The 133,866-nt window shown below is 43.6% G+C and overlaps 2 protein-coding genes and 1 long non-coding RNA gene across 8 annotated transcripts; 2 read left to right on the top strand and 1 right to left on the bottom strand.

Moving 5' to 3' along the window:
• Window positions 1–24,704: 24,704 nt before the first annotated feature.
• Window positions 24,705–60,360, bottom strand: LOC129840606 (uncharacterized). 3 transcript variants are annotated; one of them, XR_008757223.1, is made up of 3 exons: window positions 60,273–60,360; window positions 47,426–47,538; window positions 24,705–24,791 (listed from the first exon to the last, which is right to left on the bottom strand). It is a non-coding gene; the product is annotated as an uncharacterized LOC129840606 (long non-coding RNA). The 3 variants fall into 3 exon arrangements; XR_008757222.1 differs by lacking the exon at window positions 24,705–24,791 and adding an exon at window positions 41,265–42,694; XR_008757221.1 differs by lacking the exon at window positions 24,705–24,791 and adding an exon at window positions 47,179–47,301.
• On the top strand, window positions 33,041–37,384 carry lig4 (ligase IV, DNA, ATP-dependent). Of its 4 annotated transcripts, none has more exons than XM_055908595.1 (3): window positions 33,041–33,164; window positions 33,509–33,620; window positions 34,050–37,384. In XM_055908595.1, exon 3 carries the CDS (start codon window positions 34,058–34,060, stop codon window positions 36,800–36,802), a length of 2,745 nt encoding a protein of 914 aa, XP_055764570.1. In that variant the 5' UTR covers window positions 33,041–33,164; window positions 33,509–33,620; window positions 34,050–34,057; the 3' UTR covers window positions 36,803–37,384. The 4 variants fall into 4 exon arrangements, with proteins under 4 accessions (XP_055764570.1, XP_055764569.1, XP_055764572.1 ...); XM_055908594.1 differs by having other exon boundaries at window positions 34,038–37,384; XM_055908596.1 differs by lacking the exon at window positions 33,041–33,164 and adding an exon at window positions 33,191–33,362 and having other exon boundaries at window positions 34,038–37,384.
• nalf1a (NALCN channel auxiliary factor 1a) lies at window positions 60,347–133,190 on the top strand. Its single transcript, XM_055908599.1, has 3 exons — window positions 60,347–61,051; window positions 127,410–127,581; window positions 129,786–133,190. Exons 1-3 carry the CDS (start codon window positions 60,347–60,349, stop codon window positions 130,112–130,114), a joined length of 1,206 nt encoding a protein of 401 aa, XP_055764574.1. The 3' UTR covers window positions 130,115–133,190.
• Window positions 133,191–133,866: the final 676 nt, after the last annotated feature.

Genomic DNA, 133,866 nt, shown 5'->3' with positions numbered 1-133,866 from the left:
TCTCTCTCTCTCATACAACACACAGGGTTGTAAAAAACCCCGACCCCAAGACACTCACATTCTCATTTACACATTTTCTTCTACGTGGGTAATTCAGTTCACATGTTTGTGCCAGTCTATATTTTGAGCCCAGGAGAGGCTTTGAGGACGATCGCTATTGAGCACTGCACGCGACTACAGTCCCTATCCCAATTACCTCCGGTTTGTTTTTCAGGCAAGGGAGAAGCTACAGAACCAAAGAATGCAAAATATACATAATGAAAACAAAGCATGAATAAAGGGGCTGCATCCCAAATGGAACCTTATGCCCTCCATAGTGCACTACTTCTACCATAGGGCTCCAAGGTATTGCTTTCGGATTCATGGATGCCAGAGCTAACATAAAAAGACTTTATCAGCCATACTGTTGAATTTATTAGATAGACTTTAAAAAATATATATAATATCAAAGAATTTATACTGTACATCATGGGAGGCTGCTGAGGGGAGGACGACTCATAATAATGGCTGGAACGGCGAATGGAATGGCGTCAAACTTGGAACCATGTGTTTGATGTATTTGATACCATTCCACTGATGCCGCTCTAGCCATTACGACGAGCCCGTCCTCCCCAATTAAGTTGCCTCCTACCTCCCGTGCTGTGCATTCTGCAATGTTGGCGTTCTCTGATGGTACTAAGTGGAAAATGAATACAGTCAGTATCACCAACTAACACGTTTTTATTGTCTCAAATGGCAGCCTATGTCCGATGTAGTGTACTACTTTTGATCATGGCCAATAGGGCTCTGGTGAAAAGTAGTGGATTATGTAGGAAATAGGGTGGCATTTGGGACTCAGTGGACCAACTCATGTAATGGGTTGAAAGGAAAAGAACCCTCCCTCCCGTCAGGATATTCCAGGCTTTTGAGTATTCCTGCCTTTTTCTGCTGCTTGAAAACATTTCTCCTTTTAGAAGGAGACCATAGAAAGCTAATATTCAGCAAATAACTTCCTTCCTGTTTAGTGCCGGACGCAGGGCTTAATAGGGCAACCAGAGAGGGTCAAGAGGGTTCTTTCTCTCACACACACACACACACCACAACACTCTCACATCAATAGGCCAACTGCTCCAGTTGTCAACCATGGTGCACATAGTACTCAACTGTATTGTCCCTGAGGAAGCTCTATCCGTCCTCGGGTACACTTGATGGAACAAACAACACGCCACTACGAAAAAACGCGTAACAGAGACAATGTTCTCTCTCCATTCCGAATATACCTGCCCATTTGCATCCCCATACCTCCCATCAGGATATTCCCGGGCTTCCGAGTACCGTTGCCTTTTCCTGCTGCCTGCAAGCATTTCCCCTTTTAGAAGGAGACCATAGGAAGCTCATGTTCAGCAAATGACTTACTTCCTGGTTACAGTATCGGACATCAGACAGAGGGATTAGTAAGGCAGCCAGAGAGGGTCTCTCTCTCTCTCACACACACACACACACACACACACACACACACACACACACACACACACACACACACACACACACACACACACACACACACACACACACACACACACACACACACACACACACATATGCAATACTTGATGACTGGAGCTCAGCAGTCAGGCAGAAATGCAGTCTTATGTGTTCTGTACCCCCCACTGAGCTACTGTTCTGTTCCAGTCTCACAGGACCTGTTTATGGGCATATTTGTTCAAAACTACAACAGGTAAGAAAGAATGGATAAGAAAAGAAAGGGGGCCTTGAGTCTTCTTTGAGAGTGTGTTGTCCTTTGATAAATACAAGGGTATGACCGCTGGTGGAGTGTGTTGGGGAAATTGTTTAATCGGATCACTTTATCACAATCTGGAGGATATGGGAAAACATGATTGTTTACTGCCGCTGCACACACACACACACACACACACACACACACACACACACACACACACACACACACACACACACACATAATTATAACCAAACCCTTTCTCGGTCTCATTCTCTTTTGCCCTTACACCTACGCACCCAGCTGAGAGGAACATAGAAACACAAATAGAACCCCACTTGAAACAACCCCAGCTACCTCGTTTTTCTTTTGACCGTGAATGTGGTCAAAGAGCGCTGACCTCTACAAAAGGACCACACCACGACCGCAGAGTGACAGTGACATTTGGCCCCTCAAATTATGGTTCCTGTGGGTCCCTTCAAAAGGTCCTTCATGTTCACCCCATCTCCCAACATCTGGTCACGTTAACTCCACTGCTAAATCAGAGTTTTCAGAACGGTTCCAGACCATTAACCGTAAGAAAACACATCCACCATCTGCCATCCGCCTTTTCAAGCTTTCAACTTACTCTTGAAAGTTGCAATAGTAGAATGTACAAGGTGCATTTTCTAAATTGGGAAGTGCATGAGCAGTTTTCCTCTTGTCATGGCAGACCTTAGAGATTATTTATAAATGTCCAGATCAACTACCCACTGGGCACGGATGCCAGTTCAATGCCTAGTTTTGGTTTCATTTGGTTGAATTGTTAACTAATGTGAATTTCATGTGAAATCAACAAATTTAGTTTCAAAGTTGGGTGAAAAAAAGACTAAATTCCCATACTCCCATACTTCCCATACTCCCGATTGGCGCAGCGGTCTAAGGTACTGCATCTCAGTCCTAGAGGAGTCACTACAGACCCTGGTTCAATCCCGGGCTGTATCACAACCGGCTATCATTGGGAGTCCCATAGGGCGGCGCACAATTGGCCCAGTGTCGTCCGGGTTTGGCCGAGGTAGGCCGTCATTATAAAATTTGGAATTTGTACTTAACTGACTTTTCTATTTAAATAAAGGTGAAATAAAAAATGTATAAAAAAACGTTGATGACTTTTTAAAAATCCAATCAGTTTTCCACGTTGATTCGACGTCATCACAGATAATTTATTTGTTGAAATGACGTGGAAACAACGTTTATTCAGCCAGTTTTTGCCCAGTGGGTAGCCCATATCTACCCCCAAGCCATAAGACTGCTAAATAGTTAACCAAATATGTACCTGGACTATCTGCCTGGACCCTTTTTGCACAAACTCTTTTGACTCATCACATACACTGCTGCTACTGTTTATCTCTCATGTTGCCTCGTCAATTTACACCTAACTATATGTATATACAGTGCATTCGGAAAGTATTCAGACCCCTTTGACTTTTTACACATTTTGTTACGTTATTTCTAACCTTATTCTAAAATGGATTAAATGATTATGTTTTCATCAATCTACACACAAAACCCCATAATGACAAAGCAAAAACAGTTTGTAAAAAAAATGAAATATCACATTTACATAAGTATTCAGACCCTTTACTCAGTACTTTGTTGAAGCACCTTTGGCAGCGATTACAGCCTCGAGTCTTCTTGGGTATGACACTACAAACTTGGCACACCTGTATTTGGAGAGTTTCTCCCATTCTTCTCTGCAGATTCTCTCAAGCTCTGTCAGGTTGGATGGGGAGCGTCGCTGCACAGCTATTTTCAGATCTCTCCAGAGATGTTCGATTGGGTTCAAGTCCGGGCTATGGCTGGGCCACTCAAGGACATTCAGAGACTTGTCCTGAAGCCACTCCTGCATTCTCTTGGCTGTGTGCTTAGGGTTGTTGCGCTCTGGAGGAGGTTTTCATTAAGGATCTCTCTGTACTTTGCTCCATTCATCTTTCCCTCGATCCTGACTGGTCTCCCAGTCCCTGCCGCTGAAAAACATCCCCACACCATGGTTCATCGTAGGGATGGTGCCAGGATTCCTCCAGACGTGATGCTTGGCATTCAGGTCAAAGAGTTCAATCTTGGTTTCATCAGACCAGAGAATCTTGTTTCTCATGGTCTGAGAGTCCTTTAGGCAGTGGTGGAAAAAGTGCCTAACTGTCATACTTGATTAAAAGTAAAGATACCTTAACAGAAAAAGACTCAAATTAAAGTGAAAGTCACCCAGTAAAATACTACTTGAGTAAAAGTATTTGGTTTAAAATATACTTAAGTATCAAAAGTAAATGAAATTTCAAAAATATACTTAAGTATCAAAGTAAAAGTAAAAATCATTTCAAATTTCTTATATTAAGCAAACCAGACGACACCATATTCTTGTTTATTTATTTAAGTCAGGGGCACACTCCAACACTCAGGCATAATTTACAAATTAAGCATTTGTGTTTAGTGAGTCCGCCAAATCAGAGGCAGTAGGGATGACCGGGCATGTTCTCTTGATAAGTGCGTAATTGGACTATTTTTCTGTCCTGTTAAGCATTCAAAATGTAACGAGTACTATTCGGTGTCAGGGAAAATGTATGGTAAAGTAAAGTACAGATACCAAAAAAAAATGACTTAAGTACTTTACACAACTGCCTTTAAGCGGGCTATCAAGTGCTTTTTACTAAGGAGTGGCTTCCATCTGGCCACTCTAGCATAAAGGCCTGATTGGTGGAGTGCTGCAGAGATGGTTGTCCTTCTGGAAGGTTCTCCCATCTCCACAGAGGAACTCTGGAGCTCTGTCAGCGTGACCATTAGGTTCTTGGTCACCTCCCTCACAAAAGGCCCTTCTCCCCCGATTGTGTAGTTTGGCCAGACGGCCAGCTTTAGGAAGAGTCTTGGTGGTTCCAAACTTCTTTCATTGAAGAATGGCCACTGTGTTCTTGGGGACCTTCAATGCCTCAACACAATCCTGTCTCAGAGCTCTAAGGACAATACCTTCGACCTCATCATGGTTTGGTTTTTTGCTCTGACATGCACTGTTAACTGTGGGACCTTATACAGTGACTTGCGAAAGTATTCACCCCATTTGGCATTTTTCCTATTTTGTTGCCTTACTTCCTGGAATTAAAATAGATTATTCAGGGGTTTGTATCATTTGCTTTGTCTACCACTTTGAAAATGCAAAATATTTTTTGTTGGGAAACAAACAAGAAATTAGACAAAAAAACTGAACTTGAGCGTGCATAACTATTCACCCCCCAAAGTCAATACTTTGTAGAGCCACCAGACATTTAAATGTTTCACCTTAAACCACTCGAGTGTTGCTTTAGCAGTATGCTTAGGGTCATTGTCCTGCTGGAAGGTGAACCTCCGTCCCAGTCTCAAATCTCTGGAAGACTGAAACAGGTTTCCTTCAAAAATTTCCCTGTATTTAGCGCCATCTGAGTTTAAATGTATTTGGCTAAGGTGTATGTAAACTCCCAAATTCTGTGTTCAACCAAACAGGTGATGGGGATAGTTGCTTTTCTCACGTTCCTTAACCTCCACACTTGTAGCTCTACAACTTATGACACAACATATCAGAGTCAAGAATCTTTGGATAATTTCCTTTTGCTTGGCAATGTATCGTTTATTAAAGTAGTTGAGACAAATTATTTTCAATATTATTGTCAGACATGGAGGCCTCAGGGCTGCCAGTGTCAGCCCTGATAATACAAAAGTATATGTGTGTGTTTGTGGACATAGTTTTTGCATTTTGCAGGTGTGTTTCAGACAGGACCAGAGGAAGCAAGACAAATGTGTGAAGGACTGGTTGCTGGGAATCCTCTCGTTTGAGTATAGAAGGAGTGTCCGTGTTTGAAGAGGACTGACATGTGAGTAGGAAAACAAACACACAGCACAGCAGGCTGCTGAGGGGAGAACGGCTCATAATAATGTCTGGAATGGAGCAAATGGAATGGCATCAAACACATGGAAACCATGTGTTTGATGTATTTGATACCATTCCATTTATTTCGCTCGAGCTATTACCACAAGCCCGTCCTCCCCAATTAAGGTGCCACCAACCTCCTGTGACACACACACACACACTGTCATAGCCAGCCAGTGACTTCCCCTAGGAAAGTCGTGTATGCAAATCCCTAGCCTGACAACCCGATGTGTGACCTACTGTCTTATTTGCATAGATGCAAATACAAATCAAAGGTCAAAGTAATCACTGTCTACTAGTCAAAGAGGAAAACTATTTACTTTGAAAAACTTTATTTAAACAGCGCAAACAACAATCATTAAAAAAGGAGGATGATGTGAGGAATAGAATATGAAAGACTATACTATTTTGTTTGAGCGTAAGTGTTTCACAGTTGTTTGTGTTTCCCCCCCCACCAGTTGTAGTTGTTTTACTGCCAGCTGTATCAGCCATATCAGCCTGTGTGCAACTCTGTTCCATGAGTCACTGTTCATTCTCCGTTTTCTCCTAGGCTTCACAGATGGGAAAGTATAGGAAGCCCTTGACAACACACTCAGGCTGCATCCCAAAGGGCACTCTATTACTTATAAAGTGCACTACTTTTGACCAGGGCCCTCATAGCGCTTTTATCAAAAGTAGTGCACTATATAGGGAATAGGGTGCCATTTCCGACGCAGAAGACCCTGGTCAAAAGTAATGCATCGGTAATAGGGTGCCAATTCAGATGCAACCTCACTGTTTACAGCTGTCAACATTTACATGCAAAAGAGTGGGGAGAATATGGCATAGCATGTCTCATGAAAAACAAGTGCCTTTGATGAGTTAGCAAGGCAGGTAGGTCTAGGCAAAGGCTATTTAGTCGTGCATATCTTCACAGTGAAGCATGCATTTGATATTCCATCGCTTGATTGATGATGATGACTGGCAGAATTGTTCTGTTTTATATGGTGTGAGTCCCAAATGTTACCTTATTCACTACATATTTCACTACTTGGTGCACCGTATGGGCAATAGGTCAAAAGTAGTGGAGTATTTAGAGTGAGTTTGTTGGTCGGTGGAGCAAACAGGCACGCACACACGCAGGCATGCAGGAGAGCGAAGCTATGAACAGCAGACTATAACGCGACTGTGGGCTTTGTCCCAAGCGGACCATAGGGCGGATAGACCGACATTTCAAAGTCGGCCATAAACTTAAGTCTGGTACTATCGAATGGAAGCACGCTATGCTAGTGAGCCAGCCTTCGACTGACAGACAGCAGCCTGAATCAGGTCAATACATGCAGCAGAACGATGGTGGTGGAACGCGGCTGGAGCCCAGGGAGAACCCTGGGACTTTGCCGGGGGGCGATAGTGAGTGGTCGGCGGCGCAGCCGCTGGGAGACGACGGTGAGCAGTCGGCAGCGGCGCAGCAGCTGGGGGACGAGGGTGAGTAGTAGGCGGTGGCAGCGCAGCAGCAGGGGGACGAGGGTGAGCAGTCGGCGGCGGCGCAGCCAGTCAGAGCAGTGGTGGAACACGGTTGGAACTGAGGGAGCAAAGCTGCATCGAGGGGAATTTGAAGGGCAGTGAGAGGCGAGGTGAAAAACATGACATTTTGACAGAATATGAAGGCTTCATTCTGGGTAAAAACCCTTCAGTAAAACGCATTGACAATACCCGGTCCAGTCTATCCTGAGTACGGGAATAACTCCAAATAATGTCAGAGGGCAATGCCAATGAAGGACTGTGTTCCAAGGCTAATTACAGGCGTGTCTGAGTGGTATAGCCAATGTGAAGCGCGTGGTTTGGCACCATCCACGTAAAAAATCTATTGGGCTGATGTTCAAAGTTTTCTGAAGTATCTTCTGCAATTCCGACCGAAAAGTCTGCGGACTGAAGCCGGTGGAATTAGAAAGGTGTTACTCTGCTTGGAAAAGATGGATCGGGATTCGTGGCAGACCCAGGCAACGCACAGGGCAAAATTTCGCAAACGATGTAGAGACGAGGTGCTCAGCACTGAGGAGTTAAGCCGCTTCATCGAGCTATCAGGCTATTCCTTCGGTTCTCAATAGACTGGAAGTCTGAGCCACCTGCTCTGACAGGCATATAGGTTTGCGGCTCTCATAACCAGCCGGTTGGCAATATTTAATGGCACTAGGCGATCCCCAGTCACCATGTTCAGTGAGAGGGATTTTATGGAAGTAACCCACGAAACTGGGGGCTACCAGCTGTGCGTTGCAAGCCACAAAACACACTGCTTGAGGGGGAGGGCATGAAGGGAATTGTAAGGGCTGTCTCTCTCCTCATCCTCGGACGAGGAGAGAAGAGAAGGATCTTCAGACCAAAATGCAGCATTCGGGAAATAAGCCATCTTTTTATTATAAACGACGGCAACACGAAACAAAACACTTTCAAATATACAAAACAAGAAAACGACGTTGACGAAACCTGAACATAAACTTACATAACTAAACGTAAACTCACGGACAGGAAACAGACGACATCAAAATAAACGAACAGCCAAACAGTCCCGTATGGTACATACATTCGACGACACAGGAGACAATCACCCACAAACAAACAGTGAGAACACCCTACCTAAATATGACTCTTAATTAGAGGAGAACGCAAAACACCTGCCTCTAATTAAGAGCCATACCAGGCAACCAAAACCAACATAGAAACAGATAACATAGACTGCCCACCCAAAACACATGCCCTGACCATAAACACATACAAAAACAACATAAAACAGGTCAGGACCGTTACAGAACCCCCCCCTCAAGGTGCGAACGCCGGGCGCACCAGCACAAAGTCCAGGGGAGGGTCTGGGTGGGCAGTTGACCACGGTGGTGGCTCCGGCTCTGGACGCTGTCCCCACACCACCATAGTCACTCCCCGTTTCTGTCTTCCCCTCCCAATGACCACCCTAAAACTAACATCCCCTAAATAAACGGCCAGCACCGGGAGAAGGGGCAGCACCGGGACAAGGGGCAGCACCGGGACAAGGGGCAGCACCGGGACAAGGGGCAGCACCGGGACAAGGGGCAGCACCGGGACAAGGGGCAGCACCGGGACAAGGGGCAGCACCAGGACAAGGGGCAGCACCGGGATAAAGACCAGCACCGGGATAAGGGGCAGCACCGGGACAAGGGGCAGCACCGGGACAAGGGGCAGCACCGGGATAAGGGGCAGCACCGGGACAAGGGGCAGCACCGGGACAAGGGGCAGCACCGGGACAAGGGGCAGGTCCCGGTTGAGATACTCTGGCAGATCCCGGCTGAGGGACTCTGGCAGATCCCGGCTGAGGGACTCTGGCAGGTTCCGGCTGAGGGACTCTGGCAGGTCCCGGCTGAGGGACTCTGGCAGGTCCCGGCTGAGGGACTCTGGCAGGTCCCGGCTGGACGGCTCTGGCAGGTCCCGGCTGGACGGCTCTGGCAGGTCCCGGCTGGACGGCTCTGGCAGGTCCCGGCTGGACGGCTCTGGCAGGCCCCGGCTGGACGGCTCTGGCAGGCCCCGGCTGGACGGCTCTGGCAGGCCCCGGCTGGACGGCTCTGGCAGGCCCCGGCTGGACGGCTCTGGCAGGCCCCGGCTGGACGGCTCTGGCAGGTCCCGGCTGGACGGCTCTGGCAGGTCCCGGCTGGACGGCTCTGGCAGGTCCCGGCTGGACGGCTCTGGCAGGTCCCGGCTGGACGGCTCTGGCAGGTCATAGCAGGACGGCTCTGGCAGGTCATAGCAGGACGGCTCTGGCAGGTCATGGCAGGACGGCTCTGGCTGGTCATGGCAGGACGGCTCTGGCTGGTCATGGCAGGACGGCTCTGGCTGGTCATGGCAGGACGGCTCTGGCTGGTCATGGCAGGACGGCTCTGGCTGGTCATGGCAGGACGGCTCTGGCTGGTCATGGCAGGACGGCTCTGGCTGGTCATGGCAGGACGGCTCTGTAGGGAGGAGAAGGAGAGACAGCCTGGTGCGTGGTCTAGGCACTGGCTGCGCTGGAGAGGAGGAAACAGCAGGAGAGAGAACCCGGAGAGACAGCCTGGTACGGGGGGCTGCCACCGGAGGACTGGTACATGGAGGTGGCACCGGGTCTACCGGACCGTGAAGGAGGACACGTGCTCTTGAGCACCGAGCCTCCCCAACCCTACCAGGTTGAATGGTCCCCGTAGCCCTGCCAGTGCGGCGAGGTGGAATAGCCCGCACTGGGCTATGCAGGCGAACCGGGGACACCACCTGTAAGGCTGGTGCCATGTACGCCGGCCCGAGGAGACGTACTGGAGGCCAGATACGTTGGGCCGGCTTCATGACATCCGGCTCGATGCCCAACCTAGCCCTCCCAGTGCGGCAAGGTGGAATAGCCCGCACTGGGCTAAGCACGCGTACTGGGGACACCGTGCGCTTTACCGCATAACACGGTGTCTTACCAGTACGACGCCTTCTACCTCCACGGTAAGCACGGGGAGTTGGCTCGGGTATCCTACCCGGCTTTGCCACACTCCTCGTGTGCCCCCCCCCCCCCCAAGAAATTTTTTGGTCTGACTCACGGGCTCCCAACCGCGTCGACGCGCTGCCTCCTCATACCAGCGCCTCTCAGCCTTCGCTGCTTCCAACTCCTCCTTGGGACGGCGATATTCCCCTGCTGAGCCCAAGGTCCTCTACCATCCAGGATCTCCTCCCAAGTCCAGGAGTCCTTGTTGCTCTGTTGAGCATTCCCTTGCCGCTTGGTCTTAGCGTGGTGGGTGATTCTGTAAGGGCTGTCTCTCTCCTCATCCTCGGACGAGGAGAGGAGAGAAGGATCATCAGACCAAAATGCAGCATTCGGGAAATAAGCCATCTTTTTATTATAAACGACGGCAACACGAAACAAAACACTTTCAAATATACAAAACAAGAAAACGACGTTGACGAAACCTGAACATAAACTTACATAACTAAACGTAAACTCACGGACAGGAAACAGACGACATCAAAATAAACGAACAGCCAAACAGTCCCGTATGGTACATACATTCGACGACACAGGAGACAATCACCCACAAACAAACAGTGAGAACACCCTACCTAAATATGACTCTTAATTAGAGGAGAACGCAAAACACCTGCCTCTAATTAAGAGCCATACCAGGCAACCAAAACCAACATAGAAACAGATAACATAGACTGCCCACCCAAAACACATGCCCTGACCATAAACACATACAAAAACAACATAAAACAGGTCAGGACCGTTACAGGAATGTTGTTTTTCAGCAGAGCTCTGTCATTAAATTACATTGGATTCTCCACCCAGGTGCCAAAGGTTGAAAACGGACATGGAGCCCCAGCACCCCCCTGAAGGCATTAAGAGCCATTCCCAAATACGCACCTGGTTACCCATTCAATCACCAGGTGCACGGCTGAAAGAGAGAAGTGTGCGCTTTGTCATTTTTTTGACCATTCTTCTGGTCCCAAATTTGGACTGGCACCCTCTCTGGTGATGTGCTATAGTTACCGAACAGGACTTAGCCCACCCAGAAGTCCCTCACCTCCGCCCCCTGTACTTTTTTCCCCACCACACTCCAACACGATTTTCCTATATTACATTTTTATCCCAAAACAGTTTTGATTACATGGAAATGCACGTCTAGGCGTGCCCTTGTGCTCAACCCCCCCCCACCCCCCCACCCATCCAGATTGGATTTTTAGTTTCCAGTTATTAACGGTTAAAGACGTGCTTGGGGTTGGGGGATTTATCCCCTCCTGGCAGGGCAACACCTTAGCTCGGTGAGGGCGGGGCTTATGACGATATTGCAGCCTGCCCCGTAGTAACCCCACTCAGTTCCAGGTTGGCTAGACATGTACCGGCGCGATATGAGAACGCTGCTTTTCAACATGTTGAGAACCATGATATCTCAGAAACGGCACCAGATAGAGACTTCTCGCCTTTTATCCCCTCTTAGGGGGAGTGATGGGCTGCCATCCCCCCCTCTCTCTCTCTCGCTCTCTCTCTCCTATCTCCCTCTTTCTCTCCAGCGGGAGGCCCTCAGACGTATGTGGGAAGAGGTTTTAATGATGTGCCCATGTGATGTTCATTCGGTTCAGCTCCCCGTGCCCAACTGGCCCCAATAGCATTCCGCAGAGAAAACGGTTTAGCGTCCCAAATGACACCCTATTTCCTATATAGTGCATTACTTTTGACTAGAGTCCTATAGGCCAGGGTAAAAAATTGTGCACTACATAAGGCCATTTGGGACACAAATTAAATGTAATAAAATAATCCGAGTGAATAGGTGGCTATTACAGCTATTCCGCCCATCCTCTCTCTCCCCCCTCCCCCATTCTGAACCCAATCACCAATGAGGTCTATTATTACCATATACCTATGTGACTGCAGGTTAACGCCATTAACCATATAGAATAAAATAATAATTTACTTTCTCATTACTAACCCATAATAATGGAAAGATGGTCCCATAGGAAGTACCAGTGCTGACTGTAATCCAACCGTTTTAGGTTTGATTTCCCTAGAGACAAAAGTCCTCCACCTTAAATTATAATAGCACGTGGCCCACGAGACACCTACGATTTATGTTTTTGGACATAAAATATTTCCTTAGAAGCACAGCTTGTGGTGCAACGTGACATAAAGTGCTTATTCATGAACCTGTAGGGATCCCCAATGTAATGTAACGTAATGTCAATTTTGATTTTTTTATTGTATGCGGTCAATTTTCACAAAACAACACAAAACTAAAAACAGATCATCAAAAAGGAAGTTGTTTCTAAACTCTAAGCACATTTTTAATTGACTAAGTACAACACACAAAATCATAGTCACTTTTTCACCAAACTTAATCAACGTTTAATCTAGAAATACATGTTTCACAATGCAATACATGTTCATATGAAGTAATTGCCATCCACAATGCAATGCTCACGTTACTTTTGATATTCTCTTCTCATTTGTCAATTCGTCGGGGCATGGACTCTAAAGCTGTTGAAAGCGTTCCACACGGATGCTGGCCCATGTTGACTCCAATGCTTCCCACAGTTGTGTTAACTCTTTGTGTGAAAAACCCCAGCAGCGTTGCAGTTCTTGACACTCTCAAACCGGTGCGCCTGGCACCTACTACCACACACAGCTCAAAGGCACTTAAATCTTTTGTTTTGCCCATTCACCTTCTGAATGGCACACATACACAATCCATGTCTCACTTGTCTCAAGGCTTAAAAATCCTTCTTTAACTTCTCTAGGATAGGGGGCAGCATTTTCACGTTTGGATAAAAAGCATACCCAAATTCAACTGCGAGCTACTCATCCCCAGAAGATAAGATATGCATATTATTAGTAGATTTGGATAGAAAACACTCTGAAGTGTCTAAAACTGTTTGAATCATGTCTGTGAGTATAACAGAACTTATTTAGCAGACGAAACCCCGAGGACAAACCATCCAGATTTTTTTATTTTAGTTCACTCTCTTTTCAATGAGATTTCATTGGGAATCCAGATTTCTAATTGACCTTCTTGCAGTTCCTACCGCTTCCACTGGATGTCAACAGTCTTTAGACATTGGTTGAGGTTTTTTCCTTTGTGTAATGAAGAAGTACGGCCATCTTGAACTGGGGTCACTGGAAGTGCCATGTTAGATAGAGATGCTTGCCCAGAAAGCTAGCTACAGTTTGTTTTAATCCTGTATTGAACACAGATCATCCCGTCTTCAATTTTATTGATTATTTACATTAAAAAATACCTAAAGTTGTATTACAAAAGTAGTTTGAAATGTTTTGGCAAAGTTTACAGGTAACTTTTGAGATATTTTGTAGTCACATTTCGCAAGTTGGAACCGGTGTTTTTCTGGATCAAACGCGCCAAATAAATGGACATTTTGGATATATATCGACGGAATTAATCGAACAAAAGGACCATTTGTGATGTTTATGGGACATATTGGAGTGCCAACAACAGAAGCTCGTCAAAGGTAAGGCATGAATTATATTTTTATTTCTGCGTTTTGTGTTGCTCCTGCAGGGTTGAAATATGCTTCTCTCTCTTTGTTTACTCTGTTGCTATCCTCAGATAATTGCATTGTTTGCTTTCGCCGAAAAACCTATTTGAATTCTGACATGTTGGCTGGATTCACAACCAGTGTAGCTTTAATTTGGTATCTTTCATGTGTGATTTAATGAAAGGTTTTTATAGTAATTTATTTGAATTTGGCGCTCTGCATTTTCTCTGGCTTTTGGCCAAGTGGGACATTAGCGTCCCACATATCCCAGAGAAGTTAAACCTGTCTCCTCCCCTTCATCTACACTGATTGGTGGATTTAACAATGACATCAATAAGGAATTATAGCTTTCACCTGGATTCACCTGGTCAGTCTAGGTCATGGAAAGAGCAGGTGTTCATAATGTTTTGTACACTCATCTCAACTGTACGTGTGATGTGTGCTGTCTGGGGGGGGTTGAGAACGGAGCAGAAGACACATTTCCATTGTCCTCTGTAACGTAATGGACAATAAAGTTGTATTGTAATTAGTAGAATATAGCAAAACGTTTTACAACGGAAACACTATTTTGTATGTTTTACTGGACAAGCGCAGGTAGTCCCTCCCTGTTGCAGTTGTCACGACTTCCACCGAAGTTGGTGCCTCTCCTTGTTCGGGCGGCGTTCGGCGGTCAACGTCACCGGCTTTCTGGCCTCCACCGATCTACATTTCTTTTTCCATTTGTTTTGTCTGTATTGTACACCTGGTTCCCATTACGTTTGAATTATTTCCCTATTTAACCCTCTGGAGCCATCATGTTTTTGTGCGTGTTTATTGTTGTCAGTCGTCTCGTTTATGTGATTCTGGATTTTCGTTCTCCTTGTTGGAAGATTACTTTTGAGTAAAGTTACTATTATTACTCATCTCTGTGTCCTGCGCCTGACTCCGCCTTACCCACATCACCTGTGGACTCTAGACTCTGACAGCAGTCCAAAGGGCTATAGTCTATAGTACAGAGAAACAATGACAAGGATCGAAAGTAGGCTTTTTACCGTCTATGTTCTAGCTACAAGCCCTTTCTCAAAGCAAGTCTATGCTGGTCACCCAGCTGGTCAATTCTAAATGTAAAAAGTACTGTACGAAACGGAAATGACAACTGAAAATCAGAGGCTACTCTAAAGTCTATGTAAACTCACTATAACTATTTAGTCTGCTCACATATGACTCCAACCCCACAGTGTCATTAACATGGAGCATGTTGTTTTTCTGAATGAATAAGTTTACAATGTCTTATAATGTCTTATACTCAGAAGTATCACTTTCGTTTCCTTATACCTAAAAGTTATTGTACTGGTATTTATGATGATAATAAAAAATAACTATGTGCAGTCAGCAAGTTTCCACATTGCATATGATCTTTCAACAAACTCTCTCTTATTGTTGTATACAGTAGCTGCTATAGTATACCATAGCTGTAAGCTGCTGTAGCTGGTGCGGTCATTTAAATGAGCTCCTTTCTATTCCCTTCAGATAGTTCAGCTAGGTTCTAGGATAGATGTGATTTGATATCGAAGATTTCGAGAGAGAAAGAAAGAGAGAGAGTGGTTTGTTCTCATGACTGCAAGCGTGCACTGCAGACATACCATGTAATGCCATCCTGTTCAATATATAAGGCCAGTAAGTTCATATCAACATTCAAAATGCCTTTTATCAAAAGAATGCCTCTGGACAGACAGTGTGTGGATAGAAGGGATATTTGTGTGTGTGTGTGTTCAGTGCCTCAGGAGGTACTCACTCCATACCACTTACCATTGCCCTGAAAATTGGGCGGCAGGTAACCTTGTGGTTTCAGAGCGTTGGGCCAGTAACCAAAAGGTCGCTGGTTTGAATCCCCAAGCGAACTAGTTGAACCATCTGTCGATGTGACCTTGAGCATGACTTCACCACATGGATTCACCACTTTGTTCAAAGAGACCTAGTGTTCCCTTTTTGTCCTCATCAAACTTTGATTGCACATTGACCGAATACCCTTACACTAACACTCTCTTATATGGTTAATATCGGCTTGTTATTTGTACTTTCATCAGTGATTGATAAGTGGTAACTATTATCCAATGACATTCCCCAGGTCAACATGGTTTATTATGTGTAATAACTTCAAAGGTGATCAGTTACAGTGTGTCATTAATGTTTCGGACCCTGTACTCCTAAAGGAAGTTTACCTGGAGAGAGGAATGTTTCCTAATGCCATAGTCTATCATACAGGAAATATTCTCCACACACACACACACACTTCTTGGCAAATGGCCAGACTTTGACACTTGCGTGTCTGTATCTATGTATCTGTGTGTATGTGGGTGTGTGTGTGCGCGCACTTACTCAATGATATTGTGCTGTCTCCGTTTTATGATGTTTACACACCGATCGGGCTCAGTGTGTCCCGGAGCATCGCTCTTTTATGAGCCATAACCGGGTTTTTATGGTCATGCCAACGATAACAGCATAATCAGCTCACGCTGCTGAACATGGTGAAAACACACTCCTCAGGGCATGTTTACTGAGGAGTATCAACATTATGCTATGGGAAACACAGGAATGCCAGATCAGCTTTAGTAATGAGTGGTCCCGTCATAAAGCTACGGCAAACAATGGCATGATGGATCACAGATCAGCCTTATGTAATCCATACATAACATGAGGATATATGACATGACATGAGGACATATGACACATCAGTGTAGCGCTGTATGGTGGAGATCAAATAATGTGAAGTAACTTACTCTCCCTGGCTGTGTACCAAATTACACCCTATTCTCTACAGATGTAGGATGTTAATTTGAGCTAGTTTGTGATAGCTAGAAAATAATCCTGCAGCAACAGGAAATTTGAATTATAATTGATGGAAATTTGTGTAGGGGTTCACAACTTTTTTGTTAGGGCAAATCAAGTCTGATATTTTAAAGTGGAAATTTCAACATTTAAAAGCCTTTTTAAACCCTGAACCCACTGCAAATTTGCATTTCCTGCCGTGCAGGAAAATTCTCAGCAACAAAAGTGTGATCAAATTAAGATCCTACGTCTGTATATAGTGCACTACTTATGACCAGAGCCCTATTGATTCTGGTCAAAAGTAGTGCACTTCATAGGGAATAGCGTGCCATTCCCTCTCTTATTTCTTTAATCTGTGCTGATTTGAAAGGTACTTATCCAGATGTCTTCTCAGATCAGTGTAGGTTAAGAAAAGGAGAGGACATTACTCTACATGGTTGAGATGTACGGTAGAGTGTAGAGTAGTTTCCTCCATTTCTTAATCTACATCTTGTACCCCATGTCTGTTCAGCTCTCCACTTGGGGGAGAACAGTATCATCCATCCTTCTCATTATGTATCACTAATCCTCTCCTACTCTCTCTCCACAAAAATGATTTATAAGCTCCCATCTTTGTGTTTGTTGCAGACCTTCGATAGCCACTGGCACGCTGGAGAAGTTTGCTCTTCACTGATTAATCCCTGTTTCAACTGTACCGGGCAGATGGCAGACAGCGCGTATGGCATTGTATGGGCAAGCAGTTTGCTTATGTCAACGTTGTGAACAGAGTGCCCCATGGTGGCCGTGGGGTTATGGCATGGGCAGGCATAAGCTACGGGTAACAAATACAATTGCATTTTATCGATGGCAATTTGAATGCACACAGATATCTTGATGAGATCCTGTGGCCCATTGTCGTGCTATTCATCCGCCTCCATCACCTCATGTTTCGGCATGATAATGCACGGCCCCATGTCGCAAGGATCTGTACACAATTCCTGGAAGCTGAAAATGTCTTAGTTCTTCCATGGTCTGCATACTCACCAGACATGTCACCCATTGAGCACGTTTGGGATGCTCTGGATCGACGTGTACGACAGCATGTTCCAGTTCCCGCCAATATCCAGAAATTTCGCACAGCCATTGAAGAGGGGTGGGACAACATTCCACAGGCCACAATCAACAGCCTGATCAACTCTATGTGAAGGAGATGTCGCGCTGCATGAGGCAAATGGTGGTCACACCAGATGCTGACTGTTTTTCTGGTCCATGCAATTACCTTTTTTTTAAGTTACAGTATCTGTGACCAACTGATGCATATCTGTATTCCCAGTCATGTGAAATCCATAGATTAGGGCCTTATGAATTTATTTCAATTGACTGATGAACTGTAACTTTTTGTTCAGTGTATTTAGCCTACTAAATCTGCAACACCGTTAATGAAATGTAACCTAACCCCCTAGAGACAATGTCTGTGCACTTGTGGAAATCTAATTATCATAATAAACATATTCCCATCAAAATTTGTCTGTTTAGAACTAGAGAGATGTGTTTTTTTTGTATGGCTCAATCCACCACATCCGCCAATTGCGGCCTTCCACATCTGCGGTGGAAGGTGGCAGAGCTACAGCAGTGTTTATCAGACCGTGAGACATCTAAAAAAAATGGCTCTTCTCACGAAAACGTCTCATGTCCAAATGGTTTAATATGACCCCTCTAAGATGAGACTCTCACGAACCCGATGGATTTCCCGTTCTGCTCTACTACGCAAACAAACATCACGGTACCGCCGATCTGCCAACTTCTGTCTGTTGCTTCCGAACAGTTTGGCCTACACACTAGTATTAGCCCTCTGTGGAAAGGTGAGACTCTCACAAACACATACATGTTGTTTTTTATGCTCTAGGACGCCCAGAAGCCTCACAAGACTCGTCTGAAGGTAGCCCAGTACCAGTTTGAAAAATGAATGTAAGTATACACTGAGTGTACAAAACATTAAGGGCACCATGACATATACTGACCAGGTGAATCCAGGTGAAAGCTATGATCCTGTCACGAACGTCGTAAAGAGGAGACCAAGACGCAGCGTGTTTTCAATACATACTTCTTTTACGCACGAAACAACAAAACGAACGTGACCGCTATAAACGCTGAGTGCAGACATGCAACATCACAAAGACAATAACCCACAAAACCAACATGGCAAATGGTAACCTAAATAGGATCCCCAATCAGAGACAACGATAAACAGCTGCCTCTGATTGGGAACCAATCAAGGCCACCATTGACCTACATATGCCTAGACTAACTACACACACCTAGACATACATAAACCCTAGACAATACCAAAACCTCATAGATATATAAAACCCCTAGACAAGACAAAAACACACATACCACCCTCGTCACACCCTGACCTAACCGAAATAATAAAGAAAACAAAGAATACTAAGGTCAGGGCGTGACAGATCCCTTATTGATGTCACTAATTAAATCCACTTCAATCAGTGCAGCTGAAGGGTAGGAGACAAGGAAACAAGGATTTTTAAGCCTTGAGACAATTGAGACATGGAGTATGTATGTGTGCCATTCAAAGGGTAAATGGGCAAGACAAAAGATTTAAACACTGATCAGTTTCCTGTGTGTATCAAGAATGGTCCACCACCCAAAGGACATCCAGCCAACTGGACACAACTGTGGGAAGCATTGACACGCTTTCGACACCTTGTAGAGTCCATTCCCCGATGACTCAATATTAGGACATTTATTTAAATAATTTCCTGATCTTTCTTATATCGTACCAATCTGTTTTCAATGGGTTTGTATGGGCTATTAGCAGTAAGGCCAAATTCAGTGTTTCATCAAATCATCTTTTAATATATATTATTTTTACCTTAAGGGGTCCTACAATTCAACGTCTAACTTTTAGCACTACCAAAGGACTCGTGACTTGACTCATGATTAGAGTATTACGGACTCTGACAATCAGATACTGCGGAATTGGGACTCGACCGGGTCTGGACTGTTTAGTGACTTGACTACATCACTGCGTGACCAAACCATGAACTGTGGTGTTGAATGTGGACACCAAACTTGACAGTTGGCTAATGATTGCCATTCTGCAGCCCAGGCTTTCCCTAATGGATCAGACACATTGGGAAGTCAAGTGCCAGTGAGTTCAGCAGTAAAGCTGTGTAGCTGATTTACATCACACACACCACTGACTTACACGGTCTATCTGTCTCTGTCTGTCTGTCTGTCTGTCTGTCTGTCTGTCTGTCTGTCTGTCTGTCTGTCTGTCTGTCTGTCTGTCTGTCTGTCTCCACATTGCTTATGGTGGCTAAGGTTAGCTTAAGTTTGTAGTGGCTGTTTAAAGAACTGAACCCTGGATTACATTTATTCTTGGCCAATAGACTACTATCAGGTTGAAGAACCATCTAACATCAAGTTGTAAAATAGTGAACTTTCCTTTAATGACATACATAACCTTATGATATAACCAAAAGTATTCCTACTCTCTCCTGGCATCTAAATACACGTCATTGCTCTATGATTTGCATGTGAGCATAGCAGATACTAGATAGGCTACCCGCTACACATGGCTAGTGTAAAAGGAATGGAACTAGATATATGCTTGCTTCCTGGTTGAGTTATATGAATGGCTTGCTATGTTTGTTTACAGATTAACAGACTCTAAAGGTCTTTACCAACTAATTGGGTTGAGAAGCGTGCCAAGCGTTTCAGATTGGGACTGCCGCGGATGAGCAGGGTGATTCCCTGATCCACCTCTACGCAGACGACACCATTCTGTATACATCTGGCCCTTCTTTGGACACTGTGTTGACTAACCTCCAAAAGAGCTTCAATCCCATACAACACTCCTTCTGTGGCCTCCAACTGCTCTTATACGCTAGCAAAACCAAATGCATGCTTTTCAACCGTTCGCTGCCCGCACCCGCCCGCCTGACTAGCATCACTACTCTGGACGGTTCTGACCTAGAATACGTGGACAACTACAAATACCTAGGTCTCTGGCCTTACTGTAAACTCTCCTTCCAGACTCATATCAAACATCTCCAATCCAAAATCAAATCTAGAATCGGCTTTCTATTTCGCAACAAAGCCTCCTTCACTCATGCCGCCAAACATACCCTCGTAAAACTGACTCTCCTACCGATCCTTGACTTCGGCGATGTGATCTGCAAAATAGCTTACAATACTCTACTCAGCAAATTGGATGCAGTCTATCACAGTGCCATCAGTTTTGTTACCAAAGCGCCTTATACCACCTACCACTGCGACCTGTATGCTCTAGTCGGCTGGTCCTCGCTACATATTCGTCGCCACACCCAATGGCTCCAGATCATCTATAAGGCTATGCTAGGTAAAGCTCCGCCGTATCTAAGCTCACTGGTCACGATAACAACACCCACACCCAACATCATGTGCTCCAGCAGGTATATCTCACTGGTCATCTCCAAAGCCAACACCTACTTTGGACGCCTTTCCTTCCAGTTCTCTGCTGGCAGTGACTGGAACGAATTGCAAAAATCTGGAGACTTACGTTTCCCTCACTAACTTTAAACATTATGATTACTTACACACCATCATCTGCTCATCATCATCTATCACTCCAGTGTTAATCTGCTAAATTGTAATTACTTTGCTACTATGGCCTATTTGCCTTACCTCCTCATGCCCTTTGCACACACTGTATATAGACTTTCTTTTTTTTCTATTGTGTTATTGACTGTACGCTTGTTTATCCCATGTGTAACTCTGTGTTGTTTCTGTCGCACTGCTTTGCTTTATCTTGGCCAGGTCGCAGTTGTAAATGAGAACTTGTTCTCAACTAGCTTACCTGGTTAAATAAAGGTGAAATAAAAAATGGGAAAGCGGCTCACAGAAAAATTAAATACTCCTACAAAATGGGGACTGTGTGCCCATTTGCAAGCAGATCTTCAATTCCCCAAATGTTTTATTTAATTCCGAGGCTAGGAGCTTCCCCATTGAGTTAAACTGATTAAATGCTAAACTAAGGTTCCCAGGTCGGTTTGTTTTTTAATTGATTACACTGCAGTCACAGGTCACACTTGATTGGACAGGTCTATAACAGATGTAAGAACTGAATAGATTTAACATTCATTCATCTGCATTTCACGTCTAGAGTGGCTAGACCATGTTTGCTAACTAACTCACTGTGATGGATATCTCAACTGATGCATATTGGATGGGCACATTGAAATACAGTCTTCTAAAACAAGACATTTGCTGAGGGGAATATATGCCTTCAATGGCATTGCAATTGGAAAAGGAAAACTGTCAGGACTTCCGCCGAAGTCGGCCCCTCTCCTTGTTCGGGCGGCGTTCGGCGGTTGACGTCACCGGTCTTCTAGCCATCGCCTCTCCACTTTTCATTGTTCCATGTGTTTTGTCTTGTTTCCCCGCACATTTACATTCCCTAATCACACTACATATATATTCCCTATGTTTCCCCCAGGTCTTTGTGTGGAATTGTTTTGGTAAGTGTTTTGTGTGACGCGCCAGGCTAGTTTTTTCCCTGGGTACCGTGTTTAAACCATAGTATGTTCAATGGTTAAACATTTGCATCATTGTGACTGTTGTCGCGCTTTTCACTTTTGCCACTGGCTGGAGTTTTTTTTGACGCAGTTGCGTCGGTCTGTTGTTGCTTCTGCCAAATAAAGTGTGCGCCTGATCACAACTCTCTGCTCTCCTGCACCTGAATTTCATACCAGTAGCGCACAACCTGACAGAATTCCACACCTAACCATGGAGTCAGCAGGAGCAGGTACCCCGGTCCGAGGGGTCGAGGAGCGCGTCCGAGAACACTCGGACGCGGAGTCTCTCCAGGGAGTCTCTCCAGCGCAGACAGGGAGTCTCTCCAGCGCCTCGACCAGCACAACCAGGGTTACCACTACTCGTCCCTCCTGTACCCGGTCCCAGTGGGATGCATCTCTCCCTTCCCAGGGAGTATGATGAGACGGCAGCACGGTGCCAGGGGTTCCTATTACAGCTGCACCTTTACCTGGCCACCGTTCACCCGGCTCCCTTGGGAAGGGAGAGGGGGAGTGGGCGGCATTCGTGCCCTGGGCAGAGATGGCGCAGAACTCGCTCCACCACTCCTCCACCAACTTCTCCTCCTTCCAGTGCGTTTTGGGGTACCAGCCGGTTCTGTCGCCGTGGCATCAGAGTCAGACCAAGGCTCCTGCGGTGGACGCCGCGGTGGACGCCGCGCTGGCACAGGTCTGGCTCTCGACCCTCCACCTGCCCCTCCACCTGCCCTGCCGGAAGCTGGGTCCGCGGTTCGTGGGGCCATTTTAAGTCTTGAGGAGAGTGAACGAGGTTTGTTATAGTTTACAACTCCCCCCTGATTATCACATTAACCCCTCGTTCCATGTGTCTCTCCTCAGGCCGGTGGTGGCTGGTCCGCTCCAGGAGTCTGAGGTACGGGAGGTTCGGTCCATCCTGGATTCGAGGCGTCGGGCGAGGGGCCTTCAATACCTCATGGAGTGGGAGGGGTACGGTCTGGAGGAGAGGTGCTGGGTTCCGGTGGAGGACGTGTTGGACCCTGCAATGCTGCGGGAGCTCCACCGTCTCCGGCCTGATCGCCCTGCGCCTCGCCCTCCGGGTCGTCCCCGAGGCCGATGTCGGTGCGCTGCTGGAGCCGTGCGTCAAGGGGGGGGGGGGGGGGGGGGTACTGTCACGACTTCCGCCGAAGTCGGCTCCTGTCCTTGTTCGGGCGGCGTTCGGCGGTTCGACGTCATCGGTCTTCTAGCCATCGCCGCTCCACTTTTCATTGTTCCATGTGTTTTGTCTTGTTTCCCCGCACACCTGGTGTACATTCCCTAATCACACTACATATATATTCCTACACACTACATATAACTTGCCTGAGACTAGTATTGACTCCCCAAACTAATGCCCATGCTTTAGCTTAGCGGGCTAACACTGTCTTCTGGTGCACAGACAACCTGGGTTCAAAACCCAGCCGGTCACATTATGCGCACCATGCATCAAGACCACAAAATACACACCAGCTATTTTATGAGAGACTCTAAATCAAGTGACAGGACTAGATAACAATTACAAGACAAAGTCTTCTGAATTTAACCTCCATCCTCTAACAACCCAAACATCCACCTGGTCTGTTTACTCAAGGACTGTGTCCCAAATGGCATCTTATTCCATATGTACTACATTACTTTTGACCCTCATGAAAAAGTACTATGGAATTACTACTCATCACTACTACACAAGATCTACACAAAACCTACTGGTTTTACTACTTGATTGCTATTGAGATGTGTAATAAACCGGAAGTGGTTTATGTAGTAATTTAAGTAGTAATGAGTGATACATTGGGATGCTTCACTACTGGTGAACACTATGTATTTCCTATTTATTTCCATTCTCCCTTAATGACTACTGTGTAACTACTGAGCTTTTTGGTATCTACTACCTAAAACTGTCACGCCCTGATCTGTTTCACCTGTCTTGGTGATTGTCTTTACCCACCTCCAGGTGTCTCCTGTTTATTAGTGCCCGGTGTATTTATCCCTGTGTTTCCTGTCTCTCTGTGCCAGTTCGTCTTGTTTTGCCAAGTCAACCAGATGCACTGTTGTAAAGTGGCTGTTCCACTGGATGTCATAAGGTGAATGCACCAATTTGTAAGTCGCTCTGGATAAGAGCGTCTGCTAAATGACTTAAATGTTAAATGTAAATGTTAACCAGGGTTTCTCCTGGCTCGTATTTTTCCCAGTCTCTGTTTTTCCTAGCCCTCCTGGTTTTGACCCTTGCCTGTCCTGAGGCCGAACCCGCCTGCCTGACCACTCTGCCTGTTCTGACCTCGAGATTGCCTATCCCCTTGTACTGTTTGGACCTGGTTTATGAACTCTCGCCTGTCCCCGATCTGCCGTTTGCCTACCCCTTTTGGTGTAATAAATATCAGAGCTACACTATCTGCCTCCTGTGTCTACATCTGGGTCTCGCCATGTGCCCTCATAAAAACCTACACATACCTACACAGTTCCTACATGCTGTATGCCTACTCAATCCCTATTGAATTACTACTGCCGTGTGTGTGTGTAGTGTTGTGTCACTGCTGAATTGCTCCTGATCCTAGTGCACATGTTATTTCCTCAAGTTTCTAACTGTGTAATCAAACAATAAATACTAAGCTAATACAAGCTTAATAGAGATTTTGTTTTTATGAAATACATATGACATATTTACACTTATGTTAATCCCTTTTAGACCTTTGTCTTCTTCAGCTTTGATTGAACTATCTTCAGATCCTCTTTTTTTGTTTTTGCGGCAACATTTCTCCACCGCAGTATCCTTTTAGAAAATGAAGACAAGCACAGGAGGCAACAAATTATAAGCCGTTATCAACAGAGGTCACACAGGACAACCCAGAAAAACATTTGATAAACAATGTTACTCTTGCCAACAATGGCCTCCGGTATTCTTATTTCGAGGGCCTCCTTGGCCACATGTCAAAAGAGGTAAGTAGAATGAGTAAGTATACTGATACGAACATACTTTACATTTGCACACAAACACATACTTATTAATTAGCTAGCATTGTCACGCCTGCTCCCGCTCCCCCTCAAAAAGGCACCAGGCTCCCCAGCATTGCGCACTCCTGCCACCATTTTACGCACACCTGCCTTCCCCCATGTCACGCGCATCAGCGATTATTGGACTCACCTGGACTCAATCACCTCTGTCATTTCCTCCCCTATATCTGTCTGGTTCCCCGCTCTGTTCTCTGCTTCAGCATTAATGTTCACATGTCCTTGTATACCCGTGTGCTGATGGTGTTCCTGTTTTGTTTCATGTCTGTTCCCGATTAAATGTTTGCCTCCCCATACCTGCTTCTCATCTCCGGTGTCGGTCCTTGCAATGATGATGAAATCAGTCTATATAGCTACAATTCAATGGGGCTAGCAAACAGCTTGGCTAAACACAAGACCGTTTTGGCTAGCAATCTTTTAGATGTGGTAAAAAGTTATATAAAAAGACTAAACAACGACATGAATGTATTCATAAACCATGAAAGAATGTTAAACTTACAGATGGTGCCAGCACAAGGGCTATGAAAGGGAGGATTACAAAGTATGGAAGATGATTATAGTTAGCTAACAACTACTTCCAGTTTTGACTTCTTCTGTGGTCGCGAAACGCTGGTAGTCTGGCTCTAGTGTAGTGACTACTTATTTACTACCAAGTTGTCAAAATCTCTACCTGATTACTACTGGAAGCGCTACTGTTTTCCCACTGAACACGACAAAACTCTCCTTGTGTTTCTTGAGTAGTGCATAAACTACACGTTCACTACGTAGTCACTTCTGCTCAAATAGGTTTTGTGTAGTAATTCACTAGTATTTTTCATGAGTGGGGTCTATAGGGCTCTGTTCAAAAGTAGTGTGCTAGGGAATATGGTGCCATTCATGGTATTTTTTACCCCTTGTACTTTAATTTTATATATTTGTTTTTTGTACCAGAGCCTCCTTACAATCGCTGTTACTTTGTGCTGTACAATAACCCTTATTTTGACGTCAACACAAACGACTTCAATGGTAGCAGTTTCCGACTGATCTACCTATGTAGCGAACATAGAGCAGCGGAAGAATTCACTTTGATTCGTCAGGCAACTCTTTAAGGAGAGCCTGTGATATCTTGGGTAGGTTGCATAAGAGGGAGATGTCGTGTGACCTCATTGTCCATGGTTGTGGTGACTGGAACAAGTACTGGGACAAGTTCCACTGTGTGTTGTAATGTGCTCAGTTGTTCTCAGTTCCAACCACAAATCCCAGAGGCCTGAAAAGGTATAGGGGAAAAAAGTCACAGTCAAAATTTTGAAATTCCACCCCTGGTCCTTGAATGTAACAGCGTATGTACAAACCACCATTAAACCACCTTATCTCTTGACTGGTGATATATCCTTAGGGAGTAAGGGTAAAAAGGAATCCTCTCCAATACCAAGAAAACAACATACATTTTTTAGCAGACACTCTTATCCAGAACGACTTACAGGAAGGGGTAAAAATACCATGGCTGTGTCCCAAATGGCACCATATTCCCTAGCACACTCGTTTTGAACAGAGCCCTATAGACCCGACTCATGAAAAATACTAGTGAATTAGGGTTAAGTGCCTTGCTCAATATTTTTTCTTTTTTTAAAAACCTAATTGGCTCCTGGATTCAAACCAGCGACCTTTTGGTTACTGGCCAACGCTCTTAATTGCTACATGGCTATTGTGACCCACCCGCTCAATGACATGGTAGAGTAGGTCATTATTGGGCAATACCCAGCGTGATCGTAAATGTCTTCCATTTCCTGGTATCAATATAACGCTATGCTTGTGGATGGACACCAGCACTCTCATTGAACCGTCTAGTGTGGAGTAGTGTGGAGTAGTAGTCCATCTGTGCGTTCCCACAGAGTGAAGTCCGTCCATCTGGTCCACCCCCATCCACTCCCGTCCGGACTGTTATCCCTTGCCATAAGCCAACAGGTCAAAGGTCAATGCGGGAGTCAGTGGAGAGCTGGCCACCCTGTTGACCTGTTGATCTCTCTCTGTTTAGTCACGCGCCAGCCAGCCGTGTGATGTAACCACAGGGTGCTGTACAATTCAAATTACAAATAGCATCATGTCCAGTGTCGAAGCCTTGTGAATGTGAGCGGGAGAGAGAAAGTGAGCGTTGAAATTCACATTGGGTAGACAGCAGACTAGATACAGATGTAAGATCTTAATTTGAACCAGTTTGCTACAGCAGGATAATTATCCTGCAGCAACAGGAAATGTGAATTATTATGTTGATTATAACTAATGTACATTTTTGTAGCGGTTGATACATTTCTTGTAAGGGATATTTTTTTAAGTGGAAATTGCAAACTTCAGAAGCCTTTTTAAACCTCAAATACACTGCATTGCAGAACAGTTATCTTGCAACAGGGTGATCAAATTAAGATCCTACATCTGTAGATGATCTGGTGTAATGACAAGGAGATCAAAAGTGATGCTGACACGCATGCACAAACACACACACAGAAAGAGAGATTGTGTGGAGGTCAATCTAAATTTAGTAGAAGTATGCTCTGCACTGTCTGGCTCTCCCTGCCAGTAGAATAAAGCAAACACAGCAGGACTAAACACACCACTGGCATACCACACGCCCTCACAATGCAGGGGGGACTATGACCTCTTGGGAGCCTCCAACTCAATAACTTTTTGAGGGGGTTGGGGTCCAGGGTCCCTTTCCCTCCAGATAGCATATGAACACCGCATAAGCCATGTTCCTTGTTCAGACCTTGCAAGGGGGGCTCGCAAAATTGTAGCATGCCACTGACACACACACACACACACACACACACACACACACACACACACACACACACACACACACACACACACACTGTATAATGTGTGTATTACATGAACTGACCCTGTCTCCGACCTGCCCGTTGTATAATGTTACACTGCTGCAAATATAGATAGATGACCAGTATTTTCTTAGAGACAGAATAAATCAAACCTGCCATGGCACTATATTTGTTTACACAACTACTGCCAACAGCACATACCTGTAGGTGTCTCATTCTGAGAACTGGGAGCCTCCATCTGTGAGGCTTTGTATTTTTACCGTAGTCAACACAATTTTGTACCAGGCCCCCAAAAAGGCTAGAAGAAAATACGCCCAAAAGTGGGCCCCAAAATGTCATTCTTATATGCTACTGGTAAAATACTGCCATATGGTTTGATGGAATTTTTGTCTGAGGACTTTTGTGTTTGTCTGTGACTTTGTTTTGTTTAACTTGTCCGTGGCACTTGTTTTCTGCAACAGTTTCAATGAGAGATGGATCATCATCACTGTTTCTGGGATATAATTACTGCAGCAGGGCCGTATTCATGAAGCGTCTCAAAGTAGGAGTGCTGATCTAGGATTGATAAATACTGCCCCTGGTATTGGAACCATAACAGTCCCAGTAGAAGCTTAATTACAGTTAATTCAAATATGTTCCACATCCATATACTGTACCTCTATGAAGGATGAGCAGTACAAACCTGCCAGTCCCAGATGATACTACCCCCCCCCCCCCCCACCCCACCACCACATACCCCTTCAAATCCTATCCTGCATTCCCCCCTCTCACCCTGGAGCGAGCAGAAGCATGCCACGACATCGGCAGCAGCAGCTGACGTCACTTGTTTACCATCTTCTAGGTCGGCGCTCACTCTACCTCGCTCTCTGACTGTGGCACATAGAGCACTGTTACGCAACCGCTGTTATGAACCTGGCTAACTCTGCAGTCCTACTGTGTAAAGTGAGACCTATGCTATGGCTGACTGTGGATGTTGGTTTGGCTCAAGCTTTTCATGAAAGCAGACCATTGGGTTCTGTTATAATCTCCACCCGGCACAGCCAGAAGAGGACTGGCCACCCCTCATAGCCTGGTTCCTCTCTAGGTTTCTTCCTAGGTTTTGGCCTTTCTAGGGAGTTTTTCTGCATTGCTTGCTGTTTGGGGTTTTAGGCTGGGTTTCTGTACAGCACTTTGAGATATCAGCTGATGTAAGATGGGCTATATAAATACATTTGATTTGTATAGGCCTATATCCCTGTCAGGCATCTGCTCTACTGTATAAATGAGCCATGTGCCCCTACGATAAACCAGCGTGGAGTGTGTGTTTGTGTTCTCTGTCCTGCGGCTCCATCTCTTCCTGGCTGTCTCCACTACTGCAGCAGCAGCAGAACTGGATATAAACAACTCTGTCTGTGAGGTGACTCAGGATGTGCGGCTCCCTCTCTCTCCCTCTCCCCCCCCTCTCTCCCTCTCTCTCTCTTTCTAGCATGTAGAGAGAGAGGAGGCCCCCTAGTGGGCAAAGAGTATTGCAAACCGGACGACCTACTTCAGAGGTAGAAGTTGCCCCCTAAGCACAGATCTAGGATCAGATTGCCCTACCCCGAATAATTACCTTAACCATTAGGAGTATGAAACAATATCTGACTTTCTATCAGTGTCAGGGTATTACCTACGAGTGCCTCTGCATCCACTGCACACCCTATAATTATTATTATATTATAATTAAATGGAGTGAAGATCCTGCTCGTCTCTTTATAGATGTATTGGTCGCTGGTTAAACTACATTACCAGTCAAAAGTTTGGACACACCTACTCCTTAAAGGGTTTTTCTTTATTTGTACTATTTTCTACATTGTAGACAAATGATGAAGACATCAAAACTATAAAATAACACATATGGAATCATTTAGTAGCCAAAAAAGTGTTAAACAAACCAAAATATATTTTCCATTTTAGATTCTTCAAAGTAGCCACCCTTTGCCTTAATGACAGCTTTGCACACTCTTGGCATTCTTGGCATTCTCTCAACCAGCTTCACCTGGAATGCTTTTCCAACAGTCTTGAAGGAGTTCCCACATATGCTGAGCACTTGTTGGCTGCTTTTCTTTCACGCTGCGGTCCAACTCATCCCAAACCATCTCAATTGGGTTGAGGTCGGGTGATTGTGGAGGCCAGGCCATCTGATGCAGCACTCCATCACTCCTTCTTGGTCAAATAGCCCTTACACAGCCTGGAGGTGTATTTTGGGTCACTGTCCTATTGTAAAACAGATGATAGTCCCATGAAGCGCAAACCAGAAGGGATGGCGTATCACTGCAGAATGCTGTGGTAGCCATGCTCGTTAAGTGTGCCTTGAATTCTAAATAAATCACTGACAGTGTCACCAGCAAAGCACCCCCACACTATAACACCTCCTCCTCCATGCTTCACGGTGGGAACCACACATGCGGATATAATCCGTTCACCTACTCTGTGTCTCTCAAAGACACTGCTGTTGGAACCAAAAATCTCTCATTTGGACTCATGCGACCAAAGGACAGATTTCCACCGGTTTAATGTCCATTGCTTGTGTTTCTTGCCCCAAAGAAGTCTCTTCTTATTATTGGTGTCCTTTAGTAGTGGTTTCTTTGCAGCAATTCAAACATGAAGGACTGATTCACACAGTCTCCTCTGAACAGTGGAGATGTGTCTGTTACTTGAACTCCGGTGAAGCATTTATTTGAGCTGCAATTTCTGAGGCTGGTAACTCTGCAGCAGAGGTAACTCTGGGTCTTCCTTTCCTGTGGTGGTCCTCATGAGAGCCAGTTTCATCACAGCGCTTGATGGTTTTTGCGACTGCACTTGAAGAATCTTTTAAAGTTCTTGAAATTCTCCTGATTGACTACCCTTTATGTCTTAAAGTAATGATGGACTGTCATTTCTCTTTGCTTATGTGAGCTGTTCTTGCCATGATATCTTCTGTATACCACCCGTACCTTGTCACAACACAACTGTTTGGTTCAAATCCATTAAGCAGGAAACACATTTCACAAATTAACTTTTAACAAGGCACACCTGTTAATTGAAATATATTCCAGGTGACTACCTCATGAAGCTGGTTGAGAGAATGCCAAAAATGTGCAAAGCTGTCATCAAGGCAAAGGGTGGCTACTTTGAAGAATATCAAATATAAAATATATTTAGATTTGTTTAACACTTTTTTGGTTACTACATGATTCCATGTGTTATTTCGTAATTTTGATGTCTTCACTATTATTCTATAATGTAGAAAACAATACAAATAAATAAAAACCCTTGAATGAGTAGGTGTGTCCAAACTTTTGACTGGTACTGTCTATCTATACTGAACAAAAATATAAACGCAACATGTAAAGTGTTGGTCCCATTTTTCATGAGCTGAAATAAAAGATCCCAGAAATGTTTCCTACGCACAAAAAGCTCATTTCTATAACATGTTTTTTTTCTCCATCCCTGTTAGTGAGCATTTCTCCTTGGCTAAGATAATCCAGCCACCTGACAGGTGTGGCATATCAAGAAGCTGAATAAACTGCATGATCATTACACAGGTGCACCTTGTGCTGGGGACAATACAAGTCATCTGCTGACAAGGCACACCTGTTAATTGAAATGCATTTCAGGTGACTACCTCATGAAACTGGTTGAGAGAATGCCAAGAGTGTGCAAAGCTGTCATCAAGGCAAAGGGTGGCTAATTTGAAGAATCTCAAATATAAAATGTATTTTGATTTAACACTTTTTTGGCTACTACAGTACATGATTCCATATGTGTTATTTCATTATTTCATAGTTTCAAATCAAATCAAATTGTATTTGTCACATGTGCCTAATACAACAGGTAGACCTTACAGTGAAATGCTTACTTACAAGCCCTTAACCAACAATGCAGTTTTAAGAAAAATACGTGTTAAGTAAAAAATAGATAAGTAAACATTTAAATAAAAGTAACAAGTAATTAAAGAGCAGCAGTAAAATAACAATAGTGTGGCTATATACAGGGGGTACCGGTTAACAGTCAAAGTGCGGGGGCACCGGTTAGTCGAGGTAATTGAGGCAGTATGTACATGTAGGTAGAGTTAAAGTGACTATGTATAGATAAAAAAACAGAGAGTAGCAGCAGCGTAAAAGAAGGGGGGGGGGGGGGGCAACGCAAATCGTCTGGGTAGCCATTTGATTAGCTGTTCAGGAGTCATATGGCTTGGGGGTAGAAGCTGTTAAGAAGCCTTTTGGACCTAGACTTGGCGCTCCGGTACCACTTACCATGCGGTAGCAGAGAGAACAGTACTTGACTAGGGTGGCTGGACAATTTTTAGAGCCTTCCTCTGACACTGCCTGGTATAGAGGTCCTGGATGGCAGGAACTTGTCCCTAGTGATGTACTGGGCCGTACGCACTACCCTCTGTATAAAAGACCTTGAATGAGTAGATATGTCCAAACTTTTGACTGGTACTGTATATAGAATTCACTGTAAAGAGAAAGCAAGAAAAAATGTTTTGGGTGTGCACAAAATCTTCAGTCTACAATACTTTCATTGATCTGTGGTGTACAATAGTTTTTTGGGAACTAAAGCACCACAGTTCATATACATCTTTATCTTCATGTTTTGCTTGGTGCAGGAACTCTTGACCTCAAGTAAATCTGTTGGTTGACATGTGGCAAGGTTGTTTGTAGGCCTACATTGTGTGTTATGTTCAGGGCAGTCAGGGCAGTGCACAGTGAGGAATTTGTATGAATTTCCAGACTATATAGTTTAATACAGCCGTGAGGTTTGTGTGTGTGTGTTGCATACTGTGTCAGGACTTAAATGACTTAACCCATTTTTATGGACATTGGAACATGAGTTTGATCAAATTCATTGCTAATATAGAGGTTTGTTTACAATATTAATATTGCTTAATGATTATTTTTCAGCATGTAACCAAAGGTATTGTGACCTTGTGCTGTATCTGCATTAATTAATGTGTATCAAAATTAAATGTTTTACAGAAACATTGATAAAATGAATGTTATCCTATCACCTTTTTACATATATAAAAATAAAGGGCATTCTAATTAGCACTGCGCTAACATCTAATTTATGCCACTCCTTCATCCAGCTGTGGTTTGACAGATTTTTTTAAACATTTATCTGGCGCCCTCTCCTGACGTATGAAAGAATTGCTTTTCCCCAGATCCATTACTTGTTTTGTTTCCGACTGAACGTTTTACGTGGCTGACGGTTTCCGCTTTGTGAACAAGGAAGTGTTTTTTAGAAACTCATATAACAGTTTGTAAATTATAATCAAAAACTGCTTTGTTTATGTTTTGAGACCGAGAAGTAATCAGGTAATTTGATACGTTATTTGTTGAATTTGAAATCGCATCATACAACACGATAACATTAATGTATCTAACGTTAGTATCTGAGGTGACAAGGTACAAATATGTCGTTCTGCCCCTGAACAAGGCAGTTAACCCACTGTTCCTTCGGCCGTCATTGAAAATAAGAATTCGTTCTTAACTGACTTGCCTAGTTAAATAAAGGTAAATAATAAATAATCTAACAGCTGTGCCTATAGATTGCATGCTAGCTAGCATAGTTTACCGAAGTGGCCCCAACTGCACAACAACGCTAACTAGCTGTGTTTATTTAGCATTGAAGTGCCCAACTACTGTCTGGTTTGTTTCAGTTTCGTCAGGAAACGTATGATGCAGTCATAACCCGGGCATGTCACAGCATGTTGTAGAGGAGGGATCCCCAAAGAGTTGCAAGACACTGTCGAGTTGGCTGGTTGCTTTGCGGTAAGATAGCTAGCTAACTTGAGATGTTGTTTTCAATAAGTATTCAGGCTATGCGTTGTATAGTGTACATTCTCGCTAACTAGTTTCTAAACATGTGGCTGGTGTGATGGATTAGGTCATACAGATTTTTTTAAAAACACATTATTCTCAAGTCATGTTATGTTTTGTTTATCGAGTAGTCATTAGCTACGGAACTGTGAGTCATTTGGGAAATGTTGTTATACTCAATGTACTGTGCTGCTACTAATGGACAGGCTCCAGCACTGTATGTTGCAAATGAAGTAGTCACTGTAGAACACTACTTACTAAAGTACAGGATCATATTTTTCTATCAATATAACAATTACATAAACACCTGGATGAAAACTAAGAGCATCCCTTAGAATCTATGGGTCATTAATGTTTGTTCTTTTTTATTTTTTTTTAAAGCTTTTACAATGGAGGGAACCTCAAAAGGCGAATCTGCTGCCCCCCAGAGCTCTGTTGCTGCTCAAGTTCCATTTCTTCACCTGTGCACCACTCTTGAAAAAATACAGAAGACCAAACTCCGACCAGACAAATCAAAGTTTCTCCGTGACTTCATAGACTCCTGGAGGAAGTTCCATGCGGCCCTCCACAAAGACAACCCTACCACCACAGACTCTTTCTACCCGGCCATGCGTCTCATAGTCCCCTCGTTCGAAAGGGAGCGTATGGCCTATGGCATTAAAGAGAGTATGTTAGCCAAGCTCTACATAGACGTCTTGGGTCTCCCCAAGAATGGACCAGAAGCCAACAAACTGTTGAATTACCGCACCCCCACCACATCTCAGGGGGAGGCGGGAGACTTCGCTCTTATGACCTACTTTGTGTTGAAGAAACGCTGCACAAGCCAGGGAAACCTCACCATCAGAGAAGTCAACGACTTTCTGGACTCGGTGGCCATCAACAATGCCGGTAAGCAGAAGGACCTGGTGAAGAAGAGCCTGCTGCACCTTATCACCCAGAGCACGGCACTGGAGCAGAAGTGGCTTATCCGCATGATCCTGAAGGACATGAAGCTGGGGGTCAGCAAAGAGACCGTGCTCCAGGTGTTCCACTTAGATGCGGCCGAGCTCTACAACTTCACCACAGACCTAAACAAGGTGTGCCGGCAGCTCCACGACCCATCTGTGTCCCTCAGCGAAGTGTCCATTGGCCTGTTCTTTGCCTTCAAACCTATGCTGGCCGCCATGGCCAACATGCGCCAGGTGGAGAAGCAGATGGGCAACAGCACCTTCTTCATAGAGACCAAGCTGGATGGAGAGCGCATCCAGCTGCACAAGGATGGCGACGTCTACAAGTACTTCACACGGAACTCCTTCGAGTACACCCAGCAGTTTGGTGCATCGCCGCTAGAGGGCTCCCTGACGCCTTTCATCCACAATGTCTTCAAGCCCCACGTAGTCAAATGCATCCTGGATGGGGAGATGATGGCGTACAACCCCACTGCCGACACCTTCATGCAAAAAGGAAGCAAGTTTGACATCAAGAGGCTAGTGGATGACTCCGAGCTGCAGACGTGCTTTTGCGTTTTCGATGTACTTCTTGTGAACGACCACAAGTTTGGCAACGAGACGTTGAAGGTGCGCCACGACAACCTTCAGACTGTCTTCACTCCTGTTAAAGGGAGGATACACGTGGTGCCGAAAACGGAGGCCAAAACTATGCAAGAGGTGGTGAACGCCCTCAACGAAGCCATTGACAACAGGGAAGAGGGCATCATGGTGAAAGATCCCTCATCCGTCTACAAGCCCGATAAGCGAGGTGAGGGCTGGCTCAAGATAAAGCCGGAGTACGTTGATGGCTTGATGGATGAGCTCGACCTGTTGATTGTCGGAGGCTACTGGGGAAAAGGAAGGCGAGGTGGCATGATGTCTCATTTCCTCGTCGCGGTGGCCGAAGCCCCGAAGCCTGGAGAGAAACCCTCTGTCTTCCACACGCTCTGTCGCATCGGTTCCGGCTACACCATGAAGGAGCTGTATGACTTGGGGCTCAAGCTGGCCAAGCACTGGAAAGTCTACCGGAAGAACGACCCTCCTGCCTCTATTCTGTGTGGGACGGAGAGACCGGAAGTCTACATTGACCCGTGCAACTCGGTCATCATCCAGGTGAAGGCAGCAGAAATAGTCAGTAGTGACATGTACAAAACCAACTGCACGTTACGCTTCCCCAGGATCGAGAAGATCCGGGAGGACAAGGAGTGGCACCAGTGCATGACCCTAGCTGAGCTTGATCAGTTTCGCAACAAGGCGTCCGGGAAGTTGTTCTCGCGCCACCTCCTCATCAATGACAATGACGGGCCTGAAAAGAAGAAGCGCAAGTCGCCGGCAGCGGCCAAGCCCAAGAAAGCTGTCGGCGTCATCGACCACTTCAAGTCCCAGGACCTATCTGGCGTCACCAAGGAGACGGACATGTTCGAGGACGTGGAGTTCTGCGTGATGAATGGCAACGAGGCGCACCCCAAGGCGGAGCTGGAGAAAGCAGTGGCCCGATGTGGCGGTATTGTAGTCCAGAACCCGGGACCGGACACCTACTGTGTGATCGCCGCTGTGGAGAACATGCGTGTGAAGAACCTTATCTCTTCAGACCAGCACGACGTGGTGTGGGCTGCCTGGCTGCTGGAGTGCCTAGACAGGAGGCAGGTGGTGCCATGGCAACCATGTCACATGATACACATGTCGCCCTCCACCAAGGAGCACTTTGCCAAGGAATACGACTGCTACGGAGACAGCTACTTTGTGGACACGGACGAGCAGCAGCTGAGGGAAGTCTTCGGTCGGATTGGCAGAGCGGACACTTTGACGGCACAGTGCATCGCTAAGTTGGAGGAACGCTACAGCTGGGACGACCTCCCCACTAGCATGTTCAGACCTTTCAGGGTCTACATGGACAGATACGCAGACATAGGAGACCCTAAAAGCATCGTACCAGCAACTTGTCTGGACACGCGGGCTCTGGAATTCCGCTTCCACGGAGGGACAGTAGTGCAGAAGCTCGAGGAAGGGGTCTCTCATGTCATAGTGGTGGAGGAAACAAGAGTGTTGGCTTTAAGAACCCTCAGACGACTCTTTACCAAAAAGTTTAAGATTGTTAGAGAGTCATGGGTAACAGAGTCTATCAAAGCAGGGTTTTTGCGGAATGACAATGACTACCTAGTGTGATGGTTAAAAAGCCATCTAATGCAAGAACTGGACAATAAGCACGTTATGATTGACATATCTCTAGGATTGTAATATTTTGTTTTAATCCATTTTAGAGTGTAAATAAATGTTTGTTTTAAAGGGTTTTCTGAGTCAGAAGGTAACGTTATCCAGTGTTTTTCTACACATTTGAATATGGATCAAGGGAACTCAAGGATATAGTGTAGGCCTATATCTAATGGTGTATCTACTGTAATTGAGGTAAGCTATTTTAATGTCCTTTCCAATGCAGACTATTGTGTTAAGATATTTGAAGACTGTCTATCCCATCATTTCCCAAACTGTCAGCGAGACACAAAGGGGTGAACGTTTTGGTTTTTGCCTAAACACTACACAGCTTGATGATTAGTTGATTATTTGAATCAGCTGTGTAGTGCTAGGGCAAAAACCAAAACGTGTTACCCTTGGGGTCCCGAGGCCGAGTTTGGGAAACCCTGGTCTATCCACTAAATAATTTGTTTCTTTTAATGCAAATTTTATTATACTGTTTTTTCAATTGTCATGTTTTGGAACTAAAATAAATATTTTGAATAAATATGGGAATTGGTATTAGAAGATTGTCTTTATGTATTGTCCAAGTATCTAAATATTTTAACTGTTGTTGCAATGTTACCTTCAGTAGATTAACTGACTTTAATGAAAGAAAAAGTGATTTTTATAAAGCTGTTCATTTGAGATAAAAAATAAGAAACCTCCACACTGCTCTTCCTAGTATCACTGTACTTTATTAAGCTTTACCTATCGGCCTCAAGGCCTTCTTCAGAGCTGGTAATTAAATTACATCTATACTGAACAAAAATATAAACGCAACAATTTCTATCATGTTACGTAGTAACATATAATATAAGAAAATCAGTCAATTGAAATAAATTCATTAGGCCCTAATCTATGGATTTCGCATGAGGTGATGGGGTGGATGAATGGCACGACAATGGGCCTCAGGATCTTATCACCGTATCTCTGCATTCAAATTGCCATCGATAAAATGCAATTGTGTGCTTTGTCCGTAGCTTATGCCTGCTCATACCATAACCCCACCGCCACCATGGGGCGCTCTGTTCACAACTTTGACAGTTGACATCAGCAAACCGCTCTCCAAAACGATGTCATACACGTGGTCTCGCGTTGTTAGGCCGGTTGGACGTACTGCCAAAGTTTCTTAAATGACGTTGGGGCGGGTTATGGTAGAAAAATGACCATTAAATTCTCTGGCAACAGCTCTGGTGTGCATTCCTGTAGTCAGCATGCCAATAGCACGCTCCATCAACATTTGAGGCATCAGTGGCATTGTGTTGTGTGACAAAACAGCAGTTGTCTTTTATTGCCCCCAGCACAAGGTGCACCTGTGTAATGATCATGCTGTGTATTCAGCTTCTTGATATGCCACAGCTGTCAGGTGGCTGGATTCTCTTGGCCAAGGAGAAATGCTCACTAACGGATGGAAAAAAATTATGCAGAACATTTTAGAGAACTAAGCGTTTTGTGCGAATGAAACATTTCTGGGATCTTTTATTTCAGCTCATGAAACATGGGACCAACACTTTACATGTTGCGTTTATATTTTTGTTCAGTATAGATAAACAGTACCAGTCAAAAGTTTGGACACACCTACTCATTCAAGGGTTTTTATTTATTTGTACTGTTTTCTACATTATAGAATAATAGTGAAGACATCAAAACTATGAAATAACACATGGAATCATGTAGTAACCAAAAAAGTGTTAAACAAATCACAATATATTTTATATTTCATATTCTTCAAAGTAGCCACCCTTTGCCTGGATGACAGCTTTGCACATTCTTGGCATTCTCTCAACCAGCTTCATAAGGTAGTCACCTGGAATGCATTTCAATTAACAGGTGTGCCTTGTTAAAAGTTAATTTGTGAAATGTATTTCCTGCTTAATGGATTTGAACCAATCAATTGTGTTATGACAAGGTAGGGGTGGTATACAGAAGATAGCCCTATTTGGTAAAAGACCAAGTCCATATTATGGCAAGAACAGCTCAAATAAGCAAAGAGAAATGACAGTCCATCATTACTTTAAGACATAAAGGGTAGTCAATCAGGAGAATTTCAAGAACTTTGAAAGTTTCTTCAAGTGAAGTCGCAAAAACCATCAAGCGCTATGATGAAACTGGCTCTCATGAGGACCGCCACAGGAAAGAATGAATCAGAGTTACCTCTGCTGCAGAGGATAAGTTCATTAGAGTTACCAGCCTCAGAAATTGCAGCCCAAATAAATGCTTAAAGTTCAAGTAACAGACACATCTCAACATCAACTGTTCAGAGGAGACTGTGTGAATCAGGCCTTTATGGTCGAATTTCTGCAAAGAAACCACTACTAAAGAATACCAATAAGAAGAACAGACTTGCTTGGGCCAAGACAAACAAGAAATGGACATTAGACCGGTGGAAATCTGTCCTTTGATCTGATGAGGAGAATGACCCAACACACCTCCAGGCTGTGTAAGGGCTATTTGACCAAGATGGAGTGCTGCATCAGATGACCTGGCCTCCACAATCACCCGACCTCAACCCAATTGAGATGGTTTGGGATGAGTTGGATCGCAGCGTGAAGGAAAAGCAGCCAACAAGTGCTCAGCATATGTGGGAACTCCTTCAAGACTTTTGGAAAAGCATTCCAGGTGAAGCTGGTTGAGAGAATGCCAAGAGTGTGCAAAGCTGTAATCAACGCGAAGGGTGGCTACTTTGAAGAATCTAAAATGTTACATATTTTGATTTATAAAAAATAGTTTGTACATGATTCCATCTGTTATTTCATAGTTTTGATGTCTTCACTATTATTCTACAATGTAGAAAATAGAGAAAAAGTAAGAAAAACCCTGGAATGAGTAGGTGTGTCCAAAGTTTTGACTGGTACTGTACATAACATGAAACAGTACATTAGTAAAGGCAGACACATGACCTTGAATGAAGCCAAGAATGGTTGTCTGTCTTTGCTGGTAAGCTGTTTTTTTTATGTTTGTACCACCTGCAGTCCACCTCCAGTTGCCATGCCTGTTGAGTGAGAGGAGATAGAGTGCACTGCCTGGCCCTGCTTTGAGTAGAGTGAATCAGTGAGCCGTGGGGGGTTATTGATGGGTCCAGAAGAGAACGATGTGTCTGTCAGAGAGATGGGCAAGCCACAGGAGTGCTCCAAAACAGGATCCTCCTGGGGCTCTCTGCAAAGATGTTCCCTCTTGAGAAAAGGTCACAGAGGTACCGTGGGACTGAATGTCTGTTGTTGTTCCCTTCCCAACCAGTCCCTGTTGAGTGTATGGATTTGTCTCAAATGGCACTCTTCCATATAAAGTGCACTACTTTTGACCAGGACCCATAAGGCTCCGGTCAAAAGTAGTGCACTATATAGGAAATAAGGTGCCATTTGAGATGCAGGCCATGTGTTTGGGGGCTTTTTTTCTCAACCAAATAAACAGTGTGGTGGGATTAAATTGAGTCTTGCACGGAACCCAAACCGGCTGTGCGCGTTGTTGCTAGCGTGCACCATCGTGCTCGTGCATCATCGTGCATAAATGTATTTTGTCCCCCTACACCAAACGCGTTCACGACACGCAGGTTAAAATATCAAAACAAACTCTGAACCAATGACATTAATTTGGGGACAGGTCGAAAAGCATTAAACATGTATGGCAATTTAGCTAGTTAGCTTGCACTTGCTAGCTACTTTGTCCTATTTAGCTAGCTTGCTGTTGCTAGCTAATTTGTCCTGGGATATAAACATTGAGTTGTTATTTTACCTGAAATGCACAAGGTCCTCTACTCCGACAATTAATCCACAAATAAAACGGCCAACCGAATCATTTCTAGTCATCTCTCCTCCTTCCATGCTTTTTCACCTTTGAACTTATATGGTGGTCGGCATCTAAACTTTCATAGTATTACCACGACGACCGGCAAAACAGTTTGTCTTTCAATCACCCACGTGGGTATAACCAATGAGGAGATGGCACGTGGGTACCTGCTTCTATAAACCAATGAGAAGATGGGAGAGGTAGGACTTGCAGCACGATCTGCGTCAGAAATAGAAAGGAGTTCTATTTTAGCCCTTGGCATCGCAGATGCTTGTTAGCAGAGTACAATAATTGAATAACATGGATTTCAAAATGTATTTTGCGACGCACGCGACGTGTCCGGTCTGGTCAGCATGTTAGGTGTTTTTGGGGGTCTACATCAACAGCAAACTGTAAACTAGTTGGAACATTTTATTTTAATAATTGCTACATACTGTGCCTAGACTTTTTCCACATTTTGTTATGTTACAGCCTTATTCTAAAATGGATTAAATAGTTTCCCCCCCTCATCAATCTACACACAATACCCCACAATGACAAACCAAAAACAGGTTTTAGAAAATGTTGCCCCCCCCCCCCCCCCAAAAATGATGAAATATTACATTTATTCAGACCCGCTATTCAGTACTTTGTTGAAGCACCTTTGGCAGTGATTACAGCATCGAGTCTTCTTGGGTATGATGCTACAAGCTTGGCACACCTGTATTTGTGGAGATACTCCCATTCTCTGCAGATCCTCTCAAGCTCTGTCAGGTTGGATGGGGAGCGTCGCTGCACAGCTATTTTCATGTCTCCAGAGATGTTTGATTGGGTTCAAGTCCGAGCTCTGGCTAGGCCACTCAAGGACATTGAGACTTGTCCCGAAGCCACTCCTGCGTTGTCTTGGCTGTGCTTAGGGTCGTTGTCCTGTTGGAAGGTGAGCCTTTGCCCCAGTCTGAGGTCCTGAGTGCTCTGGAGCAGGTATTCATCAAGGATCTTTCTGTACTTTGCTCTGTTTATCTTTGCCTCGATCCTGACTGGTCTCCCAGTTCCTGCTGCTGAAAAAACATCCCTAAGCATGATGCTGCCACCACCATTTTCCACCGTAGGATTGGTGCCAGATTTCCTCCAGACGTGACGCTTGGCATTGGGCCAAATAGTTAAATCTTGGTATCATCTGACCAGAAAATCTTGTTTCTCATGGTCTGTGAGTCTTTAGCTGCCTTTTGGCAAACTCCAAGTGGAGGAACTCTAGAGCTCTGTCAGTGACCAACGTGTTCTTGTTCACCTCCCTGACCAAGGTCCTTCTCCCCCGATTGCTCAGTTTGGGCGGACGGCCAGCTCTAGGAAGAGTCTTGGTGGTTCCAAACTTCTTCCATTTAAGAATGATGGAGGCCACTGTGTTCTTGGGGACCTTCAATGCTGCAGAAATATTTTGGTACCATTCCCCAGATCTTTGCCTCGACACAATCCTGTCTCAGCGCTCTACGGATAATTCCTTCGACCTCATGGCTTGGTTTTTGCTCTGACATGTGTGACATGTCTGACATTTTGCTCTGACACTGTGGGTCCTTATATCTACTGGTGTGTGCCTTTCTAAATCATGTCCAACTAAATGGAATTTACCACAGGTGGACTCTAATCACGTTGTAGAAACATCTCAGGGATGATCAATGGAAACAGGATGCACCTGAGCTCATTTTTGAGTCTCACAGCAAAGGGTTTGAATACTTACAGTACCAGTTAAACGTTTGCACACACCTACTCATTCAAGGGTTTTTCTTTATTTTTACTATTTTCTACATTGTAGAATAATAGTGAAGACATCAAAACTACGAAATAACACATATGGAATCATGTAGTAACCATAAAAGTGTTAAACAAATCAACATGTTTAATATTTGAGATAGGAGTTCCCACATATGCTGAGCACTTGTTGGCTGCTTTTCCTTCACTCTGCGGTCCAACTCATCCCAAACCATCTCAATTGGGTTGAGGTCGGGTAATTGTGGAGGCCAGGTCCTCTTATGCAGCTTGGAGGTGTGTTCGGTCATTGTCCTGTTGAAAAACAAATGATAGTCCCACTAAGCGCAAACCAGATCTGGTTGCATATTGCTGCAGAATGCTGTGGTAGCCATGCTGGTTACTCCAGATACTGATGCTGATGCTCCAGATACTCAACTAGTCTAATACTCAACTAGCTTATTTAAATCAGCACAACAGTTTTCACCTGTGCTAACATAATTGCAAAAGGGTTTTCTAATGATCAATTAGCCTTTTAAAATGATAAACTTGGATTATCTAACACAACGTGCAATTGGAACACAGGAGTGATGGTTGATGATAATGGGCCTCTGTACACCTATGTAGATATTCAATAAAAAATCAGCCGTTTCCAGCTACAATAGTCATTTACAACATTAACAATGTCTACACTGTATTTCTGATCAATTTGAAGTTATTTTAATTGACCAAAATATAGCTTTTCTTTCAAACACGAGGACATTTCTTAGTGAACCCAAACTTTTGAACGGTAGTGTAAGTAGGACACGTGTAGGACACACTTTTGAACGGTAGTGTAAGAAAAAACACTTTATATCAAAGTTGTCTCGAAAAGCTTTGCATATTCATAGAATGAGGCTTGTAGCATAGAATCTCTCTCCATTGAATACAGGCGGTGGACGTCAACAACCCTCATCTAATATGCAAAAAAGGATTGCAATAAATACATATATCCACCAATCCAGAGAAAGGATAGGTGGGAGCTAGTCTTGCTGCTTTGTGGACAACGACTCCCATTGTTGGAGCGGAGAGACATGTATCTTGTCAGTATATACATCATCTTTGACTGCACTCACCGATTCCGCATGTGTTTCTTCTGGTGCTCATTAAGAAATGCAGCAGCCATTACTGAAGCCCAAACAAGAGTTGTCTTTGGGGTGTGGTTTAATGTGGGTATTTCTTGGGTGTGTCTTTGCCATTTAATAACAACAAACAAACAAGAGCAGCAGTGAGTGACAGCGAGGCTAGCTTTGCTATCAAGAGAAGTTTTGAAGTGGAGGACTTCTCCCCTCCTGAGTTCTGACTGACTCTCCATCTCAAGGTGATCTGCTAATTGAGTTCTATGTGTAGGCTAAAGCCTGCGCTGACCTTTAGCCAACTTGACAGCAGCTAGCTTGCTTAGCTTGGGGATAGCTACAGCTGTCAAATCACAGTTATGCCAAGATAGCAAGAAGTACCAGTGTCTGGAATGTGTTTCATGAGACACTCGTTCTACAAGACCTTTCTACGAAAGTAGCTTGCAACTTGAAGTTTTATCTCATCCTGTAAAGACATGTTACCATGGAAACTATATCAACTACTGCTAGTTGAATGCCTGGTCTTCAGTCAGTTCAGCTGTCAACACGATATTCTATAACTGGCTAGTTTCTTCTCGTCTCGTCATTCTTTATGTCTGCTGCTAGATCTTTCCTGGGGTACAATCCCAGAACTACACGTGTAGCTACATGTGGATATTGCACAAACGTGGCCAGCTTGATTGTAGATACAGTGGGGCAAAAAAGTATTTAGTCAGCCACCAATTGTGCAAGTTATCCCACTTAAAAAGATGAGAGAGGCCTGTAATTGTCATCATAGGTACACTTCAACTATGACAGACAAAATGAGAAAAAAAATCCAGAAAATCACATTGTAGGATTTTTAATGAATTTATTTGCAAATTATGGTGGAAAATAAGTATTTGGTCACCTACAAACAAGCAAGATTTCTGTCTCTCACAGACCTGTAACTTCTTCTTTAAGAGGCTCCTCTGTCCTCCACTCCTTACCTGTATTAATGGCACCTGTTTGAACTTGTTATCAGTATAAAAGACACCTGTCCACAACCTCAAACAGTCACACTCCAAACTCCACTATGGCCAAGACCAAAGAGCTGTCAAAGGACACCAGAAACAAAATTGTAGACCTGCACCAGGCTGAGAAGACTGATTCTGCAATAGGTAAGCAGCTTGGTTTGAAGAAATCAACTGTGGGAGCAATTATTAGGAAATGGAAGACATACAAGACCACTGATAATCTCCCTCGATCTGGGGCTCCACGCAAGATCTCACCCCGTGGGGTCAAAATGAGCAAAAATCCCAGAACCACACGGGAGGACCTAATGAATGACCTGCAGAGAGCTGGGACCAAAGTAACAAAGCCTACCATCAGTAACACACTACGCCGCCAGGGACTCAAATCCTGCAGTGCCAGACGTGTCCCCCTGCTTAAGCCAGTACATGTCCAGGCTCGTCTGAAGTTCGCTAGAGAGCATTTGGATGATCCAGAAAAAGATTGTGAGAATGTCATATGGTCAGATGAAACCAAAATATAACTTTTTGGTAAAAACTCAACTCGTCGTGTTTGGAGGACAAAGAATGCTGAGTTGCATCCAAAGAACACCATACCTACTGTCACGTTCCTGACCTATTTATGTTAGTTTGTTATGTGTGTTAGTTGGTCAGGACGTGAGGTTGGGTGGGCATTCTATGTTTTCTGTTTCTGTGTTGGTTTTGGGTTGCCTGGTATGGCTCTTAATTAGAGGCAGGTGTTTTGCGTTCCTCTAATTAAGAGTCATATTTAGGTAGGCGTTGTCACAGTGTTCGTTGTGGGTGATTGTCTTCCGTGTCTGTGTTATGTTTGCACCATACGGGACTGTATACGGTTTGTTCGGTTTATGTAGTCTGTTCCTGTCCGTGAGTTTTACGTTAGTTATGTAAGTTCATGTTCAGGTTTTCGTCTACGTCGTTTTCTTATTTTGTAATTTTGTAAGTGTTTTGTTTTTCGTGTTGCCGTCGTATTTCAAATAAAGAGATGGCTTATTTCCCTAATGCTGCATTTTGGTCTACTGATCCTTCTCTCCTCTCCTCATCCGAGGAAGAGGAGAACGACAGCCGTTACACCTACTGTGAAGCATGGGGGTGGAAACATCATGCTTTGGGGCTGTTTTTCTGCAAAGGGACCAGGACGACTGATCCGTGTAAAGGAAAGAATGAATGGGGCCATGTATCGTGAGATTTTTGAGTGAAAACCTCCTTCCATCAGCAAGGGCATTGAAGATGAAACGTGGCTGGGTCTTTCAGCATGACAATGATCCCAAACACACCGCCCGGGCAACGAAGGTGTGGCTTCGTAAGAAGCATTTCAAGGTCCTGGAGTGCCCTAGCCAGTCTCCAGATCTCAACGCCATAGAAAATCTTTGGAGGGAGTTGAAAGTCTGTGTTGCCCAGCAACAGCCCCAAAACATCACTGCTCTAGAGATCTGCGTGGAGGAATGGGCCAAAATACCAGCAACAGTGTGTGAAAATCTTGTGAAGACTTACAGAAAACATTTGACCTCTGTCATTGCCAACAAAGGGTATAAAACAAAGTGTATATAGGGTATATAACAAATAACAAACTTTTGTTATTGACCAAATACTTATTTTCCACCATAATTTGCAAATAAATTCATTAAAAATCCTACAATGTGATTTTCTGGATTTTTTTTCTTCTCATTTTGTCTGTCATAGTTGAAGTGTACCTATGATTAAAATTACAGGCCTCTCATCGTTTTAAGTGGGAGAACTTGCACAATTGGTGGCTGACTAAATACTTTTTTGCCCCACTGTAAATTGATAAAAAAAATAATAATAATAATGTTTGTGTTACAAAGACATTGTCTGATGTAAATAGGCTTTCATATTGATTTGCTTACAAAGACGGTATGCCTACACTTTACCTAGCAAATAGAAATAAGTTGTGTGTAGAGTACAACCACAGATAGAACAAAGAGCATAACAATCTTTGGTACAACTTCAGCTCTCCCAGAACTAGCATGGCATTCCATTCTATTTCTATGGTCTATTCTATGGGTTTGGCTGTCTAACCACACACTGACATGCACAGCTCTCTGGGTGAGGTTCTGTCTTCAAGTCTCCAGTGGCTGATGAAGTCCCTTCCATCTATGTAATGTATTACAGGTTATGGACAGGTGTAGTCGGGTGGCAGGAGGGGTGGAGTGCACTCCATCCTGGATATGACAGAGTTTGCCTCATGGGTCCAGCAGGCAGAGTTCAATAAATACAGGCCGGTGTGAGATGCAGGAAGAGAGCATTCTTGTCATACCACTCTGTAGCTACTGACCAAGATTCTTGCTTTGAATCGGTCAGCAGCCTACAGAGTAATATGAGAAGAGTGAAACTGCTGAACTTATGTAGATATTCTGAACAGTGTTTTGATAACTTGCAAGTGTAACAGTTCCATGTAAAATTGACCGTCTTTCACACAATGCTGCAGAAGCAATGTTCTGCTAATACAACAATGTGCAAGTATTACATTTGATCCTTCATTTTCTATTGTCATTCACAAGCGATACGGATACTGTACCTATCAGAATTATGTCTGGTAGTACATGTTAGTCGCCATCCCTTCGTATGGTGTCCTATATACGACAGTTACCTGACATATTTGAAGAATACATAGGGTCCCCCCGACCCCCTACCATTCAATAATAACAAAAGACGATGAAGTGACAGATGTCTCTTGTATAGTTTTAATGCTGAGTGGTCTTTCTCAGTTCAGACATCTGTATCAACCTGTCTTTTTTATCAGGGGACTCCATGACAAACCATCTCTCCTGTCCTCCAGCTGTAGATAAAAAAGGTCGAGTTCGTACACATAGCACTGATTCCATTATCAATGGATGTTCATTGAATTCCAGGACAGACAAGTGATAGTATTTTGATCTATGACCAGATCAAATGTAACCAACCTGAAGTGGGACTGGTGCCTGGCCATGTACTGCCCCAGCCTTCTGCTCCTGATGTGGTAAGAGGGTTCCCACAACACTGTGGAACAATAAATCCACCAGGTTTTGTAAGTAGCCTGTGAATTAAATAAAAAAAAGAATCAATCAATGAACATATCTAGTTTGGAAGTAATTATACTAATAGAGATTACTGCAATTACAGAATAGATTCAGACCAGTGCCACTGACGCCAGCTGTGTAATGCTTGCTGACAGTGTTTGGGATGAAAGAAGTGCAGGAGCTGTCTTTTTCCATTTCTGTCCATTAGACTATGTTCACCGAAATTCACAAATTCTATTATGCTATATAGATACCTCTGATTAGTCACTGTTAAGGGTTCATATATACATTTTCCATGACTTCTCCGTGCCTTTTAACCACATTTTCATGAATGTTATTACAGCCTACGAGAAAAAGAAAGTATTACTGACACTGAAAAGCTGCTCTGTCTGATCCCATGTAGGCCTACCATCTCCAGCTGTTGTGCACTTGATCAAGGCACTTTAACGCCCTACACAGTCGAACTGCACTGTTAGTCACATGTTGTCAACGTGTGGTCAACCCTCTTATCTGGAGAGGGTTGTCTTTTGATCCAGCCCTGAAACACCCAAGTCTGCTTATCAAGGTCCTGTCGAGGAGCTGCTATTTAGCCTGCAATGTGGTTAGACCAGGGCTTGAACAAAAGCCTTTACACCCAGTAGCTGTCCTGGAGGATGGTTGCCCCTCTTGATATAAAATTGTGCGACATTACAACCATACTTTTGTCTTTATAAAATGATTACCTCGTTCAATGAATCAGGGATCAAATCGATAAGGTAGGCAGCTTCAAAGCAAGGTATCTAACTAGACATGTTAATATATAAGGCTCAAATATGAATGTTTCAGGGGAGATCTATGCACAGCAGGTTATTTGTCAATTAGGCTTTAATGGAGGGAAATCCAAGCTTTCCAACGGTGCCGATTTACTTAGGCTGTCTAGTGCCGGTGGAAACGACATTAATGCTTAGTTAACTAGCGAGAACTGCTACAAGTCATGTTTTGAATTTGCTATCTTGTTAGTCTGTCTGTCATTATTTTATACCAGCTGCTGCAATGTCGTGCTCTGCCTCCTTGGGCAACGGCCCACTCTGGCACACAAGCAGCACACAGACACACACTGAGGGGTCATTTCGATCATGGCTGTTATGTAGGTTTTAAGTGATTGATAATATTTCAAAGTGTGATTTACATTAACAAATTACGAAACTAATTTCCATGACCTTACAAACCCTAATTTGACAACTTGGAGCAGCGCATCATGTGCATTCACATTGGTGCATTTTCAATCGGCACAATCTCGAACAGCCTACTGTCGCGCACAGGTTCACAGACTATCGGCAAATAAAGTTGAACAAAGCAGGATCAGGAAATGAATGCCCACTCTCCATCGCTATTCAATGCGGATCCCGCTTTGATCAATCTTTTTTGCCTCGGTGTGTGACTCTGGGCCGGCGATAGGTTACTTTGTTTAATAGAGGAGCCAGTATGCAATTCCCCCAAAATTAGAAGTGTCGGTACAGCGCTCTGGACAGCTCCGGCCCAAGTCAAGCATGTATTTATAGCATGTCAGCTAAAAAGACTGGTACTCAGGCTGGACAAGTACCATCCATAATTTATTTTTGCCCAAGAAAATACACAATAGACTTATGAGAACAGGCATGTTGTTTTATCACTAATAGCAGACTAAGCACCCGAATGCTAGCTAGCGCTTACTAACCTAGTCCTTTATCATGGCTCCCAGTTCCATAAAGGCAGAATGCTACAGGGGCCTGAGTTATCGAGACCTAGTGCTAACCAAAACAACAGGCCTGTTCTCAAAAAAGTAGCTAGCTACGTAACCTGCAAATCTGGGTTAGTTATCAATACCTTTGTCCGAGTTGAAATGAATTTGCTAGCTAGCTAACGTTAGCTAGCAGGGATCTAGCTAGCCAGTTCGAGTTGAAACATTATCTATAGCAAGCTGGCTAACGTTACATCCTATCAAAACTGATTGTCAGGTGTAGCGTTAGCAAACCTTATTTTATATTACATTACACATTAGGGAGAGGCTATGTATTTACCTGCACTGAACAAAAATATAAACGCTACATAAAGAGCTGAAATAAAAGATCCCACAAATGTTCCATATGCATCTCTCAAATTGTGTGCACAAATTTGTTTACATCCCTGTTAGTGAGCATATCTCCTTTGCCAAGATAATCCATCAACCTGACAGGTGTGGCATATGAAGAAGCTGATTGATCATCACAATAAAAGGCCACTAAAATGTGCAGTTTTGTCTCACAACACAATGCCACAGATGTCCCAAGTTGAGGGAGCTTGCAATTGGCTTGCTGACTGCAGAAATGTCCAACAGAGCTGTTGCCAGAGAATTGAATGATAATTTCTCTACCATAAGCCGTCTACAACGTCATTTTAGAGAATTTGGTAGTACGTCCACCCGGCCTCACAAACCACACAAGGCCAGGACCTCCACATTGTGCTTTTTCACCTGCTGGATTGTCTGAGAGCAGCCAGCTGGACAGCTGATTAAACTGTGGGTTTGCACAACCAAATAATTCCTGCACAAACTGTCAGAAACCGTCTCAAGGAAGCTCATCTGCATGCTCGTTGTCCTCACCAGGGTCTTGACCTGACTTCAGTTCAGCATCGTAACCGACTACAGTGGGCAAATGCTCACCTTCGATGGCAACTGGCACACTGGAGAAGTTTGCTCTTCACAGATGAATCCTGGTTTCAACTGTACCGGGTAGATGGTAGACAGCATGTATGGCGATGTGTGGGCGAGCGGTTTGCTTATGTCAACGTTGTGAACAGAGTGCCCAATGATGGCGGTGAGGTTATGGTATGGGCAAGCATAAGCTACGGACAACGAACACAATTGCATTTTATCAATGGCAATATGAATGCACAGAGCTAACGTGATGAGATCACCTCATGTTTCAGAATGATAATGCATAGCCCCATTTCGCAAGGATCTGTACACAATTCCTGGAAGCTGAAAATGTCCCAGTTCTTCCATGGCCTCCGTACTCACCAAACATGTCAATCATTGAGCATGTTTGGGATGCTCTGGACCAATGTGTGAGACAGCGTCTTCCAGTTCACGCAAATATCTCAAGGCCATCAGACTGCTGAACAGCAATCACTAACTCAGAGAGGCTGCTGCCTACATTGAGACCCAATCAGTGGCCACTTTAATAAATGGATCACTAGTCACTTTATACAATGCACTCTAAATAATGTCACTTTAATAATGTTTACATATCTTACATTACTTATATCACATGTCCAGTGGGGCAAAAAAGTATTTAGTCAGCCACCAATTGTGCAAGTTCTCCCACTTAAAAAGATGAGATAGGCCTGTAATCTTCATCATAGGTACACTTCAACCATGACAGACAAAATGAGAAATAAAAATCCAGAAAATCACATTGTAGGATTTTTAATGAATTTATTTGCAAATTATGGTGGAAAATAAGTATTTGGTCACCTACAAACAAGCAAGATTTCTGGCTCTCACAGACCTGTAACTTCTTATTTAAGAGGCTCCTCTGTCCTCCACTCATTACCTATATTAATGGCACCTGTTTGAACTTGTTATCAGTATAAAAGACACCTGTCCACAACCTCAAACAGTCAAACTCCAAACTCCACTATGGCCAAGACCAAAGAGCTGTCAAAGGACACCAGAAACAAAATGGTAGACCTGCACCAGGCTGGGAAGACTGAATCTGCAATAGGTAAGCAGCTTGGTTTGAAGATTTCAACTGTGGGAGCAATTATTAGGAAATGGAAGACATACAAGACCACTGATAATCTCCCTCGATCTGGGGCTCCACGCAAGATCTCACCCCGCGGGGTCAAAATGATCACAAGAACGGTGAGCAAAAATCCCAGAACCACACGGGGGGACCTAGTGAATGACCTGCAGAGAGCTGGGACCAAAGTAACAAAGCCTACCATCAGCAAGGGCATTGAAGATGAAACGTGGCTGGGTCTTTCAGCATAACAATGATCCCAAACACACCGCCCAGGCAACGAAGGAGTGGCTTCGTAAGAAGCATTTCAAGGTCCTGGAGTGGCCTAGCCAGTCTCCAGATCTCAACCCCATAGAAAATCTTTAGAGGGAGTTGAAAGTCCATGTTGCCCAGCAACAGCCCCAAAACATCACTGCTCTAGAGGAGATCTGCATGGAGGAATGGGCCAAAATACCAGCAACAGTGTGTGAAAACCTTGTGAAGACTTACAGAAAACGTTTGACCTCTGTCATTGCCAACAAAGGGTATATAACAAAGTATTGAGATAAACTTTTGTTATTGACCAAATACTTATTTCCCACCATAATTTGCAAATACATTAATAAAAAATCCTACAATGTTATTTTCTGGATTTTCTTTTCTCATTTTGTCTGTCATAGTTGAAGTGTACCTATGATGAAAATTACAGGCCTCTCACATCTTTTTTAGTGGGAGAACTTGCACAATTGGTGGCTGACTAAATACTTTTTTGCCCCACTGTATTTTATGCCATCTATTGCATTTTCGCCATCGCTCATTCATATACTTACATGTACATATTCTCATTCACCCCTTTAAATTTGTGTGTATTAGGTAGTTGTTGGGGAATTGTTAGATTACTTGTTAGATATTACTGTTAGATATTGTGGTTAGATATTACTGCACTGTTGGAACTATAAGCACAAGCATTTCACTACACTCGAATTAACATCTGCTAACTACGTGTATGTGGCAAATAAAATGTGGTTTCTTTTGATTTGATATCCAGCAACTTTGCACAGACATTGAAGAGGGGTGGGACAACATTCCACAGGCCACAGTCAACAGCCTGGTCAACTCTATGCGTAGGAGATGTGGCAAATGTTGGTCACACCAGATACTGACTGGTTACCTGATCCACACCTCTACCTTTTTTAAGGTATCTGTGACCAACAGATGCATATCTGTATTCCCAGTCAAGTGAAATTCATAGACTAGGGCCTCATTTATTTATTTCAATTGACCGAGTCCTTCATATTAACTTTAACTCAGTAAAAACTTTGAAATTGTTACATGTTGCGTTTTTATTTTTGTTCAGTGTATAATCTCAAAACGGTGTGTACCCTATATGTGGTATAGTTATATAAGAGTATTATAGCTAGCTAGCTACTCACTACACACCAGTCACAGCCATCATGTTTTTTTGTTGTATGTTATCCATTACTTGCCATCTGCTGAATACATTAGAACTTTGCACCTGACCTAGAATACAGTCAAATGCCGACCACATTATCTTCCAAGAGAATTCTCTTCGATTATAGTCACAGCCGTGTATAATCCCCCCCAAGCAAATCCCTCGTCGGCCCTGAAAGAACGTCACCGGACTCTATGTAAACTGGAAACCATACATCCTGAGGCTGATTTATTGTAGCTGGGGATTTTTTTATTTGAATTAATTTCCCCTTTATTTAACCAGGTAGGCCAGTTGAGAACAAGTTCTCATTTACAAACTCGACCTGGCCAAGATAAAGCAAAGCAGTTCGACACACACAACAACACAGAGTTACACATGGAATAAACAAACATACAATCAATAATACAGTAGAATAAGTCTATATACAGTGTGTGCAAATGAGGTAGGATAAGGGAGGTAGGGCAAAAAATAGGCTATGGTGCCAAAGTAATTACAATATAGCAATTAAACACTGGAATGGTAGATATACAGAAGATTAATGTGCAAGTAGAGATACAGGGGTGCAAAGGAGCAAGATAAATAAATAAGTAAATACAGTATGGGGATGAGGTAGTTGGATGGGCTATTTACAGATGGGCTATATACCACTGCAGTGATCTGTGAGCTGCTCTGACAGCTGGTGCTTAAAGCTAGTGAGGGAGATATGAGTCTCCAGCTTCAGTGATTTTCGCAGTTCGTTCCAGTCATTGGCAGCAGAGAACTGGAAGGAAAGGCGGCCAAAGGAAGAATTGGCTTTGGGGGTGACCAGTGAGATATACCTGCTGGAGCGCGTGCTACGGGTGGGTGCTGCTATGGTGACCAGTGAGCTGAGATAAGGCGGGGCCTTACCTAGCAGAAACTTGTAGATGACCTGGAGCCAGTGGGTTTGGCGGCGAGTATGAAGTAAGGGCCAGCCACGAGAGCGTACAGGTCGCAGTGGTGGGTAGCATATGGGGCTTTGGTGACAAAAAGGATGGCACTGTAATAGACTGCATCCAATTTGTTGAGTAGTGTTGGAGGCTATTTTGTAAATTACATCCCCAATGTCGAGGATCGGTAGGATGGTCAGTTTTACGAGGGTATGTTTGGCAGCATGAGTGAAGGATGCTTTGTTGCGAAATAGGAAGCCAATTCTAGATTTCATTTTGGATTGGAGATGCTTAATGTGAGTCTGGAAGGAGAGTTTACAGTCTAACCAGACACCTTGGTATTTGTAGTTGTCCACATATTCTAAGTCAGAACCGTCCAGAGTAGTGATGCTGTACGGGCGGGCAGGTGCAGGCAGCGATCGGTTGAATAGCATGCATTTAGTTTTACTTGCATTTATGAGCAGTTGGAGGCCACGGAAGGAGAGTTCTATGACAGTGAAGCTCGTCACGAGGTTAGTTAGCACATTGTCCAAAGAAGGGCCAGAGGTATACAGAATGCTGTCGTCTGCGTAGAGGTGGATCAGAGAATCACCAGCAGCAAGAGCGACATCATTGATGTATACAGAGAAGAGTTGGCCCGAGAATTGAACCCTGTGGCACCCCCAAAGAGACTGCCAGAGGTCCGGACAACAGGCCCTCCGATTTGACACACTGAACTCTATCAGAGAAGTAGTTGGTGAATTGTAACAAAGCTAACTTATGAACCATACTTCCTAAATTCTATATTGAATGCGCGACAAGAGCTGGTAGCTTTCTGGATCATTGCTACTTGAACCTCCATGATGCATAAAAGTCCTCCCCCGCCCTGCCTTCGGCAAATCTGACCATGACTCCATTTTGTTGCTCCCAGCCTATAGACAGAAACTACAACAGGAAACACCCATGCTCAGGTCAATACAATGCTGGTTTGACCAATCGGATTCCACGCTTCGAGATTGCTTCGATCATGTGGTCTGAGATGTGTTCCGGATAGCCTCAGACAATAACATTGATGTATACGCTGACTCGGTGAGCGAGTTTATTAGCAAGTGCATCGGCTATATCGTTCCCTCTGTGACCATTAAAACCTTCCCTAACCAGAAACTGTGGATTGATGGCAGCATTCGTGTGAAACTGAAAGTGCAAACCACCGCTTTTAATCATGGCAAGGTGACCGGAAACACGACCAAATACAAACAGTACAGCTATTCCCTCCACAATGCAATCAAACAAGCAAAGCGTCAGTATAAAGACAAAGTAGAGTCGCAATTCAACGGCTCAAACACGAGACGCATGTGGCAGGGTCTACAGTTAATCACTGATTACAAAAAGAAAACCAGCCCTGTCGCAAACACAGACGTCTTGCTCCCAGACAAAATAACAACTTCTTTGCTCGCTTTGAGGACAATACAGTGCCACTGACACGGCCCGCTACTGAAGCCTGTGGGCTCTCCTTCTACGTGGCTAACGTGAGTAAAAAATTTAAACATGTTAACCCTCGCAAGGCTGCCGGCCCAGACGGCATTCCTAGCCGCGTCCTCAGAGCACGCACAGACCCAGCTGGCTGGTGTGTTCACGGACATATTCAACCAATCACTATCCCGGTCTGCTGTCCCCACATGCTTCAAGATGGAAGTTAACTGAAGTAACTGAAGTAAATCTCTCCATTGCACTCACTTCTGTCATCGTGAAGTGCTTTGAGTGACTACTCAAGGACCATATCACCTCCACCCTACCTGATACCCTAGACCCAATCCAATTTGCTTACCGGCCCAATAGGTCCACTGACGATGCAATCGCCATCACACTGCACACTTCCCTGTCCCATCTGGACAAGAGGAATACCTATGTAAGAATGCTGTTCATTGACTACAGCTCAGCATTTAACACCACAGTACCCCCAAAACTCGTCATTAAGCTCAAGTTCCTGGGTCTCGACCCCACCCTGTGCAACTGGGTCCTGGACTTTGACGGGCCGCCCCCAGGTGGTGAAGGTAGGAAACAACATCTCCACCCCACTGATTCTCAACACTGAGGCCCCACAAGGGTGCGTTCTCAGCCCTCTACTGTACTCCCTGTTCACCCATGACTGCGTGGCCACGCACGCTTCCAACTCAATCATCAGTCTGCAGATGACACCACATTGGTAGGCCTGATTACCAACAACGGTGAGACAGCCTACAGTGAGGAGGTGAGGGCCCTCGGAGTGTGGTGTCAGGAAAATAACCTCTCACTCAACGTCAACAAAACAAAGGAGATGATCGTGGACTTCAGGAAACAGCAGAGGGAGCACTCCCCCCATCCACATCGACAGGACAGTAGTGGAGAAGGTGGAAAGTTATGTTCCTCGGCGTACACATCACAGACAAACTGAAATGGTCCACCAACACAGACAGACAACCTCAGAAGGCTGAAGAAATTTGGTTTGTCATCTAAAACACTCAAACTTTTACAGATGCACAATCGAGAGCATCCTCTCTGGATGTATCACCGCCTGGTACAGTAATTGCATCGGCCACAACCGCAAGGCTCTCCAGATGGTAGTGCGGTCTGCACAACGCATCACCGAGAGCTATCTGCCCTCCAGGTCAGCTACAGCACCCGATGTCACAGGAAGGCCAAAAAGATCATCAAGGACAACAACCACCCGAGCCGCTGCCTGTTCACCCCAGTATCATCCAGAAGGCGAGGTCAGTACAGGTGCATCAAAGCTGGGGCCGAGAGACTGAAAAACAGCTTTTATCTAAAGGCCATATGACATCACTAACAGAGAGTGTGCTGCCAACATACAGACTCAAATCTCTGGCCACTTAAATAAACAGACTTAATAAAGGTATGACTAGTCACTTTAAATAACACGACTATAATAATGTTTACATAGAGGGATCAATAGTCACTTTAAATAAAACCACATATTACTCATTACTCATTCTCATGTATATACTGTATTCTACACAATCTACTGAATTTGCCTGTGCCATCGCTCAACCATATATTTATATGTACATATTATTTTTCATCCCTTTACATTTGTGTGTATAAGGTAGTTGTTGTGAATTTGTTAGATTACTTGTTAGATTTTACTGCATGTTAGATTTTACTGCATAGATGCACCTGTACTGACCTCGCCTTCTGGATGATAGCGTGGTGAACAGGCAGTGGCTCGGGTGGTTGTTGTCCTTGATGATCTTTTTGGCCTTCTTGTGACATCAGGTGGTGTAGGTGTCCTGGAGGGCAGGTAGATTGACCCTGGTGATGCGTTGTGCAGACCTCACTACCCTCTGGATAGCCTTACGGTTGTGGGCGGAGCAGTTGCCGTACCAGGCGGTGATACAGCCCGACAGGATGCTCTCGATTGTGCATTTGTGAGTGCTTTTGGTGACAAATTTCTTCAGCCTCCTGAGATTGAAGAGACGCTGTTGCGCCTTCTTCACCACGCTGTCTGTATGGGTGGACCATTTCAGTTTGCCCGTGATGTGTACGCCAAGGAACTTTAAACTTTCCACCTCCTCCATTACTGTCCCGTCGATGTGGATAGGGTGGTGCTCCCTCTGCTGTTTCCTGAAGTCCACAATCATCTCCTTTGTTTTGTTGACGTTGAGTGTGAGGTTATTTTCCTGACACCACACTCCGAGGGCCCTCACCTCCTCCCTGTAGGCCGTCTCGTCGTTCTTGGTAATCAAGCCTACAACTGTATTGTCGTCTGCAAACTTGTTGATTGAGTTGGAGGCGTGCATGGCCACGCAGTCCATAGCCACGCAATCCAGTACTGAGTGATTGCTGTCCTGATAGCCAGAAGCTCTTTCGGTCATAAGTGGCAGATGGTGGCAGAAACATTGTGTACAAAATAAGTTACAAATAACTCAAAAAAACACACACAATAGCACAATTGGTTAAGAGTCTGTAAAACGGCAGCCATCTCCTCCGGCGCCAATGAACTTTAACATATCAGCTAACCATATCCTATGATATAGCAATCTGATGCTCAACTGTGCAGTCAATAACGTGGAGGACAATCATTGGTTGATGCAATGCAACGCCTGCAATGTAGTTGGGGGGAACGCCACCAAAAGCTTGATCACTAGGAAACATTTTCCCCCAGTATACCCTATACTTGATTCAGAACTGATACTTAAGAATTTAGGATGTTTTTAATGAGATAAAAAAAAGACAAGGTAGCAAAAATGATCAGACAACATAACAGTACATAATATCTCAAAAAGACACCACACAACAAACTACCAATAGCAGGTGTTTCTCATAACCAATGAAATAGTAGCCTGTCTGTCTATTCCTCAGCGTGTGTGTGTATGTGCATGCTATAATATCAATAATTGTTTCCTAGAATGCATCTATGTTTGCATAACCAATTCTGTGTAAATCCTGAAAATCTTCAATCCGTCCCTCCTGTTTACCCGTCATGTCAAGTGTGTTTGCGTGTGGTTATTGGATTTGTGTATATGCAGTATGTGCATATACATTAGTGCTTGATTGTGTTTCTATGGTGTCTTTATGTTTCTGCGTGTTCATATTACTTTCTGCTGCATGTTTGTCTTTGTAGGTGAGCATTGTGTGTGTTTGTATGTGTGAGAGAGAGATAGATATAAAGAAGGAAATTCAATAAGACAGAAAGACACATTTTCTTGCTCTTTTGCCTCTACAGCAAACTTCTGATCAGCTTCTTTGTCTACATCCTCTACACTACAGTCCACTGTTAAAAGCACAGCTCTCAGACCAGCTAGCTCTCATACAACTGGGCCCATAATCTTAAAGCATCTCATACTATGAGTGCTGATACAGCTTCAGTTTTAACTTTTGATCACATTGAATAAAATCACATGGACAAGGGCGACCTGATCCTAGATCAGCACTCCCACTCTGAGATGCTTTATAAATATGACCCCTGACCTCAGTTAAGTTTCTCGTCTGTGGTAAATTCCCTATAGATTGCAGTCATCAAGGACAAGGACACAAAGTGATGCGGAAGACTTCCAAATGCATGACGGGTTGTTTCTTTCCACTGATCTTCTCTCATGCTTTACTTTGTGTCAACTGGGTATTTAAAAAACAAAAAAAACAAAGCATCTGTGAAGGAGTAGTAAATACATTTGTGTGGAGAATAGAGAAGGAACTAAGAAGTATTCTACAGGAGAGAAGAGAGCGAGTACAGTTTACCACCTGTCTGTGCATTGGTGGACAGCGCCTGGTGCTGAAATTAGTTCAAGGAGATTTGTTTCCAGGAATCTTTACCAAAGCTCATCTAGCTATTCACCCGTTTTATGCAACCTATACCACTCTGGGGTGTCAGTTATTTAACTGTATAAATGAGAAAGAAAAACTTTTGTTTTTTAAATGGTGTATTTCAAATGTATCTTTGGTTTTATTGTAGTGTTTAGGCTATACTAGTGATCTTTGAAGGACTGCTGAAAGATAAGCCTGTGGGATAAAAGAGAAACAAACCAACACAAAAACAAACATGATGTCACTCTGAAAAAACAGGTCCACAGCCAAACAAACCACACAATACATGATCCGTTGCCTTGGATACAATCCTGCACCCACATCACCCTGACTGATTGATTGTGTTCTATCTTTGTGCTAGAACATGACAACAACCTGGGTGTTTTATGCCATGGTTAAATGTTATGTTGTTATAATGATTTTATAATGAGGTGCACCTGATGAACATGACAAAGCAAATGAAAGGAGTCTGTGTATTTTTCTTCCTTTAGATCTTGATGGAAGTATTTACATGGCCATAATTCAGTAATAATTCCAAAAATAATGCATGCATGCTTTACATACAGATCACACATCAACCCCTATGGGTCACATCAACGAAGCCTTTACACCAGGTGCAACGTTTGAATCATTCAATAAATGTTTTGCATTCAACTCCACTAGTGGGGGAACGCTTACAGAAATTAAACCATTCCCGGTTATCACTCGAACGCTATGGCCGCGTTTTGTGACTGAGGTTAAATATTTCATATTCTATTTTGTCATCCATTAGGCTACTTGTTGAGCTAATTCTCCTGTCTCTCGAGTCCTCACTATTTTCTAGACTCTGTTTCAGCTTTCAGAGTAGCTGGATGGCTACTGATGCTGCACCTTCTGAAAACAGACCCTTCAGGTGCGTCAGAATGGAACGGTCGCAACTCTAAAGAAGTGTCGCGCACGACACAGCACCTCCAAAAAGTGTTCCAAGAAGAACATAATGGCGACAACTAACCCCGGACCAAGATGACAGTGGACATCAAAAGACAACATCTCAGGCACTTTGCCGCCTAGCAGACACGTAAGCGAAAATCACTGGGCTGACATAGAACCCAGCCCTCATCCCGAGAGCCACCACCGGCGGATTCAAGGCGAACGTAAATGCAGGTTGCCGTAAAACGGGGCTACACAAAGGACCAGTGCTGAGCGCAGGCTAGAGCAGAGGAGGGGGAAGCAAGACATGTTGCTACAGGAAACTAGCATCTTCATCGGAGAGCCATGGAGAACGCGGCCCCATCAAATCACGGCTTAATCTCCTCCAACACATTAATTGAATGTGAATTACAGATAATTGCGGAGGTACAGCAGCACCACCTACGACACAACATTTAAGAGGTGAAAAACGCAAATTATACCCCAAGTCAATGCATGTTGTGGCAGAGAAACCCCCACGGTGGAGTCGGCCGGTGAAGAAGCGCGTTACCAAAATATGACCAGGGGTGCTTGGACGTGTCTGCAGCAAGAAGACGGCTTCAAAATCTGGCTAGAACCCCGCGAGAACGAAAAGCCATTCACCGACTCAGAGAGGGCCCAGAGATGGCGACTGTCCTTGGCTTCACTCTTGTTTGTAACCATTCTGCTCTCTGATCACTTATGGTTCTGCGCCGAGGCGAAATTGACAAGGACCCGTGATAAGTTTGCATTGACGGACATGGGAGTTTACCCATCTGCAAACCCAATTCCATCATCCAACCTCCATTTAGCACACAGCAGCCTCCGAGAAAACGAATATGCTATTTTTGTAGGGAATTCTACCAAACCTTTGTGGCGACTTGGAACTTGCCATCGCGATAGTTTATCTAAAAACTGCTTTACTTTTGATGACGCCGACCATTTGTGCAAGGACCTTTCGGAAAAAGAAGGGACCCGGACTGTAAATATAAGTGATTTGTACCTTTCTTTTTGTAATTCTTATTCTCTTTTGGATTTGTTTTACGGGTCTACGAGTCCGGACAATTTGAACTGCAGTCTTGACGTGATTATTGATGGCGATGTGGCGAGGTGCAGCCTGTGCGTCCAGGCGTACCAGCGCTACGACCAACACGCCCTGGAGAAATATGAGGAATTTGAGCTTATGACTCAGAAATATGAAACGGATGCATATTCAGTGAGAACATGCATGGATGAATGTAAGGTAGGCTGACGGGGATCGTCCCCCAATCTGTTGGTTTTGCCTAAATAGATGCAGTTTGGTCCCATACAGTCGTCGATCGTCATGGTAACGGATGTCAGATTCAAGGAGATCCTCTGCTCTCTTACCAGAAGGCTCAAACAGGATGAGAAGCATATGGCCTTGTAGTCTTGCATGTGTGTCTTTGGTTGCTTTTTTCCACAATTGAGGAGTTTTAAATCGGTTGTGGAATGGAGAATGAGCCAGGCCTTGAGGTGTCATAACTTTCATTCCACAGGCTTCATAATATCACTAGAAATAGGCTATTATTTCCAAGCACATACCAGCCAGATTTACATGTTAATTCTTTCTGTAAAATGTTGGCTAATATATGGCAAAGACTACAATAGCTACTACTATTTTTTCTATTTATGCATCATCCCGCACCGCACCGCACGCAGGTAGTGGTCTTTTTTTCAGTATTGTGCTGCGCATGCGGTGTAGCGGCCACTCGGTGCCAGGTGTTCCGCCATGGCCACTCCACTCCATATTGAGTACATTTTAATAACGTTAATAGAGCACCGGTGGCTTCCATGCCTAATCCGCTGGAAGGGCCTTTTCCCCCGTCGCATTTGGCACCGCTCGTTATTCGCCTGCTGTATGTACCCTAGGGCACTCTTTTATCCGTCGTAAACTCGACAATGGCGTTGACACCGAATTACGACAGCTGCTCTCTTTTCATCACATCATTTATACCTCAAATATGACTATGTGGCCTGGAGGAAGCTCCGACACTGTAGTATTGTTTTACACTTCACCGACTGGTTGGTCAAGAGCCATTAAAATAGAGGTCTATGTTTCAGTGTGTCCTTGCCATCTCTATTCGGTAATTGTATGCAACATTCACGAGTAGCCTGCTTGGAAAACATCGTTTATAGTGCATTCGGAGCTTTTGGTGTGAGATTTCCTGTGCCTTTTAGAGTTTCAGTATAGAATTGTTGTTTAGTTTTAATGTTATTTTTTTAATAGTCGACAGCCAGACAGCCACCATGGACGTGTGTGAGAGCTGTCCATGGTGCTGAAATCCATCTATATAGAAAGGTGACGCTCCAAGCGAATGGCAGCCAGGCGGTCAGTATTCATGAACCAGTCAGTGACAACAGACAAACAAATCATGATAAATCATCAATTAAATAAATGCATTTGCTTGAATATGACTATGAATCTGTAGGCCCACATAGGCTACAGTAGCACACCTCATCTTATTAATCCACGTGAAAGATCAACAAAACAGAGGGAGATTGATTCAAAATGTTTTATTCAGCGTTGTGGAAATCGTAAAGTAGGCCTATATTGTTGTTGGTTGACTGTTGAAGTGTAATGCTCTATATGCTGATGATGCACCAGTAGATTAGATAGGCCTAGCCTACATGATACCCAAAGCCACACAGGGGGGTCACAGTGTGGGGTTGAGTTGCTCCTAGACACTGATCTTGGGTCAGTTTCGCATTTCTCCCACTAATAGTTAAGGCTAGGATTGGGGGTGGGGGAAATGGGGCACCACCTGAAGTGCTCTATGAAAACAGGTGTCTGTAAACCCGACATATGAGTCATGATAATAGTGTGTGTGTGTGTGTGTGTGTGTGTGTGTGTGTGTGTGTGTCTGTGTGTGTGTGTGTGTGTGTGTGTGTGTGTGTGTGTGTGTGTGTGTGTGTGTGTGTGTGTGTGGTGCTGAAGACAGCTCCCAGCCTCCCACCAACAGTCGCCATCTCTGGAATCACTGTGATGAGGATGCAGAAACAGCCACACTATTTTATGACGATTTTGGCAGGATACTTTTGGCACGATGCTTTCATCCTTGTGGAGCTTATTGTGGTTCGATAATGATGAGGTAACAAAACCAAAACATTGGCCTACATGCTCATATTTGTTTGATAATTATCAAGGGACATCTCCATCACTACGAAATGTTGGTTAAGATTAGTTCTCTCTTATCAGTATTTTCAGTTAATTTGTAAAAAAACTATATTTTGAAATTCATCCTCTTTTTCTCTCTCATGCCATCTCAACCTCTCCTCTCCTGGTTTTGACAGGCAGATGATGGATGTTGAGGACATCACTCTAAACCCCAAAGCCTTTTAACACAAATACATCTAGTAAGTTGTACTCAAAGCCAATGAAAAGTCACTATTACTTAAAATTTTTATATGGCACTGACTCAAAACTAAATGAGAAGTCACACCAACAATTTTTTTTAAAGATACAGTATGATAACAAATTACCTTTTTCCCCAGCATACTCTACTGCAGGTAGATAGAATTGTTTTTAATATCTGTGTTTGTGCATGTATATTGAGTGATTGATTGATTCAGTGTTATGCTACACAAAATACTTTTTGTAAACTAATCTAATCATTGAATTTTTGCATCGATAAGTGAAATGGTTCTAATCCCTAGCAGTCATTATGAATGCAGGTTGCGGGTGAATACAAATCTTAACTGTTGTATAGATTAATACAAACTAGATTCCAATAGGAATTACACATCACTTTGCAAGCCAGCATAATGTCATTTACAGTTAGTGTTTCAAAATTCTAGTAAATTTCCCAGGTTTTCCAAAAATCCTGGTTGGAAGATGACTGGAAAAATGTTTGGGAAAGTTTGCAACCCTACTTGTAAACTATGAGTTTCAGGCCACTAAATAAGGCCTTCTGATATATGTAATGGTTCAATTATAATGACAATATTCACGTAGGAACTCACTTGGGGGAAGGACAAAGGACTGAAAATGTATGAATTCAACAACCATGTCTCAGTCACTATCAAATACAGTCATGGGTTGAAACTATACAAATTGATCAAAAAAAGGCAAGGCACACTGGGAAATTATTGAAATCAAATCAAACTTTATTTGTCACATGCGCTGACTACAACAGTTTAGACTTTACTGTGAAATGCCTACTTACAAGCCCTTCACCAACAGTGAAGTTCAAGAAGAGTTAAGAAAATATTTACCAAGTAGACTAAAATAAAAAGTAATAAAAAGTAACACAATATCGAGGCTATATACAGGGGGCAGGGTATTGAGTCAGTGTGCTGGGTACACGTTAGTTGAGGTAATTTGTACATGTAGATGGGGGTGAAGTGACTATGCATAGATAATAAACATCAGTGACCCCCACTGCTTCTACTCACTGTTTATTATATATGCATAGTCAATGTAAATTGTCCTGTGGCTATTTTATTCATTGTTCAGCAGTCTTATGGCTTGGGGATAGAAGCTGTTGAGGAGTCTTTTGGTCCTAGACTTGATGCTCTGGTACCGCTTGCCGTGCGGTAGCAGAAAAAACATTTCTATAACTTGGGTAACTGGAGTCTCTGATAATTTTATGGGCTTTCCTCTGACACCGCCTATTATATAGGTCCTGGATGGCAGGAAGCTAGCCCCAAGTGATGTTCTGGGCCGTTCGCACTACCCTCTGTAGTGCCTTATAGTCAGATGCCGAACAGTTGCCATACCAGGCGGTGATGCAAATGGTCAGGATGCTCTCGACGGTGCAGCTGTAGAACCTTTTGATGATCTGGGGACCCATGCCAAATCTTTTCAGTCTCCTGAGGAGGGGAAAGGTGTTGTCGTGCCTTCTTCACGACTGTCTTGGTGTGTTTGGACCATGATAGTTCTTTGGTGATGTGGACACCAAGGAACTTGAAACTCTTGACCCGCTCCACTACAGCCCCGTCGATGTTAATGGGGGCCTGTTCGGCCCACCTTTTCCTGTAGTCCACGATCAGCTCCTTTGTCTTGCTCACATTGAGAGAGAGGTTGTTGTCCTGGCATCACACTGCCATTTCTCTGACCTCCTCCCTAGTGGCCGTCTCATAGTTGTCAGTGATCAGGCCACTGCTGTGTCGTCAGCAAACTTAATGATGGTGTTTGGTCACGCAGTCGTGGGTGAACAGGGAATACAAGAGGGGACTAAGTACACAGCCCCGAGGGGCCCCCGTGTGAAGGATCAGCGTGGCAGACGTGTTGTTGCCTACTCTTACCACCAGGGATGCGGCCCGTCAGGAAGTCAAGGATTCAATTGCAGAGGGAGGTGTTTAGTCCCAGAGTCCTTATCTTAGTGATGAGCTTCGTGGGCACGATGGTGTTGAACGCTGAGCTGTAGTCAATGAACAGCATTCTCACATAGGTGTTCCTTTTGTCCAGGTGAGAAAGGACAGCGTGGAGTGCGATTGAGATTACATCATCTGTGGATCTGTTGGGGCGGTATGCGAATTGGAGTGGGTCTAGGGTGTCCGGGAGGATGCTGTTTATGTGAGCCATGACCTGCCTTTCAAAGCACTTCATGGCTACCGATGTGAGTGCCACGGGGTGGTAATCATTTAGGCAGGTTACCTTTGCTTCCTTGGGCACAGGGTGGTCTGCTTGAAACATGTAGGCATTACAGACTCAGGGAAAGGTTGATGTCAGTGAAGTCATTTGACAGTTGGTCCGCACATGCTTTGAGTACACATCCTGGTAATCCGTCTGGCCCAGCGACTTTGTGAATGTTGACCTGTTAAAAGATTTTGTTCACATCCAAGAGCGTTAACACAGTCATCCAGAACAGCTGGTGCTCTCATGCATGCTTCAGTGTTGCTTGCCTCGAAGCGAGCATAAAAGGCTGGTAGGCTCACGTCACTGGGCAGCTCGCGTCTGGGTTTCCCTTTGTACTACGTTATAGTTTTCAAGCCCTGCCACATCCAACGAGCGTCAGAGCCGGTGTAGTAGGATTCAATCTTTATCCTGTGTTTACGCTTTGCTTGTTTTATGGGTCATTGAGGGCATAGCAGGATTTCTTATAAGTGTTTGGATTAGTCTCCCGCTCCTTGAAAGCGGCAGCTCTAGCCTTTAGCTCGATGTGGATGTTGCCTGTAATCCATGGCTTCTAGTTGAGATATGTACGTACAGTCACTGTGGGGACAACGTCATCGATGCACTTATTGATGAAGCCAATGACTGATGTGGTGTATTCCTCAATGCCATTGGATGAAACCCAGAACATATTCCAGTCTGTGCTAGCAAAATGGTCCTGTAGCGTATCATCTGCGTCATCTGACCACTTCCGTATTGAGCGAGTCACTGGTACTTCCTGCTTTAGTTTTTGCTTGTAAGCAGGAATCAGGAGGATATAATTATGGTCAGATGTGCCAAATGGAAGGCGGGGGAGAGCTTTGTGTGCATCTCTGTGTGTGGAGTAAAGGTGGTCTAGGATTTTTTTTTCTCTGGTTGCATGTGACATGCTGGTAAAAATTTGGTAAAACTGATTTAAGTTTGCCTGCATTAAAGTCCCCGGCCACAATTAGTGCCGCTTCTGGGTGAGCATCTTCTTCTTTGCTTATGGCCTTATAGAGTTGGTTGAGAGTGGTCTTAGTGCCAGATTCATTCTGTGGTGGTAAATAGATGGCTACGATGAGAACTCTCTTGGAGAACTCTCAATAGCTTATCATAAGGTACTCTACCTCAGGCGAGCAATACCTCAAGACTTCTTTAATATTAGACATTGCGCACCTGCTTTTATTGACAAGTAGACACACACCCACACCCCTCGCCGGTGCATGGAAAATCCCGCTAGCTCTATATTGTCCGTATCGTCGTTCAGCCACGTCTCGGTGAAACATAAGATGTTACAGTTTTTGATGTCCCGTTGGTAAAATAATCTTAATCGTAGGTCATCAATTTTATTTTCCAATGATTGCACAGTAGCATGAAGAACGGATGGCAGTGGGAGTTTACTCGCCTATGGATTCTCAGAAGGCTGCCCGGTCTGCGGCCCCTTGTCCTGCATCTTTTCTTCACGCAAAAGGCTGGGATCTGGGCCGGTTCCAGTGAAAGCAGGATATTCTTCTCGTCGGACTCGTTAAAGGAAAACGTTTCTTCCAGTCCACGGTGAGTAATCGCTGTTTTGATGTCCAGAAGTTATTTTCGGTCATAAGAGACGGTAGCAGCAACATGTACACAATAAGTTAAAAAAAATTGTTACACAAAACGCAAAAATTCAAAAAAAATAGCACAATTGGTTGGCAGATTGTAAAACATCAGAAATGTTCTTCAGCACCATCTTGATTGGAGGCGTGGCTTAGTTGAGGCGGTAAATTAATAATGTACCTTAATAATATACCATTTGTATTACTGCTCACGACAGCTATTTAAGTTAAGTTTCCTAACATATTTTTGGGGAAATCGTTTTACTGAAAATGTTTGAGTAGCCAGAACTTATCTGGTTTTAAAGTGTAAAGGGTGTGTTTCTCTCATTGATGAGACATGGACAGCGAGTCTTGTCCCGGTGGTGTGTATATGAACCCAGAGAGGTGATAGCACGGTCACCCACCCTTTATTAACTTTGGTATATATCTCACTGTCCAATTACGGTAAAGTATTACAGAGCTTCAGTATTGGAACAGTTATTCCAGCCATATTCCAACAATCATGCTTGCATTCCAAATGGCACCCCATTCCCTATATAGTGCACTGCTTTTGATCAGAGCCCTCAAAAGTAGCGCACTAAGTAAGGAATAGGGGGATTTTTGTGTTGTTTCTATCTTTAACTACATGCTTTTGCCATAGAGTCACTGTGTTAGACTGGTCCTATATCTGTTTGTGCTGGCTTGCCAATTCCTATTGTCAATGTTTGGTGTGACAATGAGAATAGGAGTTGACAAGATAGCACAATCTGGGACCAGGCTAGAGTCGCTATTTGTCACAATATAGCGTGCCTGATGTAGTGCGTTCTGCCAATTGACTGCTGTCACAAGGGGCAGGTTCACAGAGAGGTCACTCTTCAGAGAGTTGTAAGGAAACATCTGGACATGGATACTTGTGGCTCAGTCGGTAGAGCATGGCGCTTGTGGGTGTGTGTGTCTATGGGTGTGTTTAAGTAGTGACTGGTAGCACTTTACATTGGTGGACGGGCTCCTAGTAATGGCTGGGACAGAATTAATGGAATGGTATCAGCCATTACCTTGAGTCATCCTTCCCTCACCACAAGTGAGTGAGTGATCCCTCTGGATTCCCCCCCTTGTCAGACGACCAGGACATGTACAATCAGGGTTGGGTAGGTTACTTTCTAAATGTAATCCGTTACAGTTACTAGTTACCTGACCAAAATTGTAATCAGTAATGTAACTTTTGGATTACCCAAACTCAATAACGTAATCTGATTACATTCCGTTACTTTTAGATTACTTTCCCTTTTAAGAGGCATTAGAAGAAGACTAACATCTATGCTACCAATTGAACGACATATATTGCAGGATAAATCAGTGTTAAAGTTTACATAGCTGGCCATATATGAATGTTACATTTTACTTTATGGGTTGGTGATGTAGGCTTCTTCTAACCCATCGCTTTCTACTTGCGAAAGTATTCACCCCCTTGGCATTTTTCCTATTTTGTTGCCTTTCTTCCTGGAATTAAAATAGATTTTTGGGGGGTTTGTATCATTTGATTTACACAACATGTCTACCACTTGAAAGATGCAAAATCTTTTTGGTGTGAAACAAACAAGAAATAAGACAAAAAAACAGAAAACTTGAGCGTGCATAACTATTCACCCCCCCAAAGTCAATATTTTCTCTTGGTGTATGTCTCTATAAGCTTGGTACATCTAGCCACTGGGATTTTTCAAGGCAAAACTGCTCCAGCTCCTTCAAGTTGAATGGGTTCTGCTGGTGTACAGCAATTTTAAAGTCATACCACAGATTCTCAATTGGATTGAGGTCGGGGCTTTGACTAGGCCATTCCAAGACATTTACATTTTTCGCCTTAAACCACTCGAGTGTTGCTTAGCAGTATGCTTAGGGTAATTGTCCTGCTGGAAGGTGAACCTCTGTCCCAGTCTCAAATCTCTGGAAGATTGAACCAGGTTTCCCTCAAAAATGTCCCCGTATTTAGCGCCATCCATCATTCCTTTAATTCTGACCGGTTTCCCAGTCCCTGGCGATGAAAAACATGATGCTGCCACCACCATGCTTCACTGTGGGGATGGCGTTCTCGGGATGATGAGAGGTGTTGGGTTTGCGCCAGACATAGCGTTTTCCTTGATGGCCAAAAATCTCAATTTTAGTCACATCTGACCAGATTTCCTTCTTCCATATGTTTGGGGAGTCTCCCACATGCCTTTTGGTGAACACCAAACATGTTTGCTTATTCTTTTCTGGCCACTCTTCCGTGAAGCCCATCAATGTGGATTGTACGGCTTAAAGTGGTCCTATGGACACATACTCCAATCTCTGCTGTGGAGCTTTGCAGCTCCTCCAGGGTTATCTTTGGTCTCTTTGTTCCCTCTCTGATTATTGCCCTCCTTTTTTTATTTTTTATTTTACCTTTATTTAGTCAGGTAGGAAAGTTGAGAACAAGTTCTCATTTACAACTGCGACCTGGCCAAGAATAAAGCAAAGCAGTTTGACACATACAACAACACAGAGTTACACATGGAATAAACAAAACACACAGTCAATAATACAGTTGAAGAAAATCTATATACAGTGTGTGCAAATGAGGTAAGAAAAGGGAGGTAAGGCGATAAATAGGCCATGGTGGCGAAGTAATTCCAATATACCAATTAGACACTAGAGTGATTGAAGTACATAAATAAATACAGTATGGGGATGAGGTAGTTGGATGGGCTAATTTACAGATGGGCTGTGTACAGGTGCAGTGATCTGTGACCTGCTCTGACAGCTGGTGCTTAAAGCTAGTGAGGGAGGTAAGAGTCTCCAGTTTCAGTGATTGTTGCAATTCATTCCAGTCATTGGCAGCAGAGAACTGGACGGAAAGGCGGCCAAAGTAGGAATTGGCTTTGGGGGTGACTAGAGAGATATACCTGCTGGAGCGCGTGCAACGGTTGGGTGCTGCTATGGTGACCAGTGAGCTGAGATAAGGCGGGGCCTTACCTATCAGAGACTTGTAGATGACCTGAAGCCAGTGGATTTGGCGACGAGTGTGAAGCGAGGGCCAGCCAACGAGAGCATACAGGTCGCAGTGGTGGGTAGTATATGGGGCTTTGGTGACAAGACAGATGGCACTGTGATAGACTGCATCCAATTTGTTGAGTAGAGTGTTGGGGGCTATTTTGTAAATGACATCGCCGAAGTTGAGGATTGGTAGGATGGTAAGTTTTACGAGGTATGTTTGGCAGCATGAGTGAAGGATGCTTTGTTGCGAAATAGGAAGGCGAATCTAGATTTAATTTTGGATTGGATATGCTTAATGGGAGTCTGGAAGGAGAGTTTACAGTCTAACCAGACACCTAGGTATTTGTAGTTGTCCACATATTCTAAATCAGAACCGTCCAGAGTAGTGATGCTGTACGGGCGGGCAAGTGTGGGCAGCGATCAGTTGAAGAGCAAGCATTTAGTTTACTTTCATTTAAGAGCAGTTGTAGGCCACGGAGGAGAGTTGTATGGCATTGAAGCTCGTCTGGAGGTTAGTTAACACAGTGTCCAAAGAAGGGCCAGATGTATACAGAATTGTGTCATCTGCGTAGAGGTGGATCAGAGAATCACCAGCAGCAAGAGCGACATCATTGATGTATACAGAGAAGAGGGTCAGCCCCAGAATTGAAACCTGTGGCACCCCCATAGAGACTGCCAGAGGTCCGGACAACAGTCCCTCCGATTTGACACACTGAACTCTGTCAGAGAAGTAGTTGGTGAACCAGGCGAGGCAGTCATTTGAGAAACCAAGGCTGTTGAGTCTGCCGATAAGAATGTGGTGATTGACAGAGTCGAAAGCCTTGGCCAGATCGGTGAATACAGCTGCACGGTAATGTCTCTTATCGATTGCAGTTATATCGTTTAGGACCTTGAGCGTGGCTGAGGTTTTGATTTTGCAGCTCTTTCAGAACATCAGCTATCTGGATTTGGGTGAAGGAGAATTGGTGGGGGCTTGGGCAGGTTGCTGTGGAGGGTGCCGGGCAGTTGACCGGGGGAGGGGTAGCCAGGTGGAAAGCATGGCCAGCCATAGAAAAATGCTTATTGAAATTCTCAATTATCGCAGATTTATCGGTGGTGACAGTGTTTCCTAGCCTCAGTGCAGTGCGCAGCTGGGAGGAGGTGCTCTTATTCTCCATGGACTTTAGTGTCCCAGAACTTTTGAGTTTGTACTACAGGATTCAAATTGCAAATCCTTGTCTTACCAAAACTCCGTGATTTTTTCATTTCACTTCACCATTTCACTGCACCACTAGGACCACTATGTGCATGTCCATTACATGAAATCCAAATATATATTTTTTTAAATTACAGGTTGTAATGCAACAAAATAGGAAAAACGCCAAGGGGGTGAATACTTTTGCAAGGCACAGTATATGGCTCCTATTGCAGGCTGGTCATTAGAAACACACGTAAATTTCAGACATTTGAAAAGGTCCTGAGGACTTCCATATATGCCATCCTCGGGCACTCACCAGAAAAATAACCCTTCAATTTTTTTTCTCCACCAAACCATAGCCCTAACCATTTGGAATTAATACCTAAACTTAACCCTTTGAGATGTTTCTGTTCTAACCCTGTAACCACGTGGAATTAATGGGTCAAAAAGTCATCCAAATACGTCAAATCCCGAAGTGAAACTATGAGATCAAGTTGCCTACTGACTCTTATAGGCCCCGTTCACACTCAAATTGTACAACTGATGTACAAAACGTTTGATCTCTAGGAGACAGAACGCGTCTCCTTCCTGAGCGGAATGACGGCTGCGTGGTCCCATGGTGTTTATACTTGCATACTATTGTTTGTACAGATAAACGTGGTACCTTCAGTCATTTGGAAATTGCTCCCAAGGATGAACCAGACTTGTGGAGGTCTACAATTTTTTTTTCTGAGCTCTTGGCTGATTTCTTTTGATTTTCCCATGATGTCAAGCAAAGAGGCACTGAGTTTGAAGATAAGCCTTGAAATACATCCACAGGTAAACCTCCAATTGACTCAAATGATCAATTTGAGCTTCTAAAGCCATGACATGATTTTTTGGAATTTTCCAAGCTGTTTAAAGGTACAGTCAACTTAGTGTATGTAAACTTCTGACCCACTGGAACTGTGATACAGTGAATTATAAGTGAAATAATCTGTCTGTAAGCAATTGTTGGAAAAATTACTTGTAAACTATCAAAATAAAGAAAGTCGCGCACTCCATGTATAATCTCCCAGCAATTTAATGGGTATTTACCAACGTTTCGGCATCACTGTGCCTTTCTCCGGATAATGTCATGAATACTTGAACCAGGTTATGTAGACACACAGAGCAATTAGTGTAACCAATGATAGTCGTGAGGGGTGTGTCATAATCGTTAAGTTAATAAAAATGTATTAGTGAAACTGTTAAAAAAATTGTGTATTGCATATTAAATATATTATGCTATTGTTATCATATAGAAACATAATGGAATATTGTACATCATATTACCGTCAACATACATTATTGTTTCATTCAATTTCATATCATTTCGTATTTCATTTTTGTTACATGTAATATTGGTTCAACCGTAATATATAATGAGCATCATCGACAGGGGGAGCACATTAGGTGTACGCTAATAAGCTGTACAAATAATTTTTCAATTTATAAGACTTGTTCATAAAGGGAAATGTGTTTATAAGGGCCTGAGATCAAAGTCGATATTCAGACCACTAGGGGTCAATGTTTTTAGATAGGATATCGAGTAAGCCTCTCTTTGTAGTAGTATGATCTCCATGTTACCTCCTCTCCTTGGTAGAGCAACATGCTCAATGCCTGTGTATTTGAGGGAGGAGATTGGATGGTTAGCTTCAACAAAGTGAGCTGCTACTGGAGAGTCAGTGTTCTTACACCTGATTGAGCTGCGGTGTTCAGCTCTGCGTTGTTTTAACTGTCTTTTCGTTTGTCCCACGTAGGCTTTCCCACATGAACAGGTGATGAGATAGATTACTCCCTTGGTCTTGCATGAGATGATCCCTCTAACAGGGGTCTTTCTACCTGTACATGGGTGTCTGAAGAAAGATGTTTTTATGGTGCTATTACACTGTGCGCATGAGCCACATTTGCAGTTCCCATTTGGGAAAGGTGTCAAGAGTGTCTGAGTGGGCTCAGGGGGCATGTCAGATCTCACCAAACTATCTCCAATATTGCGACCACGCTTATAGACCACCAGTGGGAGTTCCTTGAAGAGGTGTGCGATTTTTTTGTCTGATTGCAGAATATTCCAGGATTTTTTCAGGATTGCTTTCATTTTCTCCGAACCCTTGGTGTACTTAGTACAAAAGAGGGTTGCAATGTTTTTCTTCTTTGGTTGAGTTTTTAGTAATTCCGCTCTTGGCTTTTGAGATATTTTCATCGTTGCCGCATCAAGAGTTTTGTCCTTGTAGCCTCTCATTTTGAATTTATCTGTCATTTTCTTAGCATTGCTGTCAAAATCTGACTGGTGGCCACAGATTTCTGTAACCCTGCATAACTGGCTATATGGTAGACCATTCTTGAAGGGAAGGGGATGCGTACTATCCTCACATAGCAAGGTATTGCGATCTGTGGGCTTTGTGTATAAGTCTGTGTGGAATGCATCATTCTCTTTGATAATCCATAAATCCAGGTAGGATATTTTTCTCTCATCTCATCTGCATGGTGAATTTGAGGTATTCAGAGCTCTTGTTTAGCAGAGTTTAGAATTCATTTAGTTCCTGCTGACTTCCTTCGCAGAGCACAAAGACATCATCTATGTATCTCTTCCATAGGAGTGTTTTAGAAAGTATGGGGTGTGTCTCTGTTTTAAAAAGGAATGCTTCTTCAAGTTGTCCAACATACAGGTTTGCATAGTTGGGGGGGGGAAAGGGGAGCCCATGGCTACACCCCGAATCTGAAGGAAAAAGTCTGACTCAATCTGACAAGTAGTTATGGTATAATACCAGTTCAGTAAGTTGTAAGATGCAATCATTGGATGAAGCAACAGTAGAGTCTCTCTGATGGAGGAAGTGTTGCCGCGCCCGCAAGCCTCCAGTGTGTGGGATGTTAGTGTACAAACTCTCCACATCAAAAGTGGAAAGCAGGGTGACCTCTGCTATCCTTCCTAAGCCCTCTATCAATGAGATCATGTGACTAGTGTCTTTGACATAAGATGGGAGATTCTCAACCATCGGTTTAATGTGGTAATCCACACATTTAGAAATGTTGGATGTCAGAGTCAATTGCTGCTACAATGGGTCTACCTGGAGGAGAAGACACTTGTTTGTGTAATTTAGCGACTGCATAGAAAGTTGGTATCTTGGGAAATTTCACACATAGAAATTCAAACTTCTTGTTTAATGATTTGTCCTGATTCCAAACTGCTTTCCACTGTGGATGAGATAATATGCGGGAATCCCAGGGTAGGGTCACAATTCAATAGAAGTCACCTTTAAATAGTTGTCGGCGACATTCATTCACATAGACACATTTGTTTTTATACAAACTCTTTGTCACCTTTGTCACATTTTTTTATGAAAATCGAAGGATCTGACTTTAAGTCCTTAAGAGCCATTCTCTCGTCTCTACTCAGGTTATCATAGGATTTGTGTTTCTTTTTGTCTTTCAGTAAGTCACCTACATCATTGTCAGCAATCCTACAGAAAGTTTATATGGAGGCATTGCATTTGGGGTGAGGTACAAATGAACTTTTTGCTCTTATGTAGGTCTCTCAGAGTTCTCAGATACCTTAGCTGGGTTAATGTCTCCATCTCCTCCTTGACTCACGGTAGGACAGATAAGTCTATTGATTAGCGTGGTAGACCTATGTATACATCTCACTGAGGATGACATTTCAAGTGGAGTCATGTAAATTTCACTCTTATCAAACATCTCTCGCAATCTCAGATTACGGAAAAACTTTAATAGATCTACCTGGACACCAGTCATTAATGTATGCTGTGGGTACAAATATTAACCCCTTATTGAGAACACTGAGGTGAGAGGATGTCAGGGTCTTACTTGAAGACATTTAGCTCCTGTTGGACTGTGGGCTCGTCCTGGGTCTCAATTGATAGGTGTTGCGGGGTGGTAGTGGATGTCTTCATCCCCCGACGTATGCGTCGAACCCTCTTACGTGCTGGGGGTGTTGGCCTCGACATTGTCCCCAGTGTCCCCGCCCTCTGTTGTAGAAAAAACGCTCACCGTTGGTAGAGGAGCTAGCGCTGTCTGTGGATAGTTGGTCTGACAGAGGCACTCTGCATCGGTCATTGGCTTGTCTCTTCCGTTTTTGTGGTTTCTTGTGCTTAGAGTCTCGCCAGAGATATATTAGTCCATTGTTCTTGTCATCCAAATCGTGTTTATATTTCTTGATTTTCCTCTCCTTCAGTCCAGTCGTAATCTTAGTCTGAAGGTCAGCGTTACTCTGAATGAGATCATCCGGTTTAATAGGGTCATTAAGCTTGTCTCGTTGGAGCTTGATGTGAGTTGTCTATGGAGGTTTTGATCTCTGCAATATCCTTTCTAAGTTGTTCAATGATCAGAGTCATCAGGTCCAATGAACATTTCTTTAGTATAGCACACCATCGTTCACAAATCTCTACAGTGTTATTATTCGTAGTCCGTGTGGGATAACTCCATTTCGAACATACTCACTTAAAGTGACGATGTGCAGGTGTGTTCTAGTTTTCTTGAATGAACAGTCTTGGAATTCTTTACAAAGATTTTCCCAGGTGCCTTCTGGCCAATAAAATAGACTCTGTTACTCAAACGTTGTCTCGTTGTTGTTGGCTGTATTCAAAAAGGCTCCATTGGGTATCGTTTGAATGTGGTTCAGTTCCCATGTTGGTTAGGGAGTTGACTGATTGGGGTGCTGTCAGCGAAAGATAATAGTAGATAAAAAAAACAAGAGCTGCCGCACACCCAGAATAATAGTTTGTGTGGAGTTGCTGACTAATGGCGAAAAACTATAAACTATCAAAATAAAGAAAGTCGCACACTCCATATATAATATCCCAGCAATTTACCAATGTTTCGGCATCACTGGGCCTTCCTCCGGATAATGTCATGAATACTTGAACCAGGTTATGTAGACACACAGAGCAATTAGTGTGTCATAATCATTAAGTTTCTAAAAATTAATTAGTGAAACTGTTAAAAAATAGTATATGCATATTAAATATATTATGCTATTGTTATCATATGGAAATATAATGGAATATTGTACATCATATTACCATCAACATACATTATTGTTTCATTCAATTTCACATAATTTCGTATTTCATTTTTGTTACAGAAACTGTTTGGCCATAATGACCATTGTTATGTTTGGAAGAAAAAGGGGGATGCTTGCAAGCTGAAGAACACCATCCCAACCGTGAAGCACGGGGGTGGCAGCATCATATTGTGGGGTTGCTTTGCTGCAGGAGGGACTGTTGCACTTCACAAAATAGATGGCATCATGAGGATGGAAAATTATGTGGATATATTGAAGCAACATCTCAAGACATCAGTCAGGAAGTTAAAGCTTGGTTGCAAATGGGTTTTCCAAATGGACAATGATCCCAAGCATACTTCCAAAGTTGTGGCAAAATGGCATAACTTCTCTAGGGTACGTGAGACATTAGCATCCCACTTCTTCAACAGCCAGTGAAACTGCAGGGTGCCAAATTCAAATACAGAAATACTCATTATTAAAATTCAGAAAACAAAACATATTTTACATAGGTTTATAGATTAACCTCTTGTGAATTCCAAAAACGGTGTCATATTTAAAAAAAAAAATCCGGCGAAAGCATACCTTACGATTATTTGAGAACATAGCCCAGCAGACAAATCATTACAAACAGTAACCAGCCAAGTAGAAGAGATACACAAGTCAGAAATAGAGATAAAATGAATCCCTTACTGTCAGGTTTTGGCCAGGACTATTCTGGTTTTTGTCACTAGATGTCCCCATTGCACCTTTTTTGAACCTTTTGTTTTTTCCTTGCTCTTTTATTGTTTGCACCTGTGTGTCGTTACCTTGTTTGTATTTAAACCCTGTGTGTTCCTCAGTTCTTTGCTCAGTGTTTGTATGTTAGCACCCAGCCCAAGCCTTTTTGTGTGAAACATATATTTCTCTTATTGGATTTTCCAGAGGTTCTCTGGTTTAGTTCTTGTGTATTTTTGAGTAGTCTTTTGAGGTTTGTTTTTCCCTGCTGTTTTTACCACTTTGTGGAGTTTCTTTGTATTTTGGAGGATATCCATTTTGTGCCTCTTGGCTTTATTTTGGACGTGGTGGATTTATATTCTTTGCCTGAAGATCTTGTCCTTTTATTAAATCATTATCTCTAGTACTGCTGAGTCTGCCTCATCTTCTGGGTTCTGCCAACTATTAGTGACTGTTTCTCTCACCGGGTCCTGACACTTACCTTTGATTATCTTCATATGGGTGCACCCAGAAGACAATGATTTACTCAATAAATGTTCCTTTTGTTCAATAAAATCTCTTTATATCCAAAAACCTCAGTTTTGTTTACGCGTTTTCTTCAGTAATCCGCAGGCTCAAACGCAGTCAAAACAGGCAGACAAAAAAAATCTAAATTGTATCCGTAAAGTTCATAGAAACATGTCGAACAATGTTTATATTCAATCCTCAAGTTGTTTTAGCCTAAATAATCGATAATCTTTCAACCGGACAATAACGTTGTCAATATAAAAGGAACTGCAATTTGAGTCCTAAGTCAATGGATACTGTAATGGCATTGAATAGAAAACTACAAAACCAAAAAATAAAATACTTCCTGAATGGATTTTTTCTCAGGTTTTTGCCTGCCAAATCAGTTCTGTTATACTCACAGACACTATCTTAACAGTTTTGGAAACTTTAGAATGTTTTCTATCCAAATCTACCAGTTATATGCATATCATATCTTCTGGTCCCGAGTAGCAGGCAGTTTAATTTGGGCATGCTATTTATCCAAAATTCCGAATGCTGCCCCCTACCCTAGAGAAGTTAAGGACAACAAAGTCAAGGTATTGGAGTGGCCATCACAAAGCCCTGACCTCAATCCCATGGAAGATTTGTGAGCAGAACTGAAAAGCGTGTGCGAGCAAGGAGGCCTACAAACTTGACCCAGTTACACCAGCTCTGTCAGGAGGAATGGGCCTTAATTCACCCAACTTATTGTGGGTAGCTTGTGGAAGGCTACCAAAACGTTTGACCCAAGTTCAACAATTTAAAGGCAATGCTACCAAATACAAATAAATAATTGAGTGTGTATAAACATCTGACCCACTGGGAACGTGATGAAAGAAATAAAAGCTGAAATAAATCACTCTCTACTATTATTCTGACATTTCACATTCTTAAAATAAAGTGGTGATACTAACTGACCTAAGACATTTTTACATGGATTAAATGTCAGGAATTGTGATAAACTGAGTTTAAATGTATTTGGCTAAGGTGTATGTAAGCTTCCGACTTCAACTATATATATATATCCATTGATTCTTGAAGAATATAACTTAATAATGGTTTAAGGGGAAACATTTAAATGTTTTGGAATGGCCTAGTCAAAGCCCCGACCTCAATCCAATTGAGAATCTGTGGTATGACTTAAAGATTTCTGTACACCAACAGAACTCATCCAATTTGAAGGAGCTGAAACAGTTTTGCCTTGAAGAATGGGCAAAAATCCCAGTGGTTAGATGTGCCAAGCTTATAGAGACATACCCCAAGAGACTTGCAGCTATAACTGCTGCAAAAGGTTGCTCTACAAAGGATTGACTTTCGGGGGAGGGGGGGGGGGGGTAGCTATGCACGCTCAAGTTTTCTGTAAATCAAATGACACAAACCCTCCAAAAATCAATTTTAATTCCAGGGTGTAAGGCAACAACATAGGAAAAATGCAAAGGGGGTGAATACTTTCGCAATCCACTGTGGCTACAGTTCGGTTCCCAGGGCTGAGGGCTGGCTCCTGAATCGACTGGCCGCTGATTGAGTTAGCATGTCAGCACCGCCACTGGTCACTGGTCACTGTGACTCTTCCCCCACCCCCCGCCCGATGGAACAGCATTGTGGCTGCGTGTGTGTCTCCTTGGAGGATAAGGCTCTCCTTTCCTCTACTGTTGTGTGTGTGTGTGTTGCGCTATACTACATGCTGTGGGTACACCCTGCGGGTACACCACCCCAACATCGCTCCCTCTCTCCTTTCCTCCCACCATCCCTAAATGAGATACATCCCAATTCAATCACAGCTACGGTATGTTTGTTTTCCTGAACGAGGGAGGAAAGAGGGAGAGAGAAGGGGAGAGATTCTGTATGTGTTTCTGTGTATGTGTGTGTAAAGAGAGGGAAATGCAGGGAGAGAGAGAAAGAGAATGAGGGAGCGAGGAGGGAAAAAATATAGATTAAGAATGTGTTTGTGTGTGAGATATATTATTATATTATAGAGAAGGAGATAGAAAAATATTCTGTGTGTGAAGGGGAGAGAGAGAGAGAGAGAGACCGAACAACAACAGCCAACTGTGATGAGTGGGAGAGAATCTCAGGAGGAGGAGGAGTAGGAGGACTAGGAGGACTTGACAGGTGTCTCCCTCGAGGGTGGCGGATAAAGATACTGTGACTTAGTGAAAGGCAATGAATGATGTCTCAGGATATGTGTGTGTGTTTGTGTAGGATTACAACAGGAAATAAATATGACTAAATTAAGTTGTCATCTGTGTCTTCATTGTCAGTGTGGTGTACTGTATAAGGTGTGTATACAGTGCCTTTGGAAAGTATTCATTACCCCTTGACTTTTTTCCAAATGTTGTTACGTTACAGCCTTATTCAAAAAATGGATTAAATAAACAATTTCCCCCAGTAATCTACACACAACACCCCATAATGACAAAGCAACAGGGTTTTAGAAAGTTTTGCAACCCCCCCATTCAAACAGAAATACCTTATTTAAGTAAGTATTCGGTAAGCGGTACCGGAGCGCCAAGTTTAGGTCCAAAAGGCTTCTTAACAGCTTGTACCCCCAAGCCACAAAACCCCTGAAAAGCTAATCAAATGGCTACCCAAACTATTTGCATTTCCCCCCCCTCTTTTACACTGCTGCTACTCTCGGTTTATTATCTATGTATAGTCACTTTAATTCTACCTACATGTACATATTACCTCAATTACCTGCACTAACCGGTGCCCCCGCACATTGACTCTGTACCGGTACCCCCGTATATAGCCACGCTATTGTTATTTTACTGCTGCTCTTTAATGACATTTTCCTTTTATTTTACATATTTTACTTATCTATTTTTTACTTAACGCTTATTTTTCTTAGAACTGCATGGTTGGTTAGGGGCTTGTAAGTAAGCATTTCACTGTAAGGTCTACAGCTGTTGTAGTCGGCGAATGTGACAGATAAAATGTTATTTTATTTTATTTTGATATTCAGCCCATTTGCTATGAGACTCAAATTTGAGCGACATTTCTAATTATGTTCATGAATGGAGGGGTCTCTGTTTCACAGGTGCGCACAGGGGCCTTTGTGTCTCTCATTAGCACCAATGCTATCGTCTTCTAGGGCCTTGCGGGAGGAGCACAGAGCTCTCTCTCTTGGTCTCTCTTTCTTTGCTCCCACTTTCTCTGGTTCACTCAAAAAAATACTGGGTTAAAAAAAAAACTGTTTGGGTAAATATTGGACAGAACACACGTTGGGTTATTTTGACCCAGCCGGCTGGGTCACTTAGTTGGGTTGTTGGGTAATTGAGTAATGGGTATCCTAGGAAACAGATTTTAGGAGGTAGCGAGGTAACTTTGGCCAACTCTGAGTTCAACTCGGGGTAACTGGTCATACAAAAGTGGCAAACCTTTTCGCCAGGCAACGAATCCTTCATACCTACCCTGCTTTAGTGCAGGCTGACTCATGGCTAACTCCACTTACCCTGAATTACATTTGACATGTATTCATGGCTGCCAAAGGAAGCCAGGCTTCTCCCAAAAAATTGACCAAGAAAAAAAACATTTAAAAAAATAAATAATTTATCTTTCATCTCTGTGTTTCATAATTTTCTTTCAGTTCGCAAGAGGCTGAATGTATCTCGCCCTAGAAAGCATCCGAGCGAACTAAACAGTAGTCCTGTATGTGTTGCGTATCTATCTGATGCTTTCTGGTCAGAAAGAGTATGATATTCTTTCCGCCCATACCATTGAATGCAATGGAAGCCAACTAGCATTTGGCCTCCCTTGATAGAAACAAATATAACATAATAGCCAATCAGCTTTGAGTTAAACTGAGCAAGCTCAGCTGTGAATGCTCCTATTGCAACAAAACAAAGTGTCAAAGGAAGCCAGTTTGAATTTGGCATCAGACCAATCACATCACAAGGCAAACGTCAATATTGAGAGAAAAAAAAATCAATTGGCCACTGAACCTGACTTCAGTGGCCAAATGCTCACCTTCGATGGCCACTGGCATGCTGGAGAAGTGTGCTCTTCATGGATGAATCCCGGTTTCTACTGTACTGCGCAGATGGCAGACAGCGTGTATGGAATCTTGTGGGCGAGCGGTTTGCTGATGTCAACGTTGTGAACAGAGTGCCCCATGTTGGCAGTGGGGTTATGATATGGGCAGGCATAAGCTACGGACAACAAACAAAATCCTCAATTATTTTCCAGATGTTTAAATAGCATTGTCTATTTTAACATCAGAACTCCAGAATGGAGTCAGAATAGCCAATAAGGGCAGGAGCCTATCTACTGTTTCTGTAACATGAGGCAGCTTGACATACATGTACACCCCTGCCCTGGACAGGACGCTAGTCTATCGTAAGGCCTTTCCAGAAGTGTGCACTTGCACAACTTGCCCACTTTTCTTCATGTATTTAAAAGCACTTGACTTGCGAAGTGAGTTTCCAATATTGTTAAACCCATGTGGGAAAAAATGTACAAATCACAGAACCAGAATCCCTCAAGCAAACCGGAAAACAATAGTTAACCTTTGATTTCCCTAGATTTTAAGTACACATGCTGTGGGCTGGCATGATTCATTACAATATGGCTCAATTCAATCCGTAGCAAAGAAGTTCAGAGTTATAGCACGATTTACATTTAAAGGTAATGTTTCCATGTTATGTTAGTATTGTGTGGAGTAAATACAATGTTGTTGATTCATCGTCAATTTTCTCCAATCACAGCCATTAAACTCTGTAACTGTTTTAAAGTCACCATCCTCCTCATGGTGAAATCCCTGTGCGGTTTCCTCCCTCTCCGGAAACTGAGTTAGGAAGTATCTTTATAGTGACTGGGTGTATTGATACACCACTCTTCGGGTTGGTACAGTCATACTGTTGACACTTAGGTGTTGTGTCTATTTTGGATCTCTTGAAACATAATCCCTGTGAGAGGCCATGTACAAAACTGATGTACAATACAGTATGTTTGTGATATACAGAGTTTATTTCAAAATGTTGTGCAGACAAACGTTCTGTTTTATCACAAAAATGTCACTTTATTGTCTTGTTACTTCAATGTTGTATTAACTAAAAGGCATTAAAGAATGTGTCGTATCACAACCATTGTGTCAAATGTGTTTTACATCAGTCAGTTTATTACAGCCTGAGTGTGTAGGGGGCCAGAGAGTGACTAGTCACCCTGCATGAGAGAGACAAACAAATGTTACGTATATGCAGGTCAGATCTTAGGGCAAAATGCAACTATAAGTCAGTGGCAATGGTTGTTATATAACTCTTATATGCCTTTTAACTGTTCCTATAATTGTGTAACAATGGTCATTAAACGTGGGACAGTGGTCAGCATTGGGCTATTAATGACTGTCCGAAAGTCATGCAGGACCCATGCCAAATCTTTTCAGTCTCCTGAGGGGGAACAGGTTTTGTCATGCCCTCTTCACGACTGTCTTGGTGTGCTTGGACCATGTTAGTTTGTTGGTAATGTGGACAACAAGGAGCTTAACGCTCTCAGCCCTATCGATGAGAATTGGGGCGTGCTCGGTCCTCTTTTTCCTATAGTCCACAATCATCTCCTTTGTCTTGATCACGTTGAGGGAGCTTGTTGTCCTGGCACCACATGGCCAGGTCTCTGACCTCCTCCCTATAGGCTGTCTCGTCGTTGTCGGTGATCAGGCCTACCACTGTTGTGTCTTCGGCAAACTTAATGATGGTGTTGGAGTCCAGGTGGGAAAGGGTAGTGTGGAGCGCAATAGAGATTGCATCATCTGTGGATAAGTTGGGGCGGTATGCAAATTGAATGGGTCTAGGATTTCTTGGATAATGGTGTTGATGTGAGCCATGACCAGCCTTTCAAAGCACTTCATAGCTACAGACGTGAGTGCTACGAGTCAGTAGTCATTTAGGTAGGTTACGTTACTGTTCTTGGGCACAGGCACTATGGTGGTCTGCTTAAAACATGATGGTATTACAGACTCGGACAGAGAGAGGTTGAAAATGTCAGTGAAGACACTTTTGCTAGTTGGTCAGCGCATGCTCGCAGTACATGTCCTCGTAATCCGTCTGGCCCTGCGGCCTTGTGAATGTTGACCTGTTAAAAGGTCTTACTCATATCGGCCGAGGAGAGCGTGATCACACAGTCTTCCGGAACAGCTGGTGCTCTGTTGCATCTTTCAGTGTTATTTACCTTGAAGCGAGCATAGAAGTAGTTTAGCTCATCTGGTAGGCACGTGTCACTGGGCAGCTCTCGGCTATGCTTCCCTTTGTTGTCTGTAATGGTTTGCAAGCCCTGACACATCCGAGCATCAGAGCCGGTGTAGTATGATTCAATCTTAGTCCCGTATTGACGCTTTGTCTGTTTGATGGTTCGTCGGAGTGCATATTGGGATTTCTTAAAAGCTTCCTGGTTAGAGTATAAATGGTGCCGGAGAAGAATCAGACTTTTACGTGCCCCCAACCGATTGTGTTTTTTTGTTCGTTTATTTGCGTTGTTTGTAACTTATTTCAAAAAAAATATTTTGTACATGATGTTACCTCTACCATCTCTTATGACCAAAAATAACTTCTGGACATCAGGACTGTGATTACTCACCATGGCAGAACCCTTTTTTTCCTTTAACGAGCCTGACGAGCCCGACGCAAACGATATACTGTTTCTCGGGAACAGGCCCAGATCCCCGTGATTTGCGTGAAGAGAAGGCGAAGAAAAAGGGGCCGGAGGGCGGGCTGCCTTTGAGAATTCGTAGGCAATCGAATAAACCCCACTTCCTTCCATTCTGCTAGCAAACGTGCAATCTTTGGACAATAAAATAGATGACCTACGCGGTAGATTAAACTACCAATGTGGCATTCAAAACGGTAATATCTTATGATACACGGAGTCGTGGCTGAACGACGGCACTATCAACATACAGCTGGCTGGTAAGACAAAGGTCGGCGGACTATGTATTTTTGTAAATAACAGCTGGCGCACGATATCTAAGGAAGTCTCGAGCTATTGCTTGCCTGAGGTAGAGTATCCCATGATAACCTGTAGACCACACTATCTACTTAGAGAGTTTTCATTTGTATTTTTTGTAGCTGTTTACATACCACCACAGTCAGAGGCTGGCACTAAGACAGCATTGAATGAGCTGTATTCCACCATAAGTTAACAAGAAATTGCTCACCCAGAGGCGGCGCTCCTAGTAGACTTAAATGCAGGGAAAACTTAAATCTGTTTTACCTCATTTCTATCAGCATGTTAAACGTGCAACCAGAAGATAAAAAACTCTGGACCACCTGTACTCCACACACAGAGACACATACAAAGCTCTCCCTCGCCCTCCATTTGGCAAAGCTGACCATAATTCTATCCTCCTGATTCCAGCTTACAAGCAACAATTAAAGCAGGAAGCATCAGTGACAAGATCAATAAAAAAGTGGTCAGATGGAGAAGATGCTAAGCTACAAGACTGTTTTGCTGGTACAGACTGGAATATGTTCCCGGGATTCCTCTGATTGCATTGAGGAGTACACCACATCAGTCATTGGCTTTATCAATAAGTGCATCGATGACGTCATCCCCACAGTGACCGTATGTACATACCCCAACCAGAAGCCATGAATTACAGGCAACATCCGCACTGAGCTAAATATATACAGTGGTTCCTCCTTTAAAAGTTGTGAGTTTATGCCGCGGGACTTTGTGGTTTAATACGCTACCCTGCGTCACCACTTCATTGCTCCAGACCAGCACAAGGGGGAGTTAGAGCACTGATTATGCTTTTGGGCGACATAGACCTAAATAGAAACTGATATTTGTGCACAACTTCAGTATTATTACTTACTAAGGTTTTTATAATTTTATTTTGTTAGGATTATTTTACTCTTACTGTAGTACTGTAGGCCACTCCCGACTGGTCACGTTGTACAGCGTGGCGCAACGGTCTAAGATGCTGGTTCAATACCTGTGCTGGACTGGGAGACCCATGAGATGATTGTAGGTTTTTGGTTTTTCTCCCTCTAAAAACAGAAATAAATATTTATAAGTAACAAACTGGATTTATTTACAAATTAGTAATAATGTCTCACCCCGTTTTCAAGAATGGTCTTTTTCTCGCTGATTTTACATTATTTGAAAACAAAGTCATCTCCAAAACATTATAATTTTTTAAACAAAGCAATTATTATTATTATTCATTTAGAATTATATGAAAGCCCGTTGGATATTCTCACAGATATAATATTAACCCTGTTATTAGCAGGACAATATACATTGGTCATATTGGTCATGGCTCCCGAGTGGCGCACAATGGGACTGCCAGCTGTATCCACTGAAAGTGCCCAAGGTTCAAGGCACGAGGGCAGGGGGAACGGGATGGGCCACAGAGCTGCACACAGAAGACCCACCTAGCCCATGGGGAAGGGAGGAGGAGGAAGGGGGATATTTTTAAGGGCATTGCACTAATAATGGAGCTGCCTAGGGAATCGTTCCCACTGTTCTGTTCTTAGTGCCAGTCTGCACATTCAAACTAAAACATTATAAGTAATAATGGCATATTTATGCATTCATTCAAAAATATATTATAAAATTAGGGTGTAGAAATGTTATGCCCTTAGTGTAAACTTTATTTAACTAGGCAAGTCAGTTAAGAACAAATTCTTAATTACAAGGACAGCCTACTCCTTCCTCCCTGTCTGAGAATTGAACCCCGGTCTCCCGCACTGGATTCTTTAGCTAAATAGCCCAGTACTGTACTCCCGATCATCACGTTTTACAGCGCCATATTTTTCGTTCCATCCTAATGGAAACCCAGAGGGTTTTTCGTTTCCCTTGGAATAGAAACACCATAATATTAATCAAATGAAGTACCAGTCAATAGTTTGGACACACCTACTCATTCCAGGATTTTTCTTTATTTTTACTATTTTCTACATTGTAGAATAATAGTGAAGGCATCACAACTATGAAAAAACACATATGGAATCAGTTAAGAACAAATTGTTATTTACAAGGACAGCCTACTCCTTCCTCCCCATCGGGAAATTGAACCCCGGTCTCCCGTTTGCCCGCATTCTCTAGTACAGCCATTATTGAAAGCTTTCAAATGCTTCTCAAAGATGCCCTCTGGTGGTGGAACTAGCACGAACTAGCATTAATGGTACCAGTGGTTCACACTTAAATAACTTGCCGTAGAATTCTGCGGCACCATGCAAGCTGCGCCGCAGTACGCTGCAACTTTTAAAGGAGAAACCACTGTACATATATGTGTTTGTGTGTGTGTGTGTGTGTGTGTGTGTGTGTGTGTGTGTGTGTGTGTGTGTGTGTTGATGAAAGTATCCCCTCCCTCCACTTGCATCTTGATATCAACTATGCCTCTATCTCTCTATCCACATTCAAGTCCTTCACTCCACTGACATATTCAATTCATTTAGCAGGCTGGCTTGGCCATGTCATCATCCTGACCATTTTAATCATCCTGATGGGATGCATGCAGCTTAGCCAAGAGTGCACTCTAAGGCTGCGTCCCAAATAGAATCTTATTCCCTATATAGTGGACTATTTTTGACCATGACCCAAAAAACTCTGGTCAAAAGCAATGCACTACGTATTAATTGGGTGGCGTTTAGGACACAAACTAACTCATCCCTACCAGAGAGCAGATACTTACCTACACTCAATTTAATTCTGCATAATGGCTGCATACGCTCCAGATTTCTATAGTTCGAGCTAATGTTCCAAACAAACCAATTTTATTGGTCGAGTACAAATATTTTGCCGATGTTATCGCGGGTTATGAAATGCTTATGTTCCTAGCTCCAACAGTGCAGTATTACCTAACAATACAAAATAAATTAAGAAAGGAATTAAGAAATATAGAAATATTAGAATGAGCAATATCAGAATCCGGAACGTAAATATACACTGAGTATACCAAATATTAGGAACACCCTCCTAATATTGATTTGCACCCCCACTCCCCTTTTGCGCTCAGAGCAGCCTAAATTCATCAGGACTCTACAAGATTTGGAAAGCGTACCACAGAGATTCTGGCCCATGTTGACTCCAATGCTTTCCAAGGTTGTGTCAAGTTGGCTGGATGTCCTTTGGTTGGTGGACCATTCTTGATACACACGGGAAACTGTTGAGCATGAAAAATCCAACAGCTTTGCAGTTCTTGACACAAACCGGTGTGCCTGGCACCTACTATCACACTCCGTTCAAAGGCACTTAAATTTATTTTCTTGCCCTTTCACCCTCTGAATGAGACATACACAATCCATATCTCAATTTACTCAAGGCTTAAAAGTACTTATTTTAACTGTCTCCTCACTTCCATCTACACTGATTAAAGTGGAGTTAACAAGTAATTATAACTTTCACCTGGATTCACCTGGTCAGTCTATGTCATGGAAAGAGCAGGTGTTCTTAATGTTTTGTATAGTCAGTGTATACGATGGTGTGCGTATAGACATTATGGACAGTATATGAATAGAAAAGGTGTGTAAAGTAGTAGTTATATAGGATGAGCAATAAGACCCGAGGAGGTGTGGTATCTGACCAAGGCATTCGGAAAATATTCAGAACCCTTGACTTTTTTCACACTTTGGTATGTTACGGCCTTATTCTAAAATGGACTAAATTACATTTTTTCCTCATCAATCTACACACAATACCCCACAATGACAAAACGTAAACAGGTTTATAGAATTATTGCTAATTTCTTAAAAATAAAATACAGAAATACCTTACATAAGAATTCAGACCCTTTGCAATGAGACACAGAATTGAGCTCAGTGCGTCCTGTTTCCATTGATCATCCTTGAGATGTTTCTACAACTTGATGGGAATCCACCTGTGGTAAATATAATTGATTGGATATTATTTGGAAAGGCACACACCTGTCTATATAAGGTCCCACAGTTGACAGTGCATGTCAGAGCAAAAACCAAGCCATGAGGTCGAAGGAATTGTCCGTAGAGTTCCGAGACAGGATTGTGTCGAGGCACATATCTGGGGATGGGTACCAAAACATTTCTGCAGCATTGAAGGTCCCCAAGAACAGTTTCCTCCATCATTCTTAAATGGAAGAAGTTTGGAACCACCAAGACTCTACCTAGAGCTGGCCGCTCGGCCAAACTGAGCAATTGGAGGATAATGGCCTTGGTCAGGGAGTTGACCAGAGTCTGTTTCTGACCGTTTGAGCAGACACATGCACATTTGTGGCCTGCTGGAGGTCATTTTGTCTGTCTCCTGGTAGCGCCTCCATGCTCTGGACACTACGCTGACAGACACAACAAACCTTTTTGCCACAGCTCGCATTGATGTGCCATCCTGGATGAGCTGCACTACCTGAGCCACTTGTGTGGGTTGTAGACTCCGTCTCATGCTACCACTAGAGTGAAAGCACCGCCAGCTTTCAAAAGTGACCAAAACATCAGCCAGGAAGCATAGGAACTGAGAAGTGGTGTGTGGTCACCACCTGCAGAACCATTCCTTTTTTGGGGGTGTCTTACTAATTGCCTATATTTTCCACCTTTTGTCTATTCCATTTGCACAACAGCATGTGAAATTTATTGTCAATCAGTGTTGCTTCCTAAGTGGACAGTTTGATTTCACAGAAGTGTGATTGACTTGGAGTTACATTGTGTTGTTTAAGTGTTCCCTTTATTTTTTTGAGCAGTGTATATATAGTAAAGGGAGGTCATACTTTATTTGGATTTTCATACTATCGACAAACTATCGTTTGATAAGTAACTGCTTGCTAAGGTTACCGTTAGGGTTAGGTTTAGAATAACGGTTCAGGTTAGGATTAGAACTAGGGCAAGGTTTAAGGTTAGTAGATAGTTAGTTGAAATGTTGCTGATAGTGTTACCTGAAGGAAAAAGTGTGCCGTTTGGGACACTTTTGGAGTGCAAAAAGTCTGTTTTTCCTCTGCATTATGTTTCTATCGTCAACAATTTGAATGTTACGCTCTGTTATAGGCAACTTATCGCATGAGGTACCGGGACAGATAATAAAGTAGGCTATTGCTATTGCAGCCTAAAGTCTAAGGGAGGAAGCCTGCAAGGTCGCCACTGGTCCAAAGGAATATTCCCTTACATTTAAATGATCTACCAAAGGAATATTCCCTTACATTTAAATGATCTACTGTATGTGCTTGTAGTTAAGTCATGGGAATGTGTCTAAGTAACAGCATACGTTCAGTTCATTGTCAGTGGACTAATTCAAGCACGCTGTTCGGTATTTATTGTACAGTATAGCCTTAGGAGTTTGAACGGTGGTGTTAAACTGTAACATCAAGACCAGGATTCATCCTGTAAATCACCATAGACTGCCATGCAAATGTCACACAACAACATTTAACCTTTGATTGTATAGGTGGGTTTGTCAGCTAAGGGGGCCAAAATAACTCTTATTAAGACGAGTTGGTCAAGGTCTTTACTAAGACCTACTCTTAAGACTTTTAAGGCCTACGTCGAGTCCACCTCTGAGATTGACCTGAAACACCTGCAGTACCTGTGATCATTGCGGCCTAATGCAGAGCATCAAACAGTTTAGATAGTGTAGATGGACCATGTGCTGTACCTCCGATGCTTTGAAATCGGATATTTTCCAATGAATCAATCGATCAATCAAATGTATTTATAAAGCCCTTTTACATCAGCAGATATCAATGACTCCTCGGACCTCTGCTTCACAACCAAAGGTGTTTACAGAATCCCTCTCGACCTTTACATCTAACTTCTCTGTCTGCAGTGTGAAAACTGTGTGTGTGTGTTACCTAGCTGTGGCTGGTGTCCTGTGTGTATTCTGTAAAATAGTCGTCTCGGGTCTTTTTGCCCTATAGCTCTTTGTATGTAACGTGAAGGATCAAGACCTTTATGCACGAAGCGTCTCAGAGTAGGAGTGCTAATCTAGGATCAGTATTTGGGCAAGTGTATGTTTACTGTATATGAGACCTGCGGGTCTCTTGACACCCGCGCCAGGAGTTCTTGCTAAGAGCAGTGCTAATATTAGGTTTCTGCCTTGAAGCGGAAAAGAAAAGAGGCTGTGTGTCTTTCTCATCCATTGTTGGTCTTATCAGCCCAGCGGGACCTTTCACACGTAATCCCTGCGGATTGGTTCAGCCGATCAACCAATCAGCCGGTAGGGAGGCAAAGATTACTGTCATTAAGAGCTCCTGCCGTCGTGCAACGGAAGGGTGAATTAGCCTAGCACAGAGGGACGCTACTCACCACTAGCCTCGCTCACAGCACCGTTTCCTCTCCTCTGTGACATACATGACACTGAATTTTGATAGTGTGTGATCATCTGTTTATGATATTTGTGTTATGTTCATCTGTTTACGCTGCTCCACCATTAGAGGAGCTTTCGCAACTGAATTTCCCTCCATCGAGTGTATCCATCCGTGTGTGTGTGTGCGTGTGTGCGTGCGTGTGTCTCACACACCCCACTCATGCATGCATACATGCGTGTGCGCATATGTCTTTGTATGCTTGTGTTTGTGCAAGCGTTTCTCCCACCACCCCGCGCTCATGACCCTGCTGTGATGCCTCTCTGCAGTGCTTGACGACATTGACCTTGGCAAGGCTTTGACCCACACAGCGAGCCTGGCAGTCTAGAACTCCATGGCAGGCTTTTATGAATGAACACCTGTGACTGGAATTTTAATGAAGCATACGAAGCTAAAAACCCAGTGCTGCAATGAACAACCTGGAACACAGACACAATTCAGTCCTGCTTCCGTATGGATCAATGGGAATGGAGGGAGAACAGGGAAGTCAAATTATACAGTCCAGCAGTTAACAAAATGGTTTTGTGTTCAGATATTTACTGTAGGGTAAGGTAAACAACCCATCTGTATTTTACAATCCTGTTTAGAATTTTTTTCAAGCATTCCGGCTCTTTTATTTGGAGTCGTAATCAGTGCTTAGTTACAATAAGACGGTTGAATAATAACAATTGCATAGATACCGCATAGATACGAATTGCGGCTATTACCACCTAGGTGCTGTATTTGAGGTGTTTCATCGGTCGGTGCATTGTAGACCTTAAGCATTTCGCATATCTGGTGACATTAGCCTCTCTACTCTGCAGATTGCAGGGCTGGCTGTCTAGGCACATGGTGTGTGTGTGTGTTTGTTTGTGTGTGTAGGACCGGGGGGTTGCTGCTCTGTGTGCTTTGTAATGTTGGTCACCTGCAGGCTCTCTACAGAGACCCAACAGGGAGGCCTCGACTGTCGCTCACTCACTGGGGGCGCACCCCATGCCCCGTTGAGAGACGAACGCAACTCAACACAGACACGCACACATGCATATGTTACTGACTGATTCATACCAAGGATTCCCGTGTGCAACAAAAAAGTTTAAAACTTCTTATGGCTGCAAGGCAAAGTGTTGAGTAGCCAGTGAAATCGTGCCCATTTCAAACGGCCTCCTACTCAAATCTTGCTCGTACAACATGAATATTATTATTCTTTTTGGATAGAAAACACTTTCTAGTTTCTAAAACAGTTGGAATTATTTCTCTGAGTGAAACAGAAGTCCTTCTGCAGCACTTTTCCTGACCAGGAAGTGAAATGTCAGAAATCGATGCTCTTTTCAACTTGATGCCTATACATGGTCTTGACACTTAGGAGTCTGCTGACACTCTATACGCCTTCCTATTGGTGTAAAGAGGATGTCAGAGAATAAATATTTGTGCTCATCTTGTTCTGTGTTGGAAAAAAACCTATTTCTTTGACGTGACCGTCCACTTCCGGTACTCTGAAGGAAGTGGGATTGACTTCTGTTTTGCCTTCGTAACGAAACGGCTAACATCTCCGGCTCGAATTTTTTTTGATACATGTGACCATATCATCGTAATGTATGTTTTTTCAATATAGTTCAATCAGATTATTGAAAATTTATTCTGGAGTTTTGCCGTGTTCCGTCCTCTGACTGTGTTTACGTTGGAGAAATTTATGCCACTCGGCTAGTGCCAATGCTAATTGAAGAGGGAAATTTGCCATTCTGAATCGAAACAACGACTCATCTGGACAGAGGACACCTTCTTCAACATTCTGATGAAAGATCAGAAAAAGTAAGACCCATTTTATGATGTTATTTCATATATCTGTCGTGCATGTGAACTGGCCGTGGGCGCCCAATTGTGTCTGTCTATTGTAGCTACGCTAATATAGCGATACATTTTGTTTTCGCTGTAAAACATTTAATAAATCGGAAATATTGTTTAGAATCACAAGATGCCTGTCTTTCAATTGCTGCAGACTATGTATTTTTCAGAAATGTTTTATGATGAGTAATTATCTATTTGACGTTGGTGTCTGTAAATATTATGGCTGCTTTCGGTGCAATTTCGGATTGTAGCTGAAATGTAAACTATGGTTTATACATGAAATATGCAAATTTTTCGAACAAAACATATGCTATACAATAAATTTGTTATCAGACTGTCATCTGATGAATTTGTTTCTTGGTTAGTGGCTATTTATATCTTTATTTGGTCGAATTTGTGATAGCACCTGATGGAGTAAGAAACTGATGGAGTTAGAAAAGTTGTGTCTTTTGCTAACGTGGTTAGCTAATAGATTTACATATTTTGTCTTCCCTGTAAAACATTTAAAAAATCGGACATGTTGGCTTGATTCACAAGATGTGCACCTTTCATCTGGTGTCTTGGACTTGTTAATGTGTGAAAGTTAAATATTAAAAAAAAATAGATTTTGAATTTCGCGCCCTGCACTTTGAGCTGGATGTTGTCATAAGTGTACCGGTGTCGGGCTGCCCCCGTAAAAGGTTAAGCCCACTGAGCTAAAGCCTAGACATAAGCTCAGGGAGTTAACGTGAGTCTTCAGGTCTCAAGAAAGGGTACTCATCAAGTGAGCGTGGTTCAACCACTGTTATACTTTACCTGCCTTTGACCTCCTTTGCAAAGACCCATCAGGGTCACGGCACCAAAGTGAGCGACTGGGTTCCTCTACGTTCTGAGCCAGTATAGCTGTACAAACAGTCTGCTCTTGTGCTCGATGTCCCAGCTCTCTCCCCTCTTATTAGCCTTGCTGACAGGCAGAGAGTGGTGTGTGTTTGTGTTGGCCTGTCTAAAGCCCCGTTTATACCTGGTTTGAACATGCGTCCGTTGTCCTAATCTTGTCCACATTCTGATTGTGCCCACATTTGTCAACAGGTGTAGGCAATCAAAAGACTCATTTTGATCTGATTATGATGAGATCTTCCTCACCACCTCTGGTAATTAAAGACGCATCTTATACAAATATCCTTGAAGTGTGAACGAATCTGTACAACGAAAGTATATACATTTGACCAATTTCACAGTTGTCCTGCCCTCAAAAAAAAAATACACACCGGCCAGTTGAATTAAGTACCTACTGGCACTTTGGTTGGATGCCACAGTATACCGCGTCCAGCTCTAAAGTAGCCTAAGGAGTCTTTCGTATTGAAGCCTACATCATATTGGACAGTTGCCTCACTCATGCTCACAGAAAGCGATGCGCATTTACGCGGCAGATTGGACGTCTTCTGCACTTCATTGATAGCTGTAAAATGCTCAGACACACAAAAAAAAAAAAAGTAAATCGAAACGGACTGCATTGTAATACCAATGTATTATGTTCATATCTGATATAGCAACTGAATTGGACTATTCACCACTCTCCGACCGTTCATAGGTGCTCAAAACCAGCTTCTCCCATTGATTCCCACTGGTGAGGTACTTTTTCTTCATGGGAGGAATCTCCACTATCCTCAGAGTCATAGGCTGCGTCTCAAATGTCACCCAATTCCCTACATAGTGCACTAGTTTTGACCAGGGCCCATAGGGTGGTGCACCAAAGGGAATAAGGTGCCATTTGGGATACACCCATGCTATCACTGTAGACTGGAGGTAAGAAACGGCACGGTTGTTAGTCTGGACCGAGTTCAGGGATGAGGAAAACGTTGCAGAAGTTTAAGAAACGGTGTTGTTTTGAATGACTAGTTGAGGAACGTTGTAAGTATGGCAATAGACAAAGAATTGTAGTCATGTCATTATGGCAGTAGACCAAGAATTTGGGGCTCTGGAGTGAATGGCTGACCGATTAAATGCAGCGCTCTGGTGGATGAATAGCAAGCTCACTCAGGATGGCGTCTCTCAAAACAGACACGAGATGGGCTGTTTGAAAGAGTTAAAGGGGCAATCTGTTTGCCAAAAAAGTGTCGGGGGGGTTGGGTGCACTTTGTTGTTGTTTGAATCACAGATTGACCCTTTACTGTAAGTGCTGGAGAGTCATTGTGCACGGTCGTGACATGTCTGTAGTCTGTGACTGTGGAGCAAGCAAACGGATGTAAAAGTGAGAAGGCTGGTAATTCTTAGGGTGGTGAATTCAGCTGAGACACATTTTGACTACTGCATACAGGGTGGCAACAGAGATATGTGTTAAGGGAAATTAATCATTGACCTTACCAGCCAGCTGCCTGTACTTGCAACATGGAGTGTCATTGCCTACCTGTTTGAACATACAGTATTTGCTGTATTTGACATGGCACTATGAATTTTCAACAGTTTATATGGAGATAACAGCCCACACAGCTCAAAAATATAAATATATTGTCAAAGGCTCCTGCTAAAAGGTTAACGTGAGAATACCCCACACACACACACACTCTCTCTCTGCTCTGCAATTGAGATGCTCTCTGGCTGTTGAATGGGTTTTATGAACAAATCTGAAAAGTCAACATGACTGGTGACTGGACAGTCTTGTGCTCTACAGTAGGGGCTTGACCTCCTGGCTGTCTCCCTCAGCTCTGAGCACCACTCTTGGGTTGTTGTGATGTAACACTTTTGGCACTGCTGAAGTCAGATCTAGGATCAGTTCCCATTCCCCCAATCCTAACCTTAACCATTAGTGTGGAAAATAAAAAACTGACCCAAGATTAGCATCTAGAGCCAACTTCAACAAATCAAATCAAAGTTTATTTGTCACGTGCGCCGAGACCTTGAAATGCTTACTTACAGGCTCTAACCAATAGTGCAAAAAAAAGTGTTAGGTGAACAATAAGTAAGTAAAGAAATAAAACAACAGTAAAAAGATAGGCTACATACAGTAGCAAGGCTATAAAAGTAGCGAGACTACATACAGACACCGGTTAGTCAGGTAGTATGTACATGTAGATATGGTTAAAGTGACTATGCATATATGATCAACAGAGAGTAGCAGTATAGTGAAAGAGGGGTTGGCGGGTGGTGGGTGGTGGGACACAATGCAGATAGCCTGGTTAGCCAATTGCTTGGCCCAATTGAGGTAGTATGTACATGAATGTATAGTTAAAGTGACATATATGATAAACAGAGAGTAGCAGCAGCGTAAAAATAGGGGTTGGGGGGGGCACACAATGAAAATAGTCCGGGTAGCCATTTGATTATCTGTTCAGAAGTCTTATGGTTTGGGGGTAAAAACTGTTGAGAAGCCTTTTTGTCCTAGACTGGGCACTCCGGTACCACTCCGGTACCACTTGCCATGCGGTAGTAGAGAGAACCGTCTATGACTGGGGTGGCTGGGGCCTTTGACAATGTTTAGGGCCTTCCTCTGACACCGCCTGGTGTAGAGGTCCTGGATGGCAGGCAGCTTAGCCCCAGTGATGTACTGGGCCGTACGCACGACCCTCTGTAGTGCCTTGCGGTCAGAGGCCAAGCAATTGTGGTACCAGGCAGTGATGCAACCAGTCAGGGTGCTCTCGATGTTGCAGCTGTAGAACCTTTCGGGGATCTCAGGACCCATACAAAATCTTTTTAGTTTCCTGAGGGGGAATAGGCTTTGTCGTGCCCTCTGTTTGGACCATTCTAGTTTGTTGTTGATGTGGACACCAAGGAACTTGAAGCTCTCAACCTACTCCACTACAGCCCCGTCGATGAGAATGGGGGCGTGCTCGGTCCTCCTTTTCCTGTAGTCCACAATCATCTCCTTAGTCTTAGTTACGTTGAGGGATAGGTTGTTAATCTGGCACCAACTGGCCAGGTCTCTGACCTCCTCCCTGTAGACTGTCTCGTTGTGTTGTGTCGTCTGCAAACTTAATGATGGTGTTGGAGTCATGCCTGGCCATGCAGTCATGGGTGAACAGGGAGTACAGGAGGGGACTGAGCACGCACCCCTGTGGGGCTCCAGTGTTGAGGATCAGCGTGGCAGATGTGTTGCTACCTACCCTCCCCACCTGGGGGCGGCCCATCAGAAAGTCCAGGATCCAGTTACAGAGAGAGGTGTTTAGTCCCAGGATCCTTAGCTTAGTGATGAGCTTTGAGGGTACAATTGTGTTGAATGCTGAGCTGTAGTCAATGAATAGCAATTTCACATAACTGTTCCTTTTGTCGAGGTGGGAAAGGGCAGTGTGGAGTGCAATCAAGATTTCATCATCTGTGGATCTGTTTGGACGGTATGCAAATTGGAGTGGGTCTAGCGTTTCTGGGATAATGGTGTTGATGTGAGCCATTACCAACCTTTCAAAGCACTTCATGGCTACGGACATGAGTGCTACGGTAGTCATTTAGGCAGGTTGCGTTCTTGGGCACAGGGACTATGGTGGTCTGCTTAAAACATGTTGGTTTTACAGACTCAATCAGGGACATGTTGAAAATGTCAGTGAAGACACGTGCCAGTTGGTCAGCACATGCCCGGAGCACACGTCCTGGTAATCCGTCTGGCCCCGCAGCCTTGTGTATGTTGACCTGTTTAAAGGTCTTACTCACATCGGCTACGGAGAGCATGATCACACAGTTGTCCGGAACAGCTGATGCTCTCATGCATGCCTCAGTGTTGCTTGCCTCGAAGCGAGCATAGAAGTGATTTAGCTCGTCTGGTAGGCTCGTGTCCATGGGCAGCTCGCGGCTGTGCTTCCCTTTGTAGTCTTCACAGTAAACATATATTTTGGATCAATGGTTGTGTGTCGAAAGATGTCTCCAAACAAAATGAATGCACAATGAAAGGTTTTGAATGTAAGACCCGCTGTGTTTTGTACTAAGACTTTATAAAATTCACCACATACTTGTGAAAATAGCACCAAAGCATTCATAAAAACTGTAACCCAGGGAGCAAAAGTTGCAAAAGTGTTAGCAATGATGACGTCTTTTGCTATTTCTTTGCAATTTTTAAAAATGTTTTTACATGGTGGTAATCACACCCACCGGATATACAGAATGTGCCTTTTGGTGTATTCAGCCAACTGAATTTCACAATGTTCCCTGCCACATTTCCTCTCCTCCTTTCATTTTGTCTCCATCAGTCAGGCAGACAACAGGTATATGAAAGGAGCTGAGGCTGAATGAGAGTGTTCAACAGCATGTGGAAAGAGGTTGCTTTTGAAGAGATGGTGGCAGTCAAGGCTCCTCAGCTCTAGGAGCTGTCACTCAAAGCCAGCAGGCTTCCTTTGAAGTGTGGTTCTCTGTAGGAAAAAGAACTAACTCTTTTGGCCGTGTGCGCCGATGGAGTGGAGACCTGTGTTTTGTTTGGAAGAGAGGGATTTTAAAAGAGGAGATAAGAATATGAAACAAAGAGAGGGATTTCCCATTTCTTTATGGAAGAGAGGAGGAGGAATGTCAAGTTGTCTTTTCCAGAGAAGAGCAGGACTTGCTCATCTGATGATGCTCTGTTCAATGGACTGTTTTTCGTTTAGATTTATTTATAATTTTTACAGGTGGATCCCATTGAGATTAAAGCTACATTTTATGACAAGACAAACCTATTCCCAAAAGGCAGCAGTCAAGAGACTACAGTAAAATAACAATATGATTTTTTGGCATCATTATCTCAATTTTCTTAGTAGATTCATCCCTCCACAGATGTGTATGGTTGCAGGGTGTACATTTTCTCTCATTTCATGATATAATGCTGAAACTAGTTATGAAGGCCATGTTCCAGGCTAACTACATTGCAGACGCATGCCAGATCTCACAATGTCTAGATATGTGTTTAAAATCATATAATATAGCAATCTGATGCCCGACTGCGCAGACGATGATGTGACAACCGATGGTTGATAGAATGTAATGTCTGCAATGTATTCGGCCTGGGATGTGTGTGTGTGTGTGTGCTCGCACGTGTTCCCTGTAATAAGAGAGAAAGCCAGCACATTTACACTGACTGATCTAATCTGTCTGAGAGGTCTGCTTCCTGCAGCCCTACACATAACTCAATTCCCCCTCGGACACATTTCTCTTTCTGCGCACAGACACAAGACACGCAACACAGTAAGTCATACAGACACAGCTTGGATGCACACACACACACACACACACACACACACACACACACACACACACACACACACACACACACACACACACACACACACACACACACACACACACACACACACACACACACACGTATTGTTTTCTCTATTGCCTTGGCTTTTCAACATACAGTGCCTTCAGAAAGTATTCAAACCTCTTGACTTTTTCCCCACATTATCTTGTGTTACTGCCTGAATTTAAAATTGATTACATTTAGATTGTTTGTCACTGCCCTACACACAATACCCTATAATTTCAAAGTGGAATTATGTTTTTCAAATTTTTTTACAAATTAATTTAAAAAACGGAAAGAATACAATAAGTATTCAACCCCTTTGTTATGGCAGGCCATAATATGTTCAGGAGTAAAAATGTGCTTAACAAGTCACATAATAAGTTGCATGGACTCACTTTGTGTGCAATAATACTGTTTACCATGATTTTTGAATGACTACCTCATCTCTGTACCCCACATATACAATTATCTGTAAGGTCCCTCAATCAAGCAGTGCATTACAAGATAGAACTGCCAAAGGGGGTGGAGTTGCAATTTAGTGCAGAGATAGCCTGCAGAGTTATGTCATAATATCCAGGTCTGTGCCCAAACAGTTCGAACATCTACTTTTAAAAATCCACCTTTCCAGAAATAAGTCCCTCATCGTTGTCGCTTGTTATAGACCCCTCTCAGCCCCTAGCTGTGCCCTGGACACCATATGTGAATGAATTGCCCCCTATTTATCTTCAGAGTTTGTATTGTTAGGTGACCTAAACTGGGATATGCTTAACACCTCGTCCGTCCTACAATCTAAGCTAGATGCCCTCAATCTCACACAAATAATCATGGAACCTACCAGGTACAACCCTAAATCCGGAAACACAGGCACCCTCATAGATATCATCCTGACCAACCTCAACCAGGATCTCAGCGATCACTGCCTCATTGCCTGCGTCCATAATGGGTCCGCGGTCAAACGACCACCCCTCACCACTGTCAAACGCACCCTAAAACACTTCAGCGAGCAGTCCTTTCTAAACGACCTGGCCCGGGTATCCTGGAAGGATATGGACCTCATTCCGTCAGTAGAGGATGCCTGGTTATTCTTTAAAAGTGCTTTCCTCACCATCTTAAATAAGCATGCCCCATTCAAAAAATGTAGAACAAAGAACAGATATAGCCCTTGGTTCACTCCAGACTTGACTGCCCTTGACGAGCACAAAAACATCCTGCATTAGCATCGAATAGCCCCCGCGATATGCAACCTTTCAGGGAAGTCAGGAACCAATATACACAGGCAGTTAGGAAAGAAAAGGCTAGCTTAGCTTTTTGGGACACCGTGAAGTCCATGGAGAATAAGAGCACCTCCTCCCAGCTGCCCACTGCACTGAGGCTAGGAAACACTGTCACCATCAATAAATCTACGATAATCGAGAATTTGAATATATAATGTTCTACGGCTGGCCATGCTTTCCAACTGGCTTCCCAACCCCGGTCAACAGCTCTGCGCCTCCCGCAGCAACTTGCCCAAACATCTGCCATTTCTCCTTCACCCAAATTCAGATAGCTGATGTTCTGAAAGAGCTGCAAAATCTGGACCCCTACCAATCAGCTGGGCTAGACAATCTGGACCTCTTTTTCTAAAATTATCCGCCGCAATTGTTGCAACCCCTATTACTAGCCTGTTCAACCTCTCCTTTGTATCGTCTGAGATCCCTTGGAAAGCTGCCGTGGTCATCCCTGTCTTCAAAGGGGGAGACACTCTAGACCCAAACTGTTACAAACCTATATCTATCCTACCCTGCCAGTCTTCGAAAGCCAAGTTAACAAACAGATAACTGACCACTTCGAATCCCACCGTACCTTCTCCGCTATGCAATCTGGTTTCTGAGCTGGTCATGGGTGCACCTCAGCCACGCTCAATGTCCTAAACGATATCATAACCGCCATCGATAAAAGACATGGCTGTGCAGCCATCTTTATCGACCTGGCCAAGGCTTTCGACTTTGTCAATCACCACATTCTTATTGGCAGACTCAACAGCCTTGGTTTCTCAAATAACTACCTCGCCTGGTTTACCAACTACTTCTCTGATAGAGTTCAGTGTGTCAAATCCGAGGGCCTGTTGTCCGGACCTATGGCCGTCTCTATGGGATTGCCACAGGTTTCAATTCTCGGGCCGACTCTTTTCTCTGTATACATCAATGATGGATACGCTCTTGCTGCTGGTGATTCTCTGATCCACCTCTACGCAGACGACACCATTCTGTATACTTCTGGCCCTTCTTTGGACACTGTGTTAACAAACCTCCAGACGAGCGTCAATGCCGTACAACACTCCTTCCGTGGCCTTCAACTGCTCTTAAATGCAAGTAAAACTAAATGCACTCTTCAACCGATCACTGCTCACACTTGCCCGCCCGTCTAGCATCACAACTCTGGACGGTTCTGACTTAGAATATGTGGACAACTACAAATACCTAGATGTCTGGTTAGACTGTAAACTCTCCTTCCAGACTCACATTAAGCATCTCCAATCCAAAATTAAATCTAGAATCGGCTTCCTATTTCGCAACAAAGCATCCTTCACTCATGCTACCAAAAATATCCTCGTAAAACTGACTATCCTACTGATCCTTGACTTCTACGATGTCATTTACAAAATAGCCTTCAACACTCTACTCAGCAAATGGGATGTGGTCTATCACAGTGCCACCCGTTTTAGTCACCAAAGCCCCATATACTGTCCACCACTGTGACCTGTATGCTCTCGTTGGCTGGCCCTCACTACATATTTGTCGCCAAACCCACTGGCTCCAGGTCATCTGTAAGTTTTCGCTAGGTAAAGCCCCGCCTTATCTCAGCTCACTGGTCACCATAGCAGCACCCGTAGCATGCACTCCAGCAGGTATATTTCACTGGTCATCCCCAAAGCCAACTCCTCCTTTGGCCGCCTTTCGTTCCAGTTCTCTGCTGCCAATTACTGGAACAAATTGCAAAAATTACTGAAGCTGGAGTCTTATATGTCCCTCACTAACTTAAAGCATCAGCTGTAAGAGCGGCTTATCAATTATTGCACCTGTACACAGGCCATCTATAAACAGCCCACCCAACTAGCTCATCCCCATATTGTTATTTATTTTTTGCTCCTTTGCACCCCAGTATCTCTACTTGCACATTCATCTTCTGCACATCTATCACTCCAGTGTTTAATTGCTAAATTGTAATTATTTCGCCACTATGGCCTATTTATTCCCTTACCTCCCTAATCTTACTACATTTGCACACACTGTATATAGACTTTTCTATTGTGTTATTGACTGTACGTTTGTTTAACCCATATGTAACTCTGTGTTGTTTGTGTCTCACTGCTTTGCTTTATCTTGGCCAGGTCGCAGTTGCAAATGAGAACTTGTATTCAACTGGCATAAGTGTTTAAAAAAAGGTGAAATAAAAATGTTTTAATTAAAATTTCAAACACATATTCAACCACAAAGACCAGAGAGGTTTTCCAATGCCTCGCAAAGAAGGGCACCTATTCGTAGATGGATACAAATAAAAAACAGACTTTGATTATCCCTTTGAGCATGGTGAAGTTATTAATTACATTTTGGATGGTGCATCAATGCATCAATGTACTCAGTCACTACAGAGATGGAGGAAAGCCTGTGCTTTCCACCAGACAATGTGAGATTAATTCACCTTTTCAGCAAGACTAAAACCTTAAACACAAGGCCAAATCTACACTGGACTTGCTTACCAAGAAGACAGTGAATGTTTCTGAGTGGCCTATTTACAGTTTCAACTTAAGTCTACTTTAAAATCTATGGCAAGACCTGAAAATGGTTGTCTAGCAATGATCAACAACCAATTTGACAGAGCTTGAAGAATTTTTTAAAGAATAATGGGCAAATGTTGCGAAATCCAATTGTGGAAAGCTCTTTGAAAGACTCAAAGGTGTAATCACTGCCCAAAGTGCTTCTACAAAGTATTGACTCAAGAGTGTGAATACTTACAGTATGTAAATTAGATATTTCTGTATTTCATTTTCAATACATTTGCAAAAAATTCCCAAAACACATTTTTGCTTTGTCAATATGGGATATTGTGTGTAGATGTGTGAGAAAAAATCTATTGAATCCATATTGAATTTAGGCTGTAACACAACAAAATGTGAAATAAGTCAAGGGGTATGAATACTTTCTGAAGGCACTGTAAGCCTATTCGTCACATAATTTATACCTCCTTCAGAGGACTTGAACTTGAAATGAGTGCACTATGGACCAGGGCTCAGTGCATTATATACAGATGTATGATATTAATTTGAACCCGTTTTCTAAAGCAGGAAACAAATACTGCAGCAACAGGAAATGTGAATTATTACGTGGATGATAATTAATGGACATTTGTTGTAGGGGTTGATATATTTTGTTGTTATGGCAAATGAAGTCACATTTTTAAACCTTGAATACACTACATGTTTTGCATTTTGTGTTGTGCAGGAAATTTCTCAGCGACAAAGAGGGAAAGAATTAAGATCCTACATCTGTAGAGAATAGTGTGTCATTTGTGATGCACCATATCTTTCCTCCAGTGAAATCTCCAGTGGGCTTCCAGGATGTGTAGACTGAAGAGATGGGGGGAAGGGAGCATGAGCAGGGCAGGATGTGTAGACTGAAGTGATGGGGGGAAGGGAGCATGAGCAGGGCAGGATGTGCACAAGGACAGGTCAAGCCAACAGAGGGGAGAGAGGCACTTCATGAGTCTGCGCCACAATGAAAATCATCCTGACAATAACCGACAATGTGATTTGTATTTGATGCTTTTTTTGTTTGTGGCGGGTGGCATTACCACGAAGGAGCCGACAGATTTAAGGCTAGCAGCGGGTGGCAGGGAATTTTGGCTGGTTCCCCGAATCAGGGGGATACGCTTTGCTTCGCTACACCACCCCACAGCCTCAGACTGAAGTGAAGCGCATTTGATTCAGTTGTGCCTTATTTGGGGGGAAAATGGACTTGCCACCATGAAGTACATGCCTCAGCTTGATGGAGAGATAATTACAAACATACGTGCTGTGCTGCCAAGGCATGATACTACCCGCTACCCTTCTGCCCATTCCAAAATCAGCCGCTCTCGCCTAGGCAGTGGTGTAAATTTGAGAGGATTGTGTGGGTATAGGCAATATGGAAGTAGCTCCACCTTGCAATCGATAGGTTAGGTTCGGTATATTTTCAAATCAAATCAAATGTTATTTGTCACATGCGCCGAATACAACAAGTGTAGACTTTCCGCCATATTGCACATGTCTATCCAGTCCTCACAGATCCACATGCGTGGTTAGGGGATATAGGGGTATGGGGTCAGGGGTTCAATTGGGACTGTGTGTAACATCTGCTTCCAACTCACACGCTCAAACACGTAGATCCCCTGAACGCAGCTCACTTTCCAGCCACTTCCCAGCTCATACTCTCAAACACGTAGATCCCCTGAACGCAGCTCACTTTCCAACCACTTCCCAGCTCAAACTCTCTAACACGTAGATCCCCTGAACGCAGCTCACTTTCCAACCACTTCCCAGCTCAAACACCTCAAACACCTACCATCCCCTGAATGCAGCTCACTTTCCAACCACTTCCCAGCTCAAACACCTCAAACACCTACCATCCCCTGAATGCAGCTCACTCTCCAGATTCCAATCACCTGAATTCTAATCACCTGTTCACACACCTGTATGTCCACCTGTATTATCACACTATTTAGTTCAGTTCTTTGCACCACATCAGTGAGGGTGTGTTTGTTTGTGACGCATGTCTTTCGGAGTGCTGGTGTTCCCGTGATGTACGCCTCCTGTGTATGATAGTTTTTGGACTGCCTCACTGACTTTGCCTATTCCCTGCCTGTACTTTAGCCTATTGGATTTCCTGCTATCTACCTATTGCATGATTTCCCGGACTACGTTACGTTACTAGCCTTTTCCCTGCCTGTACTGTTGCCCTTTTGGACCCCCTGTGCATGACCTTCTGCCTGCTCCTGGACCCAGCTACCTGCCTCCTCATGTGGTCCTTTGCAATAAACACCTGCTGCGCTTGAAAGCAGCTCTGTCTCCCCTCGAGTTCATTACACTGTGATGTTAGGATGGGGAATGGCGATGATGTACTGTAAAGGAGATCACAGTTTTTGAATCATTCTTTATTTATATCAGGCAACAGATTTGGGCCTGATTTCTACAGAAACTAGCTCAATCCTTTTACTTGCTGGACTGTGAGCCCCAACTCAGCCAACCTACCCAGAGCTAAACTTCATTCCACAGTTAGCATAGCATTAGCCGTCACTTTGCATTAGTATTATTTAGCAAATGGCAGCGTTAGCTGCCACATAACTTATGCAATACCTCTGTGTCATTGGGTCATCTAATCGCCTTATTGGATTCTGCATCACTGCCTGAATTCTCTAGCTTGTTTTACACGTTTTTGTAGGATTTCACTTCAACATGTTCTTACACGTAGGCCTATAGTGCATAGCTTAGCCTTGCATATCCGCCTAACAAATCATAATTACCAAGATTATAAAGCCAGACTCTGTTATGTAGTAATTGTCCTCTCTTCAGACACTTTTAGTCTAAAGATGAGGACCAACATGTTACGTTGACATTTTGTGTAGGGTATTCCTCAATAGTATTCGTGGCATTCACACGATAGATGTCAGTGTGCGACTCTCCATTCCCTCCCCCTGATGTGCTGTGCGCTCTTCCTCTCTTTCCCCGTGCAGAGAACAGGAGAGGAGGTAGAGCAGCGTTGCATGTGAAAGGATCTCAGGGGATACACGTTAGGTCCAGGCAGAAAGGAGAGGAAGGCATGCACGCGAGATGGAGAGGAGTGAGAGAAAGAGGCAGAGAGAGTTCTTCTTTGTCATCAGTTCTTCTTTATAATCTAAATGCAAATGTGTGGAGTAGTAAAAAAAATATATAATCTCCAAAAACACTTGTGTCTACTATTGTGTATAGTGTTTGTGTCCTGTGTGTGTGTGTGTGTGTGTGTTCTTCATTGATCAAACTGCTTTATCAACACAATGGGTTGCCTGTAGGAGAGAGTTTGAGTTTAAACATAACTTTACAATCACGTGTTTTGTGTAAGTACACCAAATTTAAAAACATTAAGAACACCTGCTCTTTCCATGACATAGACCGACCAGGTTAATCCAGGTGAAAGCTATGATCCCTTATTGATGTCACTTGTTAAATCCACGTCAATCCCTGTAGATGAAGGAGAGGACAGGTTAAAGAAGGATTTTTAACCTCTTTGATGTAAATCCCATGGTTTATGGGACCTGCGCTGTTCTGGTACCGGTTTTGACCTACATTTTAATTTATAAGTCAATCTGTGTACACCGTAGATGGAAATCTGACACCGAATTAAATGGTAGAAGAGACATTCCAGCTTCAAGTGCTCTTCTGACTGTCCATCAACTCCTGGATGAACCCTACTTCACAGCCACTAACAACACATATGCCTGGAATCCTTACATCATAGCCCAGCAGGAGAGAGTTGCTTCATCGCTGTACCACATTCAGAGATCAATTTATAGCCAGTATTCAAAAAATAATTAATAGATTAAAAAAAAATATATATAAACTTTCTGTTTGTCATAGATTAATATTAGATGAAAGGCAAGTTCCTAATGTGTTCAGGAAGCCAAGCCGCAGCTCAATGAGACGTTCACATCGATGGGAGCAGATGTGTTGATCAAGAGAGACCTTTAAAAAATATACAAATATGTATTTTACAGTTGTAAGGAAGGTGAAATTTTAGTCATTCATTTAATAAATTGATTATACAAATATTTAGAAAAATAGAAGTCATTTAAAGCCTTACGTAGTTTTGTTGAACAGGAAATACATCATACAAAAAAAATCTTAGTTTCATATTTGTATCATATTTGTACTGTCTACTGTACTTGAGCTTGTCATCACTTTTGAGGACACACCTCAGCAATTTATAACTATCTTTACCAGAAAGGTGAGATTTTAACCTTTCTTAGAGTATGTAGCATTACTAGTTATTGTTTATGGCCCTCTCATGATAAATAATTACTTTTGGGCAATTATTTTAGTTACATTTGAAGCCTTGAGACTTTTGACATATGGATAATTGTGTATGCGTGCCGTTCAGAGGGTGAATGGGCAAGAACAAATATTTAAGTGCCTTTGAATGGGGTATGGTAGTTGGTACCAGGCTCACCGGTTTGTGTCAAGAACTGCAACTCTGCTGGGTTTTCCACACTCAACAGTTGCCCATGTGTTTCAAAAACAGTCCACCACCCAAAGGACATCCAGCCAACTTGACATGACTGTGGGAAGCATTGGCGTCAACATCCCTGTGGAACACTTTTGACACCTTGTAGAGTCCATTCTGAGGGGAAAGGGGTGAGGGGGGGGTAAAACTCAATATCTGTGTATGTGTTTGTATACTGTATGCAAGAATTCTGTTCATTGACTACAGCTCAGCATTCAACACCATAGTACCCTTCAAGCTCATCATCAAGCTTGAGGCCCTGGGTCTCAACCCCGCCCTGTGCTTTTGGGTCCTGGACTTTCTGATGGGCCGCCCCCAGGTGGTGAAGGTAGGAAACAACATTTCCACTTAGTTGACCCTCAACACTGGGGCTCCACAAGGGTGCGTGCTCAGCCCACTCCTGTACTCCCTGTTCAGCCACGACTGCGTGGCCATGCACGCCTCCAACTCAATCGTCAAGTTTGCAGACGACACAACAGTCGTGGGCTTGATTACCAACAACAACGAGACAGCCTACAGTGAGGAGGTGAGGGCACTCGGAGTGTGGTGTCAGGAAAACAACCTCTCACTCAACGCCAACAAAACAAAGGAGATGATCGTGGACTTCAGGAAACAGCAGAGGGAGCACTCCCCAATCCACATTGAAGGGACAGCCCTGGAGAAGGTGGAACATTTTAAGTTCCTCTGCGTACACATCACAGACACACTGAAATGGTCCACCCACACAGACAGTGTGGTGAAGAAATTTGGCTTGTCACCCAAAACCCTGACTAACTTTTACAGATGCACAATCGAGAGCATCCTGTCGGGCTGTATCACAGCCTGGTACGGCAACTGCACCACCTCTCCAGAGAGTCTGCACAATGCATTACCGGGGGCAAACTACCTGCCCTCCAGGACACCTATAGCACCCGATGTCACAGGAAGGCCAAAAAGATCAAGGACAACAACCACCCAAGCCACTGCCTGTTCACCCCGCTACCATCCAGAAGGCGAGGTCAGTAGAGTTGCATCAAAGCTGGGACCGAGAGACTGCTCAACAGCAATCACTAACTCAGAGAGGCTGATGACTACATTGAGACCCAATCTCTAGTCACTTTAAACAATGCCACTTTAAATAATGCCACTTTAATAATGTTTACATATCTTACATTACTCATATCAAATGTATATACTGTATTCTATATCATCTATTGCACCTTCCCTATACCGCTCGGCCATCGCTCATCCGTACATATTCTCATTCACCCCTTTTATATTTGTGTGTATTAGGTAGTTGGGGAATCATTAGATGACTTGTTAGATATTACTGCACTGTCAGAACTACAAGCATCTCGCTAAACTCGCATTGTTAACATCTGCTAACCATGTGTATGTGACCAATAAAATTTGATTTGAAAAAACAGTCCCAGACCACTATTCCTCCTCCACCAAACTTTAAAGTTGGCACTATGCATTTGGGCAGGTAGCGTTCTCCTGGCATCCGCCAAACCCAGATCAGTCCGTCAGACTATCGAGAACAGACGGCTGAGCCGCTGTTGCTCATTAACATTTTCACTTAAAAATATCAGTTATTAAATTAACCCGGGGAAGCTCTAGCAGGGCAGAAATTTGATGAAATCACTTGTTGGAAAGGTAGCCATGTTGAAAGTCACTGAGCTCTTCAGTAAGGCCATTCTACTGCCAATGTTTGTCTATGGAGATTGCATGGTTGTGTGCTTGATTTTATACTCCTGTCAGCAACGGGTGTGGCAGAAATAGTCAAATCCATTTAAAAAAAAGAGGTGTCCACATAGTTCTGTATATACCGTGCCTTCGGAATCTATTCAGACCCCTTGACATTTTCCACATTTTGCGACATTACAGCCTTATTCTAAAATGGGTTAAATAAATAAAAATCCTCAGCAATCTACACACAATGCCACGTAATGACAAAGCAAAAACTGTTTTTTAGAAATGTTGCCAAATGTATTAAAAATAAAAAACAGAAACACCTTATTAACGTAAGTATTCAGACCCTTTGCTATGAGACTCGAAATTGAGCTCAGGTGCATCCTGTGATCATCCTTGAGATGTTTCCACAACTTGATTGGAGTCGACCTGTGGTAAATTCAATTGATTGGACATGATTTGGAAAGGCACACACATGTCTATATAAGGTCCCACAGTTGACAGTGCATGTCAGAGCAAAAACCAAGCCACGAGGTCGAAGGAATTGTTCGCAGAGCGCCGAGACAGGGTTGTGTTGAGGAACAGATCTGGGGATGGGTACCAAAACATTTCTGCAGCATTGAAGTTTTCCAAGAACACATTGGCCTCTATCATTCTTAAATGGAAGATGTTTGGAACCACCAAGACTCTTCCTAGAGCTGGCCTCCCGGCCAAACTGAGCAATCGAGGTTAGAAGGGCCTTGGTCAGGGAGGTGACCAAGAACCCGATGGTCACTCTGACAAAGCTTTAGAGTTCCTCTGTAGAGATGCGAGGTCCTTCTGGAAGAACTATCTCTGCAGCACTCCACCAATCAGGCCTTTATGTTAGTGGCCAGACGAAAGTCACTCCTCAGTAAATGGCACATGACAGCCTGCTTGGAGTTTGCCAAAAGGAACCTAAAGACTCTCAGACCATGACAAACAAGATTCTCTGATCTGATGAAACTAAGATTGAACTCTTTGGCCTGAATGCCAAGCGTCACTTCTGGAGGTACGGTGAAGCATGGTGGTGGCAGTATCATGCTGTGGGGATATTTTTCAGTGGCAGGGACTGGGTGACTAGTCAAGATTGAGGCAAATTTGAAAGGAGCAACATTTAGAGAAATCCTTGATGAAAACCTGCTCCCGAGCGCCCGGGACCTCAGACTGGGGCGAAGGTTCACCTTCCAACAGGACAACTATAAGCACATAGCCAAGATAACGCATGAGTGGCTTCGGGACTCTTTATGTCCTTGAGTGGCCCATCCAGAGCCCAAATTTGAACCCAATCTATCATCTTTGGGGAGACCTGAAAATTGCTGTGCAGCAACACTCCCCATCCAACCTGACATAGCTTGAGGATCTGCAGAGGAGAATGTGAGAAACTCCCCCAATATGGGTGTGCCAAGCTTGTAGAGTCATACCCAAGAAGACTCAAGGCTGTAATTGCTGCCAAAGGTGCTTCAACAAAGCACTGCGTAAAGGGTCTGAATACTTAGGTGATTGTGATGTTTTTTATATTGAATAAATTATTTAAAAAATATAAAATCCTGTTTTGTCATTATTGGGTATTGTGTGTAAATTGATGAGGAAAAAACACTAATCAATTTTAGAATAAGGCTGTAAACTAACAAAATGTGGGAAAAGTCAAGGGGTCTGAATACTTTTCAAATGTAGTGTATAGCGTATTTGTTGTGTGTGTGCGCATAGCTTAAAAGGGGAACTTCACTTGCAAGGCTTTAAACAGAGGTTCTGGCCATGTTTTAACCCCCCTCTCTCTCTGGCCGTTAAAGCAGTGTATATAGTGACTAATCCCATCCGGATCCTGATTGGTTAGAATGTGTATTGGTCACGGTGATGGTCATCAATGCTTGGAAAAGGTCGCTTGAAACGATACTGAAACCCATTGAAGGCACTGGGCTACTCACTCCATTATGCAATCAAGCACACACACAGGTGCACCGACAGTTATTTGTCCACATAATGAATGGGAACCATATAAATATAATTGTATGGGAAAATCCCCTCAGACCATGGCAATTTGACTGCACCCTCATGGGTACCCACCAATGTATTTCTATGCTGGGAACATGACCGATGTGTTGTCTTTCAAACTGCGAAACCTTGGGAATATAAGGTCATTTGCGCAGAGTGTAGTTTCGAGATATTGAGCATCAAAGTTTTCACATCCCAGATCTCAGAACTGTTTTTTTGTGTGAATTCTTTCGTAACCCATTATGAAATGGGCTCCTGAGTGCCGCAGCGGTCTAAGCTCAGTGCAAGATGTGTCACTAAAGTCCCTGGTTCAAATCCACGCTGTATCACATCCGGCCATCATTGGGAGTCCCATTGGACAGTGCACTAATGATTAATTGCAATTGAAAACTCAAGTCATGTGCAAATGCCAGACCCCCCTCTTCAATCCCTGTGTTATGAATCCCTTTTGCTCCACAGTCTAGGGGGGATGGCAACGAGACCCGTAACATAACTCATGCAAATTATAACAGTGAAAAAGTAACAGTGAGAACAAATAACCACAGACAACATAAATCTACCGTCAAACACTCATGGTTTATTTGTAAACACACTGTAATGGGGGGGCTGGACCCAAGGAAAGAAACAAATATCCAAAAACAACCCTAAGCTAGACCAGCCTACTTCAATACAGCTAACCAAAAATACAGTGGGTGGTCCGTCCAGTTCTAACTAGTGTTCTTAGACAAAGTATTCCTACGGGTAGTGTATGCCCATGGGCGACTTGTCTTGGTGCCCCCTTTTCCCACCATCAAACAAACAGTCAAACACCATAACAAAACAATACTCACAGGATAACAGACAAAGTGAGATTACATTTACATTACATTTAAGTCATTTAGCAGACACTCTTATCCAGAGCGACTTACAAATTGGTGCATTCACCTTATGATATCCAGTGGAACAACCACTTTACAATAGTGCATCTAAATCTTTTAAGGGGGGGGGGGCTTAGAAGGATTACTTTCTCCTATCCTAGGTATTCCTTGAAGAGGTGGGGTTTCAGGTGTCTCCGGAAGGTGGTGTTTGACTCCGCTGACCTGGCGTCGTGAGGGAGTTTGTTCCACCATTGGGGTGCCAGAGCAGCGAACAGTTTTGACTGGGCTGAGCGGGAACTGTACTTCCTCAGAGGTAGGGAGGCGAGCAGGCCAGAGGTGGATGAACGCAGTGCCCTTGTTTGAGTGTAGGGCCTGAAGGTACGGAGGTGCCGTTCCCCTCACAGCCACGTAGGCAAGCACCATGGTCTTGTAGCGGATGCGAGCTTCAACTGGAAGCCAGTGGAGAGAGCGGAGGAGCGGGGTGATGTGAGAGAACTTGGGAAGGTTGAACACCAGACGGGCTGCGGCGTTCTGGATGAGTTGTAGGGGTTTAATGGCACAGGCAGGGCGCCCAGCCAACAGCGAGTTGCAGTAATCCAGACGGGAGATGACAAGTGCCTGGATTAGGACCTGCGCCGTTCCTGTGTGAGGCAGGGTCGTACTCTGCGAATGTTGTAGAGCATGAACCTACAGGAACGGGTCACTGCCTTGATGTTAGTTGAGAACGACAGGGTGTTGTCCAGGATCACGTCAAGGTTCTTAGCACTCTGGGAGGAGGACACAATGGAGTTGTCAACCGTGATGGCGAGATCATGGAACGGCAGGTCCTTCCCCGGGAGGAAGAGCAGCTCCGTCTTGCCGAGGTTCAGCTTGAGGTGGTGATCCGTCATCCACACTGATATGTCTGCCAGACATGCAGAGATGCGATTCGCCACCTGGTTATCAGAAGGGGGAAAGGAGAAGATTAATTGTGTGTCGTCTGCATAGCAATGATAGGAGAGACCATGTGAGGATATGACAGAGCCAAGTGACTTGGTGTATAGCGAGAATAGGAGAGGGCCTAGGACAGAGCCCTGGGGGACACCAGTGGTGAGAGCACGTGGTGCGGAAACAGATTCTCGCCAAGCCACCTGGTAGGAGCGACCTGTCTGGTAGGACGCAATCCAAGCGTGGGCCGCGCCGGAGATGCCCAACTCGGAGAGGGTGGAGAGGAGGATCTGATGGTTCACAGTATCAATGGCAGCCGATAGGTCTAGAAGGATGAGAGCAGAGGAGAGAGAGTTAGCTTTAGCAGTGCGGAGCGCCTCCGTGACACAGAGAAGAGCAGTCTCTGTTGAATGACTAGTCTTGAAACCTGACTGATTTGGATCAAGAAGGTCATTCTGAGAGAGAGAGCAGGAGAGCTGGCCAAGGACGGCACGTTCAAGAGTTTTGGAGAGAAAATACAGAAGGGATACTGGTCTGTAGTTGTTGACATCGGAGGGATCGAGTGTAGAAGGGGTTTCAGAAGGGGTGCAACTCTCGCTCTCTTGAAGACGGAAGGGACGTAGCCAGCGGTCAAGGATGAGTTGATGAGCGAGGTGAGGTAAGGGAGAAGGTCTCCGGAGATGGTCTGGAGAAGAGAGGAGGGGATAGGGTCAAGCGGGCAGGTTGTTGGGCGGCCGGCCGTCACAAGACGCGAGATTTCATCTGGAGAGAGAGGGGAGAAAGAGGTCAAAGCACAGTTGTCACGTTCCTGACCTGTTTTCTCTTGTTTTGTATGTCTTTATTGGTCAGGGCGTGAGTGTTGGGTGGGTAGTCTATGTTTTGTATTTCTAGGTTGATTTTTGTGTTCGGCCTGGTATGATTCTCAATTAGAGACAGGTGTGTATCGTTTGTCTCTAATTGAGAGTCATACTAAGGCAGCCAGGGTTTCACTGGGGTTTTGTGGGTGTTTGTTCCTGTGTCCTCACATGGACGGTTGAAGGTTAGTCACGTTTGTTGTTTTGTAGTTTTGTAGTGTCTTGTTTTGCTGTTTTCATTAAAAGATGGCTTATTTCCCTCAATCCGCATCTTGGTCCTATCCATGCTCCTCCTCGTCTAAGGGGGAGAACAACAATGACTGCCTTTACAGAAACACCCACCACAACAGGACCAAGCGGATTGAGGAGAGAGAAAAGGAACTAAGGCACTGGACACAGGAGGAATGGTCTTGGGAGATCATGGACGGAAAAGGACCCTAGGGAAGGGTTGGAGAGAATCGCCGCTCTCGGGAGGTGAAGAAGGCAGCCACAGCCCAGGAGCGGTGGATTGAGGAGGCAGCACGTATGAGAGGCTGGAAGCCCGAGAGGCTCACCCAAAAATTTCTTGGGGGGGGGCTAAAGGGGAGTGTGGCGAAGCCGGGTTGGATACCTGAGCCAACTCCCCGGGCTTGCCGTGGAGTAAGAGGGCGTCGTACTGGTCAGACACCGTGTTATGCGGTAAAGCGCACGGTGTCCCCAGTACGCGTGCTTAGCCCAGTGCGGGCTATTCCACCTTGCCGCACTGGGAGGGCTAGGTTGGGCATCGAGCCGAGTGCCATGAAGCCGGCCCAACGTATCTGGTCTCCAGTACGTCTCCTCGGGCCGGCGTACATGGCACCAGCCTTACAGGTGGTGTCCCCGGTTCGCCTGCATAGGCCAGTGCGGGCTATTCCACCTCGCCGCACTGGCAGGGCTACGGGGACCATTCAACCTGGTAAGGTTGGGGAGGCTCGGTGCTCAAGAGCACGTGTCCTCCTTCACGGTCCGGTATATCCGGCGCCACCTTCCCACCCCAGCTCAGTACCACCAGTGCCTACACCACGCACCAGGCTTCCAGTGCATCTCCAGAGCCCTGTTCCTCTTCCACGCACTCTCCCTATGGTGCGTGTCTCCAGCCCGGTACCTCCAGTTCCGGTACCACGCACCAGGCCTAGAGTGCGCCATGAGAGTCCAGTGTGCCCAGTTCCTGTTCCCCGCACTCGCCCTGAGGTGCGTGCCCTCAGCCCGGTACCTCCAGTTCCGGTACCACGCACCAGGCCTATAGTGCGTCTCAGTCGGCCAGAGTCTGCCGTCTGCCTAGCGCCAGAGCCGTCCTGCCATGACCAGCCAGAGCCGTCCTGCCATGACCTGCCAGAGCCGTCCTGCCATGACCTGCCAGAGCCGTCCTGCCAGGACCTGCCAGAGCCGTCCAGCCAGGACCAGCCAGAGCCGTCCAGCCAGGACCTGCCAGAGCCGTCCAGCCAGGACCTGCCAGAGCCGTCCAGCCAGGACCTGCCAGAGCCGTCCAGCCAGGACCTGCCAGAGCCGTCCAGCCAGGACCTGCCAGGGCCGTCCAGCCAGGACCTGCCGGAGTCCCTCAGCCAGGACCTGCCGCCCCGTGTCCCGGTGCTGCCCCTTGTCCCGGTGCTGGTCCTTATCCCGGTGCTGGTCCTTATCCCGGTGCTGCCCCTTGTCCCGGTGCTGCCCCTTGTCCCGGTGCTGCCCCTTGTCCCGGTGCTGCCCCTTGTCCCGGTGCTGCCCCTTGTCCCGGTGCTGCCCCTTGTCCCGGTGCTGCCCCTTGTCCCGGTGCTGCCCCTTGTCCCGGTGCTGCCCCTTATCCCGGTGCTGCCCCTTATCCCGGTGCTGCCCCTTCATTTAGGTGGTGTTAGTGGGAGGGTGGTCATTGGGAGGGGGATAAAGAAGCGGGGATTGATTATGGTGGGGTGGGGACCTCGCCCTCAGCCTGAGCCACCACCGTGGACAGACGCCCACCCAGACCCTCCCCTAGACTTTGTGCTGGTGCGCCCGGAGTTCGCACCTTGAGGGGGGGGTTCTGTCACGTTCCTGACCTGTTTTCTCTTGTTTTGTATGTCTTTATTGGTCAGGGCGTGAGTGTTGGGTGGGTAGTCTATGTTTTGTATTTCTAGGTTGGTTTTTGTGTTCGGCCTGGTATGATTCTCAATTAGAGACAGGTGTGTATCGTTTGTCTCTAATTGAGAGTCATACTAAGGCAGCCAGGGTTTCACTGGGGTTTTGTGGGTGTTTGTTCCTGTGTCCTCACATGGACGGTTGAAGGTTAGTCACGTTTGTTGTTTTGTAGTTTTGTAGTGTCTTGTTTTGCTGTTTTCATTAAAAGATGGCTTATTTCCCTCAATCCGCATCTTGGTCCTATCCATGCTCCTCCTCGTCTAAGGGGGAGAACAACAATGACTGCCTTTACAACAGTGTAGGGTAGTGTGAGCAGAACCAGCGGTGTCTTTTGACTTAGCAAACGAGGATCGGATGTCGTCGACCTTCTTTTCAAAATGGTTGACGAAGTCATCCGCAGAGAGGGAGGAGGGGGGGGGGGGTTCAGGAGGGAGCAGAAGGTGGCAAAGAGCTTCCTAGGGTTAGAGGCAGATGCTTGGAATTTAGAGTGGTAGAAAGTGGCTTTAGCAGCAGAGACAGAAGAGGAAAATGTAGAGAGGAGGGAGTGAAAGGATGCCAGGTCCGCAGGGAGGCGAGTTTTCCTCCATTTCCGCTCGGCTGCCCGGAGCCCTGTTCTGTGAGCTCGCAATGAGTCGTCGAGCCACGGAGCGGGAGGGGTGGACCGAGCCGGCCTGGAGGATAGGGGACATAGAGAGTCAAAGGATGCGGAAAGGGAGGAGAGGAGGTTTGAGGAGGCAGAATCAGGAGATAGGTTGGAGAAGGTTTGAGCAGAGGGAAGAGATGATAGGATGGAAGAGGAGAGAGTAGCGGGGGAGAGAGAGCGAAGGTTGGGACGGCGCGATACCATCCGAGTAGGGGCAGAGTGGGAAGTCTTGGATGAGAGCGAGAGGGAAAAGGATACAAGGTAGTTGCTGACATGTAGTTGCTAAACCAAACAAGAGATCTACAGAGAGATTGCATGACCGATAGATTGAGCTCCAGAGAAAACAACTGACCGGGTTTTTAAACCAAGGGAATGTGATATTGTAAGAGAAAAGGAGCAGGTGTCATCTGATTAGCGACTGATTTGGGAATGATGATTGCCACCTGTGTGGGGAGAAGGGGAGAAAAGAAATACACATAGGATACACACAGGATATCTATATATATGTATCCGTAACACCCTGAAATGTCAATCTGGGTTCAACCTTATCGTTCTCTTTTTTTAATTATTTAAGTTCCATTGGAAAAGTAAAGACATTTAATGATGAAATAGAGAGAAAACCCTCCCTTCTTTCTAATCACATATTGAAATATATGAATTAATGTTCATCACACATTTGTTAAAGCGATAGTTGCCGAAAATGACAAATACATTATAACCTATGGATAAGTAGCAACATTGCTAAAGCTTAGAACTGGATTAGTAAACTGATATATTTTCTGGTCTCTGTCACACAAAGACAGTAAAGTACTTGCTAGTTATTAATAAAATGTGGTAAGTTTGTAATTTTAATGAAATTTCCCTTCCATGGATGTTTTGGTATTGATATACATAGGACAAGACAAAAACAGCAGAGGCAGTCCCAAGGACCTTAAACATGCTCTAAGGCACCTGTATTTATTTCTTTTTACCATAAAGAGCTTACTTTATGGCCATCCTTCTGAAAAAGCGGTGATTTAAAAAAAAAAGTACATTAAAAAGAGGTCCAGAACCTATTATATGAATAATCAAGGACATGGTATTATAAGGTTCTATCCGCAAAATGTATAGCTTTGAGATTATTCGTATTTTTCAAGTCCCAGATTTCATTACTGTTTTGTGATGTCTTCCTCTTTCATGACCCAATAAGTATGTCGCCTTACATACAATTATTTTTGATTGACAACCCATCACTGTGTGATTGCATTGCAAACAGGACCGTATCGCAGCAAGTTGAAAGGTATTTTCGCAGGTAGAGCTTACATCTTTTCAATTTGTTTCAGTGCAAATCTACCTTTTTTTCTGTTGTTGACACATCTCACGTGTAAAGGACCATGTAAAGAGCAACTCGATGCACATTTTTGTCCCTTTTTGAACCTTAAAACTCTAGCATTGGGTGACTACAGTGAAAGAAGCAGAGATTTCTAATCACATAGTGCTTCCCAAATGGCTCCCTATTTCCTATATATATTTAGACCTGGGCCCCAAAGTAGTGCACTATATAGGGAACAGTCCATATGGTGCCGTTAGGAAAACTCCTGACTACTGTAACCACTGATCTGTAAGGACGGTAGCCTAATCTATCCTAGCCTAGTGTATCGCCTACTGAGTAAGATGCGTCTGACAGAAAGATGCACACGCAATCTATGCTTTTGACTAGGGTCAACAATCCACCCACTTCAGATCCAAAGTTGTTCCTAGTCCGGTCAAGATGTTATTTTTGTTGTGCTGGAACAGCTTGACCTGATGTCTGTGCTATTTCTGGTGCTGTAAATTATTCTGGACAAGTGCACAAAGTGGCAGTGAGATCCTTGAAATAGCATTGATCTGGAAGCCAGTCATTTCTCCCATGGCAATGTATCTGACTGCAGACACGCTCTCAAGTGCAAGTGTTACGACTGTACTAGAAATCAAATCCAATTGTATTGGTAATATGCGCCGAATACAGCAGGTGTAGACTGAAATGCTTGGTTACGAGCCCATTCCCAACAGTGCAGAGTTAAAAAGTAGGACAAATATTTGCCTCATTAATTAATGTGTATGTCTGAATTTAGTCACTTATCTAATTCTTAAGAGTCTAAGCTGACAAATGGAATTGTTTTAAGATCATACCATGGATAATTAGCTTTTTTATGTTTAGGGTTTAGATAGCTTTAATTTTGAAGATAGATTGTGGCTTCTATCAATGTAATTGTCTGCATCATTTTCAATCCCCCATAAATTTGAGGTAAATAGATATACCAGTCAAAAGTTTAGACACACCTAGTCATTCAAGGGTTTTTCTTTAATTGTACTATTTCTACATTGTAGAATAATAGTGAAGACATCAAAACTATGAAATAACACAAATGGAATCATGTAGTAACAAAAAAGTGTTAAACAAATCAACATATGTTTATTCAAAGTAGCCACCCTTTGACTTGTTGACAGCTTTGCATTCTGTTAATCAGCTTCATGAGGTAGTCGCTTGGAATGCTTTTCCAACAGCCTTGAAATAGTTCCCACATATGACGGCTGCTTTTCCTTCACTTTGCGGTCTAACTCATCCAAAACCATCTCAATTTGGTTGAGGTCAGGTGATTGTGGAGGCCGGGTCATCTGATGCAGCACTCCATCACTCTCCTTCTTGGTCAAATAGCCCTTACACACCCTGGAGGTGTGTTGGGTCATTGTCCTGTTGAAAAACAAATGATAGTCCCACTAAGCCCAAACCAGATGGTATGGTGTATCGCTGCAGAATGCTGTGTTAGCCATGCTGGTTACGTGTGCCTTGAATTCTAAATAAATCACTGACAGTGTCACCATCACCCCCACACCATCACACCTCCTCTTCCATGCTTCACGGTGGGAACTACACATGCAGAGATCATCCACTCACCTACTCTGTGTCTCACAAAGACACAGTGATTGGAGCCAAAAATCACAAATTTGGACTCATCAAATCAAAGGACAGATTTTCACCGGTCTAATGTCCATTGCTCATGTTTCTTGGCACAAGCAAGTCTCTTATTATTATTAGTGGTTTCTTCGCAGTAAGTCGACCATGAAGGCCTGATTCATGCAGTCTCCTCTGAACAATTGATGTTGAGATGTGTCTGTTACTTGAACTCGGTGAAGCATTTATTTATGCTACAATTTCTGAGGCGGGGAACTCTAATGAACTTATCTTCGCAGCAGAGGTAACTCTGGGTCTTCCTTTCCTGTGGCGGTCCTCATGAGAGCCAGTTTCAACATAGCGCTTGATGGTTTTTACAACTGCACTTGAATAAACTTTCAACGATCTTGAAATGTTCCATATTGACTGGCCTTCATGGCATAAAGTAATGATGTACTGTTGTTTCTCTTTGCTTATTTGAGCTGTTCTTGCCAGAATTTGAACATGTTCTTTTACCAAATAGGGCTATCTTCTGTGTACCCCCCTTACTTTGTCACAACAGAACTGATTGGCTCAAACGCATTAAGAAGGAAAGAAATTCTACAATTGACTTTTAACAAGGCACACCTGTTAATTGAAATGCATTCCAGGTGACTACCTCACTAATTTGCTTGAGAGAATGCCAAGAGTGTGCAAAGCTGTCATCAAGGCAAAGGGTGGCTACTTTGAAGAATCTCAAATATATAAATATATATTTTAATTTGTTTAACACTTTTCTGGTTACTACATGATTCCAAATGGGATAATTCACAGTTTTGATGCCTTAACTATTATTCTATAACGTAGAAAATAGTAAAATAAAGAAAAAGCCTTTAATGAGTAGGTGTGTCCAAACTTTTGACTGGTACTATATATATATATGTATATATATATGTATTATTTTAGACCCTACCACCCTTCCCCTAATTTGAGTAAACTATTGGACAACACCACTTGGCACTAGGCTTCTACTTCCAGCTTATACATATTATATACATTTTACGGACACAGAATATTTTACATTAGTTATCTTTTGTTTGTTTTTTGTCCCATCCTTCCGCTACTCAGCTGTTTGATTTTAAAATGTTAGGACCCAAATATACACTGCTCAAAAAAATAAAGGGAACACTTAAACAACACAATGTAACTCCAAGTCAATCACACTTCTGTGAAATCAAACTGTCCACTTAGGAAGCAACACTGATTGACAATAAATTTCACATGCTGTTGTGCAAATGGAATAGACAAAAGGTGTAAATTATAGGCAATTAGCAAGACACCCCCCAAAAAGGAGTGATTCTGCATGTGGTGACCACAGACCACTTCTCAGTTCCTATGCTTCCTGGCTGATGTTTTGGTCACTTTTGAATGCTGGCGGTGCTCTCACTCTAGTGGTAGCATGAGACGGAGTCTACAACCCACACAAGTGGCTCAGGTAGTGCAGTTCATCCAGGATGGCACATCAATGCGAGCTGTGGCAAAAAGGTTTGCTGTGTCTGTCAGCGTAGTGTCCAGAGCATGGAGGCGCTACCAGGAGACAGGCCAGTACATCAGGAGACGTGGAGGAGGCCGTAGGAGGGCAACAACCCAGGAGCAGGACCGCTACCTCCGCCTTTGTGCAAGGGTGTGCACTGCCAGAGCCCTGCAAAATGACCTCCAGCAGGCCACAAATATGTGCATCGACAACAATGTCCCCTCAGTGACCGTACATACATATCCCAACCAGAAGCCATGGATTACAGGAAACATCCGCACTGAGCTAAAGGCAAGAGCTGTCGCTTTCAAGAAGCAGGACACAAAATTCCGACATTTATAAGAAATCCCGCTACAACCGCTGACAAGCCATCAACCAGGCAAAGCATCAATACAGGACTAAGATCGAATCCTACTATACTGGCTCTGACTCTTGTTGGATGTGGCAGGGCTTGCAAACGATCACAGATTACAAAGGAAAACCCAACCACGATCTGCCCAGATGAGCTAGATGCCTTCTAAGCTCGCTTCGATGCAAGCAACACTAAACCATGCATGAGAGCAGAGAACTGTGCGATCACGCACTCTGTTGCCTATGTGAGTAAGACCTTTAAACAGGTTAACATTCACAAGGCTGCAGGGCCAGACGGATTAACAGGCCCTTTTGGTTTACCAAAAAGCTGCCTGGACTATCTGCATTGACCCTTTCTGCACTAACTTTTTTCGTGTTGCCTAGTCACTTTATTCATAGTTATATACAGTATCTACCTCAATTAACACATCCCCCTGCACATCGACTCGGTACTGGTATCCCATGTATATAGCCAAGTTATAGCTAATTATTGTGTATTTATTATTACTTTAATTACAATGTGTTATTACATGTCTATTATTTATCTATTTTCTTTCCCTCTGCATTGTCGTTGTCTACACATGTTGTTACAAAGCATGTGATGAATACAATTGTGACCTGGTAGGGCTACTCGTGATTTCATTTCAGGCTGCAGGTTCCATCTTCTCTATTGGTCAGGTACTTGCATCCAGCAAAACTGCTCTGGTCTCGGGACTTGATCTCCAGGAGGTCATAGATGGGGGTTGTTGTGTACTTGGTAGGTCAGACCGGATCCAAAGGGCAGCTCACCATACTCAGAAGGCACATACTATTGCTCTGAGTTTGAGGCCATAAAGGTTTACATCTGGCAGTTGCTTCGAATTGCTGCAAGGTTTTGCAGGACGTTTCTTGCAAACTCTTTACTGGGCAATGGTGTAGGGACTGGACAATAGAGGTTTGGCACAATCCACTCACAAGTCCTCCGGATCTTGTTGGCAGGTGCCATGTCTTTCTTTGGTGGCTTAACTTTCAATATTTGAACTGTATTAACAGGTTTAGACTGTAGACCTGAAATATGTGTGGGAATGTGCCATGTTTGAGGCAAGGATGTTTTGCTCTCTGTTGGTGGAAAAGACGGGTAGCCCATTTTAATGTAATGAGCTACGGTGTACAGTAAACCGATGGCATGGTTGCTGTCACGTTCCTGACCTGTTTTCTGTTGTTTGGTATATGTTTAATTGGTCAGGGCGTGAGTTTGGGTGGGTAGTCTATGTTATGTGTTTTCTATGTTGGGTTAATGGGTTGCCTGGTATGGCTCTCAATTAGAGGCAGGTGTTTGGCGTTTCCTCTGATTGAGAGTCATATTAAGGTAGGTTGTTCTCACTGTTTGTTTGTGGGTGATGGTTTCCTGTGTCAGTGTTTGTTGCACCATACGGGACTGTATCGTGAGTTCGTTTTGTTTGTAGTCAGTACTTGTTCGTTCGTTCTTTGTTACGTGTAAGTTCGTAGTCCAGGTCTGTTGCCTTCGTTTATTGTTTTGTAGTTTGTTCTAGTGTTTTGTCAGTGTTTCGTCTGTTTGTAATAAATAGTTATGTATTCATCACCCGCTGCGCCTTGGTCCGTTCATACACCACCAGACGAACGTTACAGTTGCACTGTCCCTGGCCCGCTTTGCAGTTCTATTTAGTCTCCATGATGAATGGACTTTCAGGGGAGAACTCTACCTGGAAACAAAGTAAAAACAGAATTGAGTTAGACAAGACAACCTAATATTTAATACACCATAAGGGACACAAATACAAATGATATGGATTGTCCATACAATTTTATAATGCATTAACTTATGCAATAACAAAGCAGAAACCAAAAGCGGAACAATGCAAAAAAAGGTTACTTACCTGAAATCGAAAACAACATTTTTGATTATTGAATAGATTTCAGAGTTTTCAGTAGTGATAGGTTTAATTTGTATTTTTTTAATTGTAACTGGTAGGGCCAAAATTATTCAATTTGGGTCTACTAAATCTAATGGAAGATCCATAAACCATTAGCATTTCAGCAGCGTGTTTAGCAAGCAGATTTGAAATCATGTTGGAACTGAAACTGGCAGAATATAACGTTGGTGTCATTTCAGCGACATTTTGAGCATGGCAGAGTGGCTATTGATTATTTGATCATTGCATTTTTCCGGATTGAAATAAAAATGGGAATTGGGCTAGCAACAAAACTGTCTGCAAAAACACGTACATACACAATCTTACCTTGTACATCGTGAATGTAACCCTCGTGTTACGTGCCTCCTAAAGGAGAGAGGTGCAGGAATCTGGAGCAGGAGAGCAAGGAAGTCCCAGTGGCAAAATAGTTTAATGAGCAGTCCCAACTCAACTACAACATGGAACGGAAACACGCCCAAACGAGGTCGCCACACACAGGGAAATAAACACTACACACGGAGGAGAAACCTCTACTCCTAAACTCACTACCAAAACGGCACAACTGCCGTGAGAAAAGAAAACCCCGTGGTGCAGACACGCACCCCTAACAACGTAACCACAGCAAACAATCCCGCACAAAGACTAGCAGGCAGCGGAGGTAAATATACCCACCGAAATCAACTAATAAGGTGTAACAATACAGGTGTAAACAATACAGACAGACACAAACGAAAAGGAAAAATGGATCGGTGGCAGCTAGTAGGCCGGCGACAACGACCGCCGAGCACCGCCCGAACAGGGAGAGGAGCCACCTTCGGTGAAAGTCGTGACACCTCGATCCAATTACTGTAACCTTTTAGTTGGCCTTGGGCAGTCCGACATCTTCATCTGCCATTTATCAATAATATGAGTCGATGTTATAGCCGGCAACAGTTGTAAACTATGTGCACGTGACTTTAAAACTTCAAACTTGAAAAACTAGAAGTCCACACAATTGTTGTTTTGACCTCCGGTGTTCCCCCCTAGGATTTCCCACCTCAGCCTCGCTTTCGTTTCAAAATGGCGGCTGCGTGACTAAAGCGTATGGCTTTAAGCTATATTACCATCATAATATAATAATACATTTCATTTAGCAGACACTTTTATCCAAAGCGACTTACAGTTATGTGTGTATACATTTTACATATGGTTGGTCCCAGGAATCAAACCCATGCTCTACCTAATGGGCTACAGAGGACCACCATCAAATGGCCACAAGAATTGAATGACAAACAAGATTTGGTTCAGGACTCCAGCACTGTAGGCTCCTGTGAATCACCAATATTAGCTTTATGCTTTTTTCAAACACAAAATAATAAATACATGGACAACCTTAAAATGAAAATAGATGTCACAGATGCCATAATGGCACAGACACTATCTCTATGAGCTCCACAGACCTCCACAGACCAGGCCTCCCACAGTTTTGTGGGAGGCCTGGTCGAAGCTGTAGATGGTGCTGAAATGGACAATGCCGCTTTACAGTCACTGGTGGAAGGCTAATGTAACCTGATAGATGCTGTCCATGGTGCTGAAACAGTGATGTCCTTGGGAAAGCTGATGTATATTTATTCACAGTTTCTACAGACATAGCTTTATCTAACCGTGTTCCTGAGGGTGTGTGTGAACAGATGAGTGAGTGAGTGAGTGAGTGTGCGTCTGTGTGTGTGTGTGAGAGTGCGTGGGTGGGTCCGTGCCTGTGTGCATGTGCTCAAAAACCCCTGTGTTTGGTAATGTAAAAGAGTGGTGTTTGGTTTGCGTCCCAGATGGAGAATGAGTGATGATGATGTTTTCTGGTAAAGGATTCTTTATCTCTTTTATGAGTTCGAGTTGTGTTCAGGTTACTCCAGGGTCGCATTCAGCACTGCACAATGTCATGGAACGTTCAGTTAGAAATACATTATGAGAACGTACATGCCTCTCATACAGTATATGTAGGGTAAGGAATAATGTCTGCTTTATTCGTGGCATTTCTATCTGCAACATTTAGTGTTTTGCACACTCCTGAACATGACCAATATCATTGCACCAGTTTTTCACTCTTTATTGATTCTCCTCTGATTGGAGCATGGCCATGCTGAAGCCATTGGAAAAAGTGACACTTAAATTCTGACCTTGGCTCTCAGCCAATGACACGGGCCGTTCGGGTCGATATCATCATTATCGCTGTTTAGCATGCTCAAAGACTAATTAATACTACAACTCTAGGAAGCTTTGCCAGCTCTGATCCCCTGACCTTTACTATTGTATGGGCCTAGATAGACTGATCCGTTGAACCACTAACTAAACAGTCTGATTACCAACAATGACCAGACAGACTACAGGGAGGAGGTGAGGGCTCTGGCGCAGTGGTGCCAGGAAAATAACCTCTCCCTCAACGTCAACAAAACAAAGGAGCTGATTTTGGACTTTACATACTGCTTCGCTAATTTAATATGCATATACTTTATTCTACTGCATTTTAGTCAATGCCAATCCAACATTCCTCTTCCTAATAATAATATATTTCTTAATTCAATTCTTTTTTAATTTAATTTTTTAAATTGTAACTTTATTTAACTAGGCAAGTCAGTTAAGAACAAATTCTTATTTACAATGACGGCCTACCCCGGCCAAACCCGGACGACGCTGGCCCGGTCGTGCGCTGCCATATGGGACTCCTAACCACGGCTTGATGTGATACTTTTAGATGTGTGTGTATTGTTGTGAATTGTTAGATACTACTGTACTGTTGGAACTAGGAACACAAGCATTTCGCTACACCCGCAATAACATAAATGTGTCTGTGATTTCATTTTTTAACTGTTAAACCCTGATAGGTACATTATGCATTTTTGTGTGAAGGTAGTGTCGTCTACTGGGAGAAAGGGAGATTGCACTGGGGGATGGGGGCCATCATTTTGTTTAAGGGCAGAGTCAATTTTGGAGTATATTGGCAGTAACAGCACTATGAATGGTCTTGTGTGGCTCAGTTGGTAGTGAATGGTACTTGCAACACCAGGGTTGTGGGTTTGATTCCCGCTGGGACTACCAATATAGGTAAATGTCGTATGTTATGGGGCTAGGCTGGGTATCAGAGAACCTTATCTTGAGGATCAATTAGGAAGAGACATTCCCCTCTGCTGGTTGTATATAGGTCATAGTAGCAAGAGTAGGAGTTTTATTTTAACATTTATTTAACTAGGCATGTCAATTAAGAACACATTTGTATTTACAATGAAGGCCTAGGAAGAAAACAACCGATTTTTACCTTGTCAGCTCGGGGATTTGATCTAGCAACCTTTCGGTTACTGGCCCAATGCACTAGGCTACCTGCTGCCCCAGTAGTGCTGAAGAACTGAAAGCTTTATGAATACAGGCCCAGTACAGGCCCAGGTGATTCCAAATACAGTGTACTAAACAGTCATTAGTAGAATCATTGAATTCAAAATCCTTTCCAAAATTCCAGTAACTTTCCAAAAATGTCCAGAAGTCCCGTTTGGAGGATTGCCATAGGCTACTTCCTGTTTATTTCCCCCTAATGCCAATCATCTTCCAACCAAGATTATGGGAAAGTTACTGGAATTTTGCAACTCTAACGGTTTTCTTCCTGGGATGAAGGAGAGGACCAAAATGCAGCGCGGCTAGTGTTAAACATAATTTAATAAAGAATGTGAGAACACTACAAACAACAAAACAATAAATGTGAAAACCGAAAACAGTCCTATCTGGTGCAGAACACAAAGACAGAAGACAACCACCCACAATCCCCAACACAAAACAAGCCACCTATATATGATTCTCAATCAGGGACAACGATTGACAGCTGCCTCTGATTGAGAACCATATTAGGCTGAACACAGAAACAGACAAACTAGACACACAACATAGAATTCCCACCCAGCTCACGTCCTGACCAACACTAAACAAGAAAAACACATAAGAACTATGGTCAGGACGTGACAGCAACTCTATACCTTCTGCTATTCTTTTCATATTGTTTTCATATACTCCTTTTAGGTATCAGGTAAGTATGAAAGTAGTATAAGTATAAAAGGCAGGACATAAGTACAGGCACTGTAGTATGAGAGGAAACTTGCCTCTGTATTTACCAAAATAAATCAGCTAGGGCACACTGCCACAACTCCTTGTTCTCCTCGAGATACTTGAATTTAATCAAATCATTCCTAATCACAACAAATACGATTTAGTCACATGTCATGGGGTGGTTTACATTGACAAATGGTGATTGGCATCTGGTTGTATTTTATAGTCATGTATCACTCCGACATGCCAACTTATAAGGCTGAATCACATCGAATGGGATTTTGCAAGATCTGTGAGAAATGATTGAATCTCTGTGTCTGAAAAATGCCTATAGTATTTTCTGGAAATATGTGTATTGACAAATCTCTCGTTTTAATGATAGGATTGGATGTTATTTACTAACATTCAGAACCAAACAGAAGACCACGGAGACCTTTGTTATTGAACAGACATAGCTTAGTCTTGATGTCAATGTAATAGTTTGCTTATTCATGATGGCTAAAACTGAACTTACCCTTTCAAGTTGTTTGCATTTACATATGGGTTTCATTTGGTTTAACTAACATGCTCTATCTTCTACCTTTAAGGTTGCCTACAAACCGTGGCTGTGTGCACAGTATTTCCCCACCACACAGAGGCATTGTGGGAGGACAGTACCGTGTCTCCAGTACTGCTTGGAGGTTCAGCAGAGGTGTCCCTTCATACTGCCGGACAATGACGATCTCATCCATGGAGGAAGCCCCAGCTTCATATGTACAGGTGGGTGTGGTGGTGTGGACTGATCAATCAATCAGCCAGTCAATCAATCAAGTGTGATTTGTAGCCACGGTGTCACACCCTGACCATAGATTGCTTTGTATGTTTCTATGTTTTGTTTGGTCAGGGTGTGATGTGGCTGGGCATTCTATGTTGTATGTCTAGGTTGTCTTTTTCTATGTGTTTGGCCTAGTATGGTTCTCAATCAGAGGCAGGTGTCAGTCGTTGTCTCTGATTGGGAGCCATATTTAGGTAGCCTGTTTTCCTTTGTGTTTTGTGGGTGGTTGTTTCCTGTGTCTGTATTTGTTACCATACGTGTCTGTTTCGATTTTCATTTGTTCTTTCACGTTGTTATTTTTGTAGTGTTCAGTTGTATTATTAGAATGGACACTTACCACGCTGCACATTGGTCCGACATTTCATACTCCTCTTCAGACGAGGAGGAAAACCGCTACACACAGTTTATACGGGTGGGCGTATATCCACTCTAGGGCTATGCTGAGATGCACCATAGATCTAGGATAGATGGGTTTGGGTCAATTAATTTTTAAATGTACTCAATGTAGGAATTTTGATGGAATTTTGATGGAATTGTATGTTGGAGGATATATGTAATAGTGCTCTTGTGCCCCAGATGATGCCTTGTATTATTACTTTTCAGTGGTATTGATAAAGTTGTATGGTTTTGAACTCTGTGAACCTAGCCAATGATGAATTATAGTACTTGTCACTGGCGACATCTAGCTGCCACATAAGGCAGTGATAGTAAAATCAATGACACTTCCCTCTAAGTGTAAAGTGTATTGCTGAGAAATCACTGTGATGGGGTACAACTACAGGGTAGTATTTTAATACTCCACAAGGATCAGAGCAGAACCAGAATAAAATGACCTACCCTGTCCTGATTTGATCTCAGTGGGGTGCTCTGTCATTTCTTCCCCCAGCCCTCAAAGTTTGAATTATTTCAATACTGTAATTGAATATTACTTGTGCATCAGCCCCTCATTTGATGTCTTCGTTTAGTGGGAACTGGCAGTTGCTTTGAAAAGAGATTACACAAGGCGTGACATCAAATCAAATCGCATTTTATAGGTCACATACACATGGTTAGCGGATGTTATTGCGAGTGTAGCGAAATGCTTGTTCTTCTAGTTCTGACTGTGCAGTAAAATCTAACACACAAATAATACACACAAATCTAAATAAAGGGATGGAATAAGAATATATACATATATATATATAAATATGCTGTGATTGGGAGTACCATAGGGTGGTGCACAATTGGCCCAGTGTTGTCTGGGGTAGTCTGTCATTGTAAATAAGAATTTGTTCTTAACTGACTTGCCTGGTTAAATAAAATAAAAGTATATATGGATGAGTGATTACTGAGTGCCATAGGCAAGATGCGACAGATGGGATGAGTAATGCAAGATATACGAACCTTATTAAAGTGAATAGTGATCTGTTTATTAAAGTGGCCAATGATTTCAGGTCTGTATGTCGGCAGCAGCCTCTCTGTGTTAGTGACGGCTGTTTAACAGTCTGATGGCCTTGAGATACAAGCTATTTTTCAGTCTCTCGGTCCCAACTTTGATGCACCTGTACTGACCTCGCCTCTCGGATGATAGCGGGGTGAGCAGGCAGTGGCTTGGGGTGGTTGTTGTCCTTGATGATCTTTTTGGCCTTCCAGTGACATCAGGTGCTGTAGGTGTCCTGGTGGTCAGCGGTGTAGATTATATTTACCGTGCTGCAATATGGGGTCGCTACAAAATGTGACTTTTTTTCATTTTGAGTTCAGTATAGGGTCATTATTGTTAAGTTGTGATACAACATATGACATAACGATACTGGTAGTTGAGTCGTATGAAGACAATGGTTTAACCGTGCATACTGACTGGTATTTATGCTCTTATGCACATGGCAATATGTATTTTTTTGGTGATACATTTCAACGAAACACTGCGTCAGCACACTGCAAGTAAGGCTGGAACTATGCTGGGTAATTTATTTAGCTTATTGTGGGTCATCTGAATGAATGAAAACACTTGATTGGTATTGGGGAAATTGAGTTTGTCATCATCATCATCATCATCAGACACAGGCATGGATGATATAGACACACAGGGGTGCATGAGAGGGATGCACAGAGACATGAGCATGTATGGCTTATATCAGTGTTCACCCACTACTCTCTTCATCCCCCACAGGGCTACTGGGGAGCCATGGGCAGCCCAACAGCCAGGCAGAGTGCTGCGACGTCCGGTGGGACTCTAAACCGGACAACCGCTCCCGTGGGACGCTGAAAAGGACTCCAACCCCCTCCTGCCATCACCAACAGGGGGTGTCGACATCAGTCACCTCGGCCGCCACACCCACCAGACTGTGCAGCAGCAGTGGCCGGCTGAAGCTGTGCCTGCTGGTCTTTGTTCTCCTGCACACTGTAGTCACCATCACCACCGCCTCCCACAATTCCACTGGGGTCGTCGGTGTAGCGGCCATTTTCCCCCTGGAGGAAAGCTCCTCCAGTGAGGAATAATGGATAAAAATTGCAAAAAAAACTCAGGGTTTTATCTGGGTGAGTGAGTTGAAAAACCGGTTCTGACCAGTTCTGGCTGCTGTGTCTCTGTTCAGAGAGAACCCTGGAACGTCCCTGGTATGTGCTGTCAAAGCCTCATTGGGCCACAGGAAGTGAGAGCAATTCACCAGGAGCAAAGGATGCTGGTAATTGTAGTCATGTGGAGAGGCGACGACATAGGCGGAACCAACACACCTCAGACCAAAGGATCAATATCATATCACCGTGTCAATCTAAACCTGAGTTCACCTTTTCTGTCTCTTGTTTCATCAGAATGTACGATATCATTTTCTCTCTCCTCCTTGTTCAGTTGTTTGTGGAGTTTATTGGAATTGTGAATTGGTTGTCTTAGAACATATAAGAGGCAGAGAATATTGAAAAAGGTATCACCAACCTGTGTATTTTTATCCACCCCTCTCATCACCAGTAACATTTAGCTTCTTTTGAGGTAACAGACAGTGGATATGCTAACAATGTTCTTAACTCAAACACTCACAAACAGAAAGAGTAAACACTTATAGATCCGCCCGCCTGTCCTGGTGGATACATTGAATATATCAGTCATAACAGCGCTCTCTCATGGCAGTACATAGAACTCTAATCCAGAGCCAGTGAAGAGCAGATGTAGTATACCTTTTTACACTCGTTTACCGACCTGAACCGTATCGTGCTCGCTTGGATTATTTCCTTTACACGGTTGCAGCATGGTTCCAGAAAATATGCTGAATGTGTAACCAGGCCAGTGCAGTACAGTACAGCTCAGCTCGTCTTAGCTTGGCTCAGTAGTGCGAATAGGGTAGCAGTGGAGGTCTTGTCACTTGGATTCAAAACTGTCCCACCAATTGGCTTCAGTGTACCTCGGAGTTCATATTATTTGAGCCAATAAGTTTCTCTCTCATAATCCTGCGTCCATGTGTTTGTATGTGATGGGCCCAAAGGGGACGTCGGATCAACAAAGCTCAATTTACCTCAAATCAAGTCACCTGTTGGCTTAGATAGACTCTGTTTTTCTAAAGCAGTACGTCCTAGAACTGTACGTCTGGCTTTTATATTTGACTCATATATTTCTCAATATAAGTCTCTGGTACGTCATACCAGTACATTACAGACAGTTCTCTTCACACAGTGGGAGAGGTGTCACAAGGGGAGACACAGGAACACATCGGAAACAAAATATATCTCTTACTGAGTCGTTTTCACATGTGAAAGTGCTAGCCGAGTAGCATTGAAAAGATCAACCGTACTCAGACCTGGGTCAAATAGTATTTGTTCTCTTTGAAATATTTTAGCTGCACTCAATTGAGCTTGCCTGGCGCAATGTACCCAATGGGATTGTCCCAAAAGTATAAATGAAAACCCCGCCCATGTGGCATCTCCAGGCAAGCTCAATCGAATGCTCAACACATTTGACAAAAAACGGACACCATTTGAACCCAGGATGGATCATCCATACCCTCTCCTCTTTGTCTCTATTTGACCTTATTATCCTCGTGACCAAGATAATAACCTTGTATCTTTACACAGAGCTAAGGCCTTAGCTAGTAGGCGTTTGTGTGAGGCTAAGGAGTTTTCAAGGGCTGGCTCTACATACTGTGTTTACTTCCGTTGGTGTGACTGCTGCTAACCGGTACTCATTGATATGGCATGTAGAGGAAGACATCTGATAGGCTCTTTATGCTTTCCCCTTTGACCTTGACATCCCTGTCTTATCCTTCCCATTCAACTGAGTAGTGCATATTATGGCACCTTTGTTTTTTCTACGCGTACATATAATCAGTACTGTCGGAATAACTCTGAAGTCAACCGTACTCGGGCATGAAGACATCAATCTGAGGATTAGGGTGAAGTTTCTTCAATACGCTGATCTTGGGTCAGTTTAGCATTTAACCCACTAATGGTTAGGTGTTAGAATTGGGGGAGGGAAAACTGATCCTAGATCTTTACCTAGGGAAAACTTCACCCTGAAAGGCTATGTGCTTCAGCCTTTTCACATTATACTGTTTCCCCCGTAGGTTCTCGTAACAGTTGATTTTCTCACAGACACTCATCGAGGTGAACTGTTCTTTGTAACCATCAATCAGCAACATGACTTCATTGTTTCCCTCACATTTACTTCATTCCCCCAAAAGACAGCAGCGGATGTAACCCCCTCTCTGTAGAAATAACCTCCAACACACTCCCCCAAACATTCATGATCTGAACTTTGTGGATCTATGCAGATGTCCTACCCCTGTCTGGCCCCGTATATACAGTACTCAAGTTGCACAACTGATGTACAACACATTTGGCACAATGGTTGTGATACAACTGCTGTTTTTGGGATTCAACAGAGAGTTTGTCTGCACAATGGTTGTGGAATCATTTTTCTGAAGGAAAAAACGATGTTGCTATGCCATACGCCACATGTTATGCCACACGCATTGTACTTCAGTTGAGCAACTGGAGTGTTAGCTAGTGTAAATATGTCCTAGAGAAGTGAGATATTCAAGATTTTTCTGTTTTTCTTTTTAGGGAAAGCTTCTGGTGTTTGTTTTTCTTGTTTTTGGTTGCATTTTCTGTTAATGGTCTCACTTCAAACAAGCTACAACTTGTAAAGGCTTTATAAGCATCTACAGTATGTAGTGCTTGTGAAGACTTTATGCATGCTTTATGAAGCCTTTTAATGTTGTACTTCGTTTGAAGTTGGACCTTGTTAAGAACTGTCTACAGCATTGTAAGTCAGATCAGTAGGAGAGAGGATTGGGAAAAGGTGTGATAGGTGTGTGCAAGGAAAATAATGAAGAAAAAAGTGGGAATTATGATGAAAATTGTAAAAAAAAAAAAAATGAACACAGATACCTTATTTATCTTACTATTGTCATATTATCATAAGATAGATGCTTTAGTTTGGTTTGCAATTATCTTTTCTTTTTCTACAAAAGAGTTTGATGAAATAATTTATAATGCGTCTCGAAAGTCATCATCTTTTTTGAACGTAAGAGGAATGCAGCCAGATTTATGAAAATTTTGTTCAAAATAAAATACAAATTATGTTAAATATGATTGTTGTCTGCTTTCTTTTGTATTGTATTTTATTGTGTTCCACTGACCACGGTTACCTGACTGTAGGCCTATAGCCAGACCAATTGAATTTGGCCAACATTCTGTGGTAAGTGGGCAATCTGGGATTCAAACAATAGCCATAAAGCGGCACTTTTTTGCTGACCAAGTAAACTTCCAGGTCCAGTTTTACTCTGCATCTGCACCAGGTGCAGTTTTGCAGCTTTTTTTCAGAAAGGCATAAAACCTAAAAAATTCTGCTAAAACATGAAACAGTTGTCACGTTCCTGACCTTATTTCCTTTGTTCTGTATTGTTTAGTTGGTCAGGACGTGAGCTGGGTGGGCATTCTATGTTATGTGTTTCTATGTTGGGTTCATTGTCAACTAGCCTGATATGGTTCTCAATCAGGGGCAGGTGTTTTACATTTCCTCTGATTGAGAACCATATTAAGGTAGGCTGTTCTCACTGTTTGTTTGTTTCGGTCTTCATTGTTTAATTCCCTTTTAATAAAAAAAGGCATCAATCTAGTGCAAAACTTTAGTAAATCTGGGCCCCGGATTGTTGACGCGGTTGAGTGGTATGGCTTAAGCAACCGATTAGATGAAAGTCGAGGAGTGAAGTCTGGGAGGTGCATCTGCCACAGCCGAAATGTGGAAATTCATGTGGTTTTCC

This window comes from Salvelinus fontinalis, chromosome 41 (genome assembly GCF_029448725.1).
Source record: "Salvelinus fontinalis isolate EN_2023a chromosome 41, ASM2944872v1, whole genome shotgun sequence".
Classification (NCBI taxonomy): domain Eukaryota; kingdom Metazoa; phylum Chordata; class Actinopteri; order Salmoniformes; family Salmonidae; genus Salvelinus; species Salvelinus fontinalis.
This window is presented reverse-complemented; position numbering and strand designations above follow the sequence as displayed.

What these genes read in the sequence shown, in the direction of transcription:
- lig4 (XM_055908597.1), top strand. Translation starts at nt 34,058, where the DNA reads ATGGAGGGAACCTCAAAAGGCGAATCTGCTGCCCCCCAGAGCTCTGTT.
- nalf1a (XM_055908599.1), top strand. Translation starts at nt 60,347, where the DNA reads ATGACCAGGGGTGCTTGGACGTGTCTGCAGCAAGAAGACGGCTTCAAA. An exon ending in CATGCATGGATGAATGTAAG is followed by an intron (nt 61,052 to 127,409) that starts GTAGGCTGACGG and finishes TCTACCTTTAAG; the next exon opens with GTTGCCTACAAACCGTGGCT. An exon ending in CCCCAGCTTCATATGTACAG is followed by an intron (nt 127,582 to 129,785) that starts GTGGGTGTGGTG and finishes CATCCCCCACAG; the next exon opens with GGCTACTGGGGAGCCATGGG.